The following is a 125607-nucleotide window of genomic DNA, read 5'->3' on the forward strand; positions in this document are numbered from 1 at the left end:
ATTCAGAAGTTGCCATATTTTAGGATGTGTGGTGGTAGAGCTACTGCTCAAACATCTGTAATTTTTACCCATTGCAGCACATTTTCTTTGTTTCTTCAAAATAAGCAAAATCAGGGGAGGCTATAGGATCCAGAAGAGAATTTTTGCTCATCCTTTGGCTTCTCCTTCTATCTTTTTAAAAAATTCTCCTTTCTGGCCTAGTCAGTTCCCAGCCATATGCCTATGAGTCTCCTTCAAAAGAAGGCAATGAACTCATGAAAGGAAAGTATGTACAGAACTTTGAAATTTCAGAAATGTGGCTGTAATTACCAAACCAAAAAGAAAACCACAGCTATCCTTACCACAGATGTACCTGGATAATTTTTAGACTTTTAAAAAGTTTTATGTGTTTCTTTTTCATGAGATCTTTGCAGATTGGCCTGCCTCCCAAGAGTATGTGTGAGTGCTTCATGTTCATTTATAAAGCCCCTAGAGAAAAAAGAACTATTCCCTAAAAAAAAAAAAAGGCATTTTTAAAAAATAAAAATAGAAATAAAATCAATGAGGAATCCCCTCGCTGGAAGACCTATTAAGTGAAATTCTTTTATTTTATTAAATTTTTATTTAATTCACTCTTTTCCACTCCTCTCCCTACCTGATTAATAACAAGTTTTTTCATTCTTAAATAGACAGATGTTCAAAAGATTTTAAGGAATGCAAGAAAACTGCCTGAAAAAACACAAACATTCTATAAGGTGAGAATGATGGGATTAGGTACTTTGGGCTAGATTAAATGAACATGTTCCTGCTACATATGATTGGTTAATAATAAGCTATTAAGGCAGTTGGATACCTAGTTTATCTGCCTTTAGATAGGAATTCTTGTCAATAATTATTTCCATCTAGGATGAGATACCTCTAAATGTTTATAAACTTATATCAGATTTGACTCTCATAGGACTGTAACTAACTCAAAACTTTTATTTTCTGAAATATGGTATCTGGGTTTATTTATTTATTGTTTTTAGGTTTTTAGCTTGAATGTATTTGAAATTGTTACTTCTCTCATATTTAAAAGATTCAAGAAGCCATAAGAGAAAAACAAAATAATAGTAATATTGTTAATAAAATATCATATGACTTTTAAAAGTGGAGAAATACATTTCATAAACAATAAATAACATGAAATAAAGTATTTGGCCTAAAGTTGCAACTGTTTGAATACCATCCACATGGAAGTTGAATTTTAGTTTCTCTATTACAAAACTATTGTTACTTATTTGCAGGTAGAAAACAAATTTAGAAATTGGAATTCCATAATGTAGTTGGAGAGATAATTTAAACTTCTAAAACTTGGATATTTGTGGTCTTTGCACTACTTTTGAAAATCCTAAGGCACTTTTCATTTTTAAAAAAAAATTTCAGTAGTATTTTATTTTTCCAAAAACATGTAAATATAGTTTCCAACATTCATTTTTGTAAAACTTTTGTGTTCTAAATTTTTTACCCTCCCTCATCTCTCTCCTCTCCCCAAGACAACAAGCAATCTGATATAAGTTAAATATGTGCAATCCTTTTAAACATATTTCTTTATTTTTTTGTTATGCAAGAAAAATCAGACCAAAAGGGGGGGAGACCATGAAAAACAAACAAACAAAAAAGTGAAAATACTATGCTTCAATCCATAATTAGTCTCCATCTTCTCTTTAGACATGATGGCATTTTTCCTTCCAAGTGTATTGGAATTGCCTTGAATTAGCTCAAAACTTTTAAAACAATTATCATTGCCTTTTTTTATGCTAGTCATTTCCCGGCATAGAGTCCTCCTTGTAACAAAGAAAAACACTTAAGCAAAACTGAGCAACACAATAACCATTAATGATAGGTATATGCTATATTGTGCATCTATAGTCCCCCACTTTTTCATTAAGGGGAGTGTATTTCATCATTAGTCATTGAATTTGATCCAGATTCACATGTTTTGTATTGTATTCATTTATAATATCATAGTCATTCTGAATAGTATGGTCCAGGTTGTGTTTTCTTTACTCTGTACCACTCCACATAAATCTTACACTTTTCTATGAATTCCTCATATTTGTTGTCTTATTGCCTATTTTGTTAAATTTCTGTCACTGTTTGTTCAGCCAGTCTCCTTTCCCCACCTCATTGAAACCCCAAACTTTTCAACAGTTTTACCAGAATTACTTCCCAAAACTACTTATGAAAAATAAATATTTATAAATTGGCTTAGAGATAGCGTTAGGGTCATCAGAAATAGTAAAGATCCAAAGAACGAAATTTTAATGGCCTGTGATTCCATTGTCATTCCAGAATATAAGTGAAATTCATTTAAAGAGCATCACAGAATAGCCTATTGATGCCATGTCTAAATGTTCTAAGTATGATCTCTTGATTTCAGAACACAATCCAGATTTTCTGCCTGAGAGTACTCCTGTGTGCCATACCTCTCATTAGCAAGGCTTTAATATCTTTGTGCACTCTCAGCTTTGGCTCAGAATTTCCAAAATATGTTAACAGTCCAAAACTAGTCTAATGGACAGCATAACTGGAGTTGATTTTATTTCCATCAGATATTCTATTCAAAGGAACCTTATCACTATTAGGCTTTTTACACTCACCAGCATGGACACAGCAAATAAAAAATACTGGCAAATGCATTCTAAAACTTTTGAAAATAGATTTCTTCTGAGCACAGATGGACCTTTAAATACTAGTTGTTTTTGTTTTCTCACTACCTGTGTGACCATTTCTCAGGCCTCTTTTGCTGGCTTATCATCCATAACACTTGGGTTTTTTCTTTCATTTATTTATTTATATTAATTTTATAATTATAAAATTTTTTGACAGTATATATGCATGAGTAATTTTTTAAAATAACATTATCCCTTGTATTCGTTTTTCAAAAATTTCCCTTCCCTCCCTCTACCTCCTCCCCTAGATGACAGGCGATCCCATACACATTACATGTGTTACAGTATATCTTAGATACAATATATGTGTGTAAAACCGAATTTCTTGTTGCACGCTAAGAATTGGATTCCGAAGGTATAAGTAACCTGGGTAGAAAGACAATAGTGCAAACAGTTTATACTCAACAATTAACACTTGGGTTTTTTTTTCTAAAGCACTGTCCTCTGATCCCTCTTCTCTCTCTGCACTCCCCTTCAATAATCTTAGTCAGGTTAAATGTTCATTTTTGTGCAGATGATTCTTAGAGATCAATTTATCTAGTCCTAATTTCTCCCTTGAGCAGTATCTCTCATTGCCTATGAGACATTTCAAGCTGGTGGATATCCTAGAGACATTTTAAACTCACTATGTTCAAAAGAAAAATTATCACTTTTCTTACCAAAGTGATAACTATTTCCTTAAAAACAAGTGTGATTCTCCTATACCTCTAATGCACTCCCATCTTATCTCTACCTCATAGAATTACAGTCTTCCTTCAAGGCTCAATTCAAGCACAACTTAACCTGGAGACTTTCTTGATCTCCCAAACTGCTAGAATTCTGCCTCCCAAACTACCTTGTAGCTCACTACTTTGTTATTCTCTTCATATTTATTCTGTAGGTGCACATATGTATTTATGTCCCCAGTATATAACACAGTTGGTTTTTAACAAATATTTTTTTCTTTTAATGAAATGACTCATTCCAAAATATTTAATTTGCATTTTGTTTCAGGAGCTAAACCGTTTACGGAAGGCTGCCCTGGCATTTGGCTTCCTGGATCTCTTGAAAGGAGTAGCTGACATGCTAGAAAGGGAATGCACCCTTCTCCCTGACACAGCCCACCCTGATGCTGCATTCCAGTTATCCCATGCTGCTAGGCAACTCAAATTGGCCAGTACTGGCACCTCTGATTATGCAGCTTATGATCACAATATTACCCCACTTCAGACAGACTTTTCTGGAAGCAGTACTGAAAGAATGTGAAGTTGGCTTGTTTGGGAAACATTTCCTTTAAAAAGAGATTTTCAAAGTGGGGAGTCAAGAGATGAAAACCTATCCACATTAGGTTGGAATCACTAAGCTGAGTCTAAAGAAATCTCCAAAAAAATTCTTAGAAGTACTTAGCTTCTTAGCTTCCATGTTGGAGAGAAGTTGAGTGTCAAAGGCCCTGGCTTCTGAAGGACAGTGGTTGTTTCTGCTATGCAAATTTCCCAGGCAGCTTTGGCTGGGAGTAGAGCTCTCTCTATCCATGAGCAGGTGTATCATCAGTAGGAGCTCTCCCCTCTCTGATCTTCAGAAAGGTGTTTACTCTCCTGCTTTAAAAGCCAACCAGCAAAAGGACAAGGGTATTCTCTAATATCTGCACTTGGAATGAACAATTCAGGCAACCAAGAGATTGCCCTTGTTAGAACAACTTAAACAAAATGGAGATACTGATACTGTTTAAGATGCAGTTTTAAACAATGACCAGATATCTAATACATATAAAACTGATTGGGGCTTCTTTTTTTTTTTTAAGTTTTAAGGTAAATGAACAATAAAATACTTGATTTTACAAAATGGCTTCACTTGGAGATTTAACATTTCAGATTTTGTTTTCCAACCTATTAACTGTTATCAGTATTTAAGACAATCTGTAGGTTTTTAAGAATTTGCTGAAACAGCACAGGTTTAGAACATGTTCCTTGAGTTCCACTTTGGGTTAAACTGCTGTGCAAAGGATTATTACCTTCTACATCACTGCATAGGCCAAAGCTCAGTCAAAATCAAGTTCTGGCACACACACACAAAAAAAATCTTAAGGAATAAGTATGTGACTTTTAAGATAAAACTGAATTGAGAATGAGATCTGCATTCTAGTCCTAGCTGTATCACAAACTAGCTAGAACCAAGCAGAATCTCCCATTCTTCTGCACCTCAGCCAATCTACAAAATCGAGAGGACTGCACTTAAGGGGTTCTTGACCTTGTCATGGCTCACCTCTCACAATAATGCCTTTAAATGCATAAAATAAAATGTGTAGGAGAAAAAAGGAAACTAACTTTTTTTTGAAGTTTTCAAAACAAAAAACTTTTAAACCAAAGAGGAATCTTGGACTAGATGATCTTTCTAGTCTTCCAGCTATTCCAAAAACTGCCATTCAAAGCCTCTGAAATTGCAGACAAGCGACATTTCCCATGCTTGCCTGTCTTTCTTAGCTTCCTATGGCAGGGATATTGTGCCCAATATGGGAGAATGTGTTAGATGAAAGTTTAATGAAAATAAAAGGGTGAGTCCACCTGAATCTGCCACAGAAGTACTCCATACTAAGGTAAAATCTGATACTCCTATCTTCAAGATTCCGAATAAAGCACCACAAAAATCTAAGGTTTTGATTGTAAATGTTTTAATAGAAATCCACCATCTTTTGCCTCTTCTGAGACAATATAATATGATCCGTGACAATCACAAAGAATACAAGTTTTTTTCCTTGAGAGTGCAGGCCACTTGACTGCCAAGCTGAAATTCCTGATTTCATAAGAATTCAAGTTGAAAGAACATGTCAGGAGTCAGTATGAACAAGTTGTGTTGATGAAAAGTTGCAGGCATGCAAAACATTGTCCTACCAAAGAATAAATTAAAAGAGGGGAAAATGCCTTCCTTATGCTAATTAGGTGTTTGATATCAAGCCAAGATTTCTTTTTCCTTAGGCTCACAGCTCCTGTTACTAGAAAGGATAAGTCATTATGTGAACCCCAGCAAGAACAATGGGTTGTGTTCCAGGACAGATGAAGGATCCATTTATGACTTGAATGCTTTATTTCAAATGTTTTTTCTAACAGACTTTATACATGGCATACTCAAAATGCAGTGGGGAGAAGCCCTATTAATCTTTAAAACAAGTGATCTTTTTTCTTTTAAATTCCTTCTACCCCTGCTAGGATGTTTCCTTCCAGAATCTCTTAGTGACACTAGCTAGCAGACTGCCAAATTCCCAGCTTTGTTTTCCCAATTATGCTACAATGGTAAGTGAAAAAATCAGTTTAAACTACTAGAATGAAGGCAGCTATGGTCCTCCAAAAAAATGCTTTTCCCATTATCCTTTTACAAATAGACAACCGATGGACTCTGTGCACTGAGGATAGATAACCCAATATCTTATGTTTGTGCACTGCCTTAAGTTTACTTTGTTTATCCTAATGATGTGAATTTTAAGAATTATTTAACTTCAGCAGAAGTTTGGGAAAGGAAAAAACCAGGAGTGTTATTTGCAATTAAGCCACTAGAGAAAAGACAGCAAATGGTTCCAGATTTGATTTCCTGTCATTCTTTTGAACTTTCTACTATCCAATGCCTACATAATCAAAAGTATAGCAGAGGGTGGTAGCCCACCAGCAGGAAGAGGTAAGACAGGTTCAGTAAAGGTTCTAAGACCACAGAGTCTATCCCCAATATGGCTCAGATAAAAGTGTTATCAGTGGCTGGGCCTAAACTGATCATCAAAAGATTGACCGTGTGGTAACTCAACGAAAAAACCTAGGACACTCATGCTTTTTTTTGGTCTCAGAGCCCCATCTCTCTAGCTTGCAGTTACCTGTAAGAGAGAGCACCATCTTGCTTTTCCTTACAAGCCATTGTTGAAAATGAGAAATCTTAACTAAGAAAATGTACAGCCCAAGGTTCTGCCTTGAAGTACTCAGTAGTTGGCTGGCTGACAGAAGCAGAGATTGGGGCTAATCCTCCTGCTAACACTAACTACACAGTATAGGCAGGAATTATGTACTGTTCTAAGGATGGTGAAAGTTAGGAGTCAAGATTAGTTGGCTGAACATGAGGGTTACCGGTCATGCATGTTCTGTAGTGAAGTGGTATAATACGTAGAGGAATGTTACCTGGGTCTGTGGAATCACTGAGAATTAAAATTATTAAACTTTAGAAAAAGCCTTTGTATTGGCATAATGATAAAACCATTAAGAACTGCAGATTATGATTAATCTGGTAAGCTATTTGTTGCTCAGTTTAGTTGGTTTTTCTCTTTTTGGGTCCATAGCGCCGCCTTCGTTGTTTATAAAGATGACGGAAATTTACAAACAGTCCTAAAATGTAAGTAAACAAAGATTAGAACTTAGAACATTGGTATTAATGTAATTATAACCAGAGTAATTCTGGAAGGTAAGGCTAAAGTATAACCCTTGGCTTCTAGCACAGTACACTTCCCATATCTGTCCCTGAGAAAGCCTTGTTGAATGAAAGCCATTACTCTACACAAGTGGTTCTCAAAGAATGAGTGAAAAATGGGGTTATTTTTCACACACACACAAATTATGTTACTATGAAGTGGGTCTATTGTTATTTTTAATAAATTAGTAAATATTTTTCAAATTGTAATTCCTAATTAAAATATCAATACAGCTTACACAAATGAGCTCTTTAGGATTCTCAATAATGTTTTAAGAATGTAAAAGTGTTGAGACTAAAACATTTGAGAACCGTTGCTTTAGGCCACTTTTGTGAGGAAAAGAGAATCTTGGGAGTGTCTGTGTAAGAGGGAAACAGAAAAGAAACTGCACATTGGATAAATACATAAACTTGCTTGTTGGACTTGTCTCTTGCCCACAAAAGACCTAAGAGGCTCACCAAGAGAAAAAGGTATGAACACCCCTGGTAACATCTTTGCTGGCTACCCAAGATACTTCTTGGTTATTTTTTGGACAATGAGTAACAACACATATGCCAATTTTGGATTAGTGGAATACTGCTGCAATTACTCCAGATAAAGAGAATATTCTGAACAAGATTATTTAAAAAGCAGTGATCCTTGAAATAGATGTGAAGCACAAAATGGGAGCCCAGGAAGTGGGCAAATCTGAGCAAATTAGGGAGCTCAGATGAGTATTTTTTCCAGCTAGATGGCTTTCTTCTAACCACTGTAGCACTAAGAAAAAAAAAAAAAAAGTTTATGAAGATAAGCCTGGTAAATGAACACAGTTCTGATGATGGTTCACCTGCAAAGCCAATACTTACCTAAAAATATTATTATAAGATAGATTTGGAGAAAGAATGAAAATTTGACTGTGATGTTCAGTGGATACGGCAACGTAAAGCTGAACTTCCCCGTCTCACTGAATAATGGAATAGACTGGATGACTGAGACAGCTGAAAGCAAAAGGTAACTCTTGTCAGAGGCAAAACTAATCTGATGATATAAACATCAATTTTATCCTGAAAATTCTGATTTTACATTTGTTCAAAATATCCTTTCAAGAGATTTACCTTTCTTTTTCTACTCACAACTCAAGTTATTAATACATATTTCAGTGGCCTACAAAATAATTTCTATAGTTGAGCCACGCCTAATGAGTTATAGAGGTCCTAGGTCTGGAATTAATGGGACTCATCACCTGTGATATAAAGATTTCCAACTTTTCTATATGTAGTGCTGAGTAAAGAACCTTCCTAAGAGAAAGTGAAATGTTTTTATAAAATGATATCACTATGCAACAAGACACAAATATACTTCATACATTTCAATATACTTATACATTTGTTTCATTTAATTTTTTCAACAGGTAGAGCAAGATTATGCCGAATTGAAGACGAAAAAACTGAGCCTAGGAGCTTAAAAGTCTCACAGCTAGTTAAAGGCAGGCAGGTTTTCTGACAACTAAGAACAGTGCCATATCAATGCTGCTAACACTGTGGGTAAGCCACTGAAGAAAATCAAGTCAGCAAAAGAATGACTACAGTCATTTATAAATGAGCCAGTTTCCCCAGACTACTTTGAGGCTTTTGGGCCCTAATAACTTCTATTGCCATCATGCAGTTATTTAAAAGCAAATGCCCAATTATAATTTTCATTTTTTTTCTCCTACTGTTTCCATACCTGATAGTGCCCTGATACTAGCCAATCACCATGGCCAAATGGAATGTAATCTCACCTGAGGATCTAATTCTAATTCTGAGACAATTAATTAGCTGTATGATGTTAAGCACATCACTTTCATCTCTCAAAATTTTTGAATCTCAAAAATGAATTGTACTTAACTGGGCTCATGTATAATTGGTAAAGAGCCTCCCCCCCCCCAAAAAAAAATACCTTCTGCCAAACATCCCAGAGGATAGCAAGGAATCCAGATGGTGTATCGGATCCATGTGAGTAATTTCCATTCTATGTCAATGCAGGTAAGCATGTAGAATGGATATCTGTTGCAAACAAGAAACCATATTTTTTTAAAAAGGCTTTCTTATAAAGCCTCAAGAGGGTCATTGTCTCTTTAAAAAGAATAGTCACGCAATCCCAAAAGATTAATAATCAAGCATACTATCTGCCTTTAGAGAAAGATCTGATACTTTAATACAGATTGAAGCATGCTATTTTTCACCCTTATTTTATCTTCAAGTCTTGTACAAAATGACTAATATGGAAATATTTTACATAATTGCACATGTACAACTTTATATGTAATTGAATACCATTTTAGGGAAAGGGGAGGGGAGAGAGGATAGAATTTGGAACTCAAAACTTGAAATAAAAAAAATTTTTTAAAGTATAGTCATGTTTTAATCATACACACATGTGGATTATTATCTAAGGCATGATTTTTACTCCAGTTGAGATAATTTTCCAGCATGTTTTTGGGCCACCTCCCCCAAATTTCATTTTTTTACTGCTATAGCTTTATCCCATAGCAGTTTCAGAGAGAACAGCACCATCCTGGAAGAACTTCTTTGGGTGAAGGATGGATTTGTGGGTAGAATTTTAAAAATAAGTCTGTCCCTTTCTGTATCTAATCCCAGAATCCAACATACCTGAATATCTCTATTGTACTCCACAGATAAAATATAAAGAAAACCACAGCTTTGCTTTGCATTTCTTCCAAGCTGCCGATAATGACAAATAAAATGATATTTCTGCCAAAGAACTGTCAAAGAAAAATTGAGTTAAAAAACAAAACAAAACACCTGAACAAACAGAATTCCTCCTTTTCCCCACCTCCATCAAGACCACATAATGGTAGTTTCTATAGCAACAATATTAACTCCAGTGGTTAAAAGCAACTGAATGAACTTGAGATTACCCATCTGACTTGTAACCCCAATGCCAGAAGTCCAAGTATCTAAGGTAACCTATTGTGATAGAAAGACAACTTTGTTTCTAAACCCACCACCAAAAGAGATTCTCCTGCTGGTTGCACTACTAATGTATCACCATCCCCAATTAAATTAAGATACTGACTCCTCCACTTCCTCAAAAATGATTGTGTAGAAAGTACCTGTCTAGCTTTATCCAGTCTGTCCCTCTGACACAGTACCAACTTTTCATGGTACATCTGGTCCCATTGTCCCTGAGTATGAATAACTTCCTTCAATATCACTGTAAAAGTTTCGCCTTAAAAAAATGCTGTCCTTCAAAAATGAAGCATCACATCCTATTTATAGTGTTATTGAATATACCAATAATGATTCAAACTTTGAGGCTCACAATGTACTTTCCTCACAAATAAGTTGCCTAATACAAATATGATTCCCATTTCTGGAGAAAAGGTTCTTATCTAATGCAACTTGGTTAGGTGAAACAACTAATCTAGTTTTTAATCCAAGTGTCTTGATTTTAGTCCAGCACTTTTATTAGCCCTACCTCATCACCATAGAATAGCATATCTTAAGTATGCTAAGTTCAGTCTCTTTCTAAGGAGAGTTATCTAAAACACAGACTTGACTACCATTTGACCTTGGGGCTAAATAAGACAGTACATATAAGAAGTGCAAAAGGGTCCAGAACAAGCACAACTTTGTCCACAGCTGCCCCTGAAGAGGTATTTATAGTCTTTGCAATCAGGTAGCCAGAAAAAAAAAAAAAAAAAAAAGCAAAATTCATGGCCAGAGGTTGCACATCTCTTGAAGTGTGTGTGTGTGTGTGTGTGTGTGTGTGTGTGTGTGTGTGTGTGTGTGTGTGGCAAAAGCAACTGCCAATCTTACTTGAGGGTAGTTGAATTCCAAAAGAAAAGGAAAACATTATTTTTGTTAAGGTGAAATTAAAATGGGGAAACTTCAAACATCTGCTCATCATGTTCATGTAGGGATAAGAAAACAATGAATGTTGTTATTTCTAATGAAGTGTTTTTGTACATGCTTTTTGCCTAGGGAGAAAGAACTGAAAAAATGGCCTAGTTTTTGGCTCCATATACACAATGTCCAGAAAATAATTTTAAGCTTTTGGTTAAAACCTAAAACTGCATTAACTCTTTTGGCATATGCTATATTAAACCTCCCTTGAAGCCAGAAGTAACCTGACTTCTCAGACACCAAGTCAAGGGAACTCAAGCTCTGACAGGTTTATACCAGTTCAGAAAGACTGTGAGCGTGGGCTTAGGGACAGGCTGTTATCTACAAGGACAAACTTAACTAACTCTATTCAGTTCTTTCGATGAAGAACAGATGAAATTTTTTAAGTCAGAGCCACTTATTAAATCATCTATTTGCTAAAGTGTGTACAGGCATCAAATAGATACAGAATCAGATTAAAAACCACAACAACTCTTCTCTAATTTTCAGGAGCAAGTTGTTAGTCACAGAACACATTCAAAATGGCAAAACTCCATTTTGGAAAATTCCCAAATATAATTGTCTCCATGCTTAGGTAGAACTAACCCTACCCATCTGTAAACAAAAAAAAATTATTTGCAAACAGTGCTATGTCCAGTGCATTCCTTTTCCTACAATCCTTTATCCCACCTGTACACTACCTGGATCAAAGTAGGAATCACTGGTGACCGAGTGACTCTAAGTGAGGCATTGATGATCTCAACAACTGCCAGCATCTGGCAGAAATACATCATGTCAGCCATAGTATGAAATGTGTCGTAGAAAGAATCTATAAAAAACAAATATCCATTAACAGAAAACTAAATGGGAGAGGTCTTGAAAGACTAATTTCTCAAAAGAATACATTCTCTCTATGGAGAGCTTAAGTAGAGGAATATAAAATTCAAGAAACCCAGTTAGATTCAAATACATTCCCAAGACATGGCAGCCCCGCAAAAGTTCATGCAATTTTTGCCTCCATTCTAGCACAATGTCCAATATGAGGAAAGTAACAGTCCCATAGCATCTTGCCATAGTCAGACTACATCTAGAGTACTATATTTAGCTTTGAGAAAGACTCTGACTAACTGGACTATATCCAGAGCAACCAGGGGAATGAAGGAATTTAAAAACATTTCCTGTGGGTCAGATGAAGAAACTGGAGATTTTAAAAATATATCACATCAATCATGTAAATAGAGCAGAAAAGACTTAGGGAGGACATGATCTTGAGCTTCATATATTTGAAAGAGTGCTATGTGGAAGAGGGATTAAGGCTTGTTTTGCTTGGCCTCACAGGGTATAATAAGCAAAGAATAATAAGGCATTGTTAGGGGAACTATGTTCCTGCCATTCACAATTTGGAATTATGCCCTAAAAGTTATTAAACTCCATGCTCAAAAAAACAAAACAACAACAACAAAAAAAAACTCCAGCAATACCACTGTTAGGTCTACACAACAAAGTCTTTAAAAAAAAAAAAATTAGAAGAAAATGATATATGAATAAAAGGTAGCAGTTTGGTTTACAATAGCAAAGAAATGAAAACTCAGGTGGTATTCATCAATTGTGAGATGACTAAAAAAGTTGTGATATTGATGTAATGCTTCCCCCCCCACTCTGTGATCTTTGAGGGAGAAGGATTGGAAAGGCCCTGTGTCCCCTTTAATCTTTGGAGGAAGGGTAGTCCCAGGTCTCAAACTCTCCCAGCCTCTGTGAGGGGCTCCACCCTCCTGTTCATAGGGAAAACTTTCAGATAGTAATCTCCTATTCAATTGGAGATCTTGGCCAGAGGCACAATCACCACCCTCTATTGAAAGGTCCCCAGCTCTGGGCCAAAAGAATCCAATAAAAAGATGTGCACCCAGACCTTTGCAAATAATCCTAACAGGATTTTGCCTGCTGATGAAAATATTTTCTCTTCTCAGTGTAATAAACCCATTTTTTGCCACTAACCTCACACCTGTATTCACTAGGGTTTGCAAATTCTTTCTCAAGGCCTGCAACCCATTGCTGTTTGTTAGGTCATTTCTCAACTCTTATTTCTCACACCTAAACAATATGTACATGAATGTGATATTACACTATTGTGCAGTAAGAAATGATGAAGGGGACAATTTCAGAAAAACCTGGGAAGATAGATATGAGCTGAAGCAATGTGAAGTATGTAGAAGCAGAATAATCCACCCAGTGACAAAGATAATCCATTGAAGAGACAAACTCTGATCAAAGCAGTGACTTACCACAGTTCCAAAGACTCATAATGACACATGCCACCTACATCCAGAAAGAAAACCAATAGACTCAAGAGTACCAGTGTAAATATTTTTCCCTTCCATTTTTTTTTTAAACTATGGCTATTATGGAAATTTGTTTTGCATGACTATATGTACTTGTAAGAGATTTTGCTTTTCTTGCCTTCTCACTAAGTGGGTGAAGGAAGAAGTAAAAGGAGATTTGACACCCTTCCCCCCCTAAAAAAAATTTAAAAGCCTCTATTCTTTAAAAAATAAATGAAATAAGACATAAAAGTATTTAAGCACTCTGATCATTTTAATGACAAACCATATTTCCATAGACCTCAAGATAAAACAGGCTACCTATTTCCTGAGACAAAAGTGATAGTCTCAGAATGCAAACTGAGATAAATTTTTGAACAAGGCCAATACAGTAATTTTTTTTTTGTCTGACTATGTTTGTAAGAAGGATTTTGTTTCTCTTTCTCAAGTGAGGAGAAGAAAGTAGAGAGGAAGGAAAGAACATGTATTTTCATTTGAAAAATAAAATGTAATTAAAAAGAAAAATAATTAGCACTGTTGTACCACAGTTTTCTTTTAATGTCCTGACCCAATATAATCTCTATGTTGGTTTCCTAACCCAGAACTATGTTAATTGGTTAAATAAGCAAAAGCAAAAGGAGCTTCAAATGCCCTCTGAAACTAAAACAAAAGAAATATGAGTTTCACAAGAGATGTGAAGAAATTGCAGTATTCAGAAATGGATAATCATCAGTCCCCAGCCAATGAATTTGTTGATAAGAGATATAAAGGCAAATTATCCCAGGAGACTGAGCTTAGAGTCAAGTGGTTCAAAATCTACACCAAAGATGAGGTCAGGATAGATTTCAACTTAATAGTCTGGTATATATTCATACAGGGGTGGGAGATCAAGATCAAAAATAATGAGATATATGGGGCAGGTCTTTGGAAGGATCCCCATGAAGGAAGTTACCAATTTATGTGTCTTATGTTAACACCCACCAAAAATGACTTCTCATCTATGAAGAGCATAACAGTAAAGATGACAAAATTCCTTGATCCCATAAGAAAAACAATTGTAGCAAGCTTCCTAGAACTACTAAACCTTGCATGATACTCTTAAACAGAAAAAACTTGAGGGAAAGTTGGAGAATTGTAAAAGGCTAGAACTGAGCAATGCACTTGGATAATGAAGCACGTGAGACTAATTGCCAGTTGGACAGTTCCCTATTAACTTGTTTGAAAGTTGATTCTCCCCAGCTGTTCTGACTTGATTGGTGGGATAAAGAGGGGGAAGTGATATGTGTGGGGGGGGGAAGGAGGAAGAGGAAGTGAGACACAAAAGCTGACTCAGTCTCTCTGGGCATTTAAGGGAGGAAGGTGTGTGTGGGATAGCTAGACCTACCCCCTGACCTTGACTGTAAAAGATCAAGAATAAAGACGTTTAGTGATCCTGATTCCAGCTGATTTCTGGGAAGACAGAGTTCCAGCATTTTGGCGTCCAAGTGTGGGGCCGGTACCCTACTTCCACTGAAGTCCTCAGGTGACCAGGAGATTAGGTGAGTATTCTAATAGAAATAAGGAACTTACCTTGTTAAGGACTAAACCAGCAATCCCTAGTAGCTGAGATGGGGCAGGTGTTAGCTAAAAACATTCCCTCAATCTCAGCCGACCCAGATACAGACCCTGTTCCTGCTCCAATCTCCCCTAGTAGTAATCCTATAGAGGATATAATTAAGATAATTGATGAGAAGAGTTTACTTGTAACTAGCCCACAAATGGATAGACTCTTAGAATTATTGAATCGAAGTCCCCCTTGGTTCTTAAAGGAAGAAAAACTAAGTGTAGATAACTGGAAGCGAGTGGGACTTGAAATGAAAGAATTTTACGCAAAAAAAATGGGCCTTATTCAATTACTACAGGGGTATTTTATATATACAACGTGATTCAATTAGACTTAAGCTATCGAGCAAATTGTAGGAGAAGGAAAAGTGAACAGAGGAGGAAGTGTGAGGAACAAAAGATAGAAAATAAGCAAACTCAAGGCCTTGCCAGAGGGCAAGGGGATTTGAATGAGAAATTAGGGTATGTTGACTCTGATTATCCTGAAGAAATTTCAACCCCTCCTACAGAGCAGATTATTGATCAGCCCACATCAACTCCACCTTCAGGGACAGAGGGAGTAGGAGGAGGAGGAAGAGTAGGAGAGGCGGTGATATCATCAGCACCTCCCCCCCAGCAATCACCAACCCCCATAACTAGATTACAGAAAGCCATTCAAAATGGAAAAGAAATAGATAATGATTTCAAACTTCAAATTTTTCCCGTGATTCAACAGCATAATTCTGCAGGTCAAGAAAGTAGAAAATATGTTCTTTAATATGGATGTCCTTAAAGACCTGAAAAAAGCTTGCACTCTTTGGGGCTACATCAAATTATGTTAAGATGTTAATACACAATTTGGCTTATGAAACTTTAACCCCTAGTGACTGGAAAATCATTGCAAAGTTGTGCTTAGAACCTGGACAAAACTTGTTGTGATTTTCAGAATATAGTGAGCTCTGTAGGATTCAAGCCCAACAAAATAGTCAAAGTGGCATTAATACTTCAATCACCTGTGACCTACTAACAAGTGCAGGTTCTTATGCAGATGCTTCAGTACAGATTAATTACTCCACAACAGCATTTGAGCAAATTGCTGCTGCTGCTATCAAAGCATGGGCTTTTCTCCCCAGTAAAAACTACAAGGGTGAGACCTACACAAAAATTGTACAAGGACCAAATGAACCCTTTGCTGATTTTGTGGCATGTTTGCAGACAGCTGTCACACGGACTAATGGTGAAAATGAAGTAACAGACACTTTGGTATGGCAACTTGCTAGAGACAATGCCAATGAGGTTTGTAGAAGGATTATACTAGGACTAAATAGGGATGCTCCTTTAAAGGAGATCATAAAACGCTGTGCCACAGTGGGCACAAATACCTTTTATAGCCAGGCTATAGTGCAGACTTCCACTTCTAGAGAGACTCATCAATGCTTTCAATGTGGTAAAGTAGGCCATCTGAAAGGTCAATATTGGCATAAAGACAGAGTGAGAAAACAGGCTGGGAGAACAAGACCCAAAACCCCATGTCCAAAATGCAACAGAGGCTTCCATTGGGCATCAGAGTGTAGACTGATTCAGGGAAACAGGATGAGGGGCCCAGCTCCAGGACCCCAGCCAAAGACTAAGGCAGACACCTGCATGTCTGGGGTAGAAGGATCAATAGCAGCTGAAAGGGGTAGCAGTGCTACCCCTTTAAGATGGATATTTTTACTCCTTTTGTAGTTGAAAAAATCCCCATCAATCTATGGGAAAGAGACATTTTATAACAATTAGGGTTAAAAATGAGTACTTCAGTTTTTTAGGCAAGGCTGCTGTTGAAGGCCTGCCACCACTTTCACCTGTTCCTATCCAATGGAAAACTAATACACCAGTGTAGATAGAACAGTGGCCCTTAAGTAGGGATAAAATTCAGGCCTTACTAGACATAGTACAGGAACAACTTGACCAAGGACACTTACAACCTTCTCTAAGTCCTTGGAATTCCCCAGTATTTGTTGTAAAAAAGAAATCTGGAAAATGGAGGATGTTGACTGATTTAAGAAAGATAAATTAATAGATGGAAACTATGGGAACTCTTCAACCTGGACTTCCATCTCCTACTCAGTTGCCTAGAGAATGGCCTCTGTGGGTTATAGACATTAAGGATTTCTATTCTATCCCTCTAGATAAGGAGGATATGAAAAGATTTGCCTTTTCAGTGCCCAGCATTAACTTAGCTGAGCCTATAAAAGATATGAATGGACAGTTTTGCCACAGGGAATGAAAAACAGCCCTTCTATGTGTCCAATGTATGTTGCTGCTGCTCTTACTCCAGTAAGAAAAGAATTTCCAAAAGTAATGTTATTACATTACATGGATGATATATTGGGATGTGCACCTGAGGAACAAATGTTAGAAGCATGCCTACACAAAAAACCATAGAAACACTAAGGAATTATAAATTGCACATCGCTTCAGAAAAGATTCAAAAACATGCTCCTTTTCAATATTTAGGATATGAAGTATATCCTAAGGTGCTTACAGTACAAAAACTCTCCTTAAGAACAGAGAAGCTAAACACCTTAAATGACTTCCAGAAATTGATAGGAGATATCCCAATGGATGTGTCCCGTGCTAGGCTTGACTACATGTCAATTGCAACCATTATATGACATTTTAAGGGGAGACAGTGCTTTAAATTCACCACACCAGCTTACAAAAGAAACTCAAGAGGCTTTGAGAGAAGTTGAACTGGCTTTATCCAATGTGGTCGAAAGAGTCACTCAAAACCCTTGGAAATATCAGTTTTTGCTACACAAGCAGTCTTTCACCAAGGAGACAGTGTGATAGAGTGGGTGAACCACCCAGCACAACCAGAACAAAGCCTTATTCCTTACCCAGTGCTTGTAGCTAGAATTTATTAAAGGCTATTAAACGAGCACTACAATTATCTGGGATAAGACCTGACAAAATATACACCTTTTATACTAATGCACAAGTTAATGTGTGCTGTGAAACCATCCCAGAGTGGCAAATTTTATTAGCCATGGCTCCAAATTTTACACACGGGTCTCCATTAAAGATAACCAGACTGTTACATAATTGGCGATGGATAGAAGAAAAGGTTTCTAAAGTTCCTCTTAAAGGACCAACTATCTTTACAGATGCATCCAAACATAATATTTGTGCTGTATATTCTTGTGACTTAACTATAAAGAGAGTAATCAGAACACTTTTCAGTCCATTCAGCAGAATGAATTGTATGCAATCATTCTAGCTCTTGCTTATTATCCGGGAGACATAAATATAATATCTGATTCAGCCTATTCAGTAGGTGTGGTACAAAGAATTGCCACAGCCCAAATAAAATTTGCAGCCTCCAATATATATCAGCTCTTTAAGGAACTTCAAGAGCGAGTGAGAAAGCATCCAGGCAAGATTCATATTTTGCATGTCCACTCCCATAGTGGACTTCCAGGTCCTATTTTTGATGGTAATTCAAAGGCAGATAGCTTTCTAACCATGTTAGCCAGTAGTCCTTTATTTCAGGAAGCCCAAGAATCTCATTCTAAATATCATCAGGCTGCCCGAGCTTTACGTTTACAATTTGGAATAACAAGAGAAGCTAGAAGCATAGTAAAAGCTTGTACAGCTTGCCTTCCTTTCCATGCTCCTACACTCCCTCCAGGGAATAACCCTCGTGGTTTGAGACCTAATGAAATTTGGCAAATGGATATGACCCATTATAAATCTTTTGGTTGTCTTTCTTTTATCCATGTTGTGGTATACACCTTTTCAGGATTCACATTTGCAATGCCAGCAGCAAAAGAGACAGCCCGAGTGATCACTGAATTCCTTATACAAGCATTTGCAATTATGGGTGTGCCACAAGCAATAAAAACAGACAATGGGCCTGCATATACGTCTAAACATTTTATACACTTTTGTGCACAGTATAAGATTTTACATACCACGGGCATACCCTTTAATCCTCAAGGGCAGGCAATAGTAGAGAGAAGAAACACAGATATTAAGACACTCCTCCAAAAACAAAAGAAAGGGGGAGCCACGGGTAACCCTAGAGAACTTCTAAATTTAGTTCTCTATACCATTAATTTTTTAATTTTTGACAAAGATGCACTGGCTCCGGCAGACAGGTTTTATAACCCATCGGAAGGGCAGTGTCCAGTGTGAGCAGCTCCACTGTCTTTAGATAATCACCAGGTGATGTGGAGAGACCCAGAAAGTGGTGAGTGGAAGGGACCAGATAGGTTAACTTCCTGGGGGAGAGGGTTTGCTTGTATCTCCACAGATGGAGAAGGAATCAGATGAGTGCCCACGAGCCGTATTCACCTTGTCCATCGGAGAGAGACGGAGCAGACTCTTGAAACAAAGGAGAAGACCCAAGAAACATCGGGTGGTTCCGTTGCTGACTGTGCCTACCACTGAAAGAACCTGGCAGTTATGGCGTTTGACCCATGGACATCAAAAACTGTTGGACTTGAAAGTCCTCAGGAATCATTGGATTCTCTGAGGCATCATAAGACTATTGTAGGACTTGAAAATCCTCAGGAATCATTGGATTCTCTGAAGTATCATAAGACTGATGTGGGACTTCAAAAACTTGTGGGGATCATTGGATTCCTTAACACGTGAAGCAATGGACAATAGATTGGTTTTGGACTATCTCTTGGTTGCTGAAGAAGGCGTATGTGTGACTGATGTTTACATACCCTCCTTCTAGAACTTCTGGAAATCTCTTACAATGCCATGTTGATTTATATTTTTTGTTTTATCACCACTTGCATGTACAATTCCCGTTTGTTACACCACATCGAGTCTGCACTGACTGTGGGGAGAGTCATCACTAATAGCCTCTGTGTTATTGCTATGTGCTTGTGTAATACCTTACATGCTGATGGGTTTGTGCATACTTGTCTCTAATAAGGCCCTTCAACTCAGAAACCCACTAGCAATCCCCACTTCCCTTTGGTGCTTTTCATCTCCCTTCCTGAAATGTCAGGGAGGGCGTGATTATCTCCTTTTTAGTGCTTTCATCTCCCCTCCTGAGAAGTGGGGGGGGGGGGGCGTGATCACCTCCTTTTTGGGGTTCTCACCTCCCTGAAAAGTCAGGGATGGCGCAACCTCCTGTGGTCTAAAACAAAAGAAAGCGGGAGATGTAAAGGGCTAGAACTGAGCAATGCACTTGGATAATGAAGCACGTGAGACTAATTTCCAATTCCCTATTAACTTGTTTGAATGTTGACCCTCCCCAGCTGTTCTGTGCTGACTTGATTGGTGGGACAAAGAAGGGGAAGTGACATGTGGGGGGGGGGGGGGGGAGTAGGAACAGGAATTGAGAAGCAGAAGCTGACTCAGTCTCTCCTGGCATTTGAGGGAGGAAGGTATGTGTGAGGTTGTTAGGCCTAACTCCCTGACCTTGACAGTAAAAGATCAAGAATAAAGGTGTTTAGTGATCCTGACGCCAGCTGATTTCTGGGAAGACAGAGTTCCAGCAGAGAATATTCCTGGAGAAGGTAACATGAGATGCCATTTGCTAAATCTGACTTTTCCACTATGAAAACCAATTGTTTTATCTGCAACACACAAATTCCACTTGAAACCCTAGGTGTAACTGTAATTTAAGAAGAAGACATAGAATATTATTAAGGCACTCTAGGCCTAGGACCTCATTTTCATGTGAAAGGAGGGTAAAAAAACTTGGTATGCTTATTGAAGGAATATGGTAACATTTACAGGACTTTTGGATGGCAATGAGGCTCATCTAAGTATGAAAAAACTGGGGAGAGGTATTATTAGTATTATATTTTGTGTTCTATGCATAACTATAATTTATCATGTACACTACTAAAAGGCAGAGAATGAAGAAAGCTTTTTGCTATTACAGATAAATAGCATCCTAAGATATGAGAATAAAACAGAAAAATCACAAGTATTGATTAAGTTCCTAATATGTTCCAGGAGATTTGCTAAGCAACAGAGATAGAAAAGTGAAAGGATTTCTGACTTCTAGCATCTCAACCTTCAAGTGGAAGGATACAAATGGCATAAGTATTTATAGAATATACAAAAAACAAATACACTAACAACCCAGGCAAATGGTAAAAGCTCTGAAAGGGACATTTGAACAAGCCTTGAAGGAAACAAGAGGTTCCAAGGAGCAAAGAGCAAGGAGGAGACCATTCTAAATGTGGCTGCCAGCCCCATGTAGAAGATGAGAGGTAGTGTATGAGGAAGATCAAGTGGACCATTTTGATTAAAGTGTGAAGACGAGTTTAGAGCCAAGTGGTGAAAGACTTTCAGGGATCTTCACAGGAATCAGTATTTTATCCTAGAAGCAATGAAGAATCATTGAAGCTATTTAATCAAGTAAAAACTTGTTCCAGGAATATTAATTTGGAAACTGTGTAGATGATGGAATAGAGGTAAGAGAACAAATGTAGAGAAATCACTCAGGAGGTACAGGCAGTAGTCTAAGTGAGAAGATAATTTACTACATTAATAAGTGGTGGTGAAAGCAGAGCAAAAGAGAATGGATATGATGCAAAATACATGATTTTGCCACTGATTAAAGATAGGAGGATGGAAAGACAAATCAGTTTCAACTTGTTGAGTTTGAGGTGACTATAGAGCATCCAGATGGGGCTGGAGCCAATAGGAACGCACATTGCCAAGAAGCAAGATCCAGGTCTAAGTTCATATTACATAATCCCTACAGGGCCCAAATTATAGCAATGCAATTATTTACACTTCCTAACCAAAGAATTAATTTTCTTACTTCTTGTACTCCCTTCCCTCATATATTCTTCACTTCAGTGACACGCCTCAGGCTGTTACAGGAACAAAAGACACTATCTCATTTCTGGCATTTTCTCTGGCTGCCCTCTCTGCCTGCAATGCTCTCCTTCCTCAGCTCAGCCTCCTGGCTGGCTTTAAGGCTTAGCTAAAGCCCACCTTCTACAAGATGCCTTTTTAAATATAGGGGAGGATCTGGGCATGCTTATAAAAATGACAGGGAAGGAGTCAATAGATGAGAAGAGTCTAAAAACTAAGGAAAGAAAGAAAATGATTAAAAGGCTAAGCTTCAGGAGGAGATGGCAGGATATCGATAATAAGGATACAAGTAGAAGTTTGGGGTTAAGATGGAAAAAGGCCACTTTTTCCTCTGAGACCACAAAAGACTAGAAATAATGTTGGGGTAAACTGAAGCATAGATTTGGGGAGGAAAAGGAGTTCTAGAAAGATGGTTTCAATTTTTTTTTTTTTTTTTTTTTTTTTGATAAAGTATAAGGCAAAATCCCTCTGCTGAAAGGGAGTCAAAAAGCAATAGAGGTGGAAGTGGCTTGAGAAGAGGTTTGGAATAGTACTGTGATAAGTATATTATAGTTTTTGTCTATGCCCAAAGTAATTAAATTTTGCTAAAGTGGTAAGTTTATAAGCTGGATGAAATATTTAGGACTGATTGGTATAGTTGAACTTATAATTTAATATCTTTATGGTATTCTTTGTGTATAAGAAATGGAATGTTATGGGTAAACTAAATGAGTTTGAAATTTAATCAATACTTAACATGCATATATCCCTTTGTAGTAATACTGGGAAAATACAAATATTCAATTTGGCCAAAGAGGAAATTTCACAAAGTCATTTCCTCTTCCCCAGACTACCCTAACTGATCTGAGCCTATTACCAAATATTCGCTCAGCTGATTTCACATTGCCCTAAATATCAACAAACAGATAAAGCAAAAATTGTGATAGGACTAGTTGGATGCTATCCTTGCTTCCACAAGGCCCAAAGGTCTGAGCTTCTCAGTGAAGCCATTCAGCCAGAGCTCAATAGGAGGGTGGGAGTAGAGCAGGGAAGGGAGCTGGTACTTGAGAAAGGACTGGACATGGGACTGTTTACTTGCCTTTTCCTAAGATAAACAGCCGCACTGTCATGTTGACAAAGATCCAGGAGAATCCTAGGAACTGAACCAAATTATACATAAACAGGTATCCTCTTTTCAGGTTGGCGAAAGCTGAAAAACATAATAGACAATGCAGTTAGCTACAAAGAATGATTTTCATGGCAGGAGGCAGGTTTTCAGGGACTAAATGTTTGACTTTGTTCTTTCTTCCCCAAAGCCTGAAGCTCAGATAGGCAAATCCCTTCCACTGAGGCCTGTGTCAGCATAGCACCCTAGTTTCTCTCTCAGAGAAGGGACTGTCATGAGCAATGAACAAGAATGTTGCACTCCAGTCATCACATTCCCCTTCACATTTCTGGGAGGCAAATGGGTAGGTACAAATGAAATGTACAATATCTGGCGATCTTGCCATCTATAGAAAACCTTACTGTGTCACTGGCAAAAGAGAAGTTGGATACGAATATGCTCAGATCTCCCCTCGAATCCACTGTTACTTTAATATGTTAAAGCTGTATAGGCCAGGCTGTGTCAGAAAGAAGACAGGACTAGGAAAGAAAATAGGACTTGGGCCAAGTGTGAGGAAAGAGGTGGGAGCAGTGCCAACAGAGGGAGTGTGGGACTTAGAAGAGGGTCAGGGCAGAAACTGAGCAGGGGCTAAATAGTTTTCAATAGAGAAATCACGAGTTTTGGGTTTTGCTATTGCAAATGCATTCTCAGGCTGAAATACCCTTCAAAGATGTCCAATCAAAAGGCTTGGCTTATACTCAAACAATCAAATTCTATAATATGACCAATCAAAAACAGGATCAGTTTAGGAGGACACCAAATGCTAGGCTTCTATCACATGTGATTCATTTAAATTTCAATGTGTTCATTTTGCCTTTGTATTTAACAATCCTTGCCTGCCTCTGCACCAATGAAGAAGGAGAAATCAAAGGTCTTTCATTTCTTTTTTGGGAAGCAAGGTAACTTACTTTCAGAAAAGTGAGTATATTGTTTAAAATAAAATCCAAGGAAATTTGATCTCAAACACTATGGTTCTCAAAGAGTTGAAAATGACAGGAAATATAAATGGCATTCCAAAAAAAGATGCTGAATAGACCATCCAGAAATGCGTACTGAGCAGAGGGGATTAAGGTAACTTGCAATGATTCCAATTATGTACTCCACCAGTCTTCCCAGTCCCTAACATTCCTTAAGCAGTCTCTCTCAGCAAGATAAGACTAAATTAGATAGACAATATATCAAACACAGTATAGCAATATCTATCCTTTCTATATACCCTGTCTAATTTGCAATATTTCTGACCTAAAATGCAACCATGCAAATATGACCAATCTACAACCATACCACATCATTTAACTGCTCTGACCACCTGCTAGTATCCTAGCAGATGAAACCTCGACAGTCTCAAAATGTGAAGAACACATTAAGTATGAGAACTTTGATTCAAGAATACTTCCCATACATACCCTCTGACATACATGTAATCAATAACACCCCCCAACACACACCCATACATACCCTCACACACAAACATTCATAATCCCCCCATGTATCTATCTATATAGATACAGATAGATAGACCGACAGATAGATACACACATCCACACCCAATACCTCATTTCAAGAAGAGGAAAGTTTTGGAATCAGGGAAAATTGCCCATCTTCATGAATTCATATCCACCCACTCTACCACTGCTTTCATGTCCAATTTCTGTTCACCTAACTGATGATAACTAGAGTTAACACTTGAAATGGTAACAGTAACAACAACTAACTTACAGTCATTTGGAACTCTGGACTCCATCCTGATTTTGTTTATCCGTTCTTCTTCCTAGAATTAAGAGAGAAGTTTCCCCAAAAGCAATGAGGAATACTGCTTAGATACAGACTGATGCCCCAATATTAGCTAACTGGTCTAGTTTCCCCAAAACTCTCTCCTTTCAAACTTGGTCCTTACATTATTGACCATCTTTAAATATCCATATCTAGGACCAAACTTCACCCTTGCTCACTGGCCTTGCTAGTTATTCTCAAAGCACCAAGTTTCCACTATGGGAGCTTAACATGTTTTTCACTGGACAGTTGACCTTTGTTCTAGAAAGGGCCTTTATGAATTATATATATATATATAGATATATACATAGAGATATATAGATAGAGATATATAGATAGAGATATAGATAGAGATATAGATATAGATATATCTATATCTATATAGATATATATCTATATCTATATCTCTATCTATATCTCTATCTATATATCTCTATCTATATATCTCTATCTATATATAGAGATATAGAGATATAGATATAGATATATATATATCTATATATAGATATATATATATCTATATCTATATCTCTATCTCTATCTATATATCTCTATCTATATATCTCTATCTATATATCTATATATATCTATATCTATATCTATATCTATATATCTATATATATATCTGCCTCTCAATAGCAGAACCATAACTAAGCAATTCTAGACAGATTCAAAGAATGAGTGAATTGGGGTGGAGGAGGAAGACAGAGGAAGTATTTGTGGCAATTTTTGAAGATTTGCAAACTTTTTTGAAAACTTTTCAAAGGTCTAAATATTGAATATTTCTGTCCCAGCCAGCATTTCCCCTAATAATATTAAATTAGAGAAGGTACTGAGCTGTATGAACTCAACCATCACCCAACTTTTTGGACTCTTATTATTATGTCCTTGCAACTAATCACCAGATCATCACTGACCTTGGCTTTGAGTTCCATTTCTGCATCAGACTCATCCAGCCAGCGATCAAAATCAGGGGCCAAAAACAGGGGGCGTTTTTCTTGTTTAGTAAGTCTCTCCCACCAATGATTCTCTTTCTTCTGAACTGTGATGTTCACCTGTCTTTGCGTCAATTTATGAGTCAGCTAGGAAATACAAGAAAACAAAATTAGATCTGTCTCCCCTTCTCCTCCTCTTCTACAAATATATCAAATCCAAGTGACTTTGTGGAAAAAACATTTCATTAGCTGCAAACAGAAATGCTAGGCCCTAATAGTAAATAGGCTGGTTACTCAAAAAGAATCGCTACACCTTGATATAGTTGTCTAAAATTTATGAGCAAAGAACAAATAGAAGATGCATGTTTAAGAGAGGCACATAGTGCAACAGAGAAACAGACTTGGCCAACTCAAGTCCCTTCAGACTCTTCTTAACTGTATGAAGTAAGGTAAGCCATTTTTCCAAATTTCAGTTTCTTCATCTGTAGAATGGGGGCAAAAACACTTATGAATTCTAGCTCATAAAGTCATGATAAAGAATGTTTTGTAGCCCTTAAACCATAAAGAAATGTGTTTTTGTTATTATTATTACTCTTTTCCCAAATCCTATTAAAACTTGAAATTAACTGGCCAGAAACTTCAACTTAGTTCCAATCCAAGTTCAGGCAAGTTCAGATCTGAGTCTAACTTCTGCCTTTTATCTGTGACAATGGGCAAATCACTTACCTCACTAAATTAAAAAAGAAAGGAAAGAAAGGAAAGAGAGAAGGAAAGAAATTAAATGACTATCAACTTGATACTTGAGGGTCACAGACCAAATCATAAGAACATTAGTTATTTTCTCCAATTCCACTGTGGGTGGTATGGGTAAGAAAATGGATAATAGAAGGAAATGCTGTTATTGCCTGCCTGGACTAAGGGAAAACACAGGAAGGGCTCCCAGATCATTTCCAGGTCACAATTATCATGGGAATAAAGAAATAAGAGTACTTCTCCCCAGCCCTAAGGAAAATTCCATCGTTGTCATGAAATCAGAATTACAGAAAGTACCTACTGTACTAGACTCATAGTCAAGTGACATGAAATGCAGTTCTGTCATATGTAAAATAAGTGGGCTAGGACTATAGAAATTCCATATTTCCTTCATATTCTAGCCTTCAGAAGTTCCTTGTGGCCTGAGTTCTACCCAATCTATATAATGTGTGTATCTTTTCTGAAAGAGCTGCAAAAACCAGGCAAGCTGTGCCCAATCATGCTGAATTCCACTAAGAAATGTTCACTAATGATAAGGAATCTATTATCTGGATATGCTGGTATCAAGACCAGCATTTGGCCCACCTAGGAGCAGCCCTGTTTAATGGGATCTGATACAGTTTTTCTTTCCACTGGGGCTCTTTCCAACATTTTCCCAACCAGCTTCATACTTCTTAAAGTGTGTTACAAATAACACCAGCTCCATCCTCCTCCATACAGCCTACCCAGGGGCCTCTTCTATGCCATCACCTTCATGGCTCTTCTCAGATGCTTTCACAAGAATAACTGAGCCTTTAATGGAATGGAAAGGATGAGCTCACTTCCCTGAAGCTGGGGGTGTATATAATTCAGTCACATTTAAGGCAACTAAATTAAAGCATCTGTAGGACTTTCCCTTACACCCCACTCCCACACCATCCAGCATCGCTGAGGAAATGTGCATTCTGGAGCACAAGAGGAACAGAAGCCCTTGACTCCATTCTCTAAGTGAGTTCCTGCTTTTGTCATGTCAGCTCTTCTCTATGGAAGAGGTATAAAAAGGTTCTTCTTCTCTATGAACAATTTCCTGAAAGCTCTCCTCCCTCCTCTAGTACTTCTGTATGCTGTCCATGTGAGTCATGTAGTCTAGAACCAGAAAATGTTAGAGCTAGAAGAGAGCTTGGAGATTATGCAGCTCGACTTCCTGTGAGAAGAAATGGGATTCAAAGAAAGGTACCTTACCAAGGTCATAGTGTCATGGCACAGCCAGAACTAGAATCCAGGACTCCCACCCCACTGTTCTTTCCACTTATATCACTCAGTCACTTTCTGCATACACAAGTGCCCTCTTCTTATTGCCAGTATAAACTATCTGATCTTGATTACACTGAAAGCAAAGAGCCTACTGCAACATTCTAGGCATGGAGTGTGAAAGACCTGAACTAGGAAGGTAATCACAGTAAATTAAAGAAGAAATATGTGAATAACAAAGCCATTACCAATGAGCTCCATCTCCCAGCTATTAAATGAAAGTATAACACAGGTGGCTTAGGAACTGGCTCAGCAGAATGTGCTTTTTGAGGGCAGATCTGTTTTTTCTTTTCATCTTTATATTCCCAATTCCTAACACAGTGGCTTTAACACTGTCAGCACTTAAATATCACTAGATATAACCAACACAAACAAAAACTCTTGGGGAAGAGGGAGGATTCTCAATAATTTTTAAGAGTGTAAAGGCATGGGGCATCGAGGCAGCATAGTGGGTAGAGCACTGGCCCTGGAGTTAAAAGGGCCTAAGTTCAAATAGTCAAATAGTTTAATTCCAATTGCCTCCCCCTCCAAAAAAAAAAAAAAGAGAGAGAGAGAGAGAGAGAGAGAGAGAGAGAGAGAGAGAGAGAGAGAGAGAGAGAATAGAGGTATCCCCAAAATTTCAAAAACTGCTGGTTTAAAGCAAAGGCATCAAGGGTCTTGTACCCCCTATTACATGCTCCTTAATGGCACTTCATAAGCCAAAGTGCAGGTAATCTCAAATTAGATGAAAATGAATCTGTGCTCTCTAAAATTTAGCTATTTATTTCTAGACTTTTATTTTGGGGGCTGGGGAGATTATTGCTCATCCCTTAGTTTCCATCTCAAAAAGCAACAGAGCACAAGCTCTCACAGGTCCTCCTAGACCTCTAAAAAGTATGAGCCTGGAAACCAACCATGTTTCTAGTGGGAGATAGCTCATCTTGCCATGCAGGAGAAGGAAGATTCATTTCCAGGAATCTGACCACCAGGTGATTTCTTGGCCAGAGCAGCTCAAAGAGTATCACCCTACCTCAGTGGTACACCATCTAAGCCACTAGAATTTTGGATCTTCAAAATTATTAAAACACTAAAGAAGAGAATGCTAAAGAGGCAAGTAAATTCCTCCAGGTTTTCATTTTGCCCTTTTTCAATCCTAAAAGCAATATTTTTTTTTAAAAGAAGAAAACACATACTTGAGGCTTTACAGGTTCTAGGAATTCCAGGTGAAATTCATATATATTGTCTCCTTTGGCACCATGGCCATGGGCTGCAAAAAAAAAAAAAAAAAAAAAAAAAAACAGAGGTCAGCATGGACATGGGCAAAGCAAATCTATCCCTACATCAGTTCAGCAGAGATCTTTCATAGCTCGCTGCATGTATAAACCAATCCAAAGTGAATAGACCAAATATACAAATTTGTTCATAGGAACAATCATTAGACATGGTTATTTAGCTTAACAAGAAGACTTTTTATTTCTTATTGCACTTTGTAGTTAGATAAAATTGTCTGTGGTTTGTGCACAGTAAGGGTGGGAATGGCAGACATGAAGGGAAAACAAAAGACACCACATAGGTATATTTAACTTTCAAATTTTTTCTTGTTCCTGATCAACAGTGGATAGCAACTGGGTTGAAATTTTTTTGTTATCTTGTTTATGAGGTTACAAAAGGAAAACTGACAGAATACATGGAAATTATGGTTCTCAGCTCCAAAAACTCCCCTCTGGGGAGAGAGGGTGAGGATCAAATAAAGGGAAATGGATTGAAGGAACAGCTACATCCTTTTAGAAGATGGAACTGAACCAAACGGCAAAGAGAGAAAGTAAGACATAGTGAATAGGTTCTTAAACCTTTTTTTTTGTGTCCTGGCCCATTTCAGCAATCTAGAAAAACCAATGATCTTCTTAGAATAATGATTTTAAATGCACAAAATAAAATACAAAAAATTATAAAGGAAATCAATTATATTGAAACAGTTATTAAGTTTTTTTAACCTCTCTGGGCCTCAGTTTCCTCATCTGTAAAATGAGCAAGTTGAACTAGCTGTTCTCTAAGGTCCTTTCTAACTAAATCCTATGATCCTAAACTGAGGAAAAATAAAATTTTATTGAGTCCCACTTCTCCTACTTCAGCCTAAGATAGAAAAATAAGGTAAAAGGAAAGATGGGGAAAGAGTTTCTGAGTTTAGCCATGAAAAAGCCACCAAGTTATCCCTCTTTGTTTCTATATCCTACTACCCTCTGTTCCTCCCCTCCCACAAATGTACAAGTGAAGGAGTCCAAAGCACAATGACTATTGGATACACTAGTTGCTGACTTCCTTGAATTTATTTTTTTCTTTTTCTTTACAAATCCATGGTGATACTATTTCTTGATACTATAATAACCAACCTTTCAAATCCAGATTACTTAAAAAAATAAACCCCAATTTTTTGGCCAATAAACTTCATACTACATTTCTACCCCAAAGGCAGAGTTATTTGAATAAAATTAATGGAAATTTTTTTCCTTTTTTAATCTTTGAATTAAAGAGAAATTTAAAGTCTTCTTAGACCAGTCACTTCTAGATTTCTCTTCACTTCTACTTATGGCCCATTAAGCAAAACAAGATGACTCAGTTAGTGCTACTGAGAACAGATGCAGTTTCTGACCCTAGGCATATTTCAGCCAGTATTAATTCATTCACTGTCATCATTGTTCTCCCTCTAATAGTCCCCAAATCTCACATTCAAGAACATCTATCTTGGAGAAGATCCCTACCCTGGTCTGAACCAGGTGAAGTTCAAGTACAATGACCTTTCAGAAAACCCCACAAGACCTGCCCTTACTTATAAAGAAGCTCAATGGCTGTTGAAGAAAACAAGCTGAATCATCTGAAACAAATTTTGTACTTTCCAAACTCATTCATTTTCTTAAAGTCCAATGGCACCAGAAGATAAGCAATAGTAAAGGAATAAATCAAAGCAATGAAAAGAAAATAAAACTGCCATCACATTTTTTATTTCAAAGTGAGTAGAGGAATCTTTATATAGGATACTAACCTTTGAAATGAAGGGCATTTTCAGTGATGCTGATGTCAGGATGCTGTGGAAGGAGATCAAGAACATGAACAGGAATTGGAGCTCTAATGGTGGGAAAAAAATTAAATTAAATAGATATTTAATTTCTACCCTCAAACTTGGAACTCTATTTTTCCCCCTTCATGCTCTGAGTTAAAACATTTGGTTATCTATTCATACCAAGACACAAGGGTTCTGTATATTTATAGTCTATCTTCAATGACAATCTTTCAGTTCAATAAAACTCTACTGAACAACTGCTATGTTTAAGGAACTGTTCTTGGCACTAAGAGGAACATATACATGAAGAAAGACCACTGTGTACCATAAGTTTGCAATAGAGGAGAATACAGACACCAAAAATACTGAGAGCTCTGAAAAGGGAAAGATCACAGACAGCAGTGAGCACTAGGAAAGTTATCACAGAAGAGACATTTGACCTGAGGCTTGAAAGGGGAGCAGGATTCTAATATAGTGACAGCAAAGGTGAGGGCAATATAGACAGGAAATACTGATGACAAAAAATGCATATATGGAATCTGTGGCTCTGAGGAGCCCTGACTCAGGTTCCAGGTAGAAAGGCTTTTTTATTCACTGACTAAATTACTAAGGAGGAAAGTTTCCAGTCTGGAAGAGATGAGGGAAAAGCTCAACTAGAATGTCTCAAATATCTACTGTCTATTTTCAAGTCCCTCTAGCAGCTGGGCCCTAAGTAGGACTGCTTACAACTAATGTCAGAAGGAAAACTCCCCCACCTCCATCCCTACCCCCACCCCTACTCTACAATCATTAGGCAAGAGGCAACATGTCTCTAAGGAGTCATCACTGCCTCCTTGATCAGTTCTTTCAGCAGCCTCAGCAAGCTCTATTTCATCTCACATCTCTGAGAAAAATCAGATAAAGGAGGAGGTACTCTGAAGGACTGAGCTGTGAAAGCTAATTGGGCAAAATGCCAGAAGCTAGGAGGCACATTGGGTAGCAAAGGGAAAAGCTCTTTAAGAACAGAAACTTTCCTCAGTAAAAAAAAAAGACAGAATTGTTAAATTTCATGTTTCATCTCTTTATGTCTGATTCTCCTCAGGACTGCTTTCTAACCAACTCAGAGAATGAAGCTATCCCATTTCCCTCCTATATGACTGTGAAGTAAAACAGTATGAGTAGCACAATTCCATTCCTTTTAAATTGGCTTCCAGTACCATTCTCTGGAACAGCCTTGACTGCCCACCCAAAGTGTGGGCCTAGGAGCTCAGCAAGGATTTTATGCAGGCTACTTCCAAATACTAACTTGGCAGAAAGGGGCAGGTTCTTCCCTAAGCTTCACACAGTTTTATGAACTCTCAATTTTAATCTTTGCTGCAAGTGGAGAGGAACTTAAGTATGGGATCATTCATTTAGAGCTGGAAAAGATCTCTTAAGTTATCTCATGGAAACATCTCCCTTCCTTGAGGAGGAGGAGGAGAACTAAGGCCTAGGGAGGTAGAAAAAGTGACCTCCCAAGCCATGCAGGTAGCACAGAAGCTCATCTCCTTCAAATCCAAGTACCATCAAAGTCTATGGGTCTCCTGCATTTAGAGATGCTATTATCAGAAGCAAATTTTAAACTGGGCATGACAAGGGTAGGACCAGGGATGGGGACAGCACTGTCTCCAAAGAATCAGGCTTAAAAGAGTCAAGGACATGCAGGTAATGAACCAGAGTAGGCCTAACAGGAATCATCTTTGGTAAGACAGTTTATTTCAACCTTCACATACCCAAGTGCAACTATGAATAAGTTTGGCTCCCCTCTCTCACCAACCCTTTTCCACAGGCCCCATTTGTGACCACATACTCAACTTTGAGCATTCCAATCAAATTGACCTAAGCAATTTGCCTATCTTTGGACTTGATTTTACCTCGACAATAACCTTCAAATTCTACACTGCTACAGTTAAAGTGTTTGGGAAATTTTTAATGTTATATAAATGGGAACAGTCAATATTTTGGTTTTGGTCTGGATATGTAATTAGGAAACTCCAGATATATAAATCCCTTCCACTGAGGCAAACCAGTGAATCATCTGTAATATATATTCTTAAGAGAATTACCTGGGGCACCAAAGGGTTAAGTAGTAACTTGCCTAAAATCACAAAGCCAGGATAGATTATAGTATTTGAACCAAGATTCTCCAGGACTCTAATGTCAATCCTGTATCTGCCGCACCATGCTGTCTTTCAGTAACAACAATCATAATTTAAAATTATTAACTTACACTTAAAACACTTTAAGGTTTGTAAAAACATTCTCTCCATTAATACCTCATGAGATTAACATTTATTATACCCATTTATAAATATGGAAACTGATAATGAGTAAATGACATGCCCAGGGTCACATAACTAATAAACCTTGAATTCTAATCCATGTTTCTTGACTCTACATGCATCAGTTCTTATCTTTTTAAGTCACATGCTGTTTGTATCCTTTGATCAGGAATTTTTAAAAATATGAATAGTTCTAACTGCCACCTACTAACTCTGCGACCTTTGGCAGTTACTTCACTCTCATCAGTAAACAGAGGGGATTGGATTTGGTGTCACTCTAATGCTAATACTTTCGGTTATTCCCAAATTCAACAAACTCGTCTATTCCAATGCTAGGAGTCATTCTGCCTTCCCTTAAGAATCAATCAAGTTATTGCTTCATCCGCTCACCCCTTTGTGTCAGGCCCAAGAAGAACTATCTAGTTAATTGAATAGATAAATACAAAGTAATTATGGGAGAACATTAATAACTTAGGGAAGTGAGGAAAGGCCTCATGTAGCACCTGAGCTGAGCTCTTACCGGGAGATAAGACTTCTGAGAAATGGAAGGAAGTGGAGGAGAGCATTTCAGCATGGAGTACATACTGGAGTCGGCCTTGACTCCACACATTTTTCACATGTTATCAGGTTCTACCCCACAACCTTCCCTTAACTGTCCCCTGCTTTCCACTCCCATGGCCAGCACCTAATCTGGGCTCTCGTCTTACCTGACCAGGGATAGCTTCACAAAAGGTTCCTTACTTAGTCTTTGGCTTCTGTCCACCCTAGCAGATTAATCTTTCTCATGATGCACTAATCTGAGCAGACCAAATCCTCACATATTGCGGTAAAATTAGAATTGGATTTTAAAAAGACCTGAATTTGAATCCCAGCTTTGCTACTTCCTAGGTGATCTTAAGCGCTCTGTGATTTTTCTGTAATCAGCTTCCTCATTTTATCCTGGAAAAGAGGGGAACTGAACTAGATGATTTTTAAAGTCTTCGGGCCCTGGAATCTATAACCTCTAGAATTGTTTCTGTTCAGAAATTATCAAAAGTTCCTACAATTTTCTAAATAAAGTCCAAATTCCTTTGCACTTAAAATTACCTTCTAGCTTTAACTTATCTTTTTCAGACAAACTGAGAAGTTTACAATCTCTTGAAAAGATCCTACGCTTCCCTAAACCTGCACTTTACGCTTTTCTTTATGTCCTAATAAAATGACACATTAATTAATGGCCCAAATCCAGTCCCATAATCACGACTAATTTTAAATGCCGCCTCTTCCAAAAAGGGCCCTCTCTAAAGTTCTCTCTTCAATGCTTATCGCTGGCTACTTCGGAGTATTAGTTTGCGGGCACCTGGGATATCCCTCGGGAAGCTGTAATCGCCTCCAGGGGAGTGATCAAGCCTTACTCATTTTCACTTACACTACAGTATTTAATTTGCCCTCGTTAAACTTTTATTAAATGTATCGATTGTCAAGTTGGAGAGACAGATTTAAACATGGGAGAGAATGTTCCAGAATATAAAATCTAGTTCCGGATAGGTCAAAGAACTATTAGGTCTGCTCTATGCTGTGATCTCCTGAGGGTGACCCCTGCGCCTGGGATGAGCTGAAACTGATTTTGTAGGAGAGCAGGGGGATACGTGCTGCATTATAAGATAGTTATAAGCCTTGCCCACGCTCACACGCAACCCCCCATGCAACTTTTCACTCCCAACAGCACTTCTGAATCACCACAATGGGTCGGAAAACGGGACTCCTCCTGGGTGGGTGTTGAGATACATGACACCCGGCTCCGGTCTCCCAGCGCGCCTGCCCGGAGGAGGCTCCCCCGGAGAGAGCGCAGTAGCCTCCAGCGGATCCCGCCGGCCTACCTGGGGTCCCGCCGTACAAACCTTCCTCCAGAGTCGCTTGGCAAATTACACAACAGATCCAGTGGCAGGGCAAGATGCCTCGGGTCAAGGCCGGCCCTCGGCGAGGAGCTCACGAATGGAGACCAAGTGCACTGGCCGGACCCCCAGCGGGGCGCCGCCTGTCACGTACCTCTAGGTGCACGGCGGGGTGGACTAGGGAGGTGAGGGAGGCCCTGCCCGCGCCGCGGAGGTGCACGCGGGGACACACGGGCAGACACGCACCCGCCCTGTCCCGCGCGCGACACGCACATTCACCACACTGACGAAAGTCCCCCACAAGAGCGGGCCCGGAAAGCTAAAAAAGAAAAGGGGGGCGGGATGTCCCGCGTCGGGGCCGAGGGGTCGGGTGGGCCCGGCCGGGCCGCTTTACCTGCACGTCGCTCAGCTCCACGCGCAGATACACTTCGCGATGCCTCTGGGCCCAGTAGACATGCGGGGTTAGCACCTGGTTCTGCATGGCCGCTGCCGGGCTTCCCGGGTGCTGGGGAGGAGCGGGCGGGGAGTCTGGTCCTCCGCAGCAGCTCGAGAGCCACCTGAGTCAAAGCCGGAGGAACTGGCGGCGACGCTCGGGGTGCGCGCGCCGCCGTGCCGGGACCTAGAGCCTCGGGTCCGCCCCCTTCCCTCGGCGTCTGCGCCTGCGCACCGGAACGGGCGTGGGGGGGCCGTCAGGGAGCAGCTTGTGCGCGCTCCCTGCGCGGAGGGGGCGGAGCGCGCCCCGTAGCTTCTATCTGTGTGGGAAGCACACAGTGAGAGCACGGTGCTGCGAGATTCGATGACCTCCTATCTGGAGCTGTGGCCCAGAGTGGCTGGGAGCGGATACAGGGAGTGCTTAGGCGGGAGGGGGAGGAGGGGCAGGCAGCCCCTTCTGGCGGCCCTTTCACTGGTTTTCTGGAGCCGCCCGGCGGGGAGCGGGACAGATGAACCTTAAATTGACTGGTGTCACTTTCAACCTGGAAGCAAGAGGAGACGAAACTTGGACTGGCTCCCACAGGCTGATGGCTGTCACTCCTCAAGTGTGTGAGGCGCCCGATTCAGATCTTTACTCCTTTCACTCCTTTGCACCGTCACAGCCTCCTCACCTTGTAATATTCCTCTCTATCCCATACTTTCCATTGGAGTCTAAGCTCTCAGAGGGCAGAGCCCCTCTGTTCTGTGTCATTCCCAGGCCCGATACAATGTCATGAACGCTTGTAGATTGCATTGCATTTGTTACACCTCCTATTCTCCCCTGCAAGTCATCCCTTAAGGTTCATCTTAACCAAAAGCAAAACAACAAATTGTAGCGTGATTTACTGGACCAGAACTTTCCATAAGAATCGCCCCAGAAAGGATAGTTTTCCTTTCTGTAACTGGAAATATCACCAGACTTTTGACAGCGGTTAGCCCAGTGCATCAGATAGCTCCCCACTAAACTTTCTGTATACCTCATTAGAACGTATGCTACACTGATAGTCTTGTGACCCATATTCCAATCCCAGTGGAGTCCTGTACTTGGTGTCCGGCCATGAACAAGTCAACTTCTCAAGCCTTAGTTTCCTCATTTGTAAGTGGATACAATTCTTGCACCTGCCTCACAGGCCTTTCATGCAAAATGTTTTGTCAGGTGTTATTTCGGACCTTACCTAACAACTAGCAGGGACATCCAGGACACTAGATCTAATGGAAGAACACCAGCAAAACAGCTCGGCTTGTACAAACTAATCCAGCTTTAGGGCACTGAACTAAGTGACGAAATCAGGCTTAAAGAGAGACAACATGGTGCTTGTGTAAAAATTCTTGGCCTTTGATTCAGAGAATTTGGAATCAAATCCAGAGGTGATCTTTCTCCTTCCTGAACTTTCTACATTCAGGTTGATATCTTCTATCAAATGGCTCCTTCACTGCTGTATACAAATGTGACTTTCAAATTTAACACAATACCAATGAAAATGTCAAAGGATACATACAAAATACCATAGCATATACAAGATAATTTAGCTTACTTGCTCTTACAGTCCCAGTTATCACCCTATATGCATCCTTTTTTCAGCTAAACTCCTCCAGAAAGTCATTCCCATTTGGTGCCTTTTCTTGTCTTCTAACTTGAGCTGGCTTCTGACCTCATCATTCAACTAAAATTGTCCTCTTTGAATTTACTAATGATTTCTGAATTGCCAGCTCCAATGGCCTTTTGGCAATCCTGATTCTTGATTTATATGTAGTATTTTTCACTGTTGACAATTTTCTCATTCTAGATACTCTCTTCTCTCTGGGTTTTTGCAACATTGTTTTCTCCTGGTTCTCCCACCAGTCTAGCTGATTCTTGATCTGGGTCATCTCACCAAAAGTCATCATCCCCCAAGGCTCTGCACCAAGTTCTTTCCTCATTTCTCTCTATATTATCTTACTTGGAAATCTCATCAGCTCCAATTAGTATCTCTAAGATTCCTAGATTTACATATCCAGCCTTCATTTCTCTTTTGAACTAGTTAGATATCTATCACTGCCTCTTGGACATATTGTACTTGATGCCCTTAGTCCAAAATACAATATCTATCTTGTTCCTCTGGAAAATATGTCCCCCCTCCTTAACTTCCCTGTCACTATCAAGGATATCACTATCCTCCTAATCATTCCCTCCATCATACCTCCCAACTCATCCCCTTGATATTTCTACCAAGGATAACAATAATAGGAAGAGGAAAGTATAGATTTGGAGTCTGTTGTTGAAATCCCACCTACCAAAAAAAAATCCTACTGTGTGACCATAAACACAATACAGTACCTCTGTAAATCCTTTCATATGATATATATATGTGTGTGTGTATATATATATATGTATATATATATATATACATATATATATATACATATATATATATATATACACACAAAATAAATATTTGGATTGTAGCTGGTAGTCCACTGTGGGGAGGTTGGGGGTGGATAGATTTAACATTTCTCCTTGTTTCCCTGGTTCCTCAAGATTCCATTCAAAGCCTTCTTTCTGTAGAAAAGTCACTCAAGTTGCATTAATTCTGTTAAATCACCTTCCATCTAACTTTTATGTCTTCTATGAACCTAGCTGGATATTGTCTCCTCCACTATACTGTGAACTCCTTGGGGACAACAGGAGTGAACTTTGTTTTTCTTCGTATTTTTGATGCTTCCCATAGTGCCTGACACACAGCAAATTCTTAATATGTTTGCTAATTTACCAACTGCCACTTCCTGTGGAATCTTGGCTAATTACTTAAGCTTCTTGGATCAGTTTCCTTATCCATAAAATTAAAGAGTTGGTATGCCCAAAGTGTTATAAAACTGTTCATATCCTTTGAGCAACAATACCATTATTAGGTTTGTATCCCAAAGAGATAATTTAAAAAAAAATGGAAAAGAACCCACATGTACAAAAAATATTTATAGCAGCTCTTTTTTTCAGTGGAAAAAAAAAAAAGGAAATTGAGGGTATGCTCATCAAATTGGGAATGACTGAACAAACTGTGGTATATGAATGTAAATGGAATATTATTGTGCTATAAGAAATGATGAGTAGGTATTTTTCAGAAAAACCTAGACTTCCATGAACTGATGCTGAATGAAGTGAGCATAACTAGAACATTGTATATAGTAATAGCAACATGGTACAATGAATAACTTTGATAGACTTAGCTCTTCTCAGCAATACAATAATCTAAGACAATTCCAAATACCTCATGATAGAAAATGCCATCCACATCCAGAGAAAGAGCTATGGAATCTGAATGCCAATTGAAGCATACTATATTCATTTTATTTTTGTTTTTTTCATTCTGATAAATTTTCTCTTTTGTCCTGATGAATATGGAAATATTTTAATATGATTGTACATGTATAACCTATATCAGATTGCTTGCCATCTTGTGAAGGGAGAGGAAGAGGGAGAAAGAAAAAAAATCAAAACTTAAAATTTTATTTTAAAATGATTATTGAACATTATCTTTACATGTAATTGGCAAAAAATACTGTTACATGGGAAAAATAAATTACATGAAAAGGCAATAAATAAATAAAATCAAAAGATGGACTACATAACCTTTGAGGGCCCTTCCAAATCTAAATTTATGATTCTGTGAAAATAACCAAAGCTGAATCAGATAAATTAAGCTAAGCTTCTCATAGATGACTTTCTTCTTTGGGGAAAACAATTCAGTTTCTTTTCCTCATTAATTTCAATTCCTTCTAATATTTTTTGCAAAGTCTTACCTTCCAACCCTGTACTTGTACCCATCATGTGTGCATGTTATAGTTATCAACAAGCATTTATTAACTGTTTATTACTCACTATTCTGAGGATATAAAAACTAAAAAGAATGTATGTATTTTTATTTTAATGTATAAACATGTAAATATTCATATATCACATACATATTTACACAGTATATATAAAGATATATGTCCATATTACATACTTATTTGTCATATATGTGTGTTTATATGTTAAATATGCAGATTTTCATATATACAGTACATAGACATAGAAATCAATCAAATTGAAGGGTAGGTCATTTTAAAAAGAGTTAAAAGGATATCTGGTGAAAGGTTTACTAGAAAACTAAGAATTTAAATATATGCCTTTTATTGCTGATATCAGTAGTGTATCTGATGATTCTACTGCTGTTGTTTGGGTGCTAGTCAGATTAGAGGACAAGGCTGAGAAAACGTAAACTGTGTAGTACAAATAAATCTCAAACATTGAAAAATACATTGTGTTAAATATCTTCCTCTACCAAAAAACATGATTACATTAGATTGGCTTATACTGTCATTCACAGTCTTTTTTTTAATCACAGGAGTATATTTACAGAACAAGGTACAAAAACATGACCTTCTGGATGATAGAAGATTAAATTAATATTCTAAGATCATAGTGTACCTTCCAGCACAGCCACCTGGGCAACACATGTCCCAACAAAATCTAAAGTTTCTTGTGGTCAAGGACAGTATTTTCATCAGAAATGGTTAGAATGTTAAAAATGCTAAATGGATGGCTTGACGAAGAAAGGAAAAGTCAGGAACCCAGGAATATTGTATATGAGACAAAATTAGTCCAATTTGGAAATACTAAGCAGAATCTGCAAGTAAGACTAAGGATTTCATAAAGCTAATAGTCACATCAAGATGTAAATCAAAAGTACTATTTTTGTGGCTTGCCTTTCTGGATAATTTCAAATCATTCTTACTCACAATGGTTTTTCTTCTTAGTACCCTGGGGTTTCAGCCTAGCCTTTTCCTCCTCATTTCTGCTTTGGTTTCCTTTGTTTCTTTTTAGTTTTAGCTAAAGTCTAACCTTCTGCAAGAAGTCTTTCTCAAGCCTTCTTAATGGTAGTGCCCTTCCTCTGAGAATACTAACTTCCACTTATTTGCTCCATATTTGTTTGTATAAGATTGTTTGCATATTATATATATTATATTGCATGAAAATAAGATATAAAACTGGAGATCCATCTGTATACAGATGATAGCTGAACTTTTAGGAGCTAATGAGATTACAAAAAGAAACTACTAAGTGGAAAGAGTCCCAGTGTACACTCCAAAATGAGAGAGGATATTGGGAGTACATAACAGCTTTATAAGAATGAACTTTATATGGATCTGTCAGATAAAAATTGGAAGACAGCTTAGAAGTACCCATAGAAAAAGAAGACACAGAATAAGAGAATGGTTAATGGTATCAAATACCATCAAAAGATCAAGGACTAAAAAAAAAAAAAAAAAAAGGATTTAGCAATAAAAGGATCATCGGTGACCTTATAAATAGCAGTTTCAGTCTAGTAATGGGAATGTAAATCAGATTGCAAGGTGCTGAATAGTGGCAGAAGAGAAAGTGGAGACAAAGAGCATACACAGTTTTATGTGAGGAGTGTGGCTAGGAAAAGGAGGAGAAATACGAGATGATAGTCCAAGGGTAGCAGAGGTGAGTTGAGGTTTGAAGAATGAAAGCTGACCATATTTGAGGAGGGCTGACTTTTTTCTATCCTTGTTATTATACTTTTTACAAAGTTGTAATCTGTGTATCATTCCAAGTTTTATTTTTCCATTGCATTACTTTGTAATAAGTTTTGATATTGTCCATAAACATACTATTTCAATGGCAACAATATACTGTTTCAACTTCCTACCAATCAACTGTCATTTCCCAACTATTGGTTGTTTATAACTCCCTTAGAGTGCCACTTTTTCTAGTTAGGAATTAATTTTCATTAACATAGCCAGACTTTTAGAGTTTCCTGTGTGACAAAGACAAAGAGCATGGGAAGGACCTTCCAGAGGCAAAGAGTTCAGGATAAATACCATAAAATGTAAAGTTAAGTGATCCACAAAGGCATCAGGTCGGACTGGACCAGTGAGAAGAGAGTTATGTTAGAACTCATGAGATCAGTCCTGGTTCCTGGCTCTTCCATTATTTACCTGTGTGACCCAGGACACATCATTTCTGCCATCAAGTGTCTTATCTTGCAACTGGGGATAATAAACCACTGTATGTCATTATTGGCAACCTGCACACTACACATGACAATATTTTATATTTATGTACGACTTCAAGGTCCACAAATCACTTTATATAAGAGCATATTTGCTTCCCCAACTTTCACTTTCTCCTAATCTTTATTTTCTTTTCAGGTTCTTCCTCTGACCTCACTTTTTAATAAAATAACTCCCTAGAGAAAGGGACTTTTATATTGTCGTAGTATTCCCATGGTTGGAGGCACTTTTAAAATGCTTGGGCTATTTCCTTCAAAAAAAAAAAAAAAAAAAGAAAGGAAGGAAGGAAGGATGAATGAATGATTGCTGATTGCCTGATTTCCTCCCAGGTTCTGCCCTCCTTTGGGTATCCTCTTCATACAGGAGTGTCCCCACGGCCAGCAGCTGCTGAGCAGCGCAAAGGGGTTCTCTCCTCCCGCCGCCCGAGGGCGCTGTCGCTCTGGGCCGCACCGGGCCGGGGCCACGGGTGCCCTTCTTGGCCCGGCAGCCGCGGCAGTGTCTGCGGCGAGGCCGGCGGCGGGCGGGTCCGCGAGGAACCGGAAGTGCGGGAGCCGCCACCGCCGGGAGTCGCGTTCGCCAGTGTCGCTCTCCCGTCTGCCGGCAGCTGAGGAGCCGCTGGGCGTCGAGACAGTCGCCGCAGCCGGGACTGAAGTCTAGGGAGGGCGGGGCGCGGCATGAAGCGGCGGCGGCCCCGTCTATAGGCACGTCGGGACCGGCCGGCCGGGCGGGGCTGAGGGGAAGGTGCAGTATCCGCCCCCACCCTCCAACTCCCGCGGGCTCGGGACGGGGCGCCGCGACGGGGGATCCGGGCCCTCTCCGCCTCCTCCCGAGCCCCCTTCCCTGTCCCCGGCCCCTGCCCTTCCACGCTCACGCTCCCGCCCCCAGGTTAGCTCCCTGCCTTCCTTCCCCCGCCCGGCCTCTCCCTCCGTCCGCCCCTTGATAACCTCTCACTCCGGAACGCTAACAGTCGCTCCCCCATTAACGTCCAGTCCCCTCCCCCAACCTCTCTTCGGTCACTCCTCTTCCCCAGTTTGCCCCTTCCTGTCCCACCTCCTACCCAATGAGAGCGCTGCATCTGTCCGCCTAGGCTGCTCCATCGGAAGGCTCTGGGGCCAGTGGGGGAGGGGAGAACACCCCCTCGTTTTCTCCGGCTCCTTGATTTTCTAAGCTGGTTTCCTAGTCAGATCCCTGCCCCGTCCGACCGCTGCCCTATTCCCTTCCTCCTCCTCCCGTAAGGCCTTTGTCGTGCATCCTCCGGGAGTCTGAGATGGGGCTCGCTGTTGGCTGCCCCTTTAAAGATACCAGTTCGGTGGCCCCGTTCCTAAAAATTGAAGGAATTGAGACCACAAAGACTTTGTTTTCTATAAACTGTATATCACCTTTGTGTTAGGGCTGTCATGACATTTTTAAGGTCTTTGCCAGCCCAGGGTTATTTATTAACCTTGCATCTTTTTCTGCCTCCCTTGTAGCTTCCTAGTTAGCCTGCAGATATCCTGGCATGGAATGCATGTTACATGCATGGGCGCATTTAAAATAACAGTTCTTACATTTACTTCTCTCACCATCCCCAAAGTTTCAACACCAATCTTGACAAATGACTTTTCCAACAAGTAACTTTAAAGGTCGTTTAGAAATCAGGAAAGAAGCAGAGGAGTTCTTAACCTGCTAGCATATTCCGTGCTTTCTGTTAATCTCAGCCCCTAAAGCATGTCACATTTCCCATATCTAGCAATACTTATAGTTTTCTGGTGCTTCTTTCTTCAGTCATAGCTCCCAAAACAGGGCCTTCTTATTGATTAGCTTGATAAACCTAATCCCTTTTTAATGAATCATTTATCCAAAAAAAAAAAAAAAAAAAAAAAGGGAAAGGGAGACAAAGAGAAATAAGATTATCTTGTGGCAGTCTTTTTCAATAGAAGATAAGTAATATGCAACAGAATCATGATGTTGTCTTATTTTTGTACATTTTTTCATAAGAGTTCATGAATATCAATAAAAGTACTTTAAAATTGTAATATACAAATATAAGGCACTTACATTACCTTTGTATAAAAAGAATACCATTTAAACTAGATTGTAAAATAGACATTTTATTTATTAAGAAAGGATCAATTGCAGAATCTTACTGCATTGTAAGGACAATTGTAGGAATAGTACTAGGAGAGGGGAAGAGTGATTTACATAAGGAATCTTCATACTGCTGGATTGTAAGACAAATGTTATCATTACCATATTTACATGATTTAAACTACTTGTATTCAGTGGGCAGCACTGATAGGTGAAGGAAGGAAACATTCTGGTGAGAAGAGAGCAGTAAGATGAAGAGGGATCTGTGTGCAGAGACATCTCTTGAAAGAAAAATTTTTGAATGTGAAAATAGGAAGAGATTAAAACTAGGTCCTTAAATGGTAAAGTAGGTGATTAGTGGCAGGATGAACAGCTCCACAAACTTTAGTATTGACTTTAACATTTTAAAAAATGTTGCTAACATAAGGCAATCTAGGAAATAATGGAAGTATGTTAGAGAATTTATTTTAAAAACAAGACAATAGAGCTCGACAATTTCATTTGGGCAAAAGAAATATTAATAAGTCAGAAAATTGGGGAAAAGCTGACAACATTAGAAATGGTCAGACAGTCATGAGCTGTATGGACAATGTTCTCCCATCACAGAGAATTAACTAGCTGTGTAGTTGTGGACAAGTCAATTAACTTCAAAGCCTTAGTTTTCTCTGTGAAATATACTACTTACCTCACAGAGATATGAGGAAAGTGGTTTGTAAATCTTAATAAATTTGATGTAATAGAGGCTGCATGATTAGAGAACTGATTGAGAAACCAGGAAAACTAAGGTTCCAGTTTTACCTCTGACATACTTCACAGTTTGATCTTGGTCAAGCACTCTCAGTGCTCTAGGCAACTCTTTTAAGTTGCAGGGAATGGCCTGATCTGTAATAGCTGAAGGAGTTTGCTCATCCAGAAGTTCCTACTTCTGGAATCACTACTCTGGTACCCATACTTGTTATAGAGCTGGCACAGTACAATTTCATTTACTTTTTTGTGTCTTATTCCTATATTTCATATTATTACTTTAGAGAATAAACTTCCATGTTGTTAGCTAAGAAGAAAGATTTTAAGGGGTAAATTGTTGCTTGTATTCTATTCCATTTAGAACTGAACTGAAGTTATTAACAATTCGTAGAAAGTAGGCCATCCCCATTAGATGGGTAAGCCACTGTTATAATACACTGCTATGTATTCCTGTGTATTCAGTAAGTATTAATTGAATTAAATGACTTGAATTCCCTGCTGAGTTACTTTGGATTTTAATCAGTGATCTAGAAGTTAGTGCTTAGTTACTGTACTATTTTAGAGTACATGTTGCATAACTTAAGACAGAGTTTCTAATTGGTTTCTCTTGGCATTCATTGAAGTATCATTATATTATTTCTTTGTAGCATGTGGGAAGACACAGTGTCCTAGTAGCAAGAGATTTTTAGACCCAATTTATGTGCTATGAAGGTCTGGCCTTATGAGTAGACATACAGTATCTGCACTTTATAAACTGCTTTTTGTGGCAATTCTTCACCATAAGTTTATGATAATTTGCAAAACTGATCATTCTACATTTAAATCTTTTGTTGATTGCACTCTGGTGGTAGATTATAACTATGTGATATGTATTCATTTACATTTATGGATTCAAAACCCCCAAATTCAAATACCTATCAACCAAGTGACTGTAACTTTGTATGTAGAGTTGCTGTTTATATAGTTTCTTTTTATGGCAACTATTATCAGCAAGTACTAATTGTTCATCATAAATTCTTTTTTCTGTAAATTTTTCTGCTTATTACTTTGCAATTTTAATTTAGGATTAAATATTGAAATTGATAACTTTAGTTCTGGATTTGTGAAAGAAGTATAGAACTTTGCAGTTTACTTTAAATAAATTAGTGTGCTATTGTGTGAAGTTCATTTTCAAATAGGAAAAAGTGCCCTTCAGATTTTTATAATGAATTTTTTCTCGAAAAATATTAAGTACCTTGTTTTACATGTGATATTGTTTGAAAGAAGTGTATTTCCTTCTAATTTGATGATGAGTATAACTTGTGCAGTTTATGTTGGCCTTAGAAAAGTTCCCATAAAATACATTTAAAAACTCCAGTTGCTTTATTCCCTTCTTTCTTTTACTCCAGCCTAAATACTAGATGAGAGCAGAATTCTACAAGTAAATTGTGAACTAGCCAGTTGAACTTTTTGTCACCAGGGTTTCATCTGAAAATATGAAAAAAAATTTGAAATAATGTTATCTAATGTATATGTTTTGTGGCAAATTACCAGTATTAAATGGATGGTAGCAAAGTTCTTGAGAACCTGGGATAAAAAGCTCCATGTAAGTAACAGTTTTTTCTTCTGTTTCAGTTGGTGGTGGTAATTTGACTTAATTCTAGCAATCTTCATTTGCCAAATGTATCTTCCCCTCCCCCCCTTTTAATGCCAAAGCACTTAATAGACTTTGCACATTCAGCTTCACCACTGATTTGATGCCAGCTCTGGGAAGAAGACTAGCAGCCAATGGGCATGTGGCCCACTTTCTTTCATTGTGGGAGATGAGTTAGAATTTTGGCAAAGCATGTCAGGGAAACCTTTACAGAAAGTTCCCAAGGGAATATCTAATGAATGTATAGAACAGACTTCACTTCAATTTTTTAAATAAATAATAAATCCAATTTTTAAAATGAACAAAGAGGAGGGGAAGCTATTGATCTTATTATTTATTTCAGCTATCATGAAAGTTTCATTTTTTTTTTGACTGATTTTTCATTCCTGTTAGATTCTCATTTTGACCAATACAACAAAACAGAAGTCTCAAACTGCTACTTGTGGCTTACTTTTCCAGGAAAATGCAACATGGCAGCAGCAATGGAAACTGAACAGCTGGGTGTTGAAATCTTTGAAACTGCAGAGTGTGAGGAAAATGTTGAATCACAAGAACAGTCTAAATTGGAGCCATTTTATGTTGAGAGATATTCCTGGAGTCAGCTTAAGAAACTGCTTGCAGATACCAGGAAATACCATGGCTACATGATGGCTAAGGCACCCCATGATTTTATGTTTGTAAAGAAGAATGATCCAGATGGCCCTCATTCGGACAGGGTCTATTACCTTGGTGAGTTCAGTTACAGGTTTTCTAATTCAGATGGAGAATTTGTAGATTCTCTTAAGGAAAAAAATTTTTTTTTTAGATGAGAATTGTAACGGTAGTGGAGTCCTCCTCCTTTTCTTATTTTTCATGGATTTGAAACTTTAAAATTACAAATAGACAAGGATGATCATTTCATATAAGAACTTTCATGTAGTTTTAAAATAAATGAAGTAACCAGAAATTACTTCTTTCTAATGCCAAGTGATTATACATTTCACTGGAGGTAAACAGTTATGTTCTCATTACTTACCTTTAGTTACTATTTTTTTTTCTAGTCCTACTCTATTTTTGGTCTTTTCTTCCTAAGTCCACAAGAAGAAGACATTACGTTTAAGATCTACCCAGTATAAACATTCTATTTTCACACTCCAAAAAAAATAGTTATACAATAGTTTACAGCAATTCTTTCATTAATGTCTTATTTAGAGATTTATTATCATATGTTTATTTACATAAGGCCCACATACAAAAGAACAACAAAAAAGAAATATTTGAAATGCACTCAGATTTATCCTTTGGATACATAATTTTGATCTTGTAACTCTTATATTAAAGCCAAATCAGAAGTCAAGAAGACCTAGGTTCAGATCCTGTCTCTAATATAGCTTAGCTTTTCAACTCTGGAAGAGTCACTTAACTTCTGTTCCCCAGACTACTTTCTGTAGATTGTAAGTTTTAGAATAGTTATCAATCTGTATTAGTAAATAAGAAGAAATTCCTCTAGTCAAGCTCCCAAAACAATGAAATCACAGTAGAAAAAATAAGTCATTTATGGCCACACAAGTAACATGATATAAAGCCAGATCCTTTTATCTATTCCAATATACTATATTACAGCCCAAGTCATTTTTTTTGAAATTAGTATCTAGCTCCATAGTCAGAATTGGCCTCTCTTTGCAGTCTTTTGTTCACTAAGAAAGAAGAGTTCTGTCGAACAAATTTTCTGAAATTTTGGTGGATTGAGTCAAAAGGCATCATAGAAAATTGAATTTTGAGCAAGTTTAGGATTAATTATGAAAGACTAGGTAAAAATTTGCTTTCAAACAAATAATCCATGGGATGCAAAAAGAAAAGACAATATAAAATGATTCCAAAAAATGTTCTCATTTGGGAAAAAAAATGAAAGATTAACAGTTTTCAAAAACAGGGAGAAATAAGTGTCTTGAATTTCTAGGCTTCAAAGCCTAGATCATTATAATATGATTCTCATAAAAATATCTGATGCTGTGGAGAGAGAGAAATATATCACTGAAATACAATAGAGATTCCAGACATTGAACCAAATATATACAAAATATTAATATTTGACAAATCCAGGGAAATACAAACTGAGGTAATTACTATTATATATATATCTATATCTATCTATCTATCTATTCAGAAAACTCTTAGTTAAGAAACAGATTTAAACAAATTTCTTTTTTCCCCAAATTTGTTTATTTTGAATTTAACAAGCATCAAACAAAGTTACTTACAGATTCAAGGAAGAACTTTTTAAAAATTTGTATATGGGAGAAGCTAAGTGACCCAGTGGATAGAGTGCGGGTACTGAAATAAAAAAAAAACCTGAGTTCAAATCCATCCCTAGACACTTAAAAAGTTGTATAACTCTGGGCAAGTCACTCAGCCCCTTTTGCCTTGCCAAAAAAAAAAAAAAAAAAGTTTATATACGAAACTATGATTCTCAATTATGTGTAGCATGTATGTATTAAATTTAACAAAGTAGTACATTGCCATATTTCCTCTCAAGCCTACAGGACTTTTCTACTTGTATTTATATATTTTTAAGAGTTTCATAAGGATTTTTCTTTATTCTATGTTTTTTGCATCTCTCACGTCTTCCTAATTACCTTCAGTAGCCATTCACTTCCCTTATCTCCCACAATACATGCCCTCTCTTATAATAAATTAGTATAATTAAGCAAACCAGATTCAAACATTGGTCATGTTTGAAAATACTTCTTATTCTGTACCTACTGTCCATCACCTCTCTGCCAAGAGATGGGAAACATGATACTTCATTTATGTCTTTTGAAGTCATATGTGGTCTTTGCCTTGGTCAGAGTTCTAAAGGTTTTTAAAAAGTTATTTACATGTATTGGTGAAAATATTTATGATTAATATAAGTGATAAAACCTTGGCATCTAAGTTTTCTAGGGAACTGCTAAAAATATACAGACTTCAGCTCCCAAAATAAAAATGATTATATGGTAAAGGCAATTTATAAAAAAGGAAACTCAAATTGTTAATTATCACTTGAAAAAATGTCCAATTTTAACTACTAATGAAAGAACTTCAAATTAAAACAACTTTGAAGTACCAATTCCTTTAAAATTAGAAGGGGAATATGCATTTATTAAGCACTTCTATGTGCCTTCTTCTTTTGTTGACTTTTGTTAGGCACTCCTATAAAAAGTGCTACCAACAAATTGTGTTTTATAGACAACTGCCATTTTTAATGATTGTTTCCTTGGATAAAATAAACTTTATTATTGCCTTTTTTTAAAATAATTTCTCCATTTGCAGGAAGAAGACTATTTAATAATGAGAAATTACTTTTTTTTTTTTTCCTTAACAGCCATGTCTGGTGAGAACAGAGAAAATACACTATTTTACTCCGAAATTCCCAAAACCATCAACAAAGCAGCAGTTTTAATGCTATCTTGGAAGCCACTCTTAGATCTTTTTCAGGTAGGAATTTTAAAGTCTCTTTGATATATGATATTTATATCTCTTTGCATACATGAATAAATTGCCTCTTTGATATATATAATGTCTATATCTCTTCACATATGTGAATACATTTACATACATGAATTTTAAAGTTTCTTTGATATATAATGTTTATATCTTTTCATATATGTGAATAAATTATTTTAGATCAAAAGTTCTTAATTTAGGTTCCATGAATTTTTTTAGTACTTTAATATCTCAATGTTACCATAATTGATTTCCTTTGTAATCTTATGTATTTTATTTAGAATTTTATTCATAATTTAAAAGCATTATTCTGAGGATTCCATAGGCTTCACTCAACTACCAAGGGTATCCATGACATAAAAAATGTGAAGAACCCCTGATTTAAATATTGCAATTATAGTCTTTGTCTGCAACAGATTATAAAAGTTTTTAAGTTTTTATAGTTTATGTGATTGGTTTTTTTTTTCCCTGTCAAAATGTGATTATATAAAAAAAAAAAAACTTTATTTAAAAAAGCATTTTATATTATGAAATGGCTTTTCTTCTTAGTGCCTCATTTTCTTTCTAAAAATTTTAGTCTTTCAGTACTCCATAATCTATGTAGATTACCTCAAGGTTTTTAAACATCTTTTGTAGAGATGCAATTTTTTTCCACCTTAACTACATTGTATTTCTTCCCCATCAGTTGGTATTCTTATTAATATTAGTGCTATAAACTTATGCAAAATTGAAAGCATTGTTTGTCTTAGGGGGAGCAGGGGCAAAGAGATAGTATGTTGTGGTAGATAACTGCTTCATAGTCATTGGTTAAAGACCTGATTCTAACAGATACTAGCTATGAGACTGGGCAAATAGCTTAATATCTCAATGCTCCCAACAACTCTACAATAATACAATTACAGAAGTTACTGTTCTATATTAGTGAAGAAAATTTGCTCATTGGGAGTTCCCCATACTAATAAAATTACAGGTCTAGACACACCCTTTCCCCCAGTTATTTTTATACTTGCATACATACTTGAAAATGTCTAAAGAATAATTTTCTCTTATGTGTGTTTGTCTTTAACCATATCTTTTAAGTTTTCATTGCTTCTTCTCTCTACCTATGAAATAATTTGTTGTGTGAATAGAAGGAAAAGCAAAAGTAACACAAGGAAAGAAGTTACCTATCATTATATGTCAGGCTCTTGATATTGAGAATTAATTAAAATATGGTAATGTTTTGAAAAACTCATTTATAATGGATTATTTAGGCTCTCTTCTTATATTCTTAACTTCTATTATTCCTAATTTTTTGTTATTTTTTTTATTTATTTCAAAATATATGCATAGATAGTTTTCAACATTCACCCTTGCAAAACCTTGTATTCCAATTTTTTTCTCCTTTCCTTTCCCCCACCCTCTTCCTTAGATAGCAAGTAATCCAATATTTGTTAAACATGTAATTCTTCTATGCATATTTACACAATTATCATGCTGCACAAGAAAAATCAGATCAAAAAAAAAAAAAAGGAAAAAAAATGATAAACATCCCAGTGCCCAATACAGTGCCTGTCCTACATATAGTAGGTGCTAAATACACAACTGCTGAATTTATTTGTTTGAAAATAAATAGTTTATGTTTATGTCATGTTTGACATCTTGGCTTATTCTTTCATATATGTGAGTACATGCTTTTAAAAAAAAATAGAATGGAAAAATGAATACAAGGGATAATATTAAAAATTACTCATGCATATATACTGTGGAAAAAAATTCTAAAAAAAAAAATAGAAGATTTGGACTGAAATAGATCATTTTCTCATGTAATAATTAACAAATTAAGTCAGAATTCTAGGTATAATTTTATTATATAAATTATTTTTTAAAAGATTTTTGGTTATAAATATAGGCATATAAATATTAATTGTTCAGCAAAGATTTGTAAAGAGTCTATTATGTGTAGGCCACTTCCCAAGTTCTAGAAATATAAAGAAGATAAAAGATACAGTTCTGAATTCAAGGAATTGGCAATTAAATATCAAGAAAATTCAAGAGGTTTGCAGTTCAAACAAATGATCACATGCTCACTAGTTTCTTCATTGATTGGGAAAAAAAATTTTAACAATAGCAGAAGATAAGATTTAAGAATAAGGACATAAAGGGCCTTCGTTAATTAATGTTTTTAGCTTCTTCCTAAGGACAATTTCAGGTTGGAGGTTTGGATTTTTTTTTTTACATATTACATATTGGTAATTAATAACAATGTACTGGGAAATATTTATATTTTTAAATTATCATTAATGTGTTAATGATTTTTTTATCTTTATGCATGTACCTGTGAGGCACATTAAGTGCCAAAATATTGCTACGTATAGATAAAAATCTTATATATCTTTATCATTATTAGCAAATTTATTGAGTGACTAGTTTGTATAAGATATTGCACTAAACTCTGGAGGAGATAATAGAAATAAAATTTAATCTCTAATTCAAGGGAGCTTATATTGGAACAGAAATATATGTACATATATATATATATATATATATATATATATATATATATATATGTAAAACTGCATAGTAATATGATTAATGCTAAATTATGTAGACAAAAATACTACAGGAATTAGTTCATGTGAGAAAGATAACACTCTGAGCTAGGAGGATTAAAAAACTTTTTATGGAAAAGGCCAAATTTGAACTGACCTTCAGTAATCAGTAGGACTTGGCTAGAAAGGAAGGAGAGCATTTCTGGTGGGGACAGAGGTAAAGGCCAAGATCTGGATATAGAAAGGAATAGGTTGTATGCAAAGATAATAAGATTAATCAGGATATAGAAGTGGATATCTTCAACACAGAGAAGAGCTAATCCAATTCCAATTGATCAGTGATGGACAGAATCAGATACATCCAGAAAAGGAACGCTGGGAAATGAGTGTAAATTGTGAGCATTTTTTGTTGTTGTTGTTGTTAGTTTTTTTGTTTTTCTTCCCAGATTATTTTTACCTTCCAAATACAATTCTTCCTTTGCAACAACAACAACAACAACAAAATTCAGTTCTGCACATATTTATTGTACCTAGGATATAATATTAAGATATTTAATATGTATGGGAATGCCTGCCATCTAGGCTAGGGGAGGAGGTGAAGGGAAGGAGGGGAAAAATTTGGAACAGAAGGGAATACAAGGGATTATGTTATAAAAAAAAATATCTATGCTTATGTACTGTCAAAAAAATGTTATAATTATAAAAATTAATCCAAAAAAAGATTAATCAGGATAGAATAGAATATTTCTTTTAAGGGAAGGCTAGGTAATAAGATTTGGATTAATAAATTGTGGAAGAGCTTGAATGCCAGCCTAAGGAATTTGGACTTTTATCTTTGCTCTCTTACACACATATAACAGCCAAAGGAAATATCTTTTACTGAATAATATTATAATAGAGACCTTGGTAAAAGATGATTCCAAGATACTCAAGCTATGTAGGGGCATTCAGATTTGTTCTTTATAAGTAGAAAACTTGGAAGTGCTAAACTTCTTTATTTTTGAAATCTATATTGTATCTATAAATATCAAGAAGAAAATTTGAAAATAGGTAATACTCCTATATTTTTTTTTTCATTAGGCAACCCTGGACTATGGAATGTATTCTCGAGAAGAAGAATTATTAAGAGAAAGAAAACGCATTGGAACCATTGGAATTGCTTCTTATGATTATCACCCGGAAAGTGGAACATTTTTATTCCAAGCTGGTAGTGGAATTTACCACGTAAAAGATGGAGGCCCACATGGATTTACTGTAAGTTTAAATGTGCTGATTATTAAAACTTTGGATTTTGTAATAGTATTGGCTTGTTTGCCTTTTTTAGCACTGAAGTATTTAAGAAAGTAATTTTATCAATTTTATTATTTTTCTGAAATGCAATGAAAAGTTAATTTTTTAAAAATACCCTTTTGCCTTACAACAAGAAATTCAGATACTTCAGGTATCAATGAAAATAAATAAGAGGAAGAATATTGGTATTTTATTTTACAAGCATAAGAAATCTCTTCTGGGGAAAAATACAGATATTCTATTTTTAAAAATTTGTTGTCTGTCATATACAATATGCTTATTCTAGGTACTCAGAGAAATATAAAATAAATAAAACATAAAAAAAGATATAGTCTACTGGAAAGATTAAAAAATGTACACAGAAAAATAGAAAACAAACTAGAATATGAATGCATATAATAGCTAGAAAGCTTTGAGAACAGTTCCATCTATTAAGTATCTAGAACAGGAAGGATGCCATGATAGGTGCTAAGGATACAAAGTGAGTGGAATAGTACCTACCTTTTGCTGGAGAAACACGTCATATATGTAGATAAGTAATGCAAGTTAATTTGAAAAGGGAAGAATATTAACACCTAAGAAATAAAGATAGGAATTAATTTGTTCATGTTATGTTGATCTTGCTAAATTTTAAATATTTTTTATCACTGAATAATTTAAATGGATATTTTCTTTTTCTCTAAAGTATCTAACTTTAAGATGTAAAATTTAAATCTTTAAAAATGAAAATTATATCCATACTATGAAAAAAATGAGTCAAAATAAATAAAAAAGAAAGCATTTAAAAATCTGATTACTTACTTAAACATCAATAGTCAATTTTCTTAAATAAAAGTTTACCTTTTTTTTTGGCCTCCTTCTCTTTCTATATAATCTCCCCTGGCAATTTCCTTCCCTCCTTAGTTTCAACTATTATCTATAAACATATTCCAAAATTTATATCTCCAATCCTGTCCTCCCTTCTAAACTTCAGACCTATCTACTCATTGCCTTTGTCCCTGAATCCAGGCACAGTGACTGGTACATAGTAGGCTCTTAACAAATGCTTGTTGATTATCTATCAAACATTCATTCCTTGGGGAACCATGAGAAGTTTTTGAGAGCTAAAGTGCTCATCAGACCTGTATACCAGAAAGACTGGTATGGTAATAATATGTAGGATGGATTAGAGGGGAAAGAGACTTGAGATGTGGAGACTGTTTAGTAGGCCATTACAGTAATCCAGGCATGTTAAAAAAAAAGGGGGGGGATGAATGTGAAAGAGATTATAGGGGTTGAATAAATTATAGGGCTTGGTTGCTGATTTGAAATAAAGGGAAAGGGAAGAATCAAAAGATAAATTTAATGAAAAATACTAACCATCTCTAGAGAAAGAATGATAGAGTCTGAATGCAGAATGAAAAATATTTTTAAAATATAGTTGCTTTTTTTGTTTTGTTTTGTTTTTGATCTGTCTTCTTACACAACATAGCTAATATGAATATATATATTTTGTATGACTACACATATATAATCAATATCAAATTGCTTGCTTTTTCAAAAGGAAAGAAGGGAGGAGAAAGAGAATTTTGAATTCAAAAATTTTAAAAAGCACATGTCAAAAATTATTTTTACATGTAATTGGGAAAAATATTTAATTAAATTTTTAAAAGATAAATGTAAAATTGTAAAACATGAAGGACCAAAAGAATGGTGGTGCCATTGATAGAATGTTTTAAAAGCATGTTCGACCCCTATATTGCCACTATAATACTCCAGCTTTACTTCTCATATTGTTTCTCTAATACTGTTTAATTTAAATTCTTGCTGTCTTAGGTGCAAACTGTGTATTCATACTAGCTTCCTTCTGGACTCTCACTGTGTTTTCATTAGTTTTACTCTTCCCCCAAGTCCATTTCAATCTGTTTTGCCCAACTCCCAACCGATTTCATTGTGCCCCTTACAACTCCTACCTATTTTCAGGGAACTCCTCTCCTGCAATTTTCTCTCCAGTATTTCTCAAGGGACTACATCCATAGAAATATGGGGACCATTGAAGGCTGTTCTTATTTTCATTTCCTGAGAATAGAGAAACAATAAGAAGTAGTAGCACATGCTTCTTACTTACCAGTGACATTTCTAGACAATTCTTCTATCTCTGTCCCTTTCCTCTTTTTGAATATTTGCACTCTAGTTATAATGACCGCCCTCTCCATATTCTTGTTTCTGTATTCCCCTGACCTTTAGCTCTCTCCAAATTGCTATTTTTTTCTACTTGATTCAAAACCTTGATTTCCTCTTCATCCCCCACTATAATCCTCAAGGATTTCATTTTTCATGTTGACAACATGTGTAACATCCTGACCACATAAATCCTCTTGTCTTTTCTTTCCCTCTGTCCCATCCTACCCCATTTCAAAGCTTTTCTTCTTTACCCCATTTCAGCCACCTTTTTGTAGGCACACCTCAAACTTTACAGTTTCATGGAAATGCACCATGGGGCTATTCTGAGGAAGTTACTTTGCACACTTAAATATACTAAACATATATGAGTTATTTCAAAATTCTACTATTCACAATCTCTTATCCCTTTATGTCACTCTTTTTATGCATACTAAATTCTCTTTTTTCCTCTATTACAAATTTATGGTATATAATCTTAGCTAGACCTTTACTGATATTCAGTAATCCAGTCTGTTTATCAATTTTCTATCTTATATTTCCTAGCCTTTTCCTTTCTCTCTAACTCCCTATCTCTAACTCCTTCCTCCTTGTAAAGTTAATGTGGATGACTTAGCTTCTTCATTGAGAAGACTGAGGCTATCCAGAGGGAGTACCCTCAACTCTTCTTCCTTACCTAAATTCATTAACATATCATCTTTATCATCTAATATATCCTTTCTTCTGATTACATAGGTTATCCCCTTAATTCCATCTTTTTCCACTTCTTCCTGGAACTTGCTCCAGTCACCATTATCTTTCCAATGACTCCTTCTCAGATATCTACAGTTGTGTCCGAATCTGTCCAGCCAAAAAACAAAAAGATAACGCTTTTAAACTATCTAGATAGCAAAGTTGATAGGGTACTGGACTTAGAGTCAGGAAGACTCCAGTTTACATCTAGCTACATGACTTTAGGCAAGTTGCTTAACCTCCATCTTCCTCAGTTTCCTCAACTATAAAATGGGGATAATAGCAGCATGTAATTTCTCAGGGTTTTTATGACACAAAATGAGATAATATTTGTAAAGTGTTTTGCAAACCTTAAAGTACTATATAAATGCTGGCTATTATAGTATTGTACTAATGATCTCATTTTTCCCCTATATTTGTCAAGTTTTTAGCTAAAATAATTGCCTCTCTTTGATACCTCTTAACTACCTGTTCTTTTCTCATCTCTTTATTATCTGGCTAGTTTCCTTCCCACTGCACTCTAACTGACCTCTTTTTATTTATATATATATATATATATATATATATATATATATATATATATATATATATATATATTTGGATTTGCAATTAATATAGTTCAAGTTTTTATTTTTTATTTTTTAATTTTATAATTATAAAATTTTTGACAGTATATATGCATGAGTAATTTTTTTTATAACATTATCCCTTGCATTCATTTTTCCAAATTTTTCCCTCCCTCCCTCTACTCCCTCCCCTAAATGACAGGCAATCCCATACATTTTACATGTGTTACAGTATAACCTAGATACAATATATGTCTGTAAATCCAATTTTCTTGTTGCACGTTAAGTATTGGATTCCGAAGGTATAAGTAACCTGGGTAGATAGACAGTAGTGCTAACAGTTTACATTCAATTCCTAGTGTTCCTTCTCTGGGTGTAGTTGTTTCTGTCCATCATTGATCAACTGGAAGTGAGTTGGTTCTTTATGTTGAAGATATCCACTTCCATCAGAATATATCTTCATACAGTATTGTTGTTGAAGTGTATAGTGATCTTCTGGTTCTGCTCATTTCATTCAGCATCAGTTCATGTAAGTCTCTCCAAACCTTTCTGAATTCATCCTGCTGGTCATTTCTTAGAGAGCAATATTCCATAACCTTCATATACCATAATTTACCCAACCATTCCCAATTGATGGACATCCATTCATCTTCCAGTTTCTAGCCACTATGAAAAGAGCTGCCACAAACATTTTGGCACATACAGGTCCCTTTCCCCTCCTCAGTATTTCTTTGGGATATAAGCCCAATAGTAGCACTGCTGGATCAAAGGGTATGCACAGTTTGATAATTTTAGGGGCATAATTCCAAATTGCTCTCCAAAATGGCCGGACTCTTTCACAACTCCACCAACAATGTATTAGTGTCCCAGTTTCCCCACATCCCCTCCACATTCATCATTATTTGTTCCTGTCATCTTAGCCAATCTGACAGGTGTGTAGTGGTATCTCAGAGTTGTCTTAATTTGCATTTCTCTGATCAGTAGTGATTTGGATCATTTTTATATGAATGGATATAGTTTCAATTTCATCATCTGAAAATTGTTCATATCCTTTGACCATTTATCAATTGGAGAATGGTTTGATTTCTTATAAATTAGGGTCAGTCTAACTGATCTCTTAAAAGGAATTTTGCCAAATCTACCTGTTTTCAGACTAATAATAGACAGTGGAATTTGTCACATAAAAGACAAAATTCACTCTTCTTTCTCCTTGGCAACTAACTCTGTGGCATGGATGAGACTACATCTTGATTCTTTATCCTCTCTTGTCTTCAAAGATGCCACATTCTTTTGGTTCTCCTTTTTTACCTCTCTGAATTCCTTCACTGGCTTATCTTCATATCCAAAATTGAGTTTTCATCTTTTTTCTAAAATTGACTTTACTATTTTCTTGTCTGTGACTACAGAATTCATTCAGTCTGCTAACAGGTTTTTCCACCTCCATCATTTCTCTCCTGCAATTATTCTTTCATGATGCTTCTAGACAAATTATTTACTTTTGTGTATATCTAATCATGCCCCTTCTCTACTCAGAAATTTTAAATGGCTCCTTACTATATAATGGAGAATGTTCAAGTTTTTTTACCTGACATTTAAAGCATTTCACAGTTTGGTTCTACTTTAGCTTTCCAGCCTTATTTCAAATTATTACACTATCCTTTAATTAAACTGAAATAGTCTCAGTTTTCTGAACATGTTGTTTTCCATCTCTACTTCTTTACTCAACACTATTCCTTAAGCCTATGTCCTTATTTTTCACTGTTGAATTCTTGTTTATATGTAAAACTTAACTGATATGCCATAACCTTCCAAGAAGCCTTCACTTATATTCCAGTTGAGTAATAACCATGATTCATGTAGCACTTGTTTGATTTTTTTAGCCTGATACACTTATCGTGTATTATGTTATATTGTAGTTATATCTATAGATTTTAGATCTCCTTTTCAGACTATTAGCTTCATAAGGGCAGAGGCTAATTTAAACCTAATGTAACTTCTCTTTTCCATCAATTTCTTAAACTTAGAATAACATTCTGTACATGCTTAAGAAAGGACTTGGGTTAAGTTTTAGAGGTTAAGTAGAGGAGTACATTTTGGGATTCTGTTTCATATTTAATAGATAAATCTAAAGTGATTTTAAAAAAATATTAGTTTGGTCAAAATTAGAAGGACTTATCTTTCAAGCTTGTTGAAATCTTTATTATTATTCCTATCAAGTTATTATATTGGTATGATAATTTTATTTAGTGATAGTATTGGTTTTCTCTATGTAATTATATGGTTAATTTATTTTAATTAATTTTCAGTAGTTCTGGTTTTGTTGTATATTCGTGAATAAACATTTTTTTGTTTACATTTACTTTTTAATGTTAAATAAAAATTAATCAATGATTAGTCAAGTATACTTCTTGTGTAGCTTTATAGTTTACTTCATGTATCATTTTACTTTACAATAACAGGATTTATAGTATAGTATTAATCTAAGAGATCTTTCCTGTGTGGTAAAATGAAAACTAAGAATTCTGTCACTACTGCTAGCTTTCTAGCTCAAAAAACAATTTTTTCCTTGCAAGTTCAAGAATTAAAATAGAAGAATACAGTAGGAGAATATTTATCTGAGTTATCCCACTTAATAATTTACATAGAGATATCCTTCATCTTATAGTCAGGGTAGAACCAAATGAAATGTCTATATATTGGCCTGCCTCTTGCCCACAAAGATTTAAGAATATCTTATGTTTGCTTTTCTAGCAACAACCCTTAAGACCCAATTTAGTGGAGACCAGTTGCCCCAACATAAGGATGGATCCAAAACTGTGCCCTGCTGATCCAAACTGGATTGCTTTCATCCATAGCAATGACATCTGGATAGCGAACATTGTAACTAGGGAAGAAAGGAGGCTCACCTATGTGCACAATGGTAATGCGCATCTAGTAGACTGCATTGTTGGGAAGTATTTTAAAATCCAGTTTGTTCTTATATTTTGAAGTGGGAATGTCCTTAAGTATGAAGGAAAACTGGGTGGTACCATTGTGTAATAATGTTCATTGTCACCTTTTCAGGCTTTCAGTAACAACTCTGATAAGATTAGGCATTCATTTTGGCAAAGAACTGTCAAAATTGCTGTAATACAAATTTCATTAAAATAATCATTAAAGTGAAATATTATTAAGGTAACAAATTCATTTTTTACATTTCTTTTGCCTCACCTGGGGTTAATTGACTTGCCCAGGGTCACACAGCCAGGAAGTGTTAAGTGTCTGAGATCGGATTTGAACTCGGGTCCTCCTGAGTTCAGGGCTGGTCTTCTATCCACTGCCCCACCTGGTTGCCCCTAGAAATAAATTTTTAAAAAACCAAACATTTCCAGATTCTGATCATTTCTATCCCATTTTGAAAAGCTGTTTTTGTATAGAACATTTAAAAGCATTTATAGAAGAAAAATATACCTTTTGTTTTCAAAAAATTATGGAAGTACTAAATAAACATAAAATTGTTGCATATTAAGAACCTTTAGAATATAATACATTATGTGAAATCTTCTCTGGAGTAGTTTTAATGTAAGTGAAAGAAGATGAAAGTAATATTTCTCTTTTTGTAATTATAAAATTCTGAACAATATTCAACAAAAACTTTGAATTTTTAAAAAATGATTGTCAATCCTAATTTTATAATTTTTTTAATAAAATCCAATTTTTATATTTTGTTTTTAAAACTGTGGATTAACTTTAAGGAAATAATATAAAAAATTACCAACTTGCTTCCTTATTCTCTTCTGGTTTTTTTTTTTTCTATTTTTATTATTTTGTTGCTGCTATTATCATTTGTATATAGTTGCAATGAGTTAATGTATTATTCTGATTCTTCACTCTACATGATTTCACATTAGTCTTTCCATATTTTTATTCTCCTTTGTCATTTTTATGGTCCAATAATATTTCATTGAATATATGAACTATTTCTAGTTTTTCTCACAATCCTTTTTGGACAGAAGACTTTTTCCCCCCTTTTTACCAATATCTTTAAGATGAAGTGCTAGTAGTAGTAAAATCAATGGGTCAAAAGATATGCTTGTTTTTGTAATTATTTTGAATATTGCCATATTGTTTTAGAAAAAGATTACACTATTCATAAATCCTTCAGCAGTATAATAGTGTTTTTGTATCCCTTCTCCCCCAAAGAGATTACTCAAGGCCAAGCTACAAAATGAAAATAAAATTTTATATACATTTTTTTTGTTTTCTTGGCTTTTGATTTTTTTGAATAATTAAAAAGGATTTTATTTTTTGAAATAATAAAATAAAAATAGCTTTTTATTTTAAAAGTTTTATCATTTCAGTCATTTTTGCCAATGTAATACTTATTAGATTATGTAGCTCAAGAGATTTAATTTCTATTTTACTAAGTTTAACAGTTTTTCAAGAAATTATTGATAGTTCTTTGTCTGTTCCATTAAGAACTATCTATTAATATTTTTGACCATTTATCCATTATGGGCCCTACTTGTATGAATTTTTGTGTTTGTCAAAGATTTTAAATGGTAAATTTTTATCAGATATATTTTCTTCATTCTATTTAGTTTGTTTTTATTTTGGATATATTAGTTTGTTGTGCATTTTTTATACAATCAGATCTATTCATTTATCTCATATTTCATTCCCTTCAGTAGATAAGAATTTTTTCCTCTCCCTAATTGTCATAAATATATAATTCCATTTTCTTCTTTTTTGATTTGAATAATTTCTCATTTCCCTTCTCCCCCAAAGAGATTACTCTAGGCCAAGCTACAAAATGAAAATAAAATTTTATGTACATATTTTTTGTTTTCTTGGCTTTTGATTTTTTTTGAATGATTAAAAAGGATTTTATTTTTTGAAATAATAAAATAAAAATAGCTTTTTATTTTTAAAAATACATGCAAAGATAGTTTTCAAAATTCACCCTTGCAAAACTTTGTGTTCCAAAATTTTCTTTCTCCCTCCAAACTGTCCCTCTTCCCTAGACAGCAAGTAATATAAGTTAAATATATGCAACATATTTTCACATTTATTATGCTGCACAAGAAAAATCAGATCAAAAGGGAAAACCATGAGAAAGAAAAAAACACAAGCAAACAACAACAAAAAAGGTGAAAATACTATGCTGTGATCCACTTTTGGTCTCCATAGTCCTCTCTCTGGATGGGGATGGCACTTTCCACCACAAATCTACTGGGGAGCAGCTAGGTGACGCACTGATAGAGCACCAGGAGGACCTGAATTCAAATCTAGCCTGAGATACTTAATACTTTGTAGCTCTGTGACCCTGGGCAAGTCACTTAACCCCAATTGCCACAGCAAAAACAAAAACAAAAAACAAGTCTATTGGAATTTTGGCTTTTGATTCTTAAACTGAGTTTTAATGAATATTTTCTTTGATGGGGAGAGAGTATGGTCTAGACCTGTGATTTCACTAGTTTAGGGAATTCTTGGTGTGAAAATTCCTTGCACCAATGCAGATTGGCAACTTTGTCTGCAAGTTAAGAGAGTTGCTTAGCTCCCTAACGGGGTTAAATGACTTGCTGAGAATCACTGCATCTGATGTGTCTTAGAAGCACAATTTGAATCCAAGTCTTCCTAATTGCCTAGCAAGCAGTCTATTCACTGGATAATAATACTGTCTTTCTGCTTTGCGTAAGAGATTCTAATGAATAACATTGTAATAAATTTGCCAAAAGTCTGACATTATACCATGGAATCGGACTCGGCAAATATTTCTTCAAGTGTCAAGACCTCTCTGATCAGAGTAGGAGGCTTTTTATTTAAACAGTTAACTTTAAGAATAGAGACAACATTCAACTAAGTCAAGAGACATGGATTCTAATCCCAATTCTGTCATTTTCTGTGTGACCTTAGATACTAAACTTTTTATTGTTTCCTCATCTGTCAAACGAGAATAATGTCTTCCTCACCTACTTCATAGGAATATTGTGATGATCAGAGGCGATAAAATAATTGAAAACTTTTTAAAAAGAAAAATCTTAAAATCCTACACAAGTATAAGGTATTATGTTTCTTCAGTTTTTAAATTGTTCATTCTTCATTATGGACATAGGTCTTTAGCTGTGATTTAGATATAGTAATATATTTTGAAGTATTATTGAGTATTAATAAGTAATTATGTTATTAACATTTGTCACGATATTTTGCTTTGGGAATGTATTTATCCCCCTAACTTAGTTCATCAAGACTTGTCTTCTAGCCAGCATATGTTTATGAGGTCTTTGTTAAGTGCCTAGTCGAGATCCCAGAGAAATAGATGTCAGCATTCCTATCCTTCATAGCTTCTCATCATATTTAGAGAAAAGACTAAGACTGATAAAACACTTTCCAGAACAACATATGACTCTTAAGGAGAAAACAAGTTGGCCTAGCAGAAAATTCAGTGAATTAGAAATCAGAAAAACTAGGTTACAATCCACATAAGGCCAATAATATTTTTGTGTGACCATGGACAAGTCACTTTATTTCACTGTAAACCTCAGTTTGTTTGTTTGCAAATTAGAATTAAAATATACCATGACTACCACACAGTGTTATTGTTATATGCATAAAGTTTTTCTTTACCAGATGTGAGGTCACTTTGAAAAGTTTAAAATGATGTACATGTACAAGTGTTTATCAAATAATCAAGTGCTACATTGTATGGGACAGACTCTTAATTGCTATAAGAGTCTTTAAAAAATGGAGGTCAGTATAAACTGGAGTTGTGGGAAAAATTTATATAAAGGAGGTAGGACTTGATAAAATTTAGATGAGAGATGAAAATATTCTAGACAGAAGAGGCCACTTGAGTAAAAATATGGAAGGTGAGACTAAGTATACAGCGAGGAATACTGCTGTGTTTGGACAAGACAATATTGAGAAAAAGTAGAAAAGTTTGGAAGCCAAAATATCAATCTATATAGAATGAATGACTAATCCAGATTTGATATAAGGTCTATGTATTAATAAGAGAAATGGGATAAATTTGTTTTTGAGAGTGAATTGATGGGTCTTGGTTTTGAATAGCAAGAGATGAAACTAGTGATTAAGACAGTGGTTGAGTGATTACCAATCCATGCAAAAAGAGTGAAAAGAAGAATGAGACAGGAATAAATATGGCCAAAAAGGGTATTTGGGTATTTGGATTCTCTTTTCCTCTTCTTCAGGATAAATGAAGTAATAGGATAATTTCAGGGATGTGCTCAGTAAATATTAATTGATGGGGCTGCTGTTGATATGGTAATAAATTTGAGTAGTGTAATGGGGAGCTTCGGACTGGCTCATTTACACATTGAAGCCATTGGTTTGCCTGGGATAGTAACATTCTGATTTTGACCTCTCTAATGACGCCAAGAAAAAAATGAATTACCATTAAAGATTTCTTGCCTTTGTTTACAGTATCATTTGTAGGCTATTAGATACTTAGTTACAGTTCTAACAATCAGATTTTACTCAGTCTCTATATAAAACATTTATTGAACATCTACTATTTAAAGAATCCTGACCTAAGTGTTGTGGAAGGGTACAAAAAAATTTAAAGGTATATTCTTTTCTCTTAGACAATTTATTGTCCACTACAAGAGGCAGAAATAAAAATAAATCAATAAGCATTTATTAAGGCCTGTGTGTCAGGCACTGAGGATATATATAAAGACAAAAATATGAATTAAATCTTCCCTCTCTTGAGCTTACATTCTGTTGCAGTTGAAGGCAGAGAGAAGAGAGGAAAAAAATCACATATATATACTAGTATATACAGAGTAAATATATACAGAATAAATAAAGGTAATTAAACGTAAGATATTGAGGAATGTTACAAACAGCATAGAAGGTTGATAAACAAATCCTGTAAAAAGATAATATTTGAGTTGTGTCTTAAAAGTCATTAGATAATTCTGTGAGATAAAGGTATAAAAGTGAGTAGGGAATGTGTCCTAAGCATGGGAATAATTAGTACAAGAATGGGAGATGGAATGTAATATTGGAAGAACAGAAAGAAGTATAGTTTGGTTCAATAACAGTATGAGAAAAGAGAAATAGTGTATATAATGATATAATAACAAACTATATACATACATAGTGACTGTGGGAGTCTTAATTTTCTCAGTGTCAAATGATATACTTCAAAGAACAGTGAAGTGACCTTAAAGGGCCTTTAAAAACTTTTAAATGCTTTATAAATCTCAGTTGATGGTTGCAATTATTATTTCTATGTATATAAGTTGATCATGAATGTCATCTGTGTTCTTATATAAATTTTAATTTTAAAAAAAAAGGTAAAATAAAATAGTCATATTGCTTTCTGGCTTCAGACATTCAAAGCTACTTCTGATGACAGTACTTTTTATGTTTATTCAGAGCTTGCTAACATGGAAGAGGACCCAAGATCTGCTGGGGTTGCTACCTTTGTCCTTCAGGAAGAATTTGATAGATATTCTGGCTATTGGTGGTGTCCAGAGGCTGAACCAAGTAAGTGTATTAAATCTAGCCCATTTACCAGATAACAGAAAAATAATTTTAAGACTCATCTAGCCCAGTGCTCTTCAGTACTATGCCCAAATTCTAAATCCTAAATAGTGATAATAAAGATTTCAGAGTGAAAAAAATCACAATTAGCCTTCTCTATGCAAAATACTATTTAGATGAAATAGAACAAATTCTCCTGCACTAAAACTTAAGTCATTATTTTCCAATCATTGCATTAGAACAGTTTCATGTCATGAGAAAATTTTTATCATATTTCATTGTCCCTCATGACACCTTGCTAGGTTTCATGTAGAACTCAGTAGTAGCCATAATAGAAAAAGGATGATATGTATCTATACATGTATACATATACATGTAAATATGTAGAAATGAATTTGAGATAAAGGATTTGGATGAACAAATGATTGGATTGATCTGAGTTAAATGGGAGTGAAGAAAGGCCTTCAGTCTTCTATGTCCTTGGGAAGTCATAAGAATATAGCTCACTTTAAAAAGGTTAGAGAATACTATTGTAATGGACTGTGCTTTTTCTCTTGTACTATTTATAAAATATTATTTGAGATAAGTAGGTCATTACCTGGGGTTTGGCAATCTTTTTTCTGAAATAAAGATTATTCATAGACTCTCAGAGTTTGAAGGGATCTTAGAGGTCATCTAGCCCAATTTCTAATATAAACAGTAATCTTCTCTACACTATTCCTAAGAAGAGATCATCCAGCCTATGCTTGAAGATTTCTATTGAAGAAGAACCTGCTACTTCTTCCCTCCACATCCATTATGTTTTTAGAATAGCTTAGATTGTAAGGAAGTTTTTCCAAAATTTGTTTCCTTGCAATTTTTATCTGTTGTTCCTAATCCTTTCCTGTCAGACTGGTTAGCATTTCTCTAATCTCTCTTCCACATGGCAGTCTTTTTGAAATTTGAAGACCATTTTCATGACCATCTTAAGTAGTTTCTTTTAGATCCAAACACTGCCAGTTCCTTCAGTTGATCCCTACATAGCATGATCACTATTCATCATTTCATGCTGATCATTGTCTGAATATATCTCATAAATATTCTTCCTCAAATCTTGCACTCAGAACTAAATACAGTACTTAAGAAATTCTTTGACTTACCCATATTACAGTGGGACTGTTGCCTATCTCATTCTGAACACTGTGCCCTTATCATCATCATCGTCATCATTGTTGTGAAGTCACAGATCACTTTAGTATTTTTTTTTGGTTGATATGCTATTGTTGACTTATATTTAACTGACAGTCCATTTGTAACTACATTTGTTATGGGATTTGATATTCATGAAAAAATTTTAACATGAAAAATTTTTAATAAAAAATTTAAATTTTAAATTTTAAAATGTATTTCGACAGTGTAAAAGAAAAACCCAACCCTAAATAAATCAGAAATGTTTATTTTCTGTTTACCTTGAAAATGTACATAATGAAATTATTTAAATATTTTCAGAACAAACTTATAACACTATTGCAAAAATCATTACATTTATCATATTGATAGCATATCAGTAAACTTCATAAATAAAAATATTTTTATTAGTTGGTGTAAAAATAATACTGGGAGAATTTTTTGGTTTTTTAAATTATTCTGAATGTGAAATAATAAATTGCTTTTAAGCTCCTAATGGAGGAAAAATTCTTCGAATTCTATATGAAGAAAATGATGAATCAGAAGTGGAAATTATTCATGTTACATCCCCCATGTTAGAAACCAGAAGGACAGATTCCTTCAGATATCCCAAAACAGGTAAGGCCCCTTGATGGCATTTATTTTCATACAATTTCCCCTCCTATATCAGCCTTTCTAATCATCTGAACTTTCAATACTTATCTTTTGTTACCAAATCTTTAGTAAAGATAAGTTCAGTTTACATTAGTATATTTAATACATGTTGAATTCATAAATAATATTCAATTCTCATTCATTATTTTAGCCTATAATATTTGTTTTCATACTGGTTGCTTTATTTCATATATAATGCTGGATTAGCTAGTAGTAGCAGTTAAGAAGTGGAATTCTTGCTTATATTGTCTAGAAAATCTTTCATAGATGCTTACCAACTACATGAGTCTGGACAAGTCACTTCTGTTTGTCTGTTTCCTTATCTGTAAAATGGGAATAATAACAGCATCTACTTCCCAAGGTAGCTGTTGAGGCTAAAATGAAATAGTATTTGTAAAGCACTTTGCAAAGCTTAAAGTGCAATGTAAATGCCAGCTATTATCATCATCTCATTAAATTAGTACATTTGATCTGTTGTTTCACTTTTATGTTGTTTCAAGGTTTAAATTATAAAAATGGGTACAGATTTGTTAACCCTTTTTTTTTTTGCAGCCATCAGAGTACTAATGTATGATGATGTCATGATGTTTTGCCCCAGAAAAGGCCTGATGTATATAATAGTGCCATTTTTTTTTTCAGTATTCATTGATAGCATTGACTGAATTCACTAAAATATACAGTGCATTGAACTGATACAGATGTCTAGTTTGGGAAATATTGGTTATGTATGAATTTGGATGCAACTCATTATTAATGTCTTTTTGAAAAGGCACAGCAAATCCAAAAGTCACTTTTAAGATGTCAGAAGTAACGATTGATGCTGAAGGAAGGGTAAGTATTATATAAGTTCCTTTTCTAAATTCATTTATCATTTGATTGAATCCTATTGTTTTGGAAATCACATATGGAGACAAGTCTACTATGAAATAGTATAATGTCTATTTAAGAGGGGAAAATAGCAGGATATATGCATATAGGCCATTGACTTTAGGATTCTAATGAAGGACTAAAACTCTTTCCCTTTGTTTAGTTTCAAAAAGACTAAATACTTATAATGATTCTAAAATAATCATTACATCATGCTTCTTGTTCTAAAAATAACTAGCCACTAGTTTGTCTTTATATAATTTCTGTTCTTGGACAACAGAACATGGGTGGGACTATGGATGTTAATGCTTTCTCAGCAGTTTGACATTTGACAAAGATATATATGTGTATATGTGTATATTATATATAGGTGTGTGTGTGTGTGTATCTTTGTCAAAACTAAGCTGGTTTTTTTTGAATAGTTTCTAAAAATATAATCTTTTAGGTATAATTCTTGTGATCCCTTAGAACCTTCAGACTATGTAATGTAGATTAATGTACTAAACCTAATGAACAAATCTGTGGACTTTTTGAAGAACAGGTCATTGTTTCAAAGTGATTTAATTTCCTACTTTTCAAACTACAGGCAATTTTCATCTTAACAATGTGGAGATATACAGAGAGAAATCATCATCACCTGCCATTACTGCTCTGTCTTAATTTTGTTTTCCCCATAGATTAGTATAAAATATAGCACATTAGTTTCTGGATATTAGCTGGAGATTGCCACTCTGCAATTGGCAAAGCTATATTTTAATATCTTAAGGATCAGTAATTTCAATGATATGTTGACCAATACAGATTGCAACCCTTCCATAACTTAGTAAATAGAATTTCTAGGGCTGAAAATTTCTTTACCTACTAAGTTGGTGATGATCTACTCTGAAATAAGCTGGTCTTTTGACAGGAGATATGTAGGCTGCTACTTGGCCAGAATTTGAAATCTTTCCAATTCAACAGGACTTATCAGAGCTTGTGCTGTACTAACATAGGCTTTGAGAACCCACAACATATTACTTCCACTATAAGAAGAAGAATTGAAATAAGATGATTTAACACAGCAAATAGTAAAGAGTCCACATACTTTGTTGGTGGTATTGTGATATCAGGAAAAAATGAATAAGATTCTTTATTGAGTGAACTTGGATTCAATTCATTATTAATGTCAAATCCAAAAGTCACTTTTAAGATGTCTTTGTTGAACTTGCAATATGGACAGAATATAGACAAGAAGCAGCTAAAGGAATGCAATCTGGATATTTGGAAGGAAAATTAAAATCAATAAGATCACAAACCATTTGAATATAATCACAAATCCCCCTTGTATTTTTCATGACCTTTGGGTGAGATGTATGTGTTGCAAAATTATATTTTAGTGTAAAATACATCAGTACAATTTAATGAAAAAAATAATTCACATATGCAGATGTTTGATAAAGATGGAAAAGACATTTTAGACCAGTGCTTCTTAACCTGGAATCCATGAACTTTTAAAACAGTGTATATGTATGTATCTTTTACCATTATCCACAACATCAAAAAAAAAATGTTAAGAACTTTTTTCTCTGGCTTGATCTTTTGGTAGACATAAAAGGCATTTTTGTGAGTTACTAACAAATTAGTACTCGGTCTCTTTACTGGTACCCTGCGCATTACTACTTCCCTTTTCTCCTTAGTTACTTAAGAATGAAATATATCATAGGAGATGATCAAAATAATTCTTCATGTTTATAAAGTACTGTCTTCATAAATAACCCAATGAGGTAAATAGTACAAATACTATTATCCTCATTTTACAGATGAGGAAACTGAAATACAGAGAGACCAGGTGACTTACTAGTCATTCAACTAAATAAGTGTTGGAAACTGGACTCAATCCAGGACTACTGACTGAATCCAGTGCTCTTTCTATAGCACTGCTAATTAGTTGATGTTTCTTTAAGTTGATAATTCAGTCCTCTGTAACTTAATTGCTATAAATGATTTTAACAGATTACAGATGTGGTGGACAAGGAACTAGTCCAACCCTTTGAAGTTCTGTTTGAAGGAGTTGAGTATATTGCCCGAGCTGGATGGACTCCAGAGGGAAAATAGTGCGTATGTTAAATTATCTAATCTTTACATCAGGTTTAGGATTAATAACTTTAGAAATATCTGTAGTTGTCGATTTGTTGTTCACTGTTAATATGCTTTTGTATTTGGAAAGGTACAAATATTTATGAAATATTAATGCTGTAATAAAAAGACTTGAGTTGACTTATTGATCAGAATAGAAATATACTGCATTTTAATTCTATTCCAACCTTAAACACTGTTTACTTGGATTAAATTTACTAAATGTGAATTTGAAGCTATTCTTTTTCTCAAGATAATATTTAGGCATTCACTTTTAATAAATTATTTATATATATATATATATATATATATATATACATATATATGTATATATATACATACATATTTTAAATTAATATAAAAGCAAACTTTACATTTAAATTATGATAGGCACTACATGCAGACTGAAAAGTGAAAAATAATTTGCAGAATTACTTGTGATTTTGGGAATTTAGGGAAAACACTTTTAGAATATTATTAATGTTCTTAATTTAAAAAAAAGATACTTCTTTATTTTTGATAAGCATATTAAATCAACTAGTTCTGTAATTCTCTTTTCACTTTGCCACTGAAAAACATTTTCTCAATTTCTGGCAATTGGTTTGTGAATTAATATTATATTCTTAAAACTATGAATTATTTTCTAATCAGTTTTTCTTTTTTTTCCTAAATAGTGCTTGGTCCATCCTACTAGATCGTTCCCAGACCCGACTACAGATAGTTTTAATATCCCCTGCATTATTTATCCCAGTAGAAGATGATGCAATGGAACGACAGAAACTAATAGATTTAGTGCCTGATTATGTGACACCACTCATTATTTATGAAGAAACAACAGACATCTGGATAAATGTAAGATTTATTTCTAGAGTATTTGGTTAAATGTTTCTGGATAAATGTAAGATTTATTTCTAGAGTATTTGGTTAAATATTTCTGTTATATGGCAATGAACATGATTTTGTTATAGTGAACTATCATAGTGGATTTGAAGGGAAAAAAATGAAAATGAATTATTTCCCTGATTTTCAACATTTCAGAAGCTCTTTAGTTTTCTCTTACTTGATTGCCTCAAGGAAAATTTGTCATGGGTCACCACAAGTAAAACTCAGTTTTCTTTAACTTAAGAAATTTCTTCCCTTTTTAGAAAGTAAGAGTTTCTCATTTAAAATTTTAGTAGCTGTATATTAAAACACTAAACCATACTGTATTATTCTTTGGTATAATAAGAATATTAAGAACAGAATTCTAGAATTAAACAGTTTTGAAGATAGAAAGCTGATGCCATTGAAATGGCATCTTCCTGGTTGCTTATTTACAATTGTTCCTGGAAATATCAGGTATTGGTATACAATTACAGGTTCTCCAGCAAAGTCAGCTATGCTAAAATGACCTTAAGAGAATATTCTTTAAAGCTCTGTACTGTATTTTTATAGTAAGCACAGTAGCTGCATAAATTTAGGAGTTTTTATTTTTATTTTTAAATTATCCTAGAAGTAGTTTAAACAAAAGATTTATCCATTTTATATACATATGTATTTTAAAAATAAATTTAAAGGGAATTTTAAAATGAAGAATTTTAAAAGAATTTTAGATTGTTTTCTGAATTTATTATTTTTTAACATTTACTTTTATGATTTCTCATTTTTGATTTTCATTTTTCTCCCTTTATCCTCTAACCCCTCCCCAAGAAAGCAATCAATCTGATTAAAGCTTTGTGTGTGTATGTATATATGCATATATATATATATACAAAATCATATTAAACATTTCCACATTAGTTATATTGTGAAAGAAGAATCAGAGCAAAAGAGAAAAACCACAAGAAAAAGATAGTGAAAATAATATGCTTCAATTTGCATTCAGACTTCAGCATTCTTTCTTTAAATATAGATGACATTTTCCATCATGAGTTTTTAAGAATTTTAAAAGGAAATTGAAAAATGAAATTATGTAGATTCTGTTTTTGCTGTAGTTTCTCTCAGTCTCTTGGTGTCTCAATTTCTTCATCTGTAAAATGTGGATGTTGAACTAGATGACCCCAAGATACTTTCTAACTTTGTATCTGTGTTGCTATGATTCTCCATGATTCAAATAATTATGGTGATATCATGAGCTTTTATCATATTCATGTATTTTGTTTCATCTGAGATGAAAATTCCTTCTATCCTCAGCAAATACCTACTGAGTAAAAAGAAAATTAAAGTTTTTTCTCACTATTTCTCAAATAAATGTGCATAAAAATTATAAATTACCTCTGTTAATATGTTAGAGTAGTATAGGGGTGGTAGAACCAAATGAAGTTTGCATTTCCCCCCCATCTAGAAATATAAATTGATCTCAAAGTAGGTAAGAAATATATCAAGTTAAGATGAAATTTGAAAGTCATAGTCAAAGGCCATAGTTGTAATTAGAATATGTATATTTTAGGGCTAGTAATTTTTTTATACTTGGAGGTATATTAATAGTTATTTTGTTTTATTTAGTATTTTGAATTATTTTGTATGTAGAAGGCATTTTAAGTGTTATGTGTAGTAAATTCAACTTTTTATTTCACAGATCCATGATATCTTTTATGTTTTTCCCCAAAGTCATGAAGATGAAATAGAGTTTATTTTTGCCTCAGAATGCAAAACAGGTTTCCGACATCTGTATAAAATTACATCCATTTTAAAGGAGAGCAAGTATAAACGATCTAATGGAGGACTACCTGCTCCAAGTAAGAAATTTGATTTTTGAGAGGATACAATGTGTTTTTACAAGATATATAATGATCCCAATACTTGCCATGTTCAATTTGTTTTACTCAAAAATTTAAATATATTCTCCCCTCTCCCCTTTGGTAGTAAATTATATAGAAATCTCATAAATGGGAAGCAACATGATGTAGTGGAGTCAGGAGACTGAGTTTATTATGATTCTGCATGATTTACTGTAATTTTGGGCTAATCATTTAGCTTTCTTGGGCCTCAGTTTTTACCTATTTAAAATAGTAATAATAGTATCTTCCCTGAGTGCCTAATATATTATCATGAGATTTAAATAAGACGTTGATCAAAGCACTTTGGGGAAAAGTACAAAGTACTATTATGATATATTACAATAAAACAACAAAGCAGCATTTAGAAACTATATAAGTCTTCCATACTTGATTCATTATTGTAACTTATTTTCAGTTTATGTAATCATGTAATATTTATTATGATGCCCACAATAAAAATAATGAATACTAGATGTAATTTGTCTTACTGTTAAGTGAAAGATAATGTCCAAGAAATATTAAGACTAATAAAACAAGAAATAGAAAACTGTGAATAGACCATTAAGAGTTATGAAAGAATTATTCCTATCTTCTTCCTAACTTTCTTCCCCCTGAAAATAAAATTTACCCTAAATCACTAGAAACTTTTTAAGACTTTTAAAGCAGAAATAATTCCAAACAGCTATATAAATTGTTCCCAACAATAGAATATGACTCTGATACCCAAATTGGACAAATACAAAAATAGCCTTTCTAGTAATAATAATAATAATAACTAAAACAACCGTTTTGTTGAAGTCTATAAAGAATTTAAAGATCTTCAATATACTTTCTTCATAACAGCTATGTGAAGTAGATAATGGAAAAAAATTCCCATTTTTTACTTGCTTTTTGGTTTGAATTTGTGATTTCATCAGTACAAGAAATTTCTGGTAAGAAAATTTCCTCCCTACCAATGCAGATTGGCAGCTATTCTGCAACTTGTAGCCTTGGAGAGTACAGAGAATTACCTGAGCATAAGAGATTGTGACTTGCCTAAGGTCATCCTGTTATTAGGTATCAAGAAACAACACTTTAATCCAAGTCATCCTGACTATTTCTCTTTTATATCACACTAATTTATTGCCCACTTTATAGATAAATATATTCAAATCTGAAAATTTATTCAAATCTGAAAATTTAAGTATTTTGTCAGCTAAATGTGGTTTGAATTTCATGCAGTCTGCTATCTTTTAAGAACAGTATTCTTTCTACTGCATTATTCTGTCTTCATAGTGAATTTTACTTAGGAACATTTACTTTACATCAAGACAATAGCAACTAGAATTAAAATATGTGATTCTATTAGATTGGGTCTCTCCCTGGATGCAAATCACAATCATTCTTTGTCTTATTGAACAATATTCTGAGTTGTTATGGTTGAATTATTCTTTATCCTTTTCCCCAAACTTTTTATGAGCCTTTCCAAACTTAGTTGATCTTATTCTTAAGACATGCATTCTTTTGTCAAGTCTATATTCAAATTTTTCCAGGTTTATAGGACCTACCAAAGTTTATTCTTTCCTGGTAATAACTTTTAGAACACCAGGACATCCTCACATAACACTTAATATTAAAGGCCCTTCCATTCATGATCACTGTGGTGCTACCTTCCTCATGAAGCTTTTTGTGACCATTTTTCCCTTGCATCTCCTTATTCTCCCTTCAGCAGATTTCTCCTTCCATCTTCTCTGTTTCCCTTGTACCAAGTTACTCTTGACATACATGTTCTTCTCCTACAGTGTTGTAAATTTCTTAAGGGTCAGGTCTATCTTTTGCTGTTTGTTATATTTTATATATTTTTGTATGTGTCTATTATATATGCATGTGTATGTACAAAAACATTTGTAGGTATCTGTATATATACACCCACATAAATATACATATATATGTATGTTGTCTCCCCACAATAGAATCTGGGTTCTTTTATGGTAGTTGTCATTCTTTTTGTATCCCTACACCTAGCATAGGGCTTTATATTTAGTCAGTACTTAATTAGTGTTTGTTGAATTTAATATTTTACATTATAGATGTGCACATTTTGTCTGCCCTTCTAGATTGAAATTCCATAAAAACAGGATTCTTGTTTTATTTTTCTCTATATTCTCCCATTGAACCTAGCACAGTGCTTTCTGCATAGTAACTTTTCAGTAAATATTGTTTAAGAGGAATTTTAGACTCATATGACATATTAGAAAAAACAATAACTTAACTTTCTCCTGTGTGTGAGGAAAATTAAATTATATAATTATTCCTCCAAACACCAAAAGGATTGTCAGAAAAATTCATCTCTGCCTGAGACTATGTATGCAGTGAAATAGTCACCAATAAGAATGTACTTCATTAGGTACAGATTAGTAATGCATCCACACTTTCTTACCTATTCCATGTCTTGATTATATCTATTTTTTTAAAGGTAGTCCTGGAGGCTTTCTTAATGTAAAAAGTTTAAAACTAGATTAACATTGTTACATGCTTCATGGAAAAAGAATAAAAGTGGACCTGTTGTAGCAGTTTCTGTTGCTGGGGAGGCAATATAGATCTCTTAAGTTTGGAAATTCTAAGCTTCAGTAAGGCTAAATTTACCAATTGGATGTCTGTACTATTAAGTCCATCACCTATATGGGGAGCCACTTAAGAGTAAAGATCATCTGGCCTAAGGAGGGGCAAATTGATGGAGGTCAGCAAGATGGAACAGGTTAAAGTTTTCATGGTGATCAATGCTGGGATCTGCACTTTCAGTCACAGCAAGTTATATAGAACTCTAAAAGATAAATATTTATATTTTTCCTAAAGGCAATAGAAAATTATTGAAGTTAGTTAAATAAGGTAATCACACGGTAATAGGGTTAGCTAGGAGGAGGTAGAGATAAGAAGCCAGAAAGTTCCAGGCCTGAGAGACAGCTAGGGAAAATGCATACTCAGGAGATGGAGAGTCATGTCAAGTTTGTTTTGTTTTGTTTTGTTTTTTCAATTTATCCAAGAGATAAATTTTGTACATAGTATATATATATATACTTAGTAAATGCTTGTTGATTTACTGAACAGCCATTTCAGAGCCTGAAAATGAAATGTAATTTTGGAATGTTAGTAGACCAATTCATCCAGAAATATAGTGTCTTTGAAGGGTAAAATAATATGTGTAAAATAATTATGGAAAAATAGGTTTAAATATTTTAAGTAAAGATAACACTAAAAGGCAGCAAAAGATAAAGCATACATCTTTTTCTGTTCATCAGTAAACTACAAAAGTGTAGAGAGCACTGTACTATGGGCAGACCCAGTGACTATGTTAGTTTGTTTTTCTTAACTGTGTTGAGGGAATATACTTAATAGGAAGTTTGTTTGGGTCTTTGTGGGAAACTGTCTCTTGTATTAAAATTGCATCAATAAAATAATATAAAGGAGAGGGTCACATATTTTTGAATAACCAGGTTAGTTGTTTATATTTTTTTTAAAAGAGAGAATTGGTAAGTCACTGAAGATTTTTGAGCAAAGAAGTGACATTATTACATAGACCTTTTTTGAAATTGAATTTCTTAACCTGTGGTCTGTAAACTTAGGTCATAAAAATATTTTGATAACTGTTATTTTAGTACTTTCAATTCCATATTTTGTCTCATTCATTTAAAAGCATCATTTTGAAAAAGAGGGTTCCTAGGCTTTACCAGTTTGCCAAAGAAAACAGCTTTAGGAGATATTATTTTGGCAACTGTGGACAGTGTATTAGAGGAGGAAAAACTAGAATCAGGGAAATCAGTTATGAGGCTATTAAAATAGTTAAGGTGAGGGGTGGTAAAGACCTAAACTACAGTAGTGATTGGAGAGAATAGGAATGATTCAAAAGATTTTGTAGAAGTAGAACTGATAATATACTTGAAAGAATTAAGGATATTTGGATGAAGGTGGAGCTTACGGGGAACATTATGAATTTGTTTAATTTGAATTGCTTATAGTTCATTACTAAAGAAATATCCAGCAATCCATGTAAATTATAGTTCTTAGAGAGATTAGGATTGGTATGTTGAACTTTTGCAAGGAGACAATAATTGAAAACATAGAAGCTACTGAGATCCTATATTAAGCTGAAAACCTCAAAAGTAAGTTTTCCATACAAGGATTGGTTAGACAGGTCAGAATAAAACCAGGATAGATAGATCAGCATCTTAGACTCTATAGTGAGAAGAGAATGTTTAGGAAAAGGCTCTTGTTAATAGCATCAACACCAAAATGCCAGAGAGGGGGGAGAAGGAGTATGAAGATTGAAAAAAAATCTGTATGTTTAGTAATTGAGAGACCAGTGATAACCTTTGAAGAGCAATTTCATAGAGTGATAGTCATAAATAAACAGGATTGCAAGGAAGGAAGGATTGAGAATAGCTTTCTCAGAGTTTGAAATGAAGTAAAAAGGATCAAATAAAGAATTTTTTAAATAAGGGGGGAAGGGAATAAGCTTTTCTATAGTATCTACAATATGCTAGGCATTGTATTAAAGGTGCTAAAGATGTGAACATCCTTGAGAAAGATGAAGAAATGAAGGTCTGATAATTGGTTTTTAAAAATGTATATTTTTAGGACCAGTAGTTAATGTTTATAGACTATTTGAAAACTGTGATTCTTAGTTCTCCATTTCCTTCAGAAATTACATTTCTGTAATTGCAGAAATGAAAGGCAGTTCATATAGAACTGAAGATCATTTTGTATTTTTTCTTATTTTAAGGGTTACTATGGCTAAATAATTTATTTAATGTCCAGCATATTGGCAATTGTACAGCCTCTCTGTACTTAGATTAATCCTCAGACTCAGACAGCTAAAATCTTGTTGCTGGGACTATACTCAAATCTTTCCAGCATAGTATTGTGTACCACTGGCATCTCACTAGAGATCTCAGGATTGCCTCCACATAACAGTGAGGCAAGGAAGGTATTATTGTGAAGATATAAATTCCAAGAAATAATTAATATCATTAATTAAATCTACATACACAAATAGTATGGAAAGGGAGGAAGACAATTAGTTCAAAGGGAATCATGTTATAAGTAGATCATTTAAATGGTTTTTATTAATGATCAGGGTTTGATATATCATAGCCAAATTTGGTTGTAATTTATTAATACTTCCTAGCTGTGTGACCCTGGGCAAGTCACTTAACCCCAGCCTCAGGGGGGGGGGGGGAAGATTTTTTTTTTTAAGTGTTCAGATTCACATTCTCTCCCTTCTACTCCCTTCCCCTCCACCCCAGTTGAGAAAGTATGAAAAATAAAACCCCTGTTACAATATGTATAAGTAAAAAAAAATTCCCACGTTAGCTATGAACAACAACAAAAAGTCACAGCACAAGCTCTCATTTCATCATCTCTCACTTTGGAGATTGGTACCATGTTTCATCTTAAGTCCTCCAGAGTTACCATTGATAAGAGAACATCTTTATAATATTACTGTTATATAAGCTATTTCCTTGGTTCTACTTATTTCACTCGGCATAAGTTCATTTAAATCTTCCCATGTTTCTCTGAAGTCATCCCCTTCATCATTTCTTATAGCATAATAGTAATCAATCAAATAATATACCATAACTCATTACAGCCATTCTCCAGTTTATGGATACTCCTTTAGTTTCTAGTTCTTTGTCACCAGAAAGAGCTGTGATATCTAATTTTGTACATATGGATCCTTTTCTTCTTTCTTTGTTATTTTCAAGAGTGGTATTGTTAAGTCAAAGGGTATGCACAGTTTAGTAATTTGGGGGCAGAGTTTCAAATTGCTTTCCAGACCAGTTTATAGTTCCACCAATAGTGTATCAATCACTTTTCTTTTTTTGTAAACTTTGACAATCTAGATTATTAAGATGGAACCTCAGAGTTGTTCTAATTTGTATTTGTATTTTTCTATTTTTATAATTAGATTTCTTTGAATGACATTCATTTTATCATATTCATTTTGTTATATTTTCATGGGCAATTTTCAGAGGAAGAGACTCAAACTATTACTATTGCTTGAATCTCTTCCTTATATCATCGATCTTTTCCTCTGAAAATTACCTATTCATATCCATTACTATTTATCAATTGGGGAATGAGTCTTATTCTTAAAATTTTGAATCAGTTCCCTATATATCTAAAAAATTAAACCATCATCAAAAATGTATTCAAGATTTATTCCCTCTTTACCTGCTTTTCTTTTAATTTTCACTGGATCAAATTTCTTGTGCAACATCTTTTTAATTTTATGGAATCAAAATTATCCATTTTACCTTCTTTGATTTTCTGTATCTCTTGTTTCTTTATGAACTCTTTCCATATCTATATTTCTGATAGGTCATTTTAACTTACTCCTAGTTAACTGACTCTGCATATTTAAAGATGAAGGGTCAAAAAGTTTTTAGGGACATCTAGCTTGATGATTGTATGCATTTCACATTTTGATAGGATACAGCTATAAAATTTGAAGAGGCTTATCTGCTAGAGATCTGCTGTCTCCATAAAGACCATATTGTGCAGCCCTGAACTCAGGAGGATCTTAGTTCAAATCTGGTCTCAGATACTTAATACTTCATAGCTGTATGACCTTGGGCAAGTCATTTAACCCCAATTGCCTCAGGGGAGGGAGGGAGACCATACTGTATCATAATATCTAGCTGGCATATTTTAGGACTTACAGTCAGGAAGACTATGTTTAAATCTGATCTCAGACACCTACTAGTTATATGACCATGGGCAAGTCATAAACTTTGTTTACCTCAGTTTCTTCAATTGTGAAATAGGAATAATATACCATTTACCTCCCAGGATTGTTGCGAGGATCAAATAAGATATTATTTGTAAAGTGCACGATTCCTGGCACATAGTAGGCATTATATTAATGCTAATTATTATTGTTGTTATTATTTTTGGTTTAAGATATCACCTTTTATGTCTAAGCCACATACACATTTGGAACTTTTCTTGGATTATAGTATGAGATGTTGGTCTATGCCTCATTTTTGCCAGACTGCTTTCGAGTTTTCTCACCAGTTTTTGTAGAATAGGAATTCTTGCCTCAATAACTGGGAATCTTTGTGTTTATCAAATGCTAGGCTACTGTGCTAGTTTGTTTCTGTATATTGTGTACCCAATATGTTCACTTGATCAATCCTTCTATTTCTTAACCAGCATCTAATTTTTTTTGATAATTATAGTTTTATAGTATAGTTTGACATCTGGTATTACTGGCTCTTTCTTTTCTACTTTTTTTTCTTTTCACTAATTTCCTTGACTTTCTTGTTCTTTTTCTTTTCCAGATGAATTTTTGTTATTTTTTTTTAGTTCAATAAAATAATCCTTTGGTTATTTAATTGATATAGCTGAATAAGCAAATTTCTTTAGATAGATTCTGCCATTTTTATTTTATTACCTCAGTCTACCCACAAGCACTCAATTTTCACTTCAAAAACAGCATAGTTTAGGGCAATTTTATGAAGAGTACATTTCTAGAATAATACTAAATTTTCAGATTAACCATGTATTTATTTTTAGGTGATTTCAAATGCCCCATCAAGGAAGAAGTAGCAATTACAAGTGGTGAATGGGAAGTGCTTGGCCGACATGGATCAAATGTAAGTTCTTTTGGTTTGATCAGCATCTATTATGTCATGCTATAAAATGAATATACAAATTAAAATTATTCTTGGCCTTAGAATGTTATGTAGAACTTGGATTGATGGGGAAGAGAAAGAGAAATCGGCCTTTTATTTATCTGAGTCTTTAAAGTGATTTAATAAGTATTAACATTTCATTATCTGTCCTTCATAGTTGTTTGAATTTTGCTTTGTCACACTTCTAATTACAATGTTGCAGTACTGTTTGAATATTTTGGAATAGGAATTATCCAAAGGATTACTTGCTTTATAGGATCCTGAAGAGCTATCCCATTATTAATACTTAGCATATATAGTTGACTAGATATATGCTACTAGCATTTAGAGCAGGACTAAATGTGACTGCCACAAATTGATATGGGACTTATTAGAGAATTATGTGTATTAGCTGCCTTTTAGTCTTCCAAGGTGAATATACAGGTAAATTGAAGAATAGGAGCAAGATTTGTTTGTGTGGATAAAGGATCATAAGTAGTGGGGTAGGGAATAGTCTACACTTTAATTCCCAGTTAAAGTCTAATATTCTCTGCTGTGTTCACAATGCATTTTTCCCTTCCTAAGGCAGTTGGGGTTAAGTGACTTGCCCAGGGTCACACAGTTAGGAAGTGTTAAGTGTCTGAGATCAAATTTGAACTCAGGTCCTCCTGACTTCAGGGCTGGTGCTCTATCCACTGTACCACCTAGCTTCCCCCACAATGCATTTTTTAAAAAAAATCTGTTCAGAGACTCAGTGCCCTTGTTATTAGCTTTACCTTGCATCACTTGAAAAAACTTTTACATGGAATTCTAGAGCTTGCAAGAAAAAGAACAAATAATAGAATATATTTGGTTGTTTTGTGATTAAAAAAAAAAAGAGTAATCAGATTCTTGGTCTATTAAATTGCCAAAATTATTCATGCATGTCTGAGAATTAGCCCAGGGCTGTCAATAATGCCACTTGAATAATTAATGCATCATTCTATTACTTAGCATTCTACATTCCATTTTTCTCTCTATTTTCTTCTTCTACACTACTATTATTTTTTCTCCTTTTTGTCTTTCTCTCTGAATATATGTGTTTGAGACTTAAAACTATCACAGCATTACCTTAATTGGTGGCACTCAAGATCCAGCTTCTTGTTCCCATCCAAAGTTTCTATTGCATAGGATCATAGATCTAGAGCTAAAAAGGTTCTCAGGGAACATTTAACCTGATCCCTTAGTTTACAGATGAAGAAAACTGAGCCATAAAGGAGATTAAATAACTTGTCCAAGGTCACATCAGATAGTAAATGTCTGAGGCAGGATCTGGAAACAGTTCCTCTGACTCTCTTCATTGAGAGAATCGGTGGTTAAATTTTGAGATTTTTTTATTTAAATCACAAATTTGACTTCTGGAAGGAAGAATATTAATAATTCACATTTACATAGACTTTTACAATTTTTATAAAACACTTAATTCACAACAATCATAGGTAGTGGAAGTGTTATTCCTGTTTTACACAAAAGAAAGTGAGACTCAGAAATGTTAAATGGTGATCTTGTGATTCATAAATGACAGAGACTAAGACTTGTATCCAGTTCATGACACTCCAGAGCTACATCTTTCCATTCTATCATGCTGCTCTTTCTGCATGTGGACAGAGAATTGATTAATCATGTTCAATTTTGGACAATTTGGCTCTCAGTTGCTATTTGAGGAGTGTCTTTATAAAGAACAATAAGCCCTAACATTTTATAGGGATTAGCACAGACCTAGGAAGTTTCTTGTGTCTGTGCCCTGCCTTAACCCACTGTCTTCTTCCATGTACATATACCCATGTTATCCTGTACAGCTTATTTATTTTTAACAGCATTCATCAAAAAATTTTTAATAGTAGAAAACACTTAGCTTTTAAAAATGAAACATTTTTAAAAATCAAAATTTAAAGATATGAGTAGGCTATCTGAAAACATTGTTTTGAGTTTTAGCAAATAATTCATAAATTGTTATTTTTAGGAAATTTGTTAAGAATGTCTAGTTTCTGCTACTGTGAGATTTTGAACAAAAAAAACCTTTTCGTTGTACCTTCTTTCACTTATTTGCAAGTTACACCCTGATTATAACTATGACTGAATTCAAATGCTCCAAGAGAATTTGAAATAATGTATTTTTAAAAATAGTTTTTATTTACCAGATATATGCATGGGTAATTTTATAACATTGACAATTGCCAAACCTTTTGTTCTAATTTTTCCCCTCCTCCCCCCATGGCAGATTGACCAATACATGTTAAATATGTTAAAGTATAAATTAAATACAATATGTATATACATGTCCAAACAGTTGTTTTGCTGTACAAAAAGAATTGGACTTTGAAATAGTGTACAATTAGCCTGTGAAGGAAATAAAAAATGCAGGCGGACAAAAATGAAATAATGTATTTTAATATATGGAGGTAATAATAGAGAGGTTCTGTGTAGTAGTTAAAAAGAGGGCCTTGTAGTTTGATGACTTGGGTTCAGCTCTTATCTATGACACTTCCTAGCAGAGTGGCCTTCAACAAGTCATAGCCTTTCCATCCCCTAGGAACTCTCAAAGATTATAAATTATAGATAAGGTTCCAGTCTACTTTGATATAGAATATTTCCACTAAAGTGAAAATTGCAGATCTGAACCAAAAAAAACTGGTAGAATAGTCCTAACTAGCTGGGAAATGCAGTAAGTGATAAAAACTTTTTAGGATATTGAGGAAAAAGCCACATATAAGCCCAACTTTTTGTCAATACCTGAAAACATCAGTACCCACTAATAAAGTGTGAAAAACAATTAAAATAGGAATGAACTTTTAACAAAGTAATTGCTACAGGAAAAAAAAAGAGAGAGGACTATAATGTCCTGTTCCTCAATCCCTCTTCATTTAATCCTTAGCACACCATCCTGTACTACCTCCCACTCTCTGTTTTTTGTCCTTACACCAAGGACTTTTCATGGTGAGACACATTAAAAAAAAAAAAAAAAAAAAAAAAAAAAAAAAACCAACAAAACAAACAGGCTTAATGGGATTAACAAGATCTTTTGCTACCTCTCAGATTTTCCCCTCATCATCTGTTCACCTGGATTTTACCACTCAGTCTGCTAAAGTTCACAAGGTCACCAATCCCCAGTGGTCTGGATAAGAGAGCAGTGCCAGAGGAATAGAAGAGAGGGGACTTCTGATAAAAAGACTAAATGGGAGATTAGGTAAATTCCAAGCTTCCCTGGCAGCACTTAAAATAAAAAAGGTACTAACTAATCTAAAAACAACAAAGAAAAAAAGTTTCTACAAAGAAATCCCCAAACAAAAAATAAAGCAAAACACCCAAGAGATTGAGAAATGCACAAAGAAAAACTCTTGATAAAATAAATTAAGATGGTACTTTAGAATAATGCTCCTATTTGACTGGCAGCTAAGTGTTACTCTGGACTTCAGTCAGTAGACCTCAGTTCAAATTTGACCTGATAAATTTACTAACTGAATCTGTGCAAGTCTCTTAACCCTGTCTACTGCAGTTTCCTCACCTGTATAATGGGGGGACATTAACCTCATAAGTTTATTGTAAGGAATCAAATGAGATAATGTAAAACATTTTGTAAATCTTAAAAGTCTGTATAAATACCAGCTATTATCATTATTGACAGAGTTGAGCATAATTTCACAAGGAAAATATGGACTTTTTACAAAATTGATAACTTCTAGTCATTTCAGTTTAGAAAATTAGAGTTGTGTAGAGTCTTTGAAATACAAACTTAGGTATAAAAGAAAATTTTAAGAAAGGTACACTTGTATGAACTATCTGGAAGGGTTAAGTGACTTTCTGAAAGAGAGAGCAAGAACTGTTGTTCCTTCACAGCCTAAGGACTATTGAAGGAACAAAGACAAGTTATGGATATTCAGAAAGGAATAGAAATAATCTAGAAAAGAAGAAAGGAGGAGCAGAGGACTTATTATTTCTTGTAGATGAAATGGTTTAGATAAAGTTCTTTCAAAGGGAGAAATAGGAGCAATGGGGGGAGTTAGGATTTCATGAACCTCACTTTTTTATGGATGTAGAAGGGAAGATTTTAAAAAAATATTTTAGTGGTTGAAGTATAAAAAATATGGCATAGGGATTGGAGATTAAGAAGTGGAAAGAAGTTCTAAAGCCATCTACTCCAATCCTCTCATTTTAAAAGATGAAGAAATTAAGACCTAGATAGGTTTAGAATTTTGTTCAAGGCCACAGAGACAGTTGATACAGAGATGGAATTTGAATTGGCACTCTCTGAATACAGAACCAATGCTTTTTCCATTCAGGTAGAGTGGGGAGGGAATTGTTTCAAGCAATATAGCTATCTATCTATCTATATCTATATCTGATGGACAGATGGTAGAGAGAAGAATGGCAGAACCTAGCAATTTGTGTATTGTCTGGGATGGAAGGGAAAAGGATAGATTGGGATTGAATAGTTTCAAGTATATAAATTAGTGTAGATTTCTGTCTTTTATTTCAAAAAAAGAAAAACTTGTAACGGTGACTGACAGTGGAAATAATCAACTTATAATTATATTGTAACTATAATTATAACAATGACTGTGAATGGAATTAACCTTTCAATAAACATTAAGAGGGTAACTGGATAGATTTATCATATACTGAAAAATCCTGCTTAAAACATGTATGTGAACTTAAAATAAGGGATTACAATAAATTTATTTTTCTTTAACTTGAATTCATAAAAAGCAGGGGTAGCATTCATGATCACAGAGAAGACAACAGTAAATGCATTTTTGTGAGAGGCATATAGGAAAACTACATCATGACTTAAGTATATAATAAACATGGGAATAGCATCAAATTAAATGTAGGAATAAGTAATAGACCTGTGATTTCATTAGTAAAGGGAGCTCCTGGGTAAGGGAACTCCCCTATTAATTTGAGTTGGTACTCTTTCTGTAATTTGTAATCTTAGAGATTTACCTGAGCACTGAAATTTAGTACTTCTTTACCAGGAGTATATATTGGTAGTGGCTGTATGTGTTGAAAGTAGAACTTGACCTCAATTTTTCTTGGCCTACTTGTTTAGCTGTTATGCTACATTGCTTCTCAAATGAAATATATATGTATTAGCTTCTGTAGCATCTAAATAAAGAAAAAGTTAAACCACATTATGAAATGGGCTTCAATATATCTCTTTCAGACCTAAATAAATTTTTCAGAAAACTAAATGGGAAAGAAATTAAGATTATAAATGTAGAATATAAGAAAAAGCTTTTGGCAGTTCTTCAGTAAAAATTTTAAGGTATATATGTGTTTGTCATCATAATTAGTACCTTTGCAAAAACTGATATAAATATGCAAAGTCAAAAGTATTAAAGATATCCTTTATAAATAATTATATAATAAAAATTGTAGTCATTGACGAAAATATGAACAAAGGTCACGGACTTAATTTGGATACTATTTAATGTTAACCTAAAGAATGAGTAAATCAGATACCAAATTATAGAAACAAATAACTATGGTAAAGAGAATGGTGACTATGGGAACATGTTATCAACAAGATGGAAGATTAGGCATTTTCTCTTATCCTCACAAACTCTCAGATCTCTCCAAAATTAGAATAATGCCCAACACATAAAGCAATTTCAGCTATCTCCATGATCTGGAACACCAGGAAATCAAATGAAGTGACAGTTCAATGAACTAATAATAGAGAAAGCTAATGTGTTCACACAGCATATTCCCTGCTCACTATTCTCTGGAAGTGGAACTGTACAAGCTGACCCACGAATTTGCAGCAGAAAACTCAGGTCTAATCTTCTCACTGCTCTCCATCCTCTATTACTACAGAAAGCCAAAAGGCAGAAAATTGGTTGGGCTAGCAGCATTTTGTGCCACTATAGAGCTCAGCAAAAGAATTGAGAAATAGAACTGAAGTAGGACATGTATGTGCAGCTGTAATGACACTCCACTAACCCTAAGGGAAAGAGCCCAAACATCCAAATGAGGCTAGTCCTGTTCCCCTAGAAATCATTTGGGGCAGAGATTAAGGCTGGTAAACCATGAATTTCCCAACATAATAAACTAAGAATGCTTTCCCAACTCCTGATGGAACCATCAAAAAGAGTCAGAAAGTGAGTGATAGGGTATTTAAAGAGAAAAAAAGATTGAAATTACCAAATATCTCAGGAGGAGAAACACTTAAAAACCTTGAACATAAGCAGATAAACCATCTGGGAAGATACAAAATAACAGAAGGGAATGTGGCCTTCAGATCATTTAAAAGAATCCAGCCTTACATGAACTTATGCAAAGTGAAGTGTGCAGAGAACCAGGAGAGATTATAAATAGTAGCAATTATGTTATATAGTGATCAGGTATAAATGACTTAGCAATTCTCAGCAATATGGTGATAAAATAAAAAAAATCCAAAGGACTTAAGATGAAAAATACTGTCCACCTCCTGAGAGAGAACTGATAGAGTCTAAATGCAGATCAAATCATATTATTTTTTACTTTTTTTTTGTCTTCGTTTTGTCTGTGTTTCATAACATGACCAATATGGAAGTTTGTTTTGCATGGTTACACATATAAAACTTAAATCAAATTGCATACCATCTTGGGGAAGGAGGAGGGAAGGGAATAAAAGAGAGAATTTGGAACACAAAATTTTAAAAAATGAATGTTAAAAATAGTTTTACCTACAGTTTGAAAAAATAATTTTTTAAAATCCAGATATTTATGAATAAATGTCAAAAGACAAAGGAAAATGAGTCAATAGCTGAAGAGGCAGAAGACCCTATGGCTTCCTAAGAAATTGTAGGACTTATAGCAGGATGTTCCAGTATAATTTAAAAGAAAAATAAGAATTGTGAAAGCAGAATTTAGAGCCTATGCAGCAAAAATAATTGGAAAAGCAGAAAATTTGAATCCACAGTGATGTATTACTGTAGGGAATGTATGTGGAAGTTAAGGAAAATCTGTAAAAAGAGAAGCAAAAGGCAGAAATATTAAGAAGAAAACATCTCCATGCAAGCAAATCATTGATCTCAAAAACAGGATGTATAGAGATGATTTAAACACTATTTTTATCCTAGAAAATCACAATTAAAAAAACCTGAAATCTCCACCATGGGATAATATTCTTTCTCTCACCTGCAGGAATTGGTATTTCTAAGAGTGAAATACAATAGAAAAAAGGGTGGATCAAGGCTAAATCTTTAGAAGGACTCCAAAGAATGTATCTTAGAAGTTTTAATTCTTTGAGAAATAGTGACTAAAAAAAGATAAAGAAATATGAATCAAATAATAAAAAATTTAGAATATACAGAAAGAGAATATAAATAATGAAGAAACTGATAGAAATTTTTGGAAAAATGCACAGAAAATGGAATTTTGAAAACTAACAATTTGAAGGAAAAGATAACAAAAGGGATTTTTTTACTTGAATGTTTACTAACAAAAAAGAGGAGAGAAATTAATGAGATGAAAGCAAGCAAGAAAAAAAGAATTAATAAACAGGGCAGGAGGAGAAATGAGGGTGAGAGTTTTGAGGATGAGAGAAGAGATACAGTGGGAATGGGGTTGCCTTAAAATATATTTAGCTAATATTATTGAAGAGACATAGTACTGTATTAACAGAAGAAGAAAGGAAAAATCTTAATTTGGAGGGAAAATGTGTTATTCCAAATGGAAGAAAATATAAAACCTAACTCATAACTTTAAATGTGAATGGCTAAACAATCCAATAAGATGAAAAAGTGTTCAAAAATAATTTGTTACTGTTACTTCAAACTATTATTTCAAGAAACACACTTTAAAAAAATTATAATAGCTTTTTATTTTTCAGAATAACATTCTGAAATTCATCTTTACAAAATCTTGTGTTCCAATTTTTCTCCCTCCTTCCCCACTTTCCCCCTCCCCTAGGCAGCAAGCAATCCAATATAGATTAAGCATGTATAATTAACCAAACATTTTTTAAAACAAAAGCAAATAGAATAAAAATGAGACACTGGGGAAAAATTTTCCATCAGAGGAATCCAAAAAAAAAAGCAGCAGTTGTAATTATGCTTCAGAAAAAGCAAAAACATTCAAAACATTTTTTTTTAAAAAGAGAGATAAACAAGAAAATTATGTTGAAAGGAAACATTGACAATTAAACCAGTATCAGTATTAAATTTAAATGCTCTAAATGCCTTAGCATCTATGTTCATAAAAGAAAAAAGTAAGAGAATAGGAGCTAATATAGTAGTAACAGGTTTCATGTATCTTTATCAGTTTTTACTTAGTTTTATTTTTTTTATTAGTCTAACAAGAAAAACCAAAGGGAAAATGTAGAACTGAACAAAATATTGGAGAAAACAGAGCTGAAAGACTTATGCTGTCTTCTAAATAGACCTACTAAAATTACATCATACATACACACACACACACTCACACACACACACACACACACACACACACACACACACACACAGAGTAATTTTTCAGCACAACGTGGAACTTTTTCAAAAAACTTACCATGTATTTAAGGCATTATGTAAAAAGATCAAATTGTAAATATATTCTTTGTAGAGTCATAAAGTAATATAAATAAGTCATCTGTTCCTTATGGCACAAACAAAAAATACTTTACAGTAAAATACTGAATAATTAGTGGATCAAAGAACAAATTATAGAAACAACAAATATATGAAAGAAAATTATAATTATTACACAACAAACCAAAATTTCTGTAGCTAAAAGTCCTTGGGAGAAATCATATTACTAATATTAGCAAAAAGAAAGTGGATTATTGAACTGAATATACATTTTTTAAAAATAGGGAGCTCACGCATAAACACCAAATAAGTGATATTAAAGTTTAGAAGAGAAATAAATATGCCCCCCAAACCCCTCCAAGAATAGAAATTATAAATAAAACTAAAAATTAAATAAATGATTGATAAAGACTAATTGATAAATCTTTAGTCAATCTGATAAAAGAGGCAAGAAAATCAAGTCAACAACATTACAGATGAGCAAGGTGAAGTCATAACAAAACTAGAAAAAAATAAGAAGAAAAATCATAATGATTATACAAAATTATATGCAAACAAATCTGAAAACACAAAAGAAATAAAGGGATATCTTCAAAAATATAAAATACTCATAGAACACCAAATGGAGATATTAAGTAATCTCATCCCAGAAAAGGAGATGGATCTAGTTATAAAGGAATTACCAAAGGGGAAAGAGAAGTAGGGAACTCCTGCCTGTGCTAGATTTTTTTTTCCCCCCTGAGGCTGGGGTTAAGTGATTTGCCCAGGATCACACAGCTAGGAAGTGTTAAGTGTCTGAGATCAGATTTGAACTCGGGTCCTCCTGAATTCAAGGCTGGTGCTCTATCCACTGCTCCACCTAGCTGCCCCCCTCTGCTAGATTTACAGGAGAATTCTATTAAACTTTTAAATAACACTCTCAATAATAGTATATGAATTATTCCCAGCAAATGAGGGAAAAAAGCACCTGACTAGATTCCTTTTACAAGAGAAACAGGCCCACCTAATAACAAACCTTGAAACCATTATCATTCATCAATATTAATTTTAAAACTCTAAATAAAATCCTTTCAAACAGACCAAGAAAGATTTTATTCCAGGGAATTCAAAGTTGTTTCAACACTGGAAAAATATTCAGCTCAATCTTAAACATATAATTACCTCAATAGATTCAGAAAAGGCTTTAGGTAAAATGCAATACACATTTATACCAGAAAATCCAATAAAATACATCATAGAGAGATCTTTTTTTCTATATATTATTTAAAGCCAAAAGTAGATGTCATGTAACAAAGTATAATATAATTGAAATACATTAACATTTCCCAAAAAATCCAGCAGCAAAACAAGGATGTATACTGTCCCCAATGGAGATAATACCCAGGACTTTGAATATATGAGCTTCGAGGACAGCAGTGTCCCTCAAGACTACTGTTTCTGCTTCCAACTCAGTTGGAAGCCATCATCCTGGGAAGCAGCCCCCATGGAAATGTGATCTAAAAAGTTGCAGGTATTGGAGTCATAATTACTAAAGATTAAGAAAAGAAAGTTCTTGCCACAAAAGTTCTAGCAGTGCAAAATGGCTCAACTTCAGAAAATAATAGAATTTTATTAGTGGAAATTAGCATTAAAAAAACATCATCTACTTTACAGTTATATCTTAAGGACTTTTTAAATTTTACTTGTATCTAAACCTTTCCAAATGTATTGTCTTTCAACTAGAATGTGGAAGTAAAGTATAAAAATATATAAAATCATAATGAACATTGACTTGACTCTTTGGATTTGGCAGATCCAAGTTGATGAAGTACAGAAGCTGGTATATTTTGAAGGCACCAAAGACTCCCCGTTAGAACATCACTTGTATGTGGTCAGCTATGACAATCCTGGAGAGGTGACAAGATTGACAGATCGTGGCTACTCTCATTCCTGCTGTATTAGCCAGGTATTAACTCCTGTCTGAATGGTTCATAAAGACCCTGTCCATATTTTGAAGTAAGTAAAATTGGATTGTATAGCAACTTAACTCTCTTAGGAACATATTAAATTTAACATTAACTTCTCCCTGAAGGTATATATATATTATATGATCATAAAAAGTTAAACCATTACACTGTCCCCTGCCATAACATAGTAGTGTTCAAACAGAATTTGTCTAATTCAGATTTTAAAGTCTCTTTTTACAATACCATGGAATAGGAAAAAAAAAAAAAAAACACAAGGAAATGATTGTCTCTTCTCCCTTTCTCCAGCATTGTGATTTATTTATAAGTAAATACAGTAACCAGAAGAATCCACACTGTGTGTCCCTTTACAAGCTCTCAGGTCCTGAAGATGACCCAGCCCGGAGAACAAAGGAATTTTGGGCCACTATTTTAGATTCAGCAGGTACTCAGTTTGTTTAAATTTATCATTAAACAAGAACAATGAATTGACTTGTATTATATATCTGTATACTGTTGAGCTGATCTTTTTTGTCATTGTCATCACTTAGTTTATTTTCTGATCTGCTAGGCTTTTACTTAGTTTCACTTAGTGAGGTTAGAAGGACTGCTACCCACATTTAGCAAAAGTGGATCTGGGAAGCCTCTTTGAAAATAACAGAAAAGCTATGATATACCATTTTATTTGAGATCTGTGTTTTCTTTTGCAATATGACTTTTATAGACATGTTTTTGTATGAATCTTCTTACTGAGGAAAGAAGGAAAAGAATCTAGAACTCAAAGTTTTAGAAACAAATGTTAAAAAGTTATTTTACATGTAACAGCAGAAAAATAAATATTAGGAAGAAGAAAAGTTATGATAGATGTAAGGAAGCTTCCTGTGTTTATACACAACAATATCATTTCCTAGATGACCAAAAGGAAGAGAAAAATGTGTGCTGATCTAAATACTATTTGTTCTTCCAGTAAAACTTTGCAGCCAGAGAAGTTGCTTCCTTGGGTAAAAGATGTAACAAGTGGCTATCTTCATTGCCTGTGGAACTTCTTATGACTGCTAGGTCATAATGCCTGAAAACTAGGTGTACATTTAAATGACTCAGTATCCTAAAAATAAAATATAGTCTTCAGCACCTTTTGAACATGTCCTATTTCAGAATCCTTTTTTTTGTTTGTTTGTTTATATTTATTTAGAAGTTTTGATGCAACTCTTGAGTTACTGGTATACTTAATCCACATAGAGGAATCTGTAATAATACAATTTAATTTCTACTCAGATTGTAATACAAAAGAAACTTAATTTTGCCTCTTTAGGTGGAAATGAAGGTTAGTATATGTAACTTTAGTTAACTAAGTACAATTTTGAAATAAACCACTTAGTCAATCAATGGTATAAATAATAAAACTAGGGCTGACTTGCCCATCAAAGTAAACCACACAGAACTTGACACAGGTATTGTCCACTTCTCATCCAGTTCACAATTGTACTGTGTGTGTGTGTGTGTGTGTGTGGGATTGCTGTGTTCCTATATAAATGCTTTTTGAAATCAAAATTGTGTTTTATTTGTCCAAGGTCCTCTTCCTGACTACACACCCCCAGAAATCTTCTCATTTGAAAGTACTACAGGATTCACCTTATATGGAATGATGTACAAACCTCATGATCTACAGCCTGGGAAGAAATATCCCACTGTGCTGTTCATCTATGGTGGTCCTCAGGTAGGTGTGTAGCTATACTCAGATATTATGTAAGCTAGGATTTTATCTATATGTCTAATGTCTTGAATCCTCATAGATTTGAATGTATTAATGTATTAATATGTGCTTAATAAATGTAATGAATGAATGAGCTGAAGTTTAAGAAATTTGATTTTGTCAATATGTTCTTGATTAACTAAGTCAGGGATGGGAAACCCTTTTTCTGCCAAGCACCATTTGGATATTCATAACATCATTCATGGGTCAAAAAAAATTGTCAACTTGATGAAGTCAAGCAGTGAGAGTCAGTTGTCACCTATAGTTGCCTTAGCAAAGTCAAACCAAGTGATTTTTGCACCCTGACCTAGACCTTAGACTTGAGCACATTACCAGAATTGCAGAAGGCTGATTTCTAAACCAGTGCATCAGTTTATTATTTACCATGAAAACTATGACTAGGAAATAGACTAAAATTTTGTGTTAGCCAGCAAGCATGATTTCATCTCACTAGAGAAATTTGTTTATAAAATTGATTAAAATTATAAGTTGTATTTTTTTAAATGTGAATATAGGATCAGACCAAAGAAGTTTGGATGTTGTTAAAAGATATTTCAGGGACAGGTAAATGATATAGTGGATAGAATACCAGCCCTGGAATCAAGAGATGTGCTAGATGAACAATGACAAATGGTTACTCATATGTTCTAGATTTTATGTTGAGTGGTATTGTTTGAAGGTTATTTTAACACCCATGTTTCACAGTATTAAAGTAAAGGAGAAAACAGCAGTATGTAGCAATATTTGACTCATAGGTATTAAATTTCTTTTAAGTTGGTAAATTTCTTCTGTATACTCTATTTGACCCAGTTCCTTTCCTTCCGTAAAAAATATTTGCCACAAAAAATTTCATAGGAATAAAGGATAGGAACGTAGTTATTGTATCTACACCTCAGTATGAATTTGTGATTTCGTCATGGGAATTTTCCCCTCCTTGGGTACAAATTAGAATCTAACAATACCCTTTCATTCTGCCCTTGCCCATGTCCTTCCATAAATTGTCCACAAAGAATCTATCTTTATGGTAGAGATTGTCAGAAACAGGTTTTCTAATATTTCATAAATGTCTAGGTAATATTTGTACCATCCACCATTTTAATCCCTCAGTCTTGCATAATAAAACCAATTCTGCTAATTCCTTTATTTTGCCCTTCTGAATAAAACCTATAAGTTATTTTGCCATGAAGCTAGCTTACAGTGAGAATGGGTATAAATATGGTTCATTTCCTCCTATGGCATAGCAACTTATTGGTGATTGTGTATTTAATTCATATTAAGAGTAACAGCAGTTAAATAGGTATAGATGGTCCAAAGTTTATGCAATTTTTAGCATTTTATTCCCCTCTTCCGTTTTTTTATAATCCCCCAGTTATCTTCACTGTGGAAGTAGATTGCACAGATTTGAGTGTTATTTTATATTTTTAACTATTTCATGAGTCACCAAGTTTAAAAAAAAAAAAAGACATTTTTAGTGCCAACCTGCTGGTGATGAGCTTGTCCTTCTTTAGTGAAGTTGGTCTTTAGGCAGCAGGCAGTCTGTCACTGGCAGTATACTCAGAACTTTCCTAGCCTGGTAGATTTACCTATGTCAGGGCCTCTGCTCCATGGTGAAGCATCAGAGTAGGCCTTTTGTGGAGATACTGTATCCAAATTGGAGGGGAGAGGTATTGATGATTATTTAGGGATTTTACAATACTAATCTTATTTAGTTTCAAGAAAAATTATATTTTTCTTTACTCATTTATGTATACATTCTGTGATTTCCATTTGATGGTTAATCATATATTGCTTCACAGAATTTCTTATATTTTACTGAATTATCTATTCCTTTTATAATTTTTTAACTTTTCACTTTATCTGGTTTCTCCAAGGCAATTGCTAAGCTCCTCAAGGGCAAAAACTATTTCTAATGTTTCTTTGTGTCATATATAATATAGTTGAATATTTTACCTGTAAGAAGCTTTCAGTGAATGTTTATTGATTATTTCTAGTGCCATTTCATAATTATTTCCTGGCTCCTCTTTGGGTTTATATTTATTTCAGTCACCTTCCCTCTGTTTGATATTTACCCAAAGTTTGTTTCTAATGGCTTCTTTAATACCCTTCATTCTTGAGCCTCCAGAATTTTTTGCCCAGGCAATATAGTATTCATATAACTACATGCTAGTACTGCTCTAGGGAAGTACTAACACATATTTTATTCCTTAGTCTTTTGTCACTTTGAAGTGTGAAACAGAAGAGCAAGTAAATTATTTTCCTGAAATTGAATGAATGAAACAGGCATTTATTAAGTGCTTTGCTTACTTTGTCTTAAGCACAGAGTAAATACTGCCCTCCAGGAGCTTATAGTTTTGTAGAAGACAACACCTATAAGAAGAGAGATGGCCACATAGAGAGTTGTTTTGGACAGAGAAGTTCATAGAGAATGTTGATTAGTGCCATAGAGCAAATGATTGAGTACCCTTTCCAGCATTATTATTATTACTGTTTGCAGAGCTAAAATTTGAGATGTTGAGAGAAGAAGCCTATGTATATGGAGCATAGCATGGAGATAGTCAGAAAGTGATATGGTAGAACTTAAGACCAAGACAAGAAATGGTGACTATTTCCAATTCAGAGCCTGAAGATGGAAATTTGAATTTCAGTAGAAAGTGGAAGCTATAGCTGCATATAACTTGGCATGGTGACATGTCAATTCACAATTGCTCTTAAGTATGTGAAATAATTCATATTGTTACTGTATCAGCATTCACTTGAATTTTTTTCTTTGAGTACCACATAATCTTTAAAAAAAAGAAAGAAAGAAAACAAAAAAAGAAAGGTTTATGTTTCATTAAGGCTTTTTGTTTTCTATCATAGCCATTTCAAATCATAACACCCTCCCCCAAAAATACTCTCTTATAACAGCAGAGACACTTTGGCAAATATAACCAATGTAGTGACTGTTTTTGACATAATATATTACTATACCATTTTATTTTAAGAAGGGAAATGCATTTTAGCATCTATTCTCTAGAAGGAATACTTACTATTACAGCAATTCGGAATTTATTTGTGTTTTTTTTTTGTGTGTGGGTTCTTTTTGTTATTAGTTATTGTGTTTATTGTTCTTGTTTCTGCTTACTGAACTATATATAGATTTTCCCTTGTTTCTGTGAATTTATCATATTAGTTGTCTCTAATGACATAATAAGATATTATTACATTCATATGCAATAATGTAATATTGTAAAGGACAACTAGGTGGTACAGTAGAGAATGCTGAGCCTGGAGTCAAGAAGACTTGAGTTCAAATCTGGCTTTAAACATTTATTATCTGTGTGACCCTGAGCAAGTCATTTAACCCTGTTTGCCTTAGTTTTTTCATCTATAAAATGAGCTGGAGTAGGAAATGACAAACCACTCAAACATTTTTGCCAAGAAAACCCCAAATGGGGTCATAAAGAGTTAGACATGACTGAAAATGACCAAACAACAACATTCACATACAACAATTTATTCAGCCATTTCTCAATTGATATTCATGTACTTTGTTCCCATTTTTTTCATCACACAAAGTGTTTTCTGAATATTATATATACACATACATACACACACAGAGAGACTTTTCTCTTTGGGATATATGTTTAGGAGTGGAATTGCTGGTGCAAAAGATATGAACAGGTTAGTGAATTTTATTGTATATTCCAAGTGGTTTTCCAGCATAGTTGGACCACTTTATAGCTCTATTAAATAATATATTGTTGTTCCTGTTTTCACCCATCTATTCCAACACTGATTATTTCTATCTTTTATTGTCCCTACTGAGGATGGGTGTGAGGTAAAACGACAGAGCTGTTATAATCTGAATTTCTATTATAGTTTCTTTTTTTTTTTTTTTTTCTGCAATTGGGATTAAGTGACTTGCCTACAGTCACACAGCTAAGAAGTGTTAAGGGTCTGAGGGCAGATTTGAACTCAGGTTCTCCTGACTTCAGGGCTGATACTCTATCCGCTGTACCAACTAGCTGCTCCTGAATTTCTTCTATTAAAGATTTGGAGAATTTTTTCATATAGTTGTTGATAGTTTGCAATTTTTCCTTTGACAGCTCTTTGTTTATATTCTTTAACTACTTACCTATTAGAGAATGGTCATTGGTCATATATTCGTGCTAATTCCTTATATGTCATGGATATGAGAATTTTATCAAGAGATGTTTGATTTAGAGATTCTCCCCCCACCTAACAGTTTCTTTCCTTATTTTTAATTTACTTTTATACTTAACCACATGGTAAAATAATGACAATAATTTAACAATTTAATCATTTGAGCAGTCATAGCTGCTTCATTCTTTTGCATATAAATTATTTTGTAGAATTTGACTGTTTATTTCTTCCTTAGGTGCAGCTTGTGAATAATCGGTTTAAAGGAGTCAAGTATTTCCGCTTGAATACTTTGGCATCTTTGGGTTATGTAGTTGTGGTAATAGACAACAGGGGATCTTGTCATCGAGGGCTTAAATTTGAAGGTGCCTTCAAATATAAAATGGTGTGTGTACACAAGAATATTTGCCTATTAAACATCTTGATGTTTTCCATGACATTGTTTGGCATAAAACTTCTGAGAGTGAAAGAGAGAGAGTGTAGGAAGCAAAACATATTAATTTATCTCTTCTTGTTTGAAACCTCAGAGATATGAGACAGACCTTTTTAACCTAGTTTGTAGAAGTATACTTGACTTCTAATTTTCTGAGTTTGAAACTAAAAGTAATATTGCCAGTTTGTGGATTTCTACATACTACCAAAAAGAGTGTTTGGGCTTTGTTCTGTCCACTGCAAAGAGGGAGGGAGACCAGATAATTAATGTCTCCTTGTGACAAGCTTTTTTCTCTCTACAGGAAGCTTAAAATGCTACCTTTTAGAGATGCTCCCATGTTATACCTGCTGCATTTGGAAAACAAGAAACTGATGTTCCTTTTGCACAGTAAGACAGTTACCATATTTGCCAGTGTATTTAACATGCTGAGTAGGACATGGTGACTTTTTTCCTAAGTTCCAATCTTTGACCTTATGTTGTACTCTCATGTAAGACTATTTTTCTGATTTTGAAAAATAAATTTTATGTCCTGGCAAACCATAATTTCTGAAAATATTATATTTAATGATAGAGATAGAGACTGAGGAAACAGCAAGGCAAGGCCTCAATTATGACTTCCTCTTCTTACTTTCAAAATAATAGAGGTATCAGCCTAGAGAAGACTAAGGAGTAACTTATTTCCTGTCTTGGGGTATATGAAGGCTTGTCACAAGGAAGACTGACTAGTTGATCTCCCTCTTCACAGAGGAAGAAGAAAAGAAAATAGCTGTGACAAGGAAGGTACTATACTATACAAGTATACCAAAAAAGTACTTTTCAATTATTGCGACAGTTAATTGCTAGCAGAGTCTACTTAAAGAAAGTTAAAGAATTATCACATATGACAGTTTTTCAGATTGATATCATTGCCTTCCCTTTAGTTGATTACAGAATTTAAGAGTTAGAATAGACCATAGAGGTCATGTAGTCTGATACCCTCATTTTACAGTTCAAAAGACTAATAATACAATTTTTTAAAAAGAGAGGTAGAGATTATATTTTTAAAGCTGATAGATTTTTGATGTATTTATTTAAAATAAATACAAAATAGAAAAAGAAAAAAAGTGTCATGTACACAGAAGGACATAAGAGAAAATTCAAAAGATGGAATAGTAAAACTGATAGATTTTAATAAACAGTTTTATAATACTTCTACTTAAGCACTAACAATAAAATGTATTACTTTTCTTTTTAGGGTCAAATAGAAATTGAAGACCAGGTAGAAGGACTTCAATACCTAGCATCTCAATATGATTTTATTGATTTAGATCGTGTGGGCATCCATGGCTGGTCCTATGGAGGATACCTCTCTTTGATGGCATTAATGCAGAGGTCAGATATCTTCAGGGTATGTGAAATCTTGTAGATTTATTTTTGAGACACAAATCATAATGTCTTTATGGATTTTAGAGATAGAACATAGGATGGAATTCTTCTAAATGAAGCATCTTTTTGTTTAGAGACTCAGAAAAGTTATAAAATATCAGAGTTGTATATGTGTTAATTTTCCATAAAGCATATAGACATGTAAGATTTGTCAGCTATCAACAACCAATTATTATTAGAAAATTTTAACCACAAAGGCTTAAAAAAAGTTAGTGACAACCAAGTTTTTAAAATAGCATGAGCTATAGAAATCAGATGTCATGCATAAAGTAACAGCAACAGTATATTTTTATGCAGCCATCAATATAAATTCAAAAGGCTAGCATAATTTTAACCTGTGGACAGGTTCAATAGGATATTTAAATATGAAAGTTTATGTGCCATCCATAAAATTAAATGATTTGATATTTAAAGATAGCCTTTTGTTGTTTTAAACCAGCAGAGCCAAGAGGGACTTAAAAAAAAAATCCTAGCAAGAACAATGGAACTGAAAGCAGTCTACCCAAGATCACACAACTTCCAAGTATTAAAGCAAGGATTTGAATTCATATTCTCTGATTCCAAATTTTCCTTTACTTGGTAATGCTGCACTCCATACCACAATGACATAACCAAGCTATCATCAGTATATACACTCTTTTCTAGGAGTGAAGATGGATTTGCAACAAACTATCCACAGTTTCTTGTACAGTCACTCTTTTGATAAAAGAATATGCATTTTTTAAATTATTGATCTAAATGAAGAACGTAATGCGTGCTTGAAAAATAGTGAAATAGTCATCCATGGCTTTTACACTGACTGGCTAAGCTAACTAGAACTAAGATCTAGTATATATGACATAAGAATAGTTTTAGCCTACACATATGCAGTTGCAAGTATTTACCTCTAGTCCTTTCCTGACCCAGATTAATTATAATTGTTGGTTTGCATAGGTTGCAATTGCTGGAGCTCCAGTTACTCTGTGGATTTTCTATGATACGGGATATACAGAACGTTATATGGGTCATCCTGACCAAAATGAACAGGGATATTACCTAGGATCTGTGGCCATGCAAGCGGAGAAGTTCCCTTCTGAGTAAGTGTAGTCTTTTATATTAAGCAAAATTTAAAAATTAAAAAATTTTAGGGATAGTTTTTAATAATTTGATACTTGAAATACTAGTCCTGCAGCAGAAGAGAGAAGGGGGAAAATAAAATTAAAATTGCACAGCAAAAAAAAACAGAAGAAAACCTAGAAAGAAATTGAGTGGCTTTGAAAATAATAGATAGTATTTACATAGATTTTCTTGACATGGAAATTTGTTTTATATTGAATTCTCTTTATGTTCTTCTGTATACATAAAAGTGTTCTTTTTTTCTTTCCTTGGTTTGTATTTAAGTTTAAAATTAATTTAAAACCAAAAAAAAAACTTTTAAAGAAAATGCTAGTCCTAAGTGGTCATTATTAACAAAGTAATTTTTCACAATCTCTAAGGTAGTAGCTTTTACTTATTTGAATAATCATTTGCATAATTATAATTCTGTTCATGCAATTTCTTTTCTTCCACCTATAATTATAGGAGTTAAAGACAATTCTATTATAATAGAACCAAAAAATGTAAAAAGATTCTTATACAATATTGTATAACTGCCCTATTTCTAGAAAAAAGTATGACTGATAATATACCAGTTTTTCTAAAGGAAATTGGACAAACTTACCCTCTATTTCATTATTAATTTTTCCCCCTAAAATGAGGAAACAATAGTGTGATTTTGAAGTTAAATTTTTAGTATTTAATCATGATACATGAGGAAGTTGGCAATAATTAAACAGAGTTGTAGATTAAATTATATGGCTCCCATAAGTATTCTAGCATATTACCTAATATTCTGTTTTCTCTTTTCCAGACCTAATCGTTTATTGCTATTACATGGGTTCTTGGATGAAAATGTTCACTTTGCACACACCAGTATATTACTGAGTTTTTTAGTAAGGGCTGGGAAGCCATATGATTTACAGGTAAGTTTCCATGCACTATTGAAATTAAAATATCATATCATATCGTATCATATAACTATCAATTTTTCTGGTTAAGAATTCTGTGTTACTTTTTGGTTTTATGAGCTCAAAATTTTTAAAGATGACATGATGTGAAAAGTAAATGGTATTTCCTAACAAAAAAAATTAGGTTTTTAGCTCTGGCCTCCTACTTTTTATGAGAACCAAAAGGATAGACATGGTTAAATGCGTCCAGATTTGACAAAAATTGAAACTTGGTTAAGGTTGTACTGAGAAACTTTACTATCTAATTCCACAGTCATGTTTTCATACTGAATTTCATTCTTTGTAAACGGAAAAATGGCAGTAGGAAATTAATTCACTTTTCTTTTCCTTTTTTCTCTTAGTAGGTTGAGGATGATGTTTGATTTCATGGTTGGAAGAGCAGCATCTCTTGATGTCATAATCTTTTAGTTCTTTCTTCCTTACTTTACCATTAGCATTGATTCATGTAGTCCACCAGTCAGAAGGGAATCTCTTCTCAAATAAGCAAACTTTCACTATTTAAAATTCACTTCTGAATAATGAAGGAAATTTCCTTCTTACATATCCTCATTACACTATTTACACATATTCATATGTGCCCCAAGCAAGACATGCTTTTTTACTCCATTTGCTGAATTATCATGGGCATTTGTGTTTGAAGGAATACTCTGAATTCTATGATTACAGATAAGTAGGTGTTTTTTTTTCCTCTCAACTAAATGATAAAGGAAGTTGGAAGAAGAGGAGATATGTCAGAAAATTGGATGAGATGAACCTTATGGACCTCTAATAATTGTGTCTATATGTTTGCATGTTTGTAACCTCTCTGTAAGGCTACTCTTCTTGCATATTGTTAATCTTGTTAGACATCTGTTGGGGAGATTTTGAAAGAGTATTTTGTGATATTAATTTTTATTTTTAGATCTATCCTCAGGAGAGACACAGCATAAGAGTCCCTGAATCTGGAGAACATTATGAACTGCATCTTTTGCACTATCTTCAAGAAAATCTTGGTTCACGAATTGCTGCTCTAAAAGTGATATAATTGTGACTTTTGTGGAACTCTGGTACATGGCTGCTTAACCAAATGAGGAGGTTTAATCTGTAGAAAATATAGAAAACTGGTCATCACATTTTGGTGCCTGCTATTTAATATCCACTTCTGAAAGTAAATTTGGTGCCATAGCGGAATCTACAGTACATGAATAGCAACCTCATTCCTTAACACACACAAAGAACTGGACAATGTAAATTTCCATGGACACAGCAATACCATGAGAATTACTGAGAGAAGCTAAAACATTTGCAGCACATATCAACACCATAATATTTCCACCTTTTAAAAGCATTGTAAGCCTCATGGATTTAATTGGTGTATTTTTACATTATATTTGAGTTTGTTACATTATGGTAATACTAGGTGATTGGTTCACTACAATTCCTGAATCTCTGGCTAATTACAAATTTGGTAGCACTTAAGTATAATTGAATAGCTTATGCTTCATTGCTTGGGGTGTGTCCAGCATGTTAAGAACTAATCACTATTAAAGCTATGACTTAACCAATTGTTAATGATTTTAAGGAATAATTCTAGTGGCCTCCTGAAGACACTCATTTTGGTTTAAAGTTCTTCCCAGTTTTTCATTGAGTTTCAGCTGTGTCTAGTATAAAAAAAATACTAATTTTTCTTTGATGATATGACAAGATGGGTTTTACCTGATTTACTTTCACATAAAGGAGAGTAACTGTATTTGTAGCATGATTTTAATTAATCTTATGGCATTAATAATTACATGCAGATTAATTTTAAATTGAATGACTATAACTTAAATATTTGCAGGCTGTTTTTTCCTTTAGGAAAGGAAAAGTATATATTTACTTCAAAAAAAAATTGTTGATATCCAATTTTTCATATACCATTTCCTTACATCAAAGACAGAGATGAGAGGTGAGGAAAACGTGGAAGGGAAACATAGGGAAGTGAGAATGGGAATATGGATCTTTTAAAGTCCAAAATGTAAGTGCCACTTGACTGGAAAAATTCATGAAAAAAAATTAGGAAATGAGATTTTTAATTCTTAGAATATTAACTAAGAAAACCAAAGTAAAATAAAATAATCAGCTCTAAGTCAGCATAATCCTAAACTGACTATATTCAGGAGAATTCTTTATAAATTTTTTAGAAACCAACATTTATAGTCCCTCCTTTTTAAGTGGTTCTAGTGAGCACAAAAAGCTTTTTGGAAATGGCAAGCTTAAATTTAATTTAATTTAATTTAAAATATCCAACAGATTTCTTTATCATAAGTTTATCCCCTTATTCATGCATTATTCTCTTCATTGTTTAAAAATTGTATATAATTATCTATTTTAAGTTTCCCTAAAATAAACTCTGATAATGAAATTATTCTGGTTTACCCCTAACATTTGAATGTTCAAGGGTTTTCATATGCTTTCAGGTACTGATTGGGTTCCACTGGAGTGTTGGGGTAGAAGGGCAGAATTTTCTTGTTGCTAGGAAACCTGGGTAAGAGCTTAGCAAGAAGGAAAACTTAACTTTAAAAAATCTACGCAGCCCTTCTGATCATGAGCACTATTATTTTCTTGGAAAGAAGTTGCTGTTTTTAGGAGCAAGAGTCCCTAGAGAGAATGTGGAAATTGCTATTGTTTATTACATACTGACTGTAGATTTTGTCTACAGAGCACAGACTTACCACAAAAAAAAAAAAAAAAAAAAAAAGTTATTATCTCTATGGCAACTTTTCACCTTATGACAAGAAGGGGATAAGACATGAAAGAAGTGACAGTGTACCAATGTTGGTTATTCATTTGGGAATTCTTTCTGTATTTTGACTCTAATCTATATATACACATATCTATCTCTCTATCATCTCCCTGTGTTTATTTATCATATATACATACACATATATATGTATGTATGTATATATACACATATGCATATGTAAAAATATAAATTTACATGTTTGATGTTCTCCCACACATAGATTTGTTTATATTCTTTTCTTTATATGATTTGGATAACTTAATACCCCCTGCAGACCAAGAAAATATTTCTCCCTGTGACTTGAGTTTTACTTGATGAGGGAGATGCATGTTTCTGTATCAATAGTCCAAGGATCTGTGATCATTGCACATAATGTGCAGAGCAAAATGGGTATCCCGTAGAACCACAAGCCATTGGACAAGTATTCGTTTAAAATCTCTTACTTTGTAAGATTGTCTTTTTACAGTGCTATCTCTTGCTTTGGTGAAAGACAAAAATTAAATACCCAAATGCTCCTGCATACTCTTCTAGTGAAACACATTTCATATTTAGTTCTTTCCTTTTCCCCATTCCAATAAATAAAGAAATTGGAAGTTCTCATTACACCTCCTAGGCACTAATTTGCCTTCTTTATCAGTGAAGAAATGCTGTTACATTGGCAGCCGTACTATGAATATAACTGAATTTTTTTGCAGAAAGGATACTTGATTGGATTTGCTGTTTCTAAAAAAAAAATGGAGACTCATGCTTACACAGTTAGCAAGCAATGGAAATCTCAACCAAGATTCTCTGGTAACATTAACTATGAGGAAAGCAATCCATCAAGTGAAAATTTATAACAAGGAGCACATTTGGTGAGAGCCAAAAAAGCAATGGGGTTAAAATAAGGCAACCTGGGTTATTCATTGTCTTGATAAATTTTCATGGCCATTACTGAGTAGTTTCTTGAAATAACTCTGAAGACTCTGATGAGTAAAATTTATATAATACTAAATTAGAAGAAATAGTGAAGTGTAAGCAGAAATTCTTTCCTCACAATTAAGTACTGACCACTTTTTCTTACTACAAGAGGTATGGGTGAAGAGCAGCTAGCAACTCTATATTTTTTGTGAGAACAAGAGAGTAAAGGCTGTTCATGAAGCCAGCTTCTTCCTCTCTTCCAAAGCCTTAGTTTGAAAAGTTTTCCTACAGGTGAAAAAAGGGAATGAATCTTGGCCTACCACCACACACAGCATCCTGACCTTTTAAAGAATGATATTTGTTACATGTTGCCAGTGTTCAGATTTTTCTTTTTGTTTTTAGATTTTATTCTGTTTACCAACTGTCTTTATGTTTGGGATTAGTCTCCTAATAAAACCCTCAAGTTCCAAGAAAAATATAGAAAAGGCAAACTTAATAAACACACACAAATATGTGTAATATATACATGTATATATTACATATATATTTATAGCCTTATTTCCCCTATTTGAGCATTTTTTTCTTTAATAAAAAAGTAATTAAGGGCAGCTAAGTGGTGCATTGTATAGAGCACCATCTCTGAAATCAGGAGGACTTGAATTCAAATTTGATCTCAGACACTTCCTAGCTGTGTGACCCTGGGCAAGTCACTTAAACCCAATTGCCTCAGAGTAGGAAATAGCAAATTACTTCATTGTCTTTGCCAATAAAACCCCAAATGAGGTCATGAAGAATTGGACACAACTGAAAAACTGAACAAAAAAAATTTTCCCTACTCCAAATTTAGTGCTAAGGATACTTATTAATGAAATCATGCTAATTAGCATGTGAAGTTGCTAAATATGATTAAAGTCATTATGCCAGTACAAAATATGTTTTCCTTGGGAATAGGAACATTAGGGAATTGATAATTCAGAAGATTGGTTGCTAATAGCATGATAACACAAGATTAGTTATTTATATCTAGAAATCTATCTGTTAGAAAACAGATAAGGCCAGGACTAGTCCTGAGGGAAAAATGAGGGAAAGTTCTTCTATTATGACAAAGGGAGAATATCAGTGTCATGACAAAGACATAAGAAGAACCCTCTTCCACCTCAACTCCCAGATCAGAATATTGGGATAATTTAGTACAAATTTTACCTTCCTAGTTTCCTTCTGGTTCCCTGAGTATCAGTACATGTGTGTACTATTTCCAAAGTTCTACAGATCTTCAGAATAAAGAAACAGTGTTTTGCTTAATTTTATTTTTTTCTCTTGTAGTTGTGCAGCACAATAAGAATTCAGGTGTTTAATTTTAGAACATAAAGTGCCTGCTGTTTTAAGCATTGACTTGTATTAACAGAATTGCATGTCTCCAGTAAGTTTATGGGTTTCCCCATTTTTAGATACATGGCTTTTAATCATGTAAAGTGGAAACGTTAGTTTTGTTGTGTTTTATTACAGATCCTTTTGTTGGAATAAAGATGCTGCTAAAATAAATTGAATTAAATGTTTCTCCCCCACCCCATTTTAAACAATCTTATTGATTTAATAGTTTGTATTTAAGAATGAAATTAAAATCTCTAGTTTCAACCTTCAAAAATAACATTGTGAGATTAGAAGAGAAAGAGACCACTTTGTGAAGAATTACACAGATTTTTAAATATTAAAATTAGTCAAATCTCTTACATTAATTAAAGTGTTGAAGCCTAGAGGAAGATGTACAGTATTGCTTTCAAGCTACAAATTGTTGCTTTCAAATTTCAAATTGTTCTTGCTAACCAGCAGCTGGTGCTACTGAACAAGGAAAGATCTGCTTTGGAAATCATTGGGCACAAACTGTATTTGTAAAAAGCATCTTGATACAGTGGAAAGAGCCCTGGTTTTGGATCCAGAGATTCTGGTTAAATTCCTAGTCTTGCAATTTAATGCCTTTATGACTTTGAGCAAGGCACTTAGCCTCTCTAGGCCTTAGTTTCCTCGTCAGTAAAAGGAAAAGATTTGATTATAATTTCCATTCCTGTGACTTCACTTATCTCTATTTGGTTGAGTTATTTCTATATCCAGCTGTTCAGTCTCAAGAATTATCTAATCGAGATCTCTGTTTCAGAATATTTCAGGCATCCATGTTCAATATCAATATGTTCCAAGTTAAACTCATCTTCAAAAAAAACCTATTTCCCTTTCCTAATTTTTGTTTATGCTAAAAGCAATCATCCATCAAATGACCCAGCATCATGTAACTTGAGCACCTTTGATTTGCTTCTCAAACTGTCATCTGACAAATTTTGTTAATTCTACCTCCACAATATCCTTATCTAATTTCTGTTGCTATGCTTACCCTACTTAAAGTTGTCGTTTCTTCTTTCCTGGACTATTTCATTATCCTTTTAGCTAACTTTTATGCTTCTAGTCTTCATCCTCCAGTCAATCTACTGCCCAGATAATATTTATCATATACCAAAATGTTGGCCTCAAAACTTACAAGGGCCTCCATTGTCTACTAAATTAAAGAAAGTCCTACTCCTGGCTTTCAAGACTTTCTACAACCTAGATCATACCTACCTTTTATGTTTTACCTTGTATTTTTCTATGCTCTGCTTTCCAGACAATCAGAACTACTGTTTATTCCCCATACTTTTCTCCATGTCTTTTATAAATTTGCTTTTTCTCATGCTTTAAGTAGACTTTTGCTTTTCATCTGTCGAAATCTTTTTCTTCATGATCCATTTCCTTCCAGATCAAATCTTGCACCTCAACATGAAAATGATTCTTTCCTCAAATTGCTAAATCTTTTTCACTTTTTGCACTTTTCATTTATATTCATATTGGAGTAATTCTTTTCTTTCCTCCATTTTCCATTAAATAGTGAACTCCTTGGGAGCTCATCTCTCTATATCCATAGTGCCTTGTTTAAGTCATGCTTAGTCACAATCATGCTTAATATTTGTTGAATTAAATTAACAAGAATAAATTCCCATGTCTCAGATTCTGCCTTTGATGGAACTGCAGAATCAGAATAGAATAATCATTAAAGGGAAGCTCACCAAACTCGTTTTAGGAGGGTTAAACCCTATTGAACTACCACTTCAGTTTGGTGTTACACAAAAGTTAGGCCCACATTTCCAAGACAATTCATCTTATTCTAAAACTCTGGCTGATGGGAATTTGCTAATGTCTTTCTATTAGAATGCCTTGGCTTTCTCCTCTGAGACTACTATGTGCCTAGAGCTCACAAAAATTGATACAATAGACAGATAAAATACTTATACAGCTGAGATGTGTTTAGGTAATAATTTGAGGAGAGGCAACGTAGAGTTGATCTCAAAGCTGGAAAGACCAGGGGTCAAGTCCTACCTCTGACATTCTAACTAAATGATCCTAGGCAAGTTACTTAATCTCTTGGTGCTCCAGACAATTCTCCTACGTAATGGTGTCAAATACAAACAGGTCACTAAATTATACATAAGGATCCCTAAAACCATATATTAATTTAGAAAAGCACATATTAATATTTGTGTTGTCTTGTTATTAAACCTTTCCATAGATGTAAAGAGCTGAAATTCTTAAAAGATGTGCTTGAATCAGACAACCAGAGCATTTAAGGCTAATTACCTATTAGCATATGTTTGGAAAAATGTCCCCTTCTCACCATTGGTGCTTACTCAATGTTTGGTGTATACAGATAATCAGAGGCAAGGATTAGAGGGTGGGATGAAACAAGCCAGAAGAAGAGAGAGGTTGGTGACTTTGGACTCGAGAATCCAGGACCCTCGTGGCAGTTTTGTCTATCTCCACTTCTCTCCCTAAAGACCATTAATTTATCCTGACTCCGGTTTTTCCTGAGGCCTCTAGGGATCTAGCCTGGACTTTACACTTTGGCACCCAACGTGGGGCATGATCACCTCTTTTTTGGTGTTTTTATCTCCTTTCCTGAAGCCAGGGAGAGGGTGTGATCACCTCCTTTTTGGGGTTCTCACCTCCCTGAGAAGTCAGGGATGGCATGACCATTTGTGTTCTAAAAAGAAAGCGGGACATAGTTGCCTCTTAATCTGGTTTGAAATTTATTCAGGAATATTGAGAAGTGTTTGACAGACATTTCTGCTCCCCAACTCTGTTGCAGAAAAAACACTATTAGCAAAGGGAATTTTCTCACTTGGTACTTCACTATGTTAGGGAAAAGAGATCCAATACCTGTTCATTTCCCAGAAATAATCCTCCTTAATTTGAAAATCTGCTTTCAAGTAATCTTTGAATACATCAAAGGATTTCAAAGTTGGAAGGGATCTCAGAGTCCAACTCATACCTGAACAAGAATTCCATCCACAAAATACCAGAAATGTGTTGAATCAGCCTTTGCTTTGTTTGAAAATTTCCAATGAGGAGGTACCTACTACCTCCTAAAGCAGTCTGTTCCACTTCTGGATAGCTCTTTTAAAAAAAAAAAAAAAAAAAAAACTATAAAGTCATATTTAATTTATTTTTTAAAAGCTTTTTTTTTTTTTTTTTTTTTTTTTTTTTTTTTTTTTTTACAAAACACATGCATGGGTAATTTTTCAACACTGACCCTTGCAAAACTTTCTGCTCCAAATTTTTCCTTCCTTCCCCCCCACCCCTTCCCCTAGATGGCAGGTAGTCCCAATACATGTTAAATATATTTTAAAATATTTGTTAAATCCAATATATGTATAAATATTTATATAATTACCTTATTGGACAAGAAAAAATTGGATCAAGAAGAAAAAAAACCTTGAGAAAACAAAATGCAGTCAAACAACCACAGAAGAGTGAAAATGCTATATTGAAGTGGACACTCAGTTCCCACAATCCTCTCTCTGGATGTAGATAGCTCTCCATCACTAAACAATTGGAACTGGTTTGAATCATCTCATTGTTGAACAGAACCACATCCATCAGAATACATCCTCATATAGTATTGTTGAAGTATAAAATGATCTCCTGGTTCTGTTCATTTCACTTAGCACCAGTTCATGTAAGTCTCTCCAGGTCTCTCTGAAATAATCCTGCTGGCTGTTTCTTAAGAACAATAATGTTCTATAACATTAATATACCATATGTATTTAGCCATTCTCCAGTTGATGGGCATCCATTCAGTTTCCAGTTCCTTACCACTACAAAAAAGGGCTGCCACAAACATTTTTGCACATGGGGTTACCTTTCCCTCCTTTAAAATCTTTTTGGGACATAAGCCCAGTAGAAACACAGTTTGATAACTTTTTGAGCATAGTTCCAAATTGGATAGCTCTAATTTTTAAGAGAGACTTTGTTTCTGACATAAAATTTGAATTTGTCTCTCAGTAATTTCTAGCCAGTATTCCCAGTTCTTCCCTCTAGAATCATACAGTATGAGCACAATCCCTCTTTCAGGTGACATATCTTCAAATACTAGAAGGAATGTATCTCATTTCTCCTGAGTTGTCTATTCCCTAGGCTATATCTCCCCAGTTACTTCAACTGATCATCATATTTACTTTCACCTGGATGCCCTCCAGCTTGTCAATGCCCTTTGTAAAACATGGTACCGAGAGCTGAGGGTATTGCAATTAAATGTGCACTACCTGTTACCTTCACTCAGTTGCAATTACCTTTTCCCTGGAAGTCCAAGGTCACAATTTATTGGCAGCTATATTACACTCAATAATTTTCAATTTTAAATTCACTTAAACCCATAGATCGTTTTCAAAGTGATTACTATCATAATTTCCCCCCCCCCCATCTTGCATTGGAAAACAGAATTAATAGGCTTTTATTTCTTTTCACTACTACCCCTCTCATGGAAAAATAAAAAGTTCTTGTATTAAATATGCACAGGCAAACAAATTCCCTTACTGGCTGTGTGTGTGTGTGTGTGTGTATTGTGTATATTGAAATCATCTCTCTGTTTAGGAAGTGGTTGCATTTTTTCTTGTTGATCCTTTGGAATCATGATTGATCACTGAACTGATCAGAATTCTTGAATCTTTGAAAAATATTTAGTTTTTACAATTTTATTATACTAAAAATTGTTCTTCTGGATTTGACCCATATTAGTTCATAAAGTTTTCAAAAATCTCTGAAACTGTCCTTTTATCATTTCATCTTTGTATTCATATACAATAATGTGTTCAGCTATTCTCCAATTAATGGGTACCCTCTTAGTTTTAAAAGTTTGCTGCTACCAAAAAAAAAAAAAAGCTATAAATGTTTTTGTAGAGGGAATCCTTTTTTTTATTTCTTTGATCTCTTTGGGGTAGACCTGATAGTGGTATCACTAGATCAAAGGATATGCACAGTTTGGTAACTTTTGGGACATATTTCTGTATTGTTTTCCAGAATGGCTGTACCAGTTCATAGCTCCACCAAAAATACATCAATCACTTTTTTTTTTTTTTAGCCAATCTAAAGGGTATAAGTGAACCTTCAGAATTACTTCAATATCCACTTCTCTATCACTAACTAGGAGAATTTTCTCATGTGACTCAAAATGGCTTGGATTTCCTATCTTGATAATTGCTTTTATTATATTCCCTTAACCGTTTGTCATTTAGAGAAATCTGAATCAGTTCTTTACATATCTTCAAAATGCAACCCTTATCAGTGAGACCTGCTATAGAGATTTTTTCCTTTTTACTTATTTTCTCCTTCTAATCTTAACTGCATTGAATTGGTATAAAACATTTTTAATTTTATGTAATCAAAATTGTCCATTTTATCTTCTGTGACACTCTCTGACTCTTGTTTGATCATGATTTCTTTTCCTATCCATACCTGAAAGGTAATTTCTTCTTTGTTCTTCTAATTTCTTTATGATGTCACCTTAAGATCACATTTGAAGCTTGTCTTGGTATATGTTATGAAATGTTGGTTTCTACCTACTTTTCCCCAGATTGCTTCTCAGTTTTACCAGGAGTTTTTGTTGAAGAGTGAATACCCAGTAAGTCTTGTTTGTTTGTTTTTCACAAAGATGGGTTTTATATAGGGTATTCCAAAAGTCTTAATGCAGTTTTAAGCTAATAAAACTTAATATTTAATATTGTACCCTAATCTTTTCTTGCGTCTATTGATATCATATTACTTTTATTCTTGTACTAATGTAGCCAATTAAATGTAAGGTGTTCCTAATATAACCAACCTTGCATTCCTAGTAAAAATTCAACTTAATGATACTATATAATTTTTATGATATATTGCTATCATCTCTCTGTTAATGTTATTTAAAATGTTTATGTCAACATTCATTAGGAATATTGATCTATAGTTTTCTTTATTTGGACTCTCTGATTTACATAATAAGACCACATTTATATTATAAAAGGAATTTGACAAGGTCACTTCATTTCCTATTTTTACAAACAGTTTGTATAGTATTAGGACTAATTATTTTTTGAATGTTTGATAGAATTTTACTATAAATATTTCTCATCCTAGGTTTTTTTTCTTTAGGAGTTCATTTAGGGCATGTTTAACTTCCTTCCCCCCCTCCCAAGATTGAATTGTTTAAATTCTCCCTTTCTTGTTTTTTAATATAAGAATTTTATGTTTTTGAAAAGTTTCATCACTTTGCAATGTCAATTTTATTGCATATAGTTGAGCAAATACTTTTTTAATAATTTCTTTTAAATTTTTATTAACAGTTTTAGTTGCATTTAAAACAATTTTTAAAGTTTCAAAAACTTTTGAGTCCAGACTCTCTCCTTTATTCTCACCCCATCCCCTAGTAAGAAACCATATATGAAATTATACAAAACATTTCCATTTCTGCTATTTCATATCGAGTTAATTTTTAAGCATTTCAGTGATCCTTTGTTTATAATTTCTATTTCATTGTAGTCAGTAAAGGATGCTTTTAATATCTCTTCTATTAGAAGATCTAATAGAAGAATATTCATTCTTATTACATACTCAGTTTTTGTAAAAATGCCATGCAAGTTGAGAAATATGTGTGTTCCTTTATATTCTTATTTAATAACTGCCAAAGAATGTATCTAACTTCTCAGAAAATCTGTTCAGATCTTAACTTTCTTGTTTATTTTTTAATTAGATTTTTTTCTTAATTTCCTTCTAATTTATTTTTAGTTAGATTTATCTAGTTGTGAAAGGAGTATATTTCTCCCTGTAATTCATGTAACATTTTACTTTATGCATTATGTGCTATCCCATTTTAGGAGGGGGGACAGTGTATGTATTTATAGATACAGGTATAGGTACCTATACATATGTGAATATGTGCATAATATTGAAACTAATTCATTGTTTATGGTATTTTTCACCAACATATAGTTTCCCTGTTTTTTAGTCATATCTATTTTTGTTGTTGCCTTGTCTGAGATCATGATCATTATTCTGCTTTTTGAATGGTGATGGTATTTTATTTTGTTTTTTAAGTTAAATTGGAGCATAATTGATTTTTTTCTAGCTCTTTATTTAAATTTTAGCAGAATCTTTGTTTCAAATATATTTCTTGTAAATAGCATATTGTTCTGGAATTATGCTCAAAAAGTTATCAAACTGTGCATATCCTTTGATCCAGCAGTGTTACTACTGGGTTTATATCTCAAAGAAATACTAAAGAAGGGAAAGGGACCTGTATGTGCCAAAATGTTTGTGGCAGCCATTTTTGTAGTGGCTAGAAACTGGAAAATGAATGGATATCCATCAATTGGAGAATGGTTGGGTAAATTATGGTATATGAATGTTATGGAATATTATTGTTCTATAAGAAATGACCAGCAGGATGAATACAGAGAGGCTTGAAGAGACTTACATCAACTGATGCTGAGTGAAATGAGCAGAACCAGGAGATCATTATACACTTTAACAACGATACTGTATGAAGATGTATTCTGATGGAAGTGGATATCTTCAAGCAAAGAGAAGATCTAATTCAGTTCCAATTGATCAATGATGGACAGAATCAGCTACACCCAGAGAAGGAACACTGGGAAATGAGTGTAAACTGTTTGCATTTTTGTCTTTCTTCCCAGGTTATTTTTACCTTCTGAATCCAATTCTTCCTGTGCAACAAGAAATTCAGTTCTGCATACATATATTGTATCTAGGATATACTATAACACATTTAACATGTATGGGACTGCCTGCCATCTAGGTGAGGGGATGGAGGGAAGGAGAGGAAAATTCGGAACAGAAGTGAGTACAAGGGATAATGTTGTAAAAAATTACCCATGCATATGTACTGTCAAAAAATTATAATTATAAAATTAATTTTAACAAATTTAAAAATAAAATAAAAATAAATAAAATGTTAAAAAAAAAAAGTCAATAGCATATTGTTGAATTCTGCTTTGTTATCTTCTTCCATTCCATGGGTGAGTTCATCCCATACACATTCAGTTATGATCATTGTGTGTTTTCTTCTATCATAATCTTTTATATTTTTCTTCTCTTTATTCTTTACATAGAAGAAGAAGGTCATGGGTGAGGGGCATAATAAACAGCATCAATGCTCTATGCTTAATATAACTAGTCTTTGCTCTTTTTATCTTTTCTTCACTTAGACCCCAATCAGAAGTTCTTACACTTTCTTTTTTTTCCCTTTTAAACTTTATTCACAGTGTCTCCCTTCCAAGATTTAAGTTTGTCTTATCACTAAACTTTAGTATTAGTAAAAAGTAATAATAACCATTTTCCTCCCTCCCTCCTGTTTCCTTGTTGAGTTGAATATGTTTCTACAACCAACTCTGTGTGGTGGGTGGTGTGTATTCCACCTATCTTTGAACAGTTTATATGAAAGTGAGGTTCAAATGTTGCCCACTCCCCATCTTGTTTTTATAAACTTCTACTTGTACACCTTGTTATGTCCTTTCTCCCCTTTTCTTTCCTAATGTATTCTTTTTCTTTCTCCTCCTTTCCATTTCAATATTATCAAGATATAACAAAATCATTCTCAGGCCCTGGTTTTTATTATTCTGTGACCACTGACAACATTAGGGGTCTGAGTGATTAGAAGTATTTTACTTGTATTAGCTCCCCCACCCATTAGAATGTAAATGCTTCAGTCTCTCTGATTGCTCTCTTCTATCTTACTTTTTTTTTTATCTTTCTCTTGATTCCTTTATGTTTATATTTCAAAATTTTGACTCACCTTTGAACTTTTCATCATGAATGCTTGGAAGTCTTTTTCATTAAAGGGAATTTTTTTTTCTCTTATAGGATTATACTCAGTTTTGCTCAATAAGTCAGTCATGATTACAAACCTGTGTCTTTTGCCTTTTAGTGTTATAGTCTTTGTTCTTCACTTCTTTACAGTGGTACCAACTAAAACTTGTGTGATTCAAAGTATTTGAACTCTCTAGATTCCTGCAATATTTCTTCTTTTGCCTGGAAACTCTGGTTTTGAGCTATGATATTCATGGAAGTTTTCATCCAAGGGTTTCTTTCATAGATGATGTGTGCTTTCTTTCTTTTTTTACTTTTGTTCTCTTATTTTAATATGTTTTCTTTCATAATTTCTTGAAATATATACTAGCTATCCACGCCCTTTTTTTGATCATGGATTATAAGTAGTTTAATAATTTTTTTAAAATTAAACTAAAAAGGTTAAATTTTCTCATGATCTATTTTCTAGGTCAGGTTTTTTTTAACACATTTTTATGCTTTTTAGATTTTATAATTTTTTCATTTTTTTTAATCTTCACTTAAATAATTCTTATTATCTCATGGAGCTAGGTGATATAATAGAGAGATTATTGAATCTAGAAAATTTGAGTTCAAATCTGATCTTAGTCACTGTATTTCCCTGGGTAAGTTTCTTAACCTCTATCTTCCTTAATTTTTTTATTTCTAAAATAGAATATTCTCAGGGTTGTTGTGAAGGTAAAATGAGATATTTATAAAGCATTTGAAAACCTTAAAGCAATGTCTAAACTTTGTATAGAGGGATTATGTAAAAGAAGACTGAAAAGATAGATTAAAAGCAGATTATGGAGGGTCTTAAATATAGGCTAAGGAGTTTTTAATTTTACTCTGTAAACAGTAGGGAACCAGTAAGTATTTTAGACAGAGGGTTAATATGGTTAAACTTGTGTTTTAGGAAAATTAGTTGGGCATTTATGTGAAGGATGGACTGGAAAAGAAGAAGTTAGAATCAGGGAGACCAATTGGGAGGCTCTGAAAAGCATCCAGATGAGAGATTGCCAAGGTATGAACTGTGGCAGTGGCTCCAAAATAGCTGGATAGGAGAGATGTCGTGAAGATAGACTACAAAAATAAAGCAAGCCAGAAACTGATAGAAAGTGGGAGAAGAAAATGTTGGAGCCTTTGCCCCAGCCTCAACTCTATCACTAATAAGCTATGTGACTCTAAGTAAGAGACTTGCCTTCTCTGAACTTGTTTCCTTATCTATAAAATGAGTTTATACTTGTAAACTTTTTAAGAACAAGCTACATAATTCTTAATTCTTTTTTATCCCTCTTTCCTCCCAGTCTTCTCTCACTTCCAGCATTATCTTTTTTTTTTTTTTCTGAAGCAATTGAGGTTAATATAAGAATTTATCCTTATCCAGGGTCACACAGCTAGGAAGTGTTAAGTGTCTGAGGTCAAATTTGAACACTGGTCCTACTGACTTCAGGGCTGCACCACTTCGCTGCTCTTTCCAGCATTATCTTAACAATAGATCACATTGACATTGTCATTTACCATTTTGCGTACTTTCCCTCACAACAAACCCTGTAAGAGAGATAGTGCAAAATATCATTTTTTCTACACATGTGGAAACAGATACAGGTTAAATGGCTTGCCCTTCATTGCACAGTTAATAATAGCTATCACCTACTGTGTGTTGGGTACTGTGCTGAGTGCTTTACAAATATCCCATTTTTATCCCTCATAATAATGTTGTTTAATTATCCTCATTTTACAATTGAGGAAATTGAAGTAAACAGGGTAAAGTGACTTGTTCAGGGCCACACAGCCTGTTAAGTAAGTGTTTGAGGCCAGATTTGAACTCAGGAAGGTGAGACTTCCTGATTTAAGGCCCCGAAAATCTGTCCACTTCACCACATAGCTGGATTTGAACTCAGGTTTTTCTGACTCCAGGCCCCAAATGCTCTATCCAATTAATACACCTAACTACCTCAGTAAGCTAATAAGTGATAGAGCAAAGACTCAAGTGTTCTTACTCTAAAATTTCATGTCCCTTTCCAAAATACTACATTTATTCCACCATAGTCTCAGCCCTTTGTTATCTCATGCTTGAATCACTAGTAGCTGCTACCTAAATTCATTTGACTTTAGCCTCTCAATCTTTTGATTCACTCTATACTTCACTCAGAATCATTTTTTAAACACAAATTCACCTGATCATTTCCACATTAAAAATCTCAATGACATTATTGTCTACCTCATTGAATCCCAAGTCCCTCTGCCTGACTTCCAGCCCTTCCTATATGTCCTCTATCTCACTTAGATATCCAACTTTACTTCTCACTGTTCCTGGTATATTCCAGGGCCCTTCCCTATACACACTTCATTCTCACCTCTGTGTTTATTAGTGCTCATTAGCACTTGCTAGGCAACTCAGCCTAGCAGAAGCAGCAATGCACCTTGAGGGAGAGACTGGAGGTGACAGGTACCAAATGAATCAGACTTCACCACTTTATCATCAAACTTCTCTTTAGACCTCAGAGGAGGACAGCTAAGAGTCCCCTAGAAATGGCGGGGGTCTTTTCATATCATTGTTCTACTTGCAGCCTGATCCCTACAGTCCATCATCAAGGGGGAAACAACCCTACCAACAAAAACAAAAACACCTAACTAACTGCCACAGGTGGGCAAGTAAGCCCAAAAGTCTGGAACAACATTGCATCCCACCGAGCCCCAGGTCACTGAACCTGCTTCCGCCCCTGGCCCACAGCTATCATTGGGGGGGGGGGGGGACAACCTCTGTGAAAATGGAGCCTCTCATCCTCACTAAGCCACCCACCACTCACTACTTACACATAGTGAGTCAGCTTGCTTAATCATTAAAGCACCCTGTGTCAAGCAAGTCAAACCATTGCAGCCCCTTGTGTCCCAACCTTTCTCACCTTCTAATGGAGGTATCCCCATCTTCTGAGCCCAAATCCTCTCCGACCCTGCTGCCAACCTAGCCTCTGTACCCATTAAACCAAAGGGCCTTAAGAGGGGAGAATGACCTATTTAACATCACCATTCCCTTTCCAGTTCTAATTCATCCTCCTCTAGGGCCTTTGAAGGCTCATGGTTGGGGAAGGAAGGGGCGCTCCTTGAGAGGTATTTACCTTTATCTCCAGCCTGACTGAAGGGAGCTTACATCAGAGTGACTCAGATGACAGATGTATGTATCAGATCACCTATCTGTCACAGAGAAAACTGAATTTCACTAGACATTAAGCAGTTAAGACCCTTATCCTTGACACAATCAAGGATGAGATTTATTTGTATTTAGTTGTTCTCCAGCTTCATTTGAGGCATCAAATTAGTCAAAGCAATGGGGATATTCAGAGACTAATGTTTTCTCTAATCCCCGGGGCAGTGATTTCAAAAAGGTTCTCTGGGAGTTAGCTACCAGAGAGAGAAGCTGTAGACCAACTTTTTTTTTTTTTTAATAGTTTAATTTATGCCTTTTGGTTTTAGGGCATAGTCATTCCTGGATATATTCCCCACCCCATTGACTCATGTGATCCTTCCCTTGCACCAAACAAAAAATAGTTAAAGCCAGCTGACAGTAACTGAATTTGACAGAGTATACAACTTTCCACATCAATAATTCCTTGCCTTTCCTTATTTTCTCTAGGTGGTTCAATAGCTAGAGTGCTAGGGTTAGAATTAGGAAGAATGAATTCTAACAGAAAATTCAGACATCACTTTTGTGTGCTTGAGCAAGTCATTTGATCTCTGTTTACCTCAGTTTATTCAACTGTTTCGAAAAAAAAAAAAAAAAACCCTATAATATTAGCACCTAACTCACAGGCTTATAAAGATCAAGTGAGATATTCTTAAATAGTAAGTGTGATATAAATGCTTATTCCCTTCCTTTCCCTTCCTTCTCTCTGGGATTGATATTGGTCATTATAATTACATGGCTTTCAGCTTCATTTTAGTTTAGGGACGGTTATATATATATATATAATATTCAGTTTTGTATACTGCTTTTCAGGTTCTGCTTTACTTCACTCTATTGTCATAAAAGTGTTACAAAAAAACTCTGAATTCCTTATATTCCTAATTTATTATTGTGCAGTATTATTCCATTGCATGCATATATAATCATTTGTTTAGCCATTCTCCACCTGAGACAGTTTCCAAGGGAAAAGGAAGAAATAGGCACTTAAATAATACAAATTCAAGAGTTTGAGGATGTTGCCCTCATTCACATCCTCCCTCCCACTATACTTATCCTTCCTGTTTTTCTAGTTATTGAAAATCTAAGCTTTATTCTTTTGACCTTACCACTCACATTTTTGCCAATTAAAATACAAATATTTGTGAGAAAGGTAATATTTTAAGCTCTCATTGATCGTTTGCATTGTGATATGAATGAATTTATCCAATAATTTCCTAAGTGCAAGTTTTGATTGAGAAAAGGGTAAGGAATTTGAGGATACCTGTAGATTAGATAAGGGCCACTGAGGCAGCAAGATGACAAAGAGGAATCTAGAGCACAAAAGATGTAAGAGACAATAATCCATTTCTAATCAACTTTATTCTAAGTTCCATACATATGCCATTTCTTATACCCTGTAAAAATATATTTTAGTTTTTTTAAAAAAAGGTTTATTGATGAAATAGATTAAATACACAATAGTCAGAAGCAGTATAATGTCCTGTAAAACCTGGAATCCCCAATTTTTTGGGATAAAGTTTCCCTATTTGGCAAAAAACTGCTGGGAAAAATTAGAAAATCTGGTGGTAATTATAAAGCAATATCTCATGCTCCATATCAACATAATCTTCAAATAGATAACATGATCTGGATATAAAAGAAATCACAAATTAGAAGAGTAAGAAAGAAATTACCTTTCAGATTTATTAATTGAGGAATAATTAATGACTAAACAAGAGATAAAGAAGGTGACAGAAAACATAAGAAAACAATTTTAATAATATGAAATTAAAATTTTGGCATTAAAAACAGTGCAATTTAAAAAAGTAGAAAATAAAATGAGAGAGAAAAAAATCTTTACAGTAGCTTTCTTATTTCCAAGATATAAAAGGACCTAATAAGAATGAAAGTCATTCTCTAGTTGAAAAGTGATGAAAAGATATGAATTGACAGTTATTGAAAATTTCCAAATCATAATTACAGAATGACATGATTACATAATTACAGAAATGAGGTTCTCCCTCATACCCATCAAATTAGTGAATAAGAAAAAAAAACTAAGGTAGTTGTAGGAAAATAGAATAGAATGTCACTGTTGATAAAAGCTGTAAATTGGTTTACTTTTTCTGGAAAGCCATTTAGAAACAAAGTCACTAAAATCTCTAGTTACTTTTTGATAAAGAGAAAACCACAACTAAATCTGTCCCCCCAAAAGAGAACAAAGAAAGAGGAAAACACCACATATATACAAAAATATAGGTCTCTTTATATTAAGACTTTATTGATATTAATATTATTAATTATTATAAGATAATTATAATTATAAAATAATATTATATATATAATATATTATTATATATTATAATATTGGATATTAAGAGAATGACCATCCATTGTATGTCTGAAACAAATTATGGAATGTTAATTATTATGGGATTATGGAATATTATTGAGCTGTAAGAAATTACTAAATAGTTTCAAAGAAACCTGGGATGACTTATGTGAACTGATGCCATAAAATGAACAGAACAGAAAAATTATATTTTAAAGAAAATTTAGAAGGTGTAATAAATCAGGTCAATGAAATGACTGCCCACAATTCCAGAGGACTAATGATGAAGGATACTACCTACATAGTAAGAAAGGTGATGGATTCGAGGTAAAGAGATGAATGTCTTATGTTTGGACACAGAAAATATTGGAATTTGTTTTGCTTGATGATCCTTTTTTGCTAGAAGGAATTTGGTTTTTTTTATTTTATCCAGTGGATAAAAAAAATAGAAAAGAAGATAAAGTAGTAGAAAGAAAGAAAAACAAAGGAATAATATTAGGACAACTTTAAAAATTACATATTTAATTTGTTATATATTTAAAAGAAGAGTAAGTTGTACATACTCACAATTTCATGTATAATCCTCTTTTACTATTCAGAATAGAAAATAATGTGATGTCCTCAAAATGGGGATCTGTTTTTCCTTTTATCTTTATATTTCCAAGCCTATTACAGCATCTTATATAGGTGCTTAATAAGTAATCATTGAATTGGCTTTGAATGTCCTCTAGAAAATAGGGTTGAATGTGCCCTTCTTGCAGTCTGTACCATGCAAATAAGTGCATACTCTCTGTAGAGTCCTATTGTGTTGTTTTTTTTTTTTATGTTTTATTTTGAGGTGGTAGTGTGGGACTCCTTTTAAAATATATATTGATCAAGATGGGCAGAGTAAGGATAGGTACTCTCCTGAATTTTTCCCCCAGATCCCTCCAAATACTAAACAAATTGTTAGAGCAACCCACAAAAAAGACAAAAGTTAGCAGGAGGTTGGGTCTGTTTGTTTCATCAGGGTGGATCTAGAGTACAACTCCACATAGGCTACATCAGCACAACTCCACACCATGAAACCAAGAAGTGGAAACAATCTCCAAACTTTAGCCTGCAAAAGCCAAGGACAGCTTAACAGGAAAGATTTGACTCACTTAGGGTGTGAAGGTAATCCAAACTCAGGATCAGGCTTTGAGAACCACTGAATCAATGGCAGTAGCAACAATTGCACACCAGCAGCGATAATAGTTTCTGGAGATCTCAGCTCACAGGGGTGGGGAGGGAGCTGTCCCCCTGAACAGCTAGTCAGAGAGATTGCAGGGACCTCTTTACTGGCAGTGAGGCAGAAGTCTGTTGCTTTGCCCATACTCAAATTTGGGTAGCAGTGCTGGCTCACCATATAGATCCCTAGAAAGATCTCTGAAAATAGCTGCACAAAACTCCTGAAGCTTGGAACATTGCATCATCAACCCTGTAAATAGAATCCTTCTTTAACAGAGTTAAAAGCCAAGTGATAGGCTGGGAAATGAGTGAACAACAGAAAAATATTCTGACCATAGGAAGTTACTATGGCGACAAGGAAGGTCAAAATACACATTCAGAAGATAACAGTCAAAACAACCACATCCAAAGCCTCCAAGAAAAATAAAAATTGGTGTCAAGCCATGGAAGAGCTCAAAAGGGATTTTGAAAATCAAGTAGAAAGGTAGAGGAAAAATTGGGAAAAGAAATGAGAGTGATGCAAAAGGAAATGCAAAAAGCTAATGAGAAGAATTCCTTAAAAAGCAAAATTAATTAAATGAGAAAGGAGATACAAAAACTCACTTAGAGATAATTCCTTGAAAATTAAAATTGAGCAAATGGAGCTAATGACTTTATGAGAAATCAAAATACAATAAAACAAATCTAAAAGAATGAAAAAATGTGGGGAGAAAGGAAATAAGTCATTGAAAAAATAGATCCAGGAGAGGTAAGTTTAAAATTGGTCTACCTCATAACCATTATCATAAAAAGAGCCTGGACATCATCTTTCAAGAAATTATTAAAACTATCTTGATATTCTAGAACTAGAAAGTAAAATAGAAATTGAAAGAATCTACCAATTTCCTAAAAGAGAACCTAAGATGAAAACTCCCAAGAATATTATAGCCAAATTTCAGCACTCCTAGGTCAAGGAGAAAATATTGCAAGCACCCAGAAAGAAACAAGTATAATGAAGCCACAGGTAGAATAGCATAACATTTAGCAGCTTCTACATTAAAGGATTGGATGACTTGGAATATAATTTTCCAGAAAGCAATGAAGCTAGGATTACAACTAAGAACAACACTTATCCAGAGTATAATCCTTCAAGAGAAAAGGTAGATATTCAATTAAATAGAGAATTTTCAAGCATTCATGATGAAAAGATCAAGCTGAATAAATTTGATTTTCAAATACAGAATTCAGGAGAAGCACAAGGATGTAATCAGGAAAGGGAAATCAACAAACTTAACAAGGTTTTTTTCTGTTTACATTGCTACATGAGAAGATGATACTAGTAACTTATAAGAACTTTCTCATTATTGTGATTAAAAATATTTATAGACAGATGGAACTGTGGGCTGCATAGGAAGGAATAATATCTAAAAACACAAAATCCAAGAGTGAGAGATGGATGTACTGGGAGAAAGGAAAGGGGAGGGTAAAATGGTGTAAATTGCTATAAAAGAGACAAGAGAAAGCTTTTACAGTGGAGGGGAAAGGGGAGAATGAGTGAACCTTACTCTCATCAGAATTGGCTCAAAGAGAAAAAAAAGTATACACACTCAAAATGAGTATAGAAATCTATCTTACATACAGAAAAGTAAGAAGGCAAGGAGATACAAGAAGAGGAAAAGAGTAGAAAAGGGAGAAGGCATAGTGGAAGAGGGGCTGGTCAGAAGCAAAACACTTTTGAGGAAGGACAGAGTGAAAGGAAAATGAGGCTAGAATAGACAGGGGAAATAGTTAGCAATAGTAATTATGACAATAATTTTGAATCAAGTTTCTTTGATAAAGGCCCCATTTCTCAAATGAATAGGGTACTGAGTTAAATTTATTTTTTAAAAATAAGCCATTTCCCAATTGATGAAACAATCAAAAGATAATATATCTATGCCTAAAGGGTTATGAAATCACACATACCGCTACTACTCATGAATCCCAAAAGAGATTTTTTTTAAGAAAAAGATCCTATATATAGAATCCTATATATAGGATATTTATGCTTCTTTGTTTCTTGTGATTCTTGTGCCCCATGTTGGGCGTCATATGTTGTGATACGGGAACCACCTGCCAGTGGCTACTGGAGGTCTAAGTCAGACATGGTAGAATGGATCTCTTCATGTGAGAAGATGATGCCTTCACTTAGACATGGTCCTTCACAATTCTCGAATTGATAAATGCTCAAAGGATATGAATAATTTTCAGATGAAAAAATTAAAGCCTGTTAAGGGGCAGGTAAATTCTCCAAGAGCCTCCACAGCTGTGGATCACAGCGTCTGAAGGAGTTGCAGGGAAGCCTTTGCTGACACAGGTGTTGTGGATTGGAAATGAGATAGATAAATTGGAGGCAGAAGGAAGAAAAGAGAGGTCAGAGAATGCAATGGCCTCCCATTCTCCTTGTATCATCTTCTCACTAGAGATCCATTCTGGGTTGGACCTCCAGCAGCCACTGTCTGGTGGCTCCTGTATATTCCAATAGCTCTCCTGTGTATTCCAGCAAAAGCCATTTCTATTCATATGAAAAAATGCTCTAAATACCTATTGATTAGGGAAATTAAGACAACTTTGAGGTTCTACCTCATTATCTTTCAGATTGGCTAAGATGATAGGAAAAGATAATGATAAATGCTAGAGGGGATGGGGAAATACTGAGACACTAACACATTATTAGTTGAATCTTGATCTAACCATTCTGGAGAGCAATTTGAAATTATACTCAGAGGGCTATCAAACAAACTGTGCATACCCTTTAATCCAGCAGTATGTCTAAGCCCAGAAAGACTTAAATGAACTAGTAAGTGAAATGAGTAGAACCAAGAGAACATTGTACACAGCAACAAGATTATGTGATGATCAACTGTGATAGACCTGGCCCTTTTCAACAATGAGGTGATTCAAGGCATTTCCAGTAGACTTGTGATGGAAAGAGCCATCTGCATCCAGAAAGAGAACTATGGAGACTGAATGTGGATCAAAGTGTATCTTCACCATTTTTTGTTGGTTTGGTTTTCTTGTTGTTGGTGGTGGTGGTGGTGGGTTTTTTTTCCTTTCTCATTTTTTCTCTTTTGATCAGATTTTTTTAAAACAACATGATGAATATGGAAATATGTTTAGAAGAACTGTACATGTTTAACCTATACTGGATTGCTTGATGTCTAGGGGAGGGGGAAGGGAGACAGGGAGAAAAATTTGGAACATATGGTTTTGTGAGGGTGAATATTGAAAACTATCTTTGCATGTATTTGAAAACATAAAAAGCTATTATATGTAATATATATGATATATTAACAAAATATATAAAAGAGTGTGTGTGTGTGTGTGTGTGTGTGTGTGTGTGTGTGTGTGTGTGTGTGTGTGTGTGTAAGAAATAAAGTTGTGGTGCTAAGGGTAAAAGACCTAAATTTGGGAGCCTGCCAGAAAGGTCACTAAATTACCACAATGGAGGGCACTGGATACCTAGAAAGGTATACAGCTTTTAAAGACTTTCATGGCACTAAAAACAAATCATGGTTCAGGATAAACTCTGTTGTCCAGCTAACATCAGCATTTCAAACTCTAGTCAGTCTGTCTAGCCTGAGTCAAAATGTCCTATTGGGTAAGAATGGCCACCAAGACAAAAATAGTCTACCTTCTTTTTCCAAGTGGACTGAATGGGGAACTATGGAACCTTGGGAGACTGGAATATTTTTGAACAGAGTCAAAACATAAAATTGGTGGGGGTGGAGATGAAGGTTGAGGTGGAAGGCAATTGCCTTCCAGGTCATTGGTGGTAGAAGTTAAACATAAACCAAAATATTTCTACAACTAAGGAAAAGAAAGGATCCTTGTGGAATTAAGATATGTATATTCTATTTTCTGATAGACTACAGACCATGGGTTCAGGGGTTATTTCACTTTGGTTTTTGTATTCCCATTGCATAGGACATAATAAGTGGGGTTTTTAATCAATATGCTGAAACAGGTATTCAAGATGAATTCATTCTTATTCCTCTTTGTTTCATAAATTAAAAGTTAATGCAGTCAATATCAATATTGAGAAGGCTCTTAAAGTCAACCCCTTGAAGTTATAAGTAAAGGAAATTCAGAAGTAGGGAATAATATCAGAGTCAGAATCATAAGGTCACAGGTTTATAGCTAGAAGAGAACTATAAAGGACCTCAAAAGCCATCAAATTCAACCCCTTACACTCACAGATAGGGCATCTAAGATAGAGGCAACTTAAGTGACTTGCTCAAGATCACACAGGGAGTCAATATCAAAGGCAGGCTTTGAACTCCAGTCCTCTCATGATTAAATTAGCTTTCTTTCTACTATACACATTTTTTTTAGCAAGGCAATTGTTTTCAAATGCTCCTTGGATCTAAATCATGAGGCTAAGACAACTCTGAGATACCACTACACACCTGTCAGATTGGCTAAGATGACAGGAACAAATAATGATGAATGTTGGAGGGGATGTGGGAAAACTGGGACACTGATACATTGTTGGTGGAGTTGTGAA

At 34.5% G+C, this 125607-nt stretch overlaps 3 protein-coding genes across 15 annotated transcripts in view; 2 read left to right on the forward strand and 1 right to left on the reverse strand.

Annotated features, from left to right (window-relative positions):
• Positions 1-4514, forward strand: part of INTS14 (integrator complex subunit 14) — a 27834-nt gene extending 23320 nt beyond the window's left edge. For all 8 annotated transcript variants that reach the window (XM_074294782.1, XM_074294787.1, XM_074294785.1 and 5 more), the window contains 2 exons: positions 669-734; positions 3687-4514. In XM_074294782.1, the coding sequence (XP_074150883.1) occupies positions 669-734; positions 3687-3938 (318 nt within the window). In that variant the 3' untranslated portion in view covers positions 3939-4514. The remainder of the gene's footprint in view (positions 1-668; positions 735-3686) is intronic.
• Positions 4515-5323: 809 nt separating this feature from the next.
• Positions 5324-35492, reverse strand: HACD3 (3-hydroxyacyl-CoA dehydratase 3). Of its 2 annotated transcripts, none has more exons than XM_074294791.1 (11): positions 35219-35492; positions 30633-30675; positions 28786-28859; positions 25553-25717; positions 24582-24633; positions 22797-22907; positions 11681-11808; positions 9744-9856; positions 9031-9137; positions 7959-8090; positions 5324-7030 (listed from the first exon to the last, which is right to left on the reverse strand). In XM_074294791.1, the coding sequence occupies exons 1-11, from the start codon at positions 35303-35305 to the stop codon at positions 6954-6956; spliced, it is 1089 nt and encodes a 362-aa protein (XP_074150892.1). In that variant the 5' UTR covers positions 35306-35492; the 3' UTR covers positions 5324-6953. The 2 variants fall into 2 exon arrangements, with proteins under 2 accessions (XP_074150892.1, XP_074150893.1); XM_074294792.1 differs by having other exon boundaries at positions 30633-30715; positions 35219-35418.
• A 6316-nt stretch (positions 35493-41808) lies between these two features.
• Positions 41809-102918, forward strand: DPP8 (dipeptidyl peptidase 8). Of its 5 annotated transcripts, XM_074294795.1 has the most exons (21): positions 42012-42237; positions 45552-45748; positions 46256-46525; positions 49140-49252; positions 52873-53046; positions 59292-59460; positions 64923-65033; positions 66687-66815; positions 67621-67682; positions 69711-69811; positions 70508-70685; positions 72391-72550; positions 80147-80226; positions 90586-90738; positions 91046-91181; positions 92308-92453; positions 96871-97017; positions 98300-98452; positions 99424-99566; positions 100379-100490; positions 101437-102918. In XM_074294795.1, the coding sequence occupies exons 3-21, from the start codon at positions 46267-46269 to the stop codon at positions 101557-101559; spliced, it is 2649 nt and encodes an 882-aa protein (XP_074150896.1). In that variant the 5' UTR covers positions 42012-42237; positions 45552-45748; positions 46256-46266; the 3' UTR covers positions 101560-102918. The 5 variants fall into 5 exon arrangements, with proteins under 5 accessions (XP_074150894.1, XP_074150897.1, XP_074150898.1 ...); XM_074294793.1 differs by lacking the exon at positions 45552-45748 and having other exon boundaries at positions 41809-42093; XM_074294796.1 differs by lacking the exon at positions 45552-45748 and having other exon boundaries at positions 41891-42093; positions 91112-91181.
• The last annotated feature ends 22689 nt before the right edge of the window (positions 102919-125607 follow it).

The sequence above is a fragment of the Sminthopsis crassicaudata genome, chromosome 2 (genome assembly GCF_048593235.1).
Source record: "Sminthopsis crassicaudata isolate SCR6 chromosome 2, ASM4859323v1, whole genome shotgun sequence".
Lineage (NCBI taxonomy): Eukaryota > Metazoa > Chordata > Mammalia > Dasyuromorphia > Dasyuridae > Sminthopsis > Sminthopsis crassicaudata.

Excerpts from the sequence above, each read along its gene's own strand:
- HACD3 (XM_074294791.1), bottom strand. The coding sequence starts at position 35,305 with ATGCAGAACCAGGTGCTAACCCCGCATGTCTACTGGGCCCAGAGGCAT. Across the intron at positions 24,634-25,552 it reads AAATGGAACTCAAAGCCAAG|GAAGAAGAACGGATAAACAA; the intron begins GTCAGTGATGAT and ends TCTTAATTCTAG. Across the intron at positions 7,031-7,958 it reads TCTTATAATAATATTTTTAG|GACTGTTTGTAAATTTCCGT; the intron begins GTAAGTATTGGC and ends CTTACATTTTAG.
- DPP8 (XM_074294793.1), top strand. The coding sequence starts at position 46,267 with ATGGCAGCAGCAATGGAAACTGAACAGCTGGGTGTTGAAATCTTTGAA. Across the intron at positions 70,686-72,390 it reads CAACAGACATCTGGATAAAT|ATCCATGATATCTTTTATGT; the intron begins GTAAGATTTATT and ends TTTATTTCACAG. Across the intron at positions 90,739-91,045 it reads ATTCCTGCTGTATTAGCCAG|CATTGTGATTTATTTATAAG; the intron begins GTATTAACTCCT and ends CCCTTTCTCCAG.